This window comes from Equus caballus, chromosome 6 (genome assembly GCF_041296265.1).
Source record: "Equus caballus isolate H_3958 breed thoroughbred chromosome 6, TB-T2T, whole genome shotgun sequence".
NCBI lineage: Eukaryota > Metazoa > Chordata > Mammalia > Perissodactyla > Equidae > Equus > Equus caballus.
The window spans coordinates 79883947-80020496 of NC_091689.1; the positions used below are offsets into that span (position 1 = coordinate 79883947).

At 51.9% G+C, this 136550-nt stretch overlaps 8 protein-coding genes and 1 long non-coding RNA gene across 39 annotated transcripts in view; 2 read left to right on the plus strand and 7 right to left on the minus strand.

Annotated features, from left to right (window-relative positions):
- Positions 1-1233: 1233 nt before the first annotated feature.
- WNT1 (Wnt family member 1) lies at positions 1234-10177 on the plus strand. Of its 2 annotated transcripts, none has more exons than XM_070270221.1 (4): positions 1234-1532; positions 6904-7157; positions 7909-8174; positions 8694-10177. In XM_070270221.1, the coding sequence occupies exons 1-4, from the start codon at positions 1267-1269 to the stop codon at positions 9180-9182; spliced, it is 1275 nt and encodes a 424-aa protein (XP_070126322.1). In that variant the 5' UTR covers positions 1234-1266; the 3' UTR covers positions 9183-10177. The 2 variants fall into 2 exon arrangements, with proteins under 2 accessions (XP_070126322.1, XP_023497980.1); XM_023642212.2 differs by lacking the exon at positions 1234-1532 and adding an exon at positions 5824-6148.
- A 9228-nt stretch (positions 10178-19405) lies between these two features.
- On the minus strand, positions 19406-23612 carry DDN (dendrin). The gene is made up of 2 exons (XM_023643472.2): positions 23274-23612; positions 19406-22883 (listed from the first exon to the last, which is right to left on the minus strand). Exons 1-2 carry the CDS (start codon positions 23480-23482, stop codon positions 20975-20977), a joined length of 2118 nt encoding a protein of 705 aa, XP_023499240.1. The 5' UTR covers positions 23483-23612; the 3' UTR covers positions 19406-20974.
- A 3100-nt stretch (positions 23613-26712) lies between these two features.
- On the minus strand, positions 26713-38992 carry PRKAG1 (protein kinase AMP-activated non-catalytic subunit gamma 1). 3 transcript variants are annotated; one of them, XM_005611072.4, is made up of 13 exons: positions 38794-38992; positions 34917-34965; positions 33949-34086; positions 29771-29880; positions 29490-29571; positions 29332-29390; positions 29165-29210; positions 29010-29064; positions 28452-28578; positions 28181-28346; positions 27985-28022; positions 27570-27716; positions 26715-27430 (listed from the first exon to the last, which is right to left on the minus strand). In XM_005611072.4, exons 4-13 carry the CDS (start codon positions 29840-29842, stop codon positions 27326-27328), a joined length of 897 nt encoding a protein of 298 aa, XP_005611129.2. In that variant the 5' UTR covers positions 29843-29880; positions 33949-34086; positions 34917-34965; positions 38794-38992; the 3' UTR covers positions 26715-27325. The 3 variants fall into 3 exon arrangements, with proteins under 3 accessions (NP_001157455.2, XP_005611129.2, XP_070125155.1); NM_001163983.2 differs by lacking the exon at positions 33949-34086 and having other exon boundaries at positions 26713-27430; positions 38794-38818; XM_070269054.1 differs by lacking the exons at positions 29771-29880; positions 33949-34086 and having other exon boundaries at positions 38794-38911.
- A 52-nt stretch (positions 38993-39044) lies between these two features.
- KMT2D (lysine methyltransferase 2D) lies at positions 39045-77779 on the minus strand. Of its 16 annotated transcripts, none has more exons than XM_070270237.1 (57): positions 77642-77779; positions 73326-73411; positions 72940-73066; positions 72550-72773; positions 72323-72432; positions 71986-72148; positions 71501-71666; positions 71286-71400; positions 71014-71171; positions 70664-70809; positions 68933-70525; positions 67733-68838; positions 67169-67282; positions 66709-66819; positions 65979-66083; positions 65049-65230; positions 64451-64615; positions 64246-64355; positions 64103-64150; positions 63215-63436; positions 62866-62985; positions 62665-62778; positions 62319-62449; positions 62087-62234; positions 61821-61886; positions 61532-61642; positions 61156-61332; positions 61005-61089; positions 60523-60764; positions 60347-60420; positions 60087-60137; positions 58151-59962; positions 57863-58045; positions 57649-57785; positions 55527-57418; positions 54012-54135; positions 53802-53886; positions 53618-53696; positions 53287-53519; positions 51159-53186; positions 50334-50471; positions 50055-50195; positions 49764-49931; positions 49446-49605; positions 48707-48782; positions 48362-48537; positions 48132-48262; positions 47321-47453; positions 47115-47242; positions 45837-46977; positions 44828-44964; positions 44607-44737; positions 44063-44110; positions 42651-42936; positions 42335-42408; positions 42098-42206; positions 39045-41937 (listed from the first exon to the last, which is right to left on the minus strand). In XM_070270237.1, the coding sequence occupies exons 2-57, from the start codon at positions 73372-73374 to the stop codon at positions 41845-41847; spliced, it is 16176 nt and encodes a 5391-aa protein (XP_070126338.1). In that variant the 5' UTR covers positions 73375-73411; positions 77642-77779; the 3' UTR covers positions 39045-41844. The 16 variants fall into 16 exon arrangements, with proteins under 16 accessions (XP_070126338.1, XP_070126337.1, XP_070126324.1 ...); XM_070270236.1 differs by having other exon boundaries at positions 50661-53186; XM_070270223.1 differs by having other exon boundaries at positions 50334-53186; positions 67172-67282.
- A 4251-nt stretch (positions 77780-82030) lies between these two features.
- Positions 82031-85252, minus strand: RHEBL1 (RHEB like 1). Of its 2 annotated transcripts, none has more exons than XM_001504155.5 (8): positions 84951-85252; positions 84284-84355; positions 83868-83935; positions 83511-83593; positions 83366-83422; positions 83115-83162; positions 82694-82775; positions 82031-82535 (listed from the first exon to the last, which is right to left on the minus strand). In XM_001504155.5, exons 1-8 carry the CDS (start codon positions 85000-85002, stop codon positions 82446-82448), a joined length of 552 nt encoding a protein of 183 aa, XP_001504205.1. In that variant the 5' UTR covers positions 85003-85252; the 3' UTR covers positions 82031-82445. The 2 variants fall into 2 exon arrangements, with proteins under 2 accessions (XP_001504205.1, XP_014596300.2); XM_014740814.3 differs by lacking the exon at positions 84951-85252 and adding an exon at positions 84759-84913.
- An 8663-nt stretch (positions 85253-93915) lies between these two features.
- On the minus strand, positions 93916-102530 carry DHH (desert hedgehog signaling molecule). Its single transcript, XM_001915370.6, has 3 exons — positions 101927-102530; positions 98982-99243; positions 93916-98699 (listed from the first exon to the last, which is right to left on the minus strand). Exons 1-3 carry the CDS (start codon positions 102227-102229, stop codon positions 98074-98076), a joined length of 1191 nt encoding a protein of 396 aa, XP_001915405.3. The 5' UTR covers positions 102230-102530; the 3' UTR covers positions 93916-98073.
- A 1733-nt stretch (positions 102531-104263) lies between these two features.
- On the minus strand, positions 104264-115932 carry LMBR1L (limb development membrane protein 1 like). 8 transcript variants are annotated; one of them, XM_001504157.7, is made up of 17 exons: positions 115509-115932; positions 112834-112918; positions 111722-111755; positions 110537-110676; positions 110339-110442; positions 109521-109647; positions 108924-108992; positions 108722-108786; positions 108302-108374; positions 108127-108210; positions 107954-108030; positions 107313-107390; positions 107090-107163; positions 106767-106857; positions 106601-106667; positions 105057-105218; positions 104264-104856 (listed from the first exon to the last, which is right to left on the minus strand). In XM_001504157.7, exons 1-17 carry the CDS (start codon positions 115578-115580, stop codon positions 104789-104791), a joined length of 1470 nt encoding a protein of 489 aa, XP_001504207.1. In that variant the 5' UTR covers positions 115581-115932; the 3' UTR covers positions 104264-104788. The 8 variants fall into 8 exon arrangements, with proteins under 8 accessions (XP_001504207.1, XP_014596470.1, XP_070127420.1 ...); XM_014740984.3 differs by having other exon boundaries at positions 107954-108048; XM_070271319.1 differs by having other exon boundaries at positions 115277-115905.
- Positions 115933-128241: 12309 nt separating this feature from the next.
- Positions 128242-136550, minus strand: part of LOC100059091 (tubulin alpha-1B chain) — a 46551-nt gene continuing 38242 nt past the window's right edge. Inside the window, exons 1-4 of one of the 2 annotated variants that reach the window (XM_023643483.2) lie at positions 131637-131882; positions 130016-130238; positions 129726-129874; positions 128242-129409 (exon numbers count right to left, since the gene is read on the minus strand). In XM_023643483.2, the coding sequence (XP_023499251.1) occupies positions 128429-129409; positions 129726-129874; positions 130016-130238; positions 131637-131639 (1356 nt within the window). In that variant the 5' untranslated portion in view covers positions 131640-131882 and the 3' untranslated portion in view covers positions 128242-128428. Of the gene's footprint in view, positions 129410-129725; positions 129875-130015; positions 130239-131636; positions 131883-136550 lie in introns of those variants that run through there. The other variant, XM_070271321.1, reaches the window with a different exon arrangement.
- The window catches only part of LOC106783328 (uncharacterized), a 7260-nt gene continuing 2565 nt past the window's right edge, over positions 131856-136550 (plus strand). The window contains exons 1-2 of one of the 4 annotated variants that reach the window (XR_011440067.1): positions 131918-132140; positions 135196-135400. This is a non-coding gene — a long non-coding RNA (uncharacterized lncRNA). Of the gene's footprint in view, positions 132141-135195; positions 135401-136550 lie in introns of all 4 variants that reach the window. The other 3 variants (XR_011440065.1, XR_011440064.1, XR_011440066.1) reach the window with 3 other exon arrangements.

A 136550-nucleotide genomic window follows, 5' to 3' on the forward strand; every position in this document is an offset into this window, starting at 1 on the left:
GGGCAGAGTGGTCTGAGAGAGATCAGCAGCTTTCATCTGTTGGGCTATTCATTGAACACCTTTATGTGCCAGGCCTTGAGCTGGGAGGTGAAAATGCCATGGTTCCAGACACGGGACAGCTGTGACCACAGAGGGTTGCTTTTCTCTGCTTTCCCACCTCTGGGGGAGGGGGATGTGGAGGAGAAAGAACCCTAGAGCTGTTGCCCCTCTTTCTTGTTTCGGCGTCAAGAACCAAACCATGTGTGGCTTTTGAGGCCACCAGAATCTGCGAGCCCCATCTCAGTAGCTTTTGTCCTTACACCTGGGTTCAGTGATCTTTGCCAGTGTCCTTGTCCTTCTCCCTGCATGTCACCCTGGGACTCCACCCAGCTCCTTGGAGGAGGGGGATGAGGTTTCCTATGCCTTTCTTCTCCCATGGGCACCTCTTGGACGTTGTGTGTCTCCAGGTCCCCTAAGGTTTGGGATTATTTCTTCTGATTCTACCCTTGTCAGGCTGCAGCATAGTCAGGTGCCAAGGAAGGGCCAGGGTCAGAACTACTACCATAGATTCCAACTTCTTAGTGACTCCAGGGTTCCCCAAGCTGGCCTGTCCCAAATCCAAGAACCCATACTCTTGTTCCCTCTCCCTGCAGAAGCCCAGCTCTGAGACAGGCCACAGGCAGGCAGACTGGGTGGCCTGAGTTGGCCCCCAGTGCCCTCGGCCCGACCGGCTGGCCTGAGCACTGACCCGCAGGCGGCTGGAGGGTGGTGGGGCAGGCGGGGCCTGGAGAGGGCTGTGGGTACACACCCATTGCCTAATACCCCAAGCACGCGGCCAGCTCCATGGAAGGGGAGGGGCGGGAACCAGAGAGACCTTGACAAGGGTTGGGGCCATGACAGGAGGGGAAAGTGAGGGGCTGTCATTACCTCTGGGAGGGAGTCGGGGCAAGCTGGTCCCCCTTCCCCTGGATGAGATGAGTGGAGAGCTGTCTTCCCATCATGGGGATGGAGGGTGTAGTGAGAGCAATCTAGGAAGCACACTGGGGCCCTGGAGGGCGGGGGTCAAAGAAAAGACTGGGGCCCCTGGAGATTGGGGGATCGAGCAACTGAGGCGGTGGCTAAAGCTGAGTGCAGCTTCGGGAACCTCCTCCTCCTTCTCCACACCCCCCCCCCCCCCCCGCCCCGTGTTTGCCTTGGCCCGGGGTCCCGTGTGACTCATCTATTGCTGAGCCGCTGATAGGGGCGGCCAGGCCTGGGGAACCCAAATTATAGGCCCGGGAGGGATGGATGCGCCCGCGCGGTGGTGAGCTCAGCTGCACTGCCCACCCTCTGCCTCGCACGCCGTCTGCTGCAGCACTGTGGGCCACCACCCGGAGGCACCAAAGGGCCCATAGCCTGACTGCGCTGGACTCTCAGGAAACCCCCACATTCAGCAATTGGCCCCAACAAGCCTGTGGGATTACCCTAGACAGAACTTTGCCCCCTTCTCTACCGAAGGCTGATGCCTTGCCAGCCCAAGAAGGCAGTGCTACCTGCTGGTGCTTCAAAGGAAGGTAGGCTCCTCTGTCCACAAACTCTCAACCTTGGCCCCTGCTTCCTCCCCAGACCCCAATATCAAGGTAAAATCCCTTTCCCCTCCGACATCTCTCTCCCTTATTCCTATTCTAGGGGGGCGGTTTGCTACTGATTTTCTGCTTCAAGCCTTTAAAGTTATCCATGGTCAAAAGCGATATAGAGAAAAATAAAGCAGGGCAAAGGAGATAGGGTGGAATCCTATCTTATATAAGGGGAGGGAAAAGGAAGTGAGGGAACAAACCCATGGAGACATCTGAGGAAGGGCATTCCAGAAGACAGAAAAGCAGGTGCAAAGATCCTGAGACAGGAGCTTGCTTGATTAGCAAGAAGACCAGTGCGGCTGGAGGGAGGAACCCACAGGGGAGAGAGTGGTAGGCAATGAGTCAGAAGTCAAAGAAGGAGCAGGGTAGGATTATATAGAGCCTTGTAGGCCACGTAAAGATTTTGCCTTTTCCTTTGAGTGAGATGGGGAATCATTGGAAAATTTTGAGTGGAGAAGGAAATGACCTGACTTCTGTTTAGAAAGAATGGCTCTAGCTGCTGTGTGGAAAATAGACTATGGGGGGGGGGGCAGGTAAGGCTAGAAGCAGGGAGATCTGTCAGGAGGCAAAAATATAGATGTGATGATGGTGGCTCCAACCAGTGTCCTAGTGTAAGAATGGATCAGATTCTACATATATGTTGAAGAGAGGAAGACAGGACTTGTTGATTGATTTGATGTAGAGTATAAGAAACAGATGAGTCAAGCATGGGTCTAAGATTCTTTTCCTGAGCAATTGAAAGGATGGAGTTGCCACTTACTGAGACGGTAATGACTGAAGAAAGAGCGGGTTAGAGCAAGGGAAGGATCAGGAGTTCAGTCTTGGATATGTATATTCCAAGATACTTATTCAAGTGTTAGATGTGTAAGTCCACATTCCAGAGCCAGAGACAAAATTTGGGAGCCTGAGACTGGATAGTTCACCAAAGGAGTGAGTATAGACTGAGAAGAAGCTCCAGACTGAAGGGGGGTGCAGTCCAGTGTTTAGGAATTGGGTATACAAGGTGGAACCACATAAGGAGACTGAGAAGGCAAGCAGCCAGGAAGGCAGGAATAGTGTTTCAGAAAACCAACTGAGAAAGTATTTCAAGGAGAAAGTGTTCAACTGTGTCCGCTGTTCCTGAAAGGTTGATTAGATGAGACCTGAAATTTGACTATAGAGCAACACGGAGGTCGTGAGTGATTTTGATAAGGCGGTGTAGTGGGTTCAAAGGTGTGATCAGAGTGGAAAGAGAGAATAAAGAAAAGAAACTGGTGCTAGTGATTAAAGCAACCTTTTTGAGTTTTGCAGTAAAAGAGCAGAGAAATAGGGCAATCTTGAGTGGTAATGTGGAATCAAACGAAGATTTTGGGTTTTTTTGATGGGCGATATGACAGCATACTTATGTGCTGATGGGTATGATCCAGCAGAGAGGTAAATTGATGACGCAGAAAAGAAAGAGAGGACAATTGACACAGTGATAATTTGATCTAAATAGAAATTTGGGCCAGGTCATACATAGTGTGACCCAGACCTAGAGCCCTCTGGCTCTTCTCCACCACTCCTAGTGAGTGGAATGGTAGAACAAAGGATACTGGCTCCTTCTTTCCTCTCTTCCCACCTCTGCTTGTCACCACTGGCCATGGACAAGGTTTCCCTGTCTTCCAGTCCACCTCCTACCTCCACCAGGTTTTACCAATCCACCAGGCCAGGAGACTCGACCCAGGACCCAGTGGGGAGAAACTCCTAAGGGACAAAGGACAAGTTGCCCATAGTACACTACATCTTGACTTGAGCCATCTGTGCTGGGTGCCCTCTGCAGAGACTATTTGTTTTTGGACCCATGGAGGATGCTGGGCCAGTATACCTCATCCCTCAGGGTCAAATCCTTGGAGGGGCCAGGTACACTGCCCTGGGCAAAGGGTCTGGGAAGGACATTCCCCTCCAAAATAACCTCCATCAGGCTTCATTTGGCTTAATACGCATCTCATTTAAAATGCAAGTGCCCCAGAGGATTAATTAAAGTTAGACATTTACTCTTTAGAGTGATTTCCCTGCCTTGGAGGGAAGCCCTGGTCATTTCTGGGACTTGGAACTCTTTAGGATCAGGCCTGTACATTACTCAGTGAGAAGGCATCCTAAAGGTAGGGGAGATGAAAAAGAGAGGATCCAAAAGGGTGTCAGGAAGATCCTAAAGATCATTTTTATTTACCTGTCAGCTTTGAGAAGGGGCCCCAGTCTGATGTCGCTACACACTCACAAGCAGCTGGTCAGGTGGAAAGTGCATGGGCTTTGAATCAAAACAGTCTGGGTGGTTTTTGGGTTTTTTTTAAAGGTTTTAGTTTTCCTTTTTCTCCCAAAGCGCTCCCCCCCCCCACCCCGTACATAGTTGTGTATCTTTAGTTGTGGGTCCTTCCAGTTGTGGCACATGTGAGATGCCGCCTCAGCATGGCCTGATGAGTGGTGCCATGTCCATGCCCAGGATTCGAACCGGTGAAACCCTGGGCCACCGAAGCAGAGCATGCAAACTTACCCATTCGGCGTCGGAGCCGGCCCCAGAACAGTCTGCGTTTTAACCTGGCTCTACCATTTATTCACTTATGAGCTGTGTGGACCTTGGACAACCGCATCGTCTAATTTTTCCTCTGTAAAATGGGGAGGGAGGAAAGATGTAAAGGAGGAGATGCTCCGTCCTTAGACACGGGCCATCTGTGTGTGGTGGTGGGGCATGAGAGCCAGGCTGTCAGTGCCCCCTATGCCCCATCTGGGGAACAGCAGCCACTTCTTCAATAGGAGGCCAAGGTGGCCTTGAAGCTGAGTTAGTCTCTGGGAGGGAAGAGAAAAGTGTACAACAAAGGAGATAGTTGCAGGCACTCTGGGCATCCCAGCGTGTGGCAAGTGGAGAGAACCAGAGTTTGGAGGGAAGACAGAAACTTGGCAGAAAAATCCAAAAAGAAGCAGATACATGGAGGCACAAGTTCCCTGTTTTGGGTTCAGTTTAGCCAGCAGCCCTTCTCTTCCAAGCCCTCCTCCACCATACACACGCTTGACATCTACTCCACTGCCCTTCCTTTCTGAGCCTAGTCCTCAGAGACTCAGTCACTCCAGGCCTCATCCATCTTGATACCAACTTGGTTGCCATCTCAGCCCCCTCCCCCAGTGACATGCACAGGTTGACACATGCCACGGGGTGACACACCATAGGATGACATAAGGTACATCGGGTGAGACTGACACATACATGCATATTTAATCTCCCCACACACACACTCATCCACTCATCCACCCATCCACCCACCTCCACACACAATCCCAGACACTCTCTGTCAGTCAACCTTCTGGGTCTCTCCTGACAGTGGCTGCCACCTCCTTCCTGACACATAGGAGATGATGCTCTGCTCCAGGTGGTGGCTGTGACAAGATGACTCAGTGATCTCTTCTGACCTGAGCTAAATTCTAAGATTCTTTGGAAAGGTTCCTAACATCCCTACTCAAAACATGAAGTTTCTGCACACCAGTACATACACGAGTGTTACCCTCAGGACACACTCACGCACACTCTCACATGCACTACATTTGCACTGTCCCACTTACACACACACAGAGCCACTTGTGAGCTCCTTCTAGCCCACAGCAGGAAGAGCTGCTTCCTCAGGTTTCTCCCCCTGACTGGGCTGTGTTTGGTCAGCTCACCCCCAATCCACCCCCCGGATTTCTCTGACCACAGCCCCACCCCCACCTCCAGTCTTCCCCTTTTCTTTCCCTATTCAGCCGTCGGGAGTTCCTAAACGAGAAGGCGTCTCCCCGGAGTCGCCGCCTAGAACCACAGCTTTCCTTCCTCCACTCAGGATGAGTGAGAGAGGGGACGACGGTGGGGCCCGGGGTGACGTCGAGGGGACAGCCCCACGGCGAGCGACGAAGCAGTTGGGTTTCAGAGGACTCTCCCAGTAGCACATTGTTGCCGCGCCCCCTGGCGGACGCTGGTCCCCGTCGGGCTCCAGACGCGAAGAGGAGTGAGGCAGGCGCGCGTGGGAGGGCGTCCCAAGGGGAGGGGTCCGCGGCCAGTGCAGGCCCGGAGGCGGGAGCCACCGGGCAGGGGGCGGGGGTGAGCCCCGACGGCCAGCCCGTCAGCTCTCGGCTCAGACGGGCGGGAGCCACGGCCCCGCTCGCTGCCCATTGTCTGCGCCCCTGACCGGTGCGCCCTGGTGCCACAGTGTGGCCCGGCGGGGCAGCCTCCTATCGTCACTTCAGCCAGCGCCGCAACTATAAGAGGCGGTGCCGCCCGCCGTGGCTGCCTCAGCCCACCAGCTGGGACCGCGAGCCATGCTGCCCGCCGCCCGCCCCCAGGGCTGTTAGAGCCAGACTGCGAGCTCTCGCCACTGCCGCCACCGCCGCGTCGCGTCCCACCGTCGCGGGCAGCAGCCAAAGCCGCCCCAACTGCAGCACAGAGCGGGCAAGGCCGGGCAGGCCATGGGGCACTGGGCACTGCTGCCCGGCTGGGTTTCTGCTACGCTGTTGCTGGCGCTGGCCGCTCTGCCTGCAGCCCTGGCCGCCAACAGCAGTGGCCGATGGTGGTAAGTGAGCTAGTGTGGGGTCGCCACTTGTCTCGGGGCGCAAAGCCAGGGGCCAGCCCCATCCAGCTCCCACGCTCTGGGATGTGTCTACAGGCAGGCTCCCTCCAGCGCTCTGACTTTCCTCCTAGACACCGAGGGGCGCTCTGGAGCGCAGCTGCTCCAGAGAATCCAGCTCTGCTGAAGTGGGGTGAATGGTCCGGCTGAGCAGCCCAGGATACTCCAGGCAGGGAGCCCACTCCCATCTAGCACTGCCCTTCTTCCTTGAGCCCCAAACTCAGCCTCACGGTGGTAGCCACACCAAAGGTTTACCTGCCTGGGGAAGCGAAGGGCCGGGAATGCCCTCCGAAAGGAAGCAAGAAGAGGATGGGATTCCTAAGCATTTCATATCTTGGGTGGGCATGGACTGCAGGCTAGGATTTCTTCACCCAGGCTGCCTGGAAGCAGGCTCTGAGAGCCAAGGTGGACATCTAGTCTCCGGGTTCCCCATGCCTCCCATGTCCAGTCCCAGGACCCAGGGCCCCAAGCAGCCCTAGGACTCCTGGGCACACAAAAGTCTGGACACCCAGTCCTTTCAAATTACTAGTGAGCCCGGAAGCGCCGAGTCATTACCTTATTATTGATCTCCTGCCGCTCTCTCGCTCTCTCGCGGGGCAAATAGCCCCAGCCCCAGGAAAAGGACAGGGTGGGCACGACCTTTTTGGTTAGGGTGCAGGTCCCCTTCCTAGAGCCTGAGCTCCTATCATGCGTCTCTCCAGGGGCATCGTGAACGTAGCCTCTTCCACGAACCTGCTGACCGACTCCAAGAGTCTGCAACTGGTGCTCGAGCCCAGTCTGCAGCTGTTGAGCCGCAAACAGCGGCGGCTGATCCGCCAGAACCCGGGGATCCTGCACAGCGTGAGCGGGGGGCTGCAGAGCGCTGTCAGAGAGTGCAAGTGGCAATTCCGGAACCGCCGCTGGAACTGCCCCACGGCTTCGGGGCCCCACCTCTTCGGCAAGATCGTCAACCGAGGTGGGTACCCAGGAAGGCGACGCTTCCGGGACCAGGGAAACGCGGGGTCACTTCTAGGGCATGGACAGGCGAGTGCAGGGAAGATGTCCCGGGCGGGCGCCTGCAGGGTCACATATCAACCCACCAAGAGTTTCATGCCTAGCGTCAGCTCTCAGCCAAATTTGTTCTACCAAGCGCTTTGAAGCCGTGCACCTCGGGCAAGAAGCTTAACTTTTCTGAGCCACTGCCTCAGAGAAAGCGAGTTCTGAGTCGTGGACGCTCGCTGGCCACCGTTTTCCCCAGGCCCTCTCAAAGGTGCCTGAGAAGCCGCTGGCGTGTGTGTGTGTGTGTGTGTGTGTGTGTGTGTGTGTGTGTGTGTGGTGGTGGTGGCGGGGGTGTCTTGCCTCCAGCCCAGCAAGGCTTGCATCGCTGAGACGGGCCGAAAGTTTGAGCTGCGGAGAGGTGCCGGCGGTGCGGAGTTCTTATGCTCCCCTCTTTTCGGTTTTTCTCTCTGCAGCTGCCCCACGTCTACTGAGGACCCAAAATGCGCCCTGCGTCTCAGTAATGCATGATTACAAGCGTGGACGTGGTTCCGTGCCCACGCACGTGCTTTCTCTAGGAGATCAGCTTCCCACCACAGCCGGCTGCCTGGCTCTCAGAACTCTAAGGGTGGAGTCGGGGCGTGGGACTCAAGGGTCCCAAGCCCTCCACTGACTGTGCTGGGCGCACCCCGTGTGCCCCCTGGCTGATCCCCCGCTCTCTTCCCCCACAGGTTGTCGGGAAACAGCATTTATCTTCGCCATCACCTCGGCCGGGGTTACCCATTCGGTGGCGCGCTCCTGCTCGGAGGGCTCCATCGAGTCCTGCACGTGCGACTATCGGCGGCGCGGCCCCGGGGGCCCCGATTGGCACTGGGGGGGCTGCAGCGACAACATCGACTTCGGCCGCCTCTTCGGCCGGGAGTTTGTGGACTCCGGGGAGAAGGGGCGGGACCTGCGGTTCCTCATGAACCTTCACAACAACGAGGCGGGCCGCACGGTGAGCGGGCTTGAGGGACTCCGCACCCGAATTGGAGTGGCAGGGATCTCCGAGTCCCGGCGCAGGGGCTAACCTCGGCATTGGGAAGTAACGGTCCGTGATAAGGCCAGGGGTTAGGGTAAGGACCAGGAAAGCGCGTCCTGAGGGAGCGAGAGGCTTGGAAGGAAGCCAGAGAATGGAAGAGAGAGTAGACGGGGGCAAAGGGATGCCTGGGCTCAGGGAAGGTAGAACCGAACAGGTCAGAAGTCATGCGACCCGCAGAATGCATTGCCTACTGCCCCTCCACTGTACAGATTCAAAAAATAATGCTGAGAGCCCGAGACAGACTCTCTGGCGCGGAGCAGAGTTGGGCCGCCTGGTGTCCAAATCTCTGCGGGACATTTCGCGCCTCTTTCCCTGGGCTCGGCTACTCCTGGGCCTTTGCTGAGGTCCCAGCGGCGTCAGGGAGGGGGCAGCATCTGGGATGAGGGCTCTGACTCTGAAAGTGTCCTGGGATACCCTTTCTTCCCCTTCCGCTAGACCGTGTTCTCCGAGATGCGCCAGGAGTGCAAGTGCCACGGGATGTCCGGCTCGTGCACGGTGCGCACGTGCTGGATGCGGCTGCCCACGCTGCGCGCCGTGGGCGACGTGCTGCGCGACCGCTTCGACGGCGCCTCGCGTGTCCTTTACGGCAACCGTGGGAGCAACCGCGCCTCGCGGGCGGAACTGCTGCGCCTGGAGCCGGAAGACCCCGCGCACAAGCCGCCCTCCCCCCACGACCTCGTCTACTTCGAGAAGTCGCCCAACTTCTGCACATACAGCGGACGCCTGGGTACAGCGGGCACGGCGGGGCGTGCCTGCAACAGTTCGTCGCCCGCGCTGGACGGCTGCGAGCTGCTCTGCTGCGGCCGGGGCCACCGCACGCGCACACAGCGCGTCACCGAGCGCTGCAACTGCACCTTCCACTGGTGCTGCCACGTCAGCTGCCGCAACTGCACGCACACGCGGGTACTGCACGAGTGTCTGTGACGCGCAGCGCGGACTCGCTCCCAGGAGCATTCTTCTCAAGCCCACCTCCCAAGCGGATTCGTTGGCACCTAAGACCCCCATACGCACCCACCCAGTTCCTCCAGACACACTCCCCGCGATTCCTACGTAACCGATCATTTTTCCCACCTCCTCCTACCTGGGGACTCCTGAAACCACTTACCTGGGGCGGCAAGGATGTTCTTGCCATCCTCATGGACCTGCCCCGACCTACCTCCCTCCCTCTCCGCGGGAGACCCCATTGCACTGCCCCCTGCTTGGCCAGGAGGTGAGAGAAGGATTCGTCCCCTCCCCCATAGGGGTCAGCGCCTGACGGTGTTCCTCTGCCTCCTCCAGCACGCCAGCGACCTCCGTGCCTCTCTCCCTCCCCTTTATCCTCTGTTTTCTCCAGGTCCTCACATGCCCCTTCCCATTCTCCTGCCAAGGGTGCAGACCCTGAACACATACCTGGGCATCAGGACCTTTCTCCCCACCCCCACCCACATATCTGAAGCGGGAGGTTCCGGGGCGAAAGGGCAGCTGTGGTGATGTGGAAAATGAGGGGGAAATGAGGTTGGGGGACCCAGCAGAAATACCCCCATTCTCCCAGCCTCTGTCATGGAGCCATTGAACAGCTGTGAGTCTGCCTCCCTCGGCCTCCTCCTACCCCTTCCTGTCCTTCCTCCTCAGCAGTGTGTAAATAATTTGCACTGAAACGTGGATACAAAGCCACGGGTTTGGTTGTTGTAAATAAAACTATTTATTGTGCTGGGTTCCAGCCTGGTTTGCAGAGACCACTTCCACCCCAACCCAATCCCTCTCCATTCTTCTCTCCTTTTGACTCCTATCCTTTTCTGATCCCCTTCTCCCCAGTTTCTCAAAGATGCCTTTTGCCTACCGGAATCAGTATTTCCTTCCCCTGTGGCTATTAATGGCTCCTCGCCCCCACCAATGTAGTATCTTCCTCTGCAGAATAAAATCTCTATTTTTATCAATGACTTGGTGGCTTTTCCTTGAATCCAGAACACACCATTGCTTACCTCTCTTAAACAAATAGGGCATATTGTTGGGGAACTGGTTTCCTGGCCTTGCAAGAGGACCCTGAGATTCTGAACCTGAGATGACCCTAATGAAGCCACTGGGTATCCGGGTCTCCAGAAGAACCTGGTCAAGAGCCAAAAGACTCTGCAAGGTTCTTCTTCCTATTTGAACATCAGCTGGCTGTGTGATCTTGGGCAAGTACACAGCTGCCTCAGTTTCTTCCCTTGCTGAATGGGGATTAAACAAACTCTGAGCCCGCCTTTCCTATTGACAAGAGTTGTGAAGATAGCTACAGTTGAATGATAGCCGTGACTGTGTTCTCAAAAGAAACCAAAGGAGAAAGAGAAAGGCAGAAAGGGTGCTGCTGGTCCCAGCGTAGAGCTGTTGGTCCCCGAAGCGTATCCGCTCCCTCTGTGGTCAGGGCATTGGGCAGTGGGGAAAGCACTCCCTGCTGCCCAGACAAGGAAAAGCTTATTAGGACCCAAGTCATCCTGGACCTAGAAGCTCAGAGATGACGGTGGGGGAGAAGAAAGGAGCAGGAGGGCTACAATTCAAACACAGCCAGGCTTAAACCAGTGGAACCAAAAGGAAACCAAGTGCAGTCCATAACCAAAGCATTAAGCTAGCCATTCTCACAAAGAACCCAAGTGGGAATTCTGTTACTATCACCACTGATACGTCTGTGTGGGCATTCCCCAGAGCCTCAGGAGTACTCTTCCTACCCACAGCCCTAAACCTGTCTCTAACTCTAATCCTCTCCCCTCCCTGGGTCTAGATCTAACCTTAGCCTTAACCCGAACTTCAGACAAACACTAACCCCTTGCTAAGCTCTAATGCCTATCCCTAATCCTAACACTTCCCCCCAGGGGACACCTGAAGGACAGGGGGAGCTATGAAGCACCCCACCCCCCAAGGGCAACAACTGAATTTCCCCTCTCCCCAGGACTCTTTTGCTGTTGTGGCTGCCTCCCACATCTCCCTGGATGTGTGAACTCTGACCCCTGATGGCCTTTGGGATATGTGTGGGGGTAGGGGAGTGGAGCCAGGAGCTGCTCAACCCTGCAAGGATATCCCTTTCCCTTTCTCTCCATCTGCCAAGCTAGCTGCTCTGATGGGCAGCCGAGGGGAAGGAATAGAAACCTTATCGATCTGGGGTAGGAGGCACCTGACAGGCCTTGGGTTTCCAATAAAGAACCTCCTGCAGAGAATGCCCATCTATATCCAATCAACTATTAGATCCCCCAGCTCCCAAAGCAAGAAGTTAATGGGCTGCCAGAGGCAAGAGAGGGGACTTGGGCCCTTGCTGGACAATGCCCAGAGTTGGGGAGAAGCAGCAGAGTGGAGAGTCGAAGGCTTGACAGCTATCCCCAACCACTGTGACCTGTAAGTCCTAACTCCAAGAACTGGAATCTACATCTGCTTTCAAGCCTGGAAGCTGGGGCCTCTGGGCTGAGCTGACACATAGGAGCTGGAGGAAAAGCAAAGGAAAGCAAGGAATCCCATTCTGGCCCTAACTAGACACAAATCTCTTGCTTTCTCAGCCTCAGTTGCCTTGTCTGTTAGTCAGGGATGGCTGTAGGTACTTAATCTCCTTCAGGAAGGTAATGAGGTTCAGAGAAGATTATGTCCATGAAAGCTCAGGTCATTTGAACACTTGCTGACACCTCTTCTGTGCCAGGCATGTGTAAATGCTGGGGATACAGTGAAGTGCGAGCCATCCTGCCTGCGTGGAGGGGTTTACAATCTGGCCAGGGAATCACACACATCAATAGATATTGTCAGGATAATGGGGGGAGTGTAATGCACTTGGTGAAGTCTAACACCCTCTGCACATGCATGAGGTTTAAGGACAGACTCCCATCCCCAAGTCCTCCACATGGAGGCCTTTCGCTTCAAGGGGCTGAGCTTCAAAGCAGGGGTATGTACTAATAAAACAGAAAAAGCAAGCAGAAGTGCTGTAGGAACTGCAAAGCACTACATAGGAGCAAATTGTTTTCTTGTTGTGATTGTCCGTGCCATCTTCTCGCAGGCGAGGACAGATCGATCCTCGGGAGAAAAGCAGCTGTTCCTGGAGAGAGGCCTCACTGAGGTCTCAGGGCCCAGAGCAGGCCAGAGGGTCACCATAGGAGCATGCTATAGTGCTCTCAGGAACAGGCCTGATGCCCCAGCTCGGCTCTGTCCACCCAGGCTATTCTCCCATCCATCTTGGATCTTCAGGTGCCAGGTGCCACATACCCAGGGGGATCTGAGGCTGCCAGGGACCCCGGACACACGGTTGGCCTCAGAGAGTGAGGGAGGCACTAGTCCTGAAATATCCTGGGGGGAGCGGAAAAGCTGAGAGGACTGAGACGCAGACCTGCATAGTCCCCGGGGGGTCAGCAAGCTGGCACCACACACACGCTGCCACATGCACCCTGGAAAAACCCCGTCAGTGGGGCTGCAAATACCCCAGGGTCTAGCAACCGCCCCCCCCCCCCCCACCTCAGGCTGGCTCAGTCCTCCTCTCCAGCCCAGAGGGAGAAAAATAACAAAATGAGGAGAAAATAAGCTGTTTGGCTGTGGTGTGAGCAGGAATATCCATACAGAGCTGCCCACCACTCACCCTTACTCACTCTTTCCACACCCAGCCGGGGCGCCCAGCATGAGACAGACCACCCCCCTGCCCCCTCCCCCGTCTGGGCTAAAAGCAGACGCTGGTGAGCGAGCAGCAGGTTATAAATATGCCCAGGGAACTGCCGCCAACTCGCTCCCTTGTCATCCCCTGGGAGGGGATAGGGTGGGGTGGCTCCTGGGGAGGAGCCAGGGCTGCCCTGTTCCCTGGGGCCCAGGAGGAAGTGGGGCTTCCAAGAGGCTGCTGCATTTTTGGCCCTTTTCAAAGGGAAGGAACCACTGCTACTTCATTTTTCCTGGACACTTGCTCATCTGCTCAGAGGTGGGGTCCCCATCATTCCTGGGCCATGGCTGGGAGCTCAGAATGAAAGGGCCCAAGGCCACTCACTCTGTGTCATGGTGCAGTCCAGTCCCACTTCTCTTCCTCACCCCCATTTACTGTCAGCAAAACTGAAGTTCATTCATTTATTCATTCAACAGGCATTTACTGAGGCCCTGTGCATAAGCACACCTGCATATACCAGAGTAGGCACACGTATGTGCACATACACACGTGGTAGCCTCTACCCCCATGCATTCACACCTGCTCCAACCCCTGCTATGGATTTCTTGGCTTTAACCTGGCAGCCTAATCAGGAAGGGTAAAGCTTCAGGCTCCTGCTTCTGCCTCAGAATAGGTTGCAGGCGGGGGCTTGAGACCAGGGCCCCTAAACCTCCATGCTTCCACCACTTCCCTGATAAATGAGAAGGTCTTTCCTCTCCTCCTGGCCCAACCATCCTCCCAATGTAGGCGCCATGCAAGGAAGAAAGAGGCATTCTCTGGGATGCTAGGGTCACCTGCCCAGGCTGCCAGAGCCTCCTGCCTCCCAGCCACTTGCCAAGTAGGTGCCAAACTGTGTAAGAGGGGGCAGTACCACCCTGGGAAGTTTCCAGCTCTCCTCCCCCAGGGCTGAACCCCTCCCTTCTCTCTCTTCCCTATTAATCCTCGGAAGTGAAGGGGCCGTCCCTGGCGGCCCCTCAGCCCTATTGTGGCCCCTCGCCCTCCTCGGCTGGCGTCTAATTAACTCCTCCTGCCCCTGGTTTTGTGTGCCCCCCTTACCCCACCTTGTCGGCCCCGCCCCTCCGCTCGGCCCACTCCCCCCCACGGACATTCCAGCCCGGCCGGGCTGGTGTGCCAGGGCAACCAGGGCCGGACTGAGGCCTAATCCCCCCGCCGCCTGGCCCGGCTCGGGGAGCCCCACTCACCTCCCCGCTCTCTGGGGGCTGCCCGGCTCTGCTGTGGCGGAGACATACAATCGGGACAAAGGCGCAGCCCCCAGGGGGCTAACTCAGCCTTCACGCCCAGGTTGTGCGGCATTTGGGGAGTTTAATGAATTGTCCATCACGCCTTTCAGGGCCCGCCCGTCAGCCTGGATTAATCTTCGGAGCCCTGGTGGGGTAGGAGACACTAAGCCTGTATTTATTACTCTCCCATTGTCACTAATTGAGGTAATTATCTGTGACTCTGGCCTGGCCAACAATGCGGCATTCACTCCTGGGACCTCGATGGGCCTGGCTCCCACTCTCAGCACCAACCCTCCCTCCTCTCCTCTCCCAAACCCACCAGGGACTAAGTTGGGCCCTGGAGCATGTTGGGAACGTTGACAATGTCCCACAATGCTTCAACTCCCAACCAGTGTCTCCACAGCCACCACTATGGAGTTGCAGCTAGGAGAGGCCCGTTCCCCCCAAAAGCAGGTGAGAGAAGAAGGCAATCTATCGGGGGACAGTCTTGGCCAGCAGAGTCCTCAGGCCACAGAGGGGCATGTTTCTGAGATCTTTGGTTTTCTGGACTCCCCAACTCCTCATCTCTGGATTGGTGGTTCCAGGGTCTCACAGGGCCCTTCTATGGATCCACCCTCATGTCCCTGTTGCCTCCAGAGCTCCAGAGCATTGGGAGGCCCTAACCCCTACCAAGCGTACTCTGAGGAGTTCCCTAAAGCTACCAGGGCTGGCAGACTAGCTGTGGATCTGATGGGAGAGAGAATAGAAAAGGGCTCATCAGGGAGCTCAGGAGAAGGGCAAGGGGAGCCATCCCAGGAAGGAGCATCCAGGGATCACAGCATCCAGGGGTCAAACTAATGTGGCCATGCAGCAACCTTAGGGAGAAACTTGGATCTGGAGGGGCAAGCAGTGCCTAAGAGTAGATTTCACACAGAGATGACTTCCCAGGTCAAGGGGATTGGCTCTGAGGAATGTGTGTGCATGCGTGCATGCATGTGTGTGTGTGCGTAAAACAGAGAGAAATTTAGCAAAGGAAGATTTGGTCAGGACTAGACGGTGACCTCCTTAAGGGCCGGGACTGTGTCTTGGTCACTGTTGTTTTTCCAAAAGCCTAACATTGTACATGGCACATAGTAGGTATTGTCAAATGAATGGCTGGATAGATGAGGCCTGTACTTGCGTTGGGGTTGGGGGTCTATTGGCTCTTCTCTTCCATAGCTGCACTCAGGCTTTTAATTCTGTCTCAGGACTTCCTGGAAGGAAATCTAGACAGTCCCTGGATGGCTCTTGGATGGACACTTCACCAGCTGCAAACGTGAAGGACCTTGACAGAACTGAGAGCTACAGTTAGAACAGCGCCACCTTGTGGTGCCTCTGGGAAGCGCTCCTGGAAAGACCCCAGGAGGTCACACCAGGCAGCAGCCACCCCTCTTCCAATATATCTGATGCTGAATTGCTGTGCCAGTATTCCAGTGGCACAGTTTTATCATTTGGTCCTTCCTTCTGCCAGCACTTGTTGCTCCACTCCAAGCTTGCAGGGGATACAGAGCTAACTCAAAGTCACTACCCTTGATTAGCTCATGGTCCAGCAGCAGATTCCACAAGGTAACAGGATCAACAAAGGTCATAGACAAGCATCAGAGAAAACAACGCTGTAGGTGTTGAGGAGGCAATTGGGACATTTGCGGCCCAAAAACTCTCTGCCCCTTACCTCTCCCTAAATTCCTCTCACTAAAGCTCAAATGTTTTATCCTTGCTTCCCAGAGACACTTCATGGTTTGCCTCCTACGCATCATTCCAGGATCCCATCCCTCTGCACCTCTGATTCCCCAGTGCCTCTGTTCCTGGTGAAAGCTGGGTGCTTTCCCACCTCTCTACCTTTGCCCATACCCTGGAAAGCACCTCTTCCCCATCTCCCCCTGTTGAAACCCATCTCAAATGTCCCTGCCTGCATGAAGCTCTTCTAATTTACCTTGGAAAAGTGACCTTGCCTCCTGAAGCACCTTCTTGGCAGAGCTTTCACTAACAGCACATACTGGCTGTCCCATGCGTGGTTATCTGTGTATGTCACTCATCCTCCTACTAGGCTTCTAGCTTCCTGAGGACATGGGAACTGTGTTTTGTTCATCTTGGCATCCCTTGCAGCACTGAACTAGGCATATTGTATGCCATCATGAAGAGAATAGATGAATGGATGGATAAATAAATGGAAGAATGCATAGATGGATAAGTGGGCAGGTGGATAAATGAATGGGTGGGCTGTATAGATAAATAGATGCATGCATGGATGCATGGATGGATGAAGCAACTCTTCTCTAAAAGGATTCAGAAAAGGCTATGGGCCACCAGGGATTCAAAGGAGGGAGCCCATTCCATGCCAGGACATGCAGAAGTTGGGACAGTATCCAGGCTGAGCCTTCCTCCACTAATATATGCACCCTCAGTGACTTGTCTCCCAGAGGCCTGGGCATAACCTCACTCCCCAGAATTCACAGTCTGGGAGCTGCTCTTTCCTTCATGCTCCCCCAGACCCTCAGGAATGCCTTTATTAACATATATTATGTTGTACTGTCTGCACTGTAACAACTGTGGGTTTCCTTTTCTGCATCCCTTGCCCTATCCCACATACACCCTACATGCTGAACTCCCTGAAGACAGGAACCATGTCTGTGTCTCTTTTGTGTCCCTAGGACCTAGCATGCATGTTTAATGGGAGAGTGGACAAGTGAATAACTGAGCAAATGCTGACTCTTTTCCCCATAGGCGCACTTTGCACACTCCCTGTATACTCACGTTCAGCCATCTTTCCTGCTCCTCTCCTCCTCACGCACAGGCACACACTCCTGACCCTGAATCCCCTAAGTTCCCAGAGTCATGGCCTGGTTCTTTGTTTCTTTTACCCATTTGTGGCTGATCTAGGGAAGTCCCAGGGCTCTCCTGAGAGTCTGAAAGGGGAGGGGGCTCTTAGTTCCTCTAAAGCCATATTAACTGAGCCCCATTCGGGACAGAAAAGGGCTTCCCTGGGAAGAACCTGGCTGTTGGGAGGGTAGTAGGGTCCTGTGCTAACCTGAAGGCTGTTGCCCAACCTGACCACGCCCTCCTGTGTCTGCTGTCCCTTGTTCCTGACCTGCGAGGCTGTCCCAAGGTGGGGGGTGGTTGCGGCCTCCGCCTCGAGGTTGGCCAGCTGGCAGACACAGCCAGATTTAGAAGTCATTTTCGCAGCAGGGAGCCTCCAGCCTCCCACCCACAGGGCCCTGCAGGGCCAGTCAGAGATATGGCTCCCCAAGGGCTGGCCCCCAGACCTGCGCTTGCTGCTCCTCTTCTCTCTCTCCCTTTCTCCCCAGATCTTCAGCAGCTGGTGCTGACTCCACCCTTAGAGAAAGATGGAGGAAGTCCTGGGGAAGGAGGTGTGTCACATAGACACCCTAACCACTCAAGGGCTCCCAGTACACCACTCACCCATTCAAGGAGCTGTTTGTCTCCATCTCAGGGCTCCCCTCTCCCCTCGACTTGGCCTCTGCTGCCTGATCCTCCTCCTCCCCTACTTCTACTTCTCGCTTCCCCATCCTCCTGTTCCCTACACCCCCAACACGAATGAAATTGCTCTAGAGAGAAATAATAATCAGAACTTAATACTTTCTATATGCCAGGCGTTGTACTAAGTGCTTTACATAGTGAATAATTTAATCCTCCCAACAAGCCTATGAAGAAAGCACTATTAACAACCCCATTTTATAACTTAGGACACCAAGGCACGGAAAGGTTGAGTAACTTGCCCAAGGTCACACCGCTAGTATGAGGTAGAGGCAAGATTTAACCCAGGCTGCCAGGCTCCAGAGTCCACATTCTAAACACACTACCCTACTTCTCTGACAGTGGTAGCAGTGTGGGTGAGCTCTTAGAAACTGGCCTCCTGTGTGTTCAGCCTCAAAGAGGCTCAGGCAGCCTGACGGAATCCATCTCCACCAGGCCAGCCCCTCCTATCCCAGGCAGCTAACCTCTTCTACCAGCCCCAGAACCCTGGAGCTCCTGGACTGTAGGAAAATCCAGGCAGGTGCTCTCACGCTGCCCTGGCCTTCCTCAATCTTCCTCCAAGCCTGAAGTCCATCCTCGTCTCAAGCCCAGAGGCCCAAGGCACACACTCTTCAGCTGGCCCAGGCTCACCCTAACCTGGCCTGCCTTTATCTTCTACAACTCCTCTGAATGTACCCTCACCTCCAGTCAAACCGGACCATCTGGTAATTTACTAAACACAACCTTGTTTCACCACATCCATGCCTCTTTTTTTGCTGTTGCCTCTGCTTGGAACCCCTTTCCCCAAATTCTGTTTCAGATGCCCACCTCCTCCATGGAGCCTTTCCTGATCTCATGAAAACCATGCAATCTCCCCTGTTTGACTCTTTACGGTACTTACCACTCACTGCTCAATACTGTCATTATTTGATATATTTTCATCTTCACCCCATCGTCAGGCAGACCTATCTCATCTCTTTCCTGGAGCCCAGCCTGGTGCCTGGCTCCTCTCAGGTGCTGGGTAAAGGCTCCATAGTTAGAATGGGTAGTAGTTAGAATTCTAGGTGGAAAGGAGACAGACCTCAGGAAACTTTCATCTCTGCCCAAGGTGACCCCCACTTCCTTTACCTCCTCCAGCGGGAGCTAACTTGAAACCTGACAGTGTGGGCTCCAGGCAGATTCTGGGATGGACCTTCCTGGGTGACTCTGAGCCATGCTCTCTCCTCAAGTTCAGAAGCCCAGAGAGAACCACCCCTCTCCAGTGAACCAAGGCAGGCTGCCCGGCTTAGGGTCCAGTCCAGCGGCCTCCTCGGCCGCCCTGCCCCCTCCCTGTCCTGGCCAGTCTCTCCGGGTGCGGGTGGAGAGTGACGTCGAGATAATTGGAGACCAAAATCATAAGTGGTTTGAGAGCGGGGCTGGGGATCTGAACGCTGAGCCGGAGCCGGAGTTGGCGGGACTCGGTGGGGGTGGGGGCAGAGGCGGGGCCAAGGGCCGGGCCGGACTCCGCGACTGAGTCTGGGCGAAGCCCCCGCGCCCGCCGAGTCGGCGGCTAAATTTACCCAGGCTGACTCAGCCCTTGCCCGGAATGGGGGGTGGGGGAGTGCGCCGGGGCAGTGGGAAGAGCCAGCGGGGGTGGGGTGGGGGGCAAGGAAGGGAGAGTCCGGACTGGGGGAGACAGGGGTGGGCTGGGAGTTTCCATCAAAGGAAGGAGTCCCCCTCCACCGATCGGGAAGGAGCAGAAGACCCCTGGGGGAGGGACGCAGGAGGGAATGGGTTGGTGAAAGCAAAAGATGCCAAGGTTGGACAAAGGGAAGCTTAGATTTATTGAGCGCCTACTGTGTGCCGGGCACTGTGCAAGGCGCTTTACATACATTACCGCATTAAATCCTCACAACAACCCTGCGAGGTAGGTGTTTAGAAACCCCCATTTGACAGATGAGGAAACTGAGGCTCAGGGAGGTGAAGTGATTTGGCCAAGTTCACATGGCTAGTAAATAGGGACAGAGGAGGTGTCCAAGATTGGAGAGAAAAAAGACTTTAGAGTCTGGGTGCCAAGCTGGTCGGCGTGGATGAGTACAAAGAGGGGCTCGGCGCGCTCCGGAGGTCTAGAAGGCCACAGGCCTGCTCCCGACCTCGCACGGCTGGAGGCGGCAAGGCGGGGGACCGGCGCGCAGTAACTAGGGATCAATTGATTCACCAGCAGGGCCGGAGTGGAAGGAACTCGGGGACTAGCTCCAGGGGAAATCCGCGACCTGCGCGCGCCCCGTAGTGGCTGTAGCGAGTATCACACTCCACACCCGCAGGTTCTTGGGGACCAGCCTCCCTTTTCCTTCCCTGGCTGGTTTCTGGAAGAAGCAGAGATGCAAGAAATTCTCAGGGTTCTTTCAGATGGGTGATACCACCTGGATGGGAGATCGTGGTAACGATTCAGAGCATCGCTAAGGAACATTGAGGAGGAGAAAAAGGGGAAGGCCTAAAGACGTCCCAAGCTGATTCATTGGCTGCCTTCCCTCCCCAGCTCGGATCGCCACAGGCCAGGGACAGTGACAAGGCCACCATCCTGCCCTGCCTTGGGGAGCCCTCACCTAAACCTGAGAGACTGGGATAGGAGCCCTTGTCCACTTACTCGGCTCTTGTGCAACCCTGGACAGTCTGGAATTGAGAATGAGTGCAGGTGATAATGAAGCCACCAGGGACACTCAGACTCTGTTCACTTATTCCTAACTCTTTCTTGGCTTGTGGAAGGGAGGATGAGATCAAAGCCTCCAAAGTGGCAGGGATGGACCTTAGAACTCCCACACTTTACATCATAAGAGGCCTGGAGAGGGGAAGGGACTTGCCTAAGGTCACCCAGCAAATTAGCGTCAGAGTTGGGATTGGAACCCAAGACTTGTGACACCAAAGTCTTTCTGCTTTGCTGGTTGCTTCTGGACCCCTTCCTCTTCTGCCAAGGGCCTCTCGGCCACCTGGTCACCTCAGTCAGAAGCCTCTCCATCCCTTTCTCCCTCCTGCCCAGAGGCCCTGCCCTGAAGTTGCCCTCCTATGACTATACCACCCCTGCCCCCCTGCCTGATGCTGGCTAGGCCTCTCTGCTGAGCTGCACACCTCATACATCAGGTCCTGCTGAAGACCTTACTCTAGTGCCCTGAATGGAGCCCACATTAAAGTCTACTGCTCACCCTCACCTCTCCTGAAAAAAAAAAAATCATGAATCGGCATATGCTCCCTTTCCTTTCATTTGGGCGGCTTCTATTTCGAGCATGGGAACGGGTGTGGGTAAGGGGTACAAGGAAGTCTGTGAGGAAGAAAGGGGACCAGTGGCCCCGAAGATGGATGGGTTGGGGAAAACAAATACAAGAAAGAGCCTCTCACTGCCGCTCCCTATTTCCATGTGGGGTCCCCTTAGTGTCCCTCGCCCTGAAGAGGGCCTCCCTGGTTTGGCTGGTGACGTCTAGAAGCTCTCCCATACTGTCGCTCAGCTCTGTCTTGCCACCTTCCCGGGGCCGGGGCCGCTCATTCCGCCAGGGGGCGCCCGAGGCTTCTGTGTCGCTTCCATCAGAAGAACCGCTATGGACGCTGAGCTCCGCAGCTTCGTCCGAGTCCGAGTCCGGGGCGGTGTGGCGGCGGATGCGGGACACCGCTTCCCGCAGGGCCCCGGCGTAGGGCCCCGGGGTCCGCGCCCAGCCCCGGCCCGCGCGCCGCGGGACCACCGCCGCTTCCTCCGAGGCCTCGGCACTGCCCGCGCCTCCCGAAGCCGCTGGGCCTAAGGCTGAGTGCTCTGGGTTACCTGGCTGTGTGCGGGCGTCCTGCAGGTTTACCTCGCCCACCGGAAGCCCCAAGATGCGGGAGGCGCGCTCTTCCAATGAGGAGTCTGCGGGCTTCCCGCCCTCAGCTTCGAACTCGCGCCCCTCACCGGGCTGGTGTGAAAGGCGGCTGCTCGTTAGTAGCTTTTGGCAAGAGGAGGGAAAGAGCGCGGCCCCTTCGCCCTCCTCCTTTTTGGGCTTCGCTTGGCTGGGGGCATCCCCCATAACGCGCGGCACCCCTGAGGACAAAAGCTGCACATGCTGGGTACGAGGGGTCGGAACATACTGAGACCGTATCACCACGCAGGTGGCGTCAATGACAAAGACGCCTTCTCCAGGAGTAGGGCCGCGGGAACTGCGGGGCAGGGTGTGGGCGCGGCGGGTCGCCCGCCGACCCTCCAAGGTCTCGGGTCCTGCCCCTTCTCTATGACCCAGGGACTCTCTCCATCCCGTGCCTCCCGGAGCCCAGGGCCTGGGGAGGGTCTGGCTATGTCGGGGCAGCTGCTTTTTAAGGGAGGGAATCCAGCATTTGCGGAGCCAGCTGTGTTCTCTACCTTCTTTCCCTTCCCCGGAGCCGTTGAGATGGGCCCTGGACCTGGGAGCGGGACGCGGGGGGCTGGGAGTCGTAGTTGCAGACCCTGCAGGAGCTGTCTCCGTGCCTGGGCTCCCAGCAGCTTTGGCTTGGGGATGGCCGTCGCTACCACTGTTCAGGCCAGCAGCAGCCAGCCCCAGGCTTTTCTCCGCGGCCCCCTTGCCGGACTCCAGCTTTGGCCTGGCTGTTCTACAGCCTGGGGAGCCCCCCAAGAGACCCCGCCCCTGTCGGAGACCCCAAGCCCCAAGGACGTCCCGGTAGATCCGAGGATCCAGCTTCTTCTTTGTGCACCCTCCCTCTGTCCTGGCCGGAGTGGGAGCAGGGGCTGAAGAGGCCGGCGCCCGGGAGGGCTCAGGGCCTCGCTTAGCCCCCAAGGTCCTGTGGGGGCCTTCGTAAGAAGGTGGAGCCACATAGGGTGGCGGCCTGTCCCAGCGGCGTCGCGGGGCTGTCCCAGCAGCTCCTCTCAGCAGCAGGTGAGCCTCGTAGCTTGGTGGCCCTGGCCGCCGACCTCCCCAAGGCCTCGCCCACGCCGCCCCTGGGTCGCTCTGCAGCTGCGCGAATGGACGGGGCGGTCGCCCCACCAGCCCCAAGCGCTCGGGCCGTGAGGGAGCTGGGAGCCCTGCCAGCTGGGCCACCCGAGGGGCGTTCCGAGGCTCCAGGCGGGGCCGACCTGGGGGGCTCCTTCGGGCCCCACCAGCCTTGCGCCTTTTTCGCTCGGTCTCCTTGGCCTCCCGCTCCTGCGATGCTGCTTTCCTTTTCTCTTGTTCCCGGGCTCGAACCTCGGCCGGGGGCCCCGCCCGCCAGTTGGTCGCCTCCTGCAGCACCCTGGAGGCCCAGGGTCGGCGGGGCGGCGGCTCAGGGGATCCCGGGCGCGGCCCACACCTGGGACAATGAGCGGGAACCCAGGTGAGCAGTTTGTGGGGGAAGGGAGCCGAGGTACGGGGAGCTGGGAGCACTGGAGACCACTTGGGGCAGCCATGTGGAGGGGTGTGTGCACGTGTGCGTGTGATAGGGCTCAAGTCGAAGCGGGACTCCTCACCATCTCTCCATGCACACTTTAACAGAGTCTGCCCCATCTCACCTCCTGCCCTTTCTCACGCCCTCTCCTGTCCCCCCAAAACAACGTGGGATGAATCAGGCCCCAGACCTCGGGATTTGGGGGCAGGGAGCTGGGAAAGAGAAGGACCAGCAGTGCTGGCTGGTGCCTGCGGAGAGGTCTGGACCCCACTCCCGGCCCCACCACTCTCTTCCCCTCACCCCTCCTTCACTCACGTGCGGCTCTGGGGCCCGCGGGCCCAGTGGCTGGCGTGGAAGTCCATGAGCTGTCGAGGAGGGGCGAGGCGGCTATAATGACAGGAAATAGTCTTCACTTCGATCACCAGCAGCTTGGATTTCTGCACCCAGAGGCAGCTGCCAGACTCTTCATCCTGGAGCTCCCCGGGGCTGTCGGGCCCCTCGGAGAATAGCTGGCCATCCAGCATCCTGCCCCACCCCACCCCGGCCCCCCACCCTCCCACCCGCCCCGAGAGCCCCCTCCCAGCCCAGGGAGCCGGCGCCCACTGCAGAGCGGCGGGCCCAGCGACTGGGGACTATATATACCCGGGCACACGTGTGTGCCTGTCTGTGTGTGTGTGCGCGCGCGCGCATGTGACACGGCGCGGACGGCTCGGCGCTGCTACCTCCCCCATGTGCACGGCCGCCCCCTGGGGCCCGGGATTGGGCGCCCCTTCCCACTGCTCTTGTACCCCAAGCCTGATGGGACCTGCACGAGTGGGCAGGGGACTTCATATTCTTGCCAAGCTGACAGTGCCTCCGCCCCCGTCCTAATTTCTTCAACCTTCTTGCCGTTTTAACCCTTCACTCTCTTGCTTGTCAGGGTGCCTGACCACCAGGGCTCTGCCCCTGACTTCCCGGCCCGGACTTTAGTTTCCCCGACAGGGAGGTGATGAGAATGGAACTCAAGGTCTCTGCCTGCCACTCTCTGCTGGTTTCCAGGGGTTGGGGTGCAGGAGGGGCTGGCCCAGGCATGGGGGGCTATTTTTAGCAGCAGTGGGTTCGGGTGCAGAGAGGAGATGAGTAACCAGCTTCCATGCGTGGTGGGAGGAGGTGGTGGCTTTCACGCAGCTTTTGTGTGACTCTGGGAGAGAGCTGCCTCCCTCGACCTCAACAAGGGTGACCCTCACACCCTTAACTTCTTACCCTCTCAGTGTTGCAGCCCAGGGCTGCCAGTACAGCAGGGCACAGGATCCTGTCTTGGCCATGGGAGCTGCTCCACACTCGCATTCTAAGATGTTTGTCCTTGAGCACCCGTGGAGCACTCTCCCCGAAGCAGGCTCTTCCCCCCAGTCCAGAAGCCAGGATTTTGGGGTCATTTGTTTTGTGCCCACACAGCTCTGCTATGCACTTACACTCTTTCAGAGGGGATGGAGGAGGAATGGTGTGCTCCCTTGGTAAAACCAATCCCCTAGCAACTGAAATGATAAAAGTGGCCCCTAGTTCCCAGTGTAGAGCTGCCCATCACCACTATCACAATGCCTAGCTCACTCAGCCCCCACCTGAAGTGGTGTTCCAGATGCTCACCTTTTAGGCTCATTCTGTCCTGGGTGGGGGGTTGCTGCTTACATCCATATGATCCCTCCCCCTACGCCTATACCAGGTGTCCCCTGATTCACCATGGTAATGTTAGTGGCAGCACAGCCCACGCCAACCCTTCCATGCAGAGACTTAGCAACCATGCCTGGCAACCATGGCAGCAGCTCCAGTGGAGGGGAGGGGTGTGGGGAGGTGGGGGAAGGAGTGTGTATGGTGATGGTTTCTGAGGAAGAAGGGATAATCTGCCACTCCTGAGAGGAATAAATAAGATTAGAAGGCTATGAGGCTCCCAAATTTTGTCCCATGTCTTCTGCTCCATCCTCAGACTCTGAGACTGACTGGGTAGGTTTTAGGGGGAAATGAGAGAAGCAAGAGATCCTAATTTGTTTCTCACTAAAGTACATGCAGCCCTTTGGGTACAGACCTTTCCTTTTAAGGGGATGGGGCCAGGAGTGTTGTCGTGGGGAAGACTGACTTACTGAGAACCAGAACAACAAAACCCAGGCCTCCTGCTCCCTAACATAGGCCATCCTAAAGAACCCAAACATCCCCTATCCCATCTACTTGACCCCCCTTGAATCCATACACCTACCAGCTGCGCTGATGGCTCTCCGCTTGAAGGTGCTTCCATCCACCCAGGTCGCACTAGAGTCCTAGGGCTTTTTAAAGCCCTTGCCTCCTCCCTAGACAAACCCTCCTTCATGATGGAATGTGACATAAGGAGACATCTGTCCCTTCCACCACGCAGCCACCCACACACACATAAACATACCCTCATTCTAATAACTTGGAAGCCTCCCTCCCTCAAGTCTGGGAATGTGCTGTGAGAGCTGTGATGAGGTGACTGCATAAGCAGGGGCTTCTCCAAGGCCATGATGCAGCACTGAGAGCTGAGCTCTGATGAGTGCCTTGCTGCCTTTCCCTGTTCCATCAGAAAGCCTGGTTTGGAGGAACAAGTACAGTATAGCTGGGTTCATCAGAGTTCTTAGGTTAGCGCTGGGAGGGGCAAGGAGTTACTCTGAAAGTGCTTCAGGTCCTGGACAGGAAACGGTATCATACCTGCCAGGCGGTGGTGAGGCGGTGCCCAGAATTTGGCTCATACCAGTCAGTCTAGCAGTCCTTACGGTGTGTGCTGCCAACTACTGTTTTGGCCCACATGGTTTCAGCAAAGGGAAAGGGTGTGAGGGGGTGACCATGGTCCTGCTGCTCCCCCATGCCCCAGCTCATTCTCAGCTTGGAAGAAAGGCAAAAGATTTGTAGATTCAGAGACAGTGCCAGCTGAACAAACTCCAGAGTCCAACTTTTACTAAGAAAAGTTGGTGGTGGCAGATCTCTCTGCCTGAAGGAGACCCTCAGTCTGTCTAATTTCTGGAGACCTAACACTGTTCTTGGATTTTCCTTGGGTCCCAGCTATGGTCCAGGCAGAGGGGAAAGTGAGGTAATGAGGACTGCAGGGAATTGGGTGGGGAGAATGAGAAAGGTGGTTAAGTCTAGTGTACGGTAAAAAGATGAACTCTGGAACCAGACTGTTTGGGTTCAAATCCCGGCTCTATGTTTTTACTAGCCGTGTGGCCTTGGGCTAGTTACTTAGCCTCTCTATGCCTCAGGGGTTTTTTTCATAATTTTATTATTTTATTTCTTTTTTTTGAGGAAGATTAGCTCTGAGCTAACTGCTGCTGCCAATCCTCCTCTTTTTGCTGAGGAAGACTGGCCCTGAGCTAACATCCGTGCCCATCTTCCTCTACTTTATATGTGGGATGCACGCCACAGCATGGCTTGCCAAGCGGTGCCATGTCCGCACCCAGGATCCCAACCGGCGAACCCCAGGCCGTCAAAGTGGAACGTGCGAACTTAACTGCTGCACCACCGGGCCGGCGCCGCCTCAGTTTTTTTAAATCTGCAAAACTAGAATAGTATCTACTGTTGTTCTGAGGATTAACTGAATTAATATACGTAAAGCACTGAGAATGGTGCCTGGTACACAGTTTTATATATGTGTGTGTGTGCTATTATTATTAGTACTGTCATTATTAATGATGAGTTGAAAAAGCCATATGAACTAGGATGGTTGAAGCAATAGCATCTACCAACTATAAAAATCAAACACTGCAATACCACAAAGAGGTTCCTGTCATTTTAATTAGGTTTGCCATGAAAAGCAATAACCTCAGCTAACCACTCTGCCCTCCTCCTCTACCTAACCCCCTTCTCCCTTCATATGCATATAGCACAGGGACCCAAAGGCCCTCCTCCCCGCTCCCATTATGGGAAGAAATGTCACTAAATGGACTTGGCCCCTCATACAGCATGAAACAGGATGAATAAAAATATCTTTATGAAGAGTTCTGTTGTGCTATTATCTAGGGTGGAGTCAGGGGCAGAGATATGGCAAAGGCTGGGTGAGGTCTGGGGATCTCTTAGAGATCAGAATTTGCCTGAGGAGCACAGTGCCTATAGTTCACCCAGAAAGGGGGCTACGTCTAAGAGGACGGGGCTAGGATGGGCTAGGCTGAACGTTTTCCTCAAGTGTATGTGTGAGGATAAGGACAGCTAAAAATCCATTCTCCTTCCTCCCCTCACACCTTCCCCAGCTCCCAGGTAGAAGGGTAGGGGGCTCCGGAGCAGGGAACAGAGTCACAATTCTCTCAGTGTTTCATCTGTGGTTCCCAGAGCTTTGGGCAGGCAGTGAGTGGGGCACACCCCCCAGTGCTGCCTGAGCCCTTCCCCCAAGCTCAGAGCTTCTCTCCACCTGTGAGCACCAGGGCCTGCAGGATGTCAGACAGTGAGACAATTCCCTTGACCACATCATTCTCATCCACCACTACAAGTCGGTGAACCTGGCATGGAGCAACAAGGGAGAAAGCGATGTTTAGTGTCAGCCTCCGTTACGGGGAGCCCTTCAGTCCTACCCTCCTTGCCAAACCCCAGTCTCAAGGCTGCTCCCCTCAGCCCCTCTTGGATCAGTGGCCTCCCTACCTCTGCTTCCACCAGCCTGTTGATTATGGTCTCCAGAGTCTCATGCAGGTAGCACTTGAGGACACCCTCAAAGTAATGTGATCGATGTTGCAGAGCTTTGGTCACAGACACATCTAGGTTGTTGTAGGTCTTTTCTGCCGCCAGATTCTGGGGAGAGAGAGGAAGGTGCTTGCAGGGAAGCAAAGGAGCCAGTCCCCAAACTCTGAGCACACCCAACCTCACAAGTGGGATTTAGGGCAGATGTCAGCCATGCCCACAAGCCCCACCCAGCTCATTCAATTGCTTTTCAAATAGGATTTGAAAGCTTGGAAGCTTCTAAAACCCGTAGGTCCCAGAAGAGACTCTCTTCTTCTCCCTCTCCACATTCAATACCCCGCCCCTTTCCCTACCTCCCAGCCCCTCCACAATCACTCACGATAACATCAAACTTGGAGTAGATGTCCACCACACGCCCTAGGGGGACAGAGGCAGCTCAGCAAGGAGGATCTGGCATCCAAGGCTCCCTGTGCCCATAGAATCACCCTCCGGGCTGTGCTGAGAGGGCAGCGGATTTCCCCAGAGCCACCCTGGCTTCCCTGGAGTCTTCCCTCTCCTTCTGCCCAATCTCTCACCTTTTTCATCCACCACTGGCAGGGCCGAGACTCGATGCTGTACAAAGATGCCCAGAGCCACGTAGACGGGGGTGGTAGTGCGGACCATAGCAATGTTGGCATAGGTGCCAATCTGTAGCTCTTCCAGAGACTTGGACATGAACTCGGGCTTGGGGAATTCAGTGATCTGAGGAAGAACCATCAGCCTGAATTTCAAGGCCCTCTAAACCACCACTGGATATCCCTCCAACCCAGTATATAAGAAGTAAAAACTGGGCTGAGGAGCACTTACAAACAATTTGAGGAACTTGAGGATACGCTTGTGGGTGAGGATATACAAGGTGTTGCCTGATTCCGGGTCAATAACTGGCAGCCTGTGGATCTTGTTTCGAATTAATGAAGAGACAGCATCAAACAAGCTGTGGGAAGGTGGGGAATAATGATAAGTTCCGCAGTGCTGGGCCTGAGGGTGGTTAGATAGCTCCTTAGGGTATATTTACAAACAGGGAAAACTGGTGGTTGGGGGACGGGAGCAGTGTTCAGACCAGGCCTGAAGAGAGTGAGAGAGGAGTGAGTGAGTGAGTGAGTGAGAGGGAGAGAGGGAGAGAGGGAGAGAGGGAGGGAGGGGGAGAGAGAGAGAGAGAGAGAGAGAGAGAGAGAGAGAGAGGGAGGGAGGGAGGGAGGGAGGGAGAGAGAGAGAGAGAGAGGGAGAGAGAGAGTATGCGTTTGTTTGGGTTTGGGAGGAGTGTCTGTTCTCTCTTCTGCCCCTGGATCTCTGGGTGTCTAGGGTTTTAGCTATGCTGATGGCAAGGCTCTTCCCTTTCTGGACAAATGGGTAGCTGGAACTCACCTGGCATTAGGAGAAATGCAGACAAGTGGTTTAAAGGAGTCCTGTAGATACACCTCTGAAGGGAAAAGGGAGGTTCAAAATATCACCATGGAAAACCATTTCCCAGGAAACTCTCTATCCCTTTATCCTTTTACAACCCCCAATTCTCTACACACCTCTCCAAGTTTCTATCTTGTGTTCTTCCAGCTCATAGATCTGTACCTGGAAGCAGAAGCAAGAGAACTTGAGAGTTGATCTCCCTGCTTCATTAACCCCTTGTGGTTTGCTTGGAAGAAAGGAAATGAGAATGAGGGACTTGGAGCGTCAGGCTAAGGTTCCTTACCAAGGCTGACTTATAGTAGCGGTGCAAGATGTTGATGAAATCAGTGATGGTCAGCATACCTGGAGGCCAAGACAAGAGCCCTCAGCACTGCTTAAAAGCTTCTTTCCCTGCCCGGCACAGGATGCCAATAATACTGTGTTCTAGAAATTTTTGCTTACCCACAAAACTTTGCTTCTTACTGTCCCACAAAGGGGCAGCTCGTACACCATTAGTCACCAAAGCAAAGAAAGCTTTCTTCACCTGTAACCAAAAGAGTAATAATCACAAAGGGAAATTCACAGGGGGCAGGACTTTAAAAGAACAGGGGTTGGGTATGTTGGGGAAAACATGAGACTAACCCCATAGAAGGACAAGGATATTTACCCTTGGGATGATAGGATGAGAGGTATTGAACCAGAGGCTCCAAGGAAGGGGAAAGGGAAAAGAGGAGTTCACCCACCTGCAGGGAAGTATCAAATACAACCAATTTGGAGCTTGTGGGAATCAGGTCATAGCAGCGATGAGACTTCATGAAGGAAGTATACACGCTATTGTTGGATTCTGGGGTCTCTGCATAGGGTGTGATAGTTAGTAGCTTCCTTCCATCCAATAACTCACAATCAAAAGGAGCAGAAAATAAAACTGTACTGTAGCTGCTCAAATATTTAGAGCATGATTTTATTTTTTAATTTTTTTTGGTGAGGAAGATTCACCCTGAGCGAACATCTGTTGCCAATCTTCCTCTTTTTGCTTGAGGAAGACTGTCCCTGAGCTAACATCCATGCCAATCTTCCTCTATTTTGTAGGTCGGACACCGCCATAGCATGGCTTGATGAGCAGTGTGTAGGTCCATGCCCAGGATCCAAACCCACGAATCCCGGGCCGCCAAGGCAGAGCACACAAACTTAAATACTACGCCACCTGGCCAGCCCCAGAGCATGATTTTTTATAAGGCCCCCTATTCTATCTCTTTTGTTCCTATTGTTCCCACAAAACCTGGATAAACCCCTTAGAAACCATTTCATTCAACCCCCATCTCCAGGTAGGTTCACAGGTTCAGATCCCTGGTGCCAACCTAGCACCACTCGTCAAGCTACGCTGTGGCAGCATCCCACATAAAACAGAGGAAGATTGGCAACAGACGTTAGCTCAGGGTCAATCTTCCTTACCAGAAAAAAAAAAAAAAGACAGAGATGGCTGACTAAAACAGAAAGGCAGTCTTTCATTAATCTGTTCTAGTCTTAAAGTTTTTCTCTCATCTTTAACTGAAGTTTTCCCTTTCATATATTTAGCACATTTTCATTTGTTCTCTCTTCTCAATTAAAATGTAATTAAGCTCCTTAGAAGAATTTTAAGCAGCTTACTTGAATTTTAAGACCCACAGATGAGAAAGGCATGGTCCAAATTGGGCCATTTCACATCAACACTAAGTTGGAACCCAGTGCTCAATCATCCTGGCCCAAAACACCTGGAGCATCCTTCTTGGGATGACCCTGTGAATTAGAAATCATCCTACCGACTCCAGATAAATGGGAGACCCTGGCTGTGTTTACCTGTTCATTCCTCTGATTTTAATTGCTTGCAATCCCAAAATAATAGCCTGAATGTGCTACATACTATGGTATGTGTACTTAAAAATATTACATCATCTAATCCTTACAACAACTCTATAAGGCAAATATTGTCCTCATTTTTCAGTTGGAAAGCAGTGAAATAAATTGCTCAAGCTCAGGTCATTAGTAAGTGACAAGAAAGACTCAAACACAGATCTACCTGATTCCAAAGTTCATGCTCTTAAATCCTATGCCAGTTGTTTGTTTTTAATTTTTTACCAAAGGTACACAGTTTAAAGAGTCAAATAGTTCTAAAGATTTTAAGAAAACTGCAGTCCCTGGCACCCACCTCCCTATACTACCTCTCCCCAGAATCAGACTTCTTTTAGCTGATTATTTTGGTTATTTATTTTTTGTCTGTAAACAACATGCTTATATTGTTACTTTTTTTTTCACTTTTAGGAATTATCTATTATCATCCAAGGAAGATGAGAATTTTTAGTTCTCTTTCCTACCAGGACCCCATACTAACATGCACCTCCCATCCCCCCATTCTTCTCAAAATTAAACTGTAATGTTGGTTACATTAGTATTTAAATAATTTTGACTGAAGATTCATTAGAGCTAAACCAAATAATAAACTCTGATTTTTTTCTTTGTTTTCCTTGGAGTTAATAATTCTCTTGTCTTTTTGTTTGCTTAACTTTCTCTGTATGGTACTTATAACTGATTCAACCCTCAAACTCTTTACCAATTGTTAAAGTCTCCTTTCAAGAAGTTCAGAAGCATTAGATAGTCTATCAATTCAAACTACCCAAAGAAGTCTCTCCGGAGCCTTCTGACCTGCTCAAATCTGGGCTGGTTTGCCCGCTGTGCACTGCTGTCATCTTGAGATCTTCCTTCATCACCATCCAAGGGACCCCTTTCCCGTCTCTCCTGTATTGGCACTCCTGTATCCCGTATCTCATGTTTTCATCTTTTTTCACTACTCCCTTGTTTTGGTGGAGCACACCTTCCAGTAGCTTCCTGAGAAAGGGTGCATGGGATGTCAATTTTTAGAGACCTTGCAGCACGCAGATATCTTTATTTTGCCTTTATCTTTGATTTACAATTTGACAGGATATAGATTCTAGGTTGGAATTTCTTTTCCTGCAGAATATTGAAGGCATTGCTCCATTTCCTTCCAGCTTCTGGAGTTGTTGAGAGTCAGAGGCAATTCTGATTCTTTGTATGTGACTTGTTTTTTTCTCTCTGGAAACTCAGGATCTTCTCTTTGTTTCCAGTGTTCTGAAATCTGATGATTGTGCTTCAGGTGGGTCAATTTCATCCACTGTGCTGAATATTCAATGAGTCATTTCAATATGAAAACTAATGTCCTTCAGTTCCAGGAAATGTTCTTGAATTATTTCCTCGACTGTTTCCTTCCCTCTGTGTTGTCATTATTCTCTTTCTGTAATTCTTATTATTTACATATAGGATTTCATAGACTGACCCTTTAAGGTTTTTGTTTTTCTCTTGTTTTTTGGTGGGTTTTTGTTGTTGTTGTTGTGTTTAAAGATTTTATTTTTTCCTTTTTCTCCCCAAAATCCCCCAGTACACAGTTGTGTATTTTCAGTTGTGGGTCCTTCTCCTAGTTGTGGCATGTGGGACGCCACCTCGGCACGGCTTGATGAGCAGTGCCATGTCCGCACCCAGGATTCGAACTGGGAAAACCCTGGGCCCCAGAAGCAGTGCGCCAAACTTAACAACTCCACCATGGGGCCGGCCCCTGTTGTTGTTGTTTTAAAAATACTTTTTCTCTCCTATTTTCCACTTCTTTGATTTTTTTTTCACTTCCTTGATTTTTAATTCTATTTTCTGGGAGATTTCCTCAACTTGATTTTCCAAATCTCCTAATTGGTTTTAAAATTTTGCTATTATATTTTTAATTTCTAAGAGCTCCTTTTTGTTTTCTGAAAATTCCTTTTAAAAAAAAAATTGTATCCTGTACTTGTTCCATGGTAGAAATATGTCCTTTTATCTGAGTACATATTAATGTTAACTTCTGAAGTTTTCTTCTCTATACACTGACTTTTCCCCTCTGTTGGTTTTTCTCTGTTTGCTTCTTTTCATGTTGTGGGGGCAGTGTGGATCAGCTTTCTTCATGTTAGGGGGTAATCCTTGGTTTAAAGGAGCATTCAAACCATATTTTAAGAGTGGTGTCTTTAAAGCTGACTGGAAGCTCTAAGTGTGTAAATGAGCCTTGTTGACTGTGAGCCATTTAGATGGGGAGCACTCAATACGTATAGTTTTTGGGCTTTCCCCTCAAGAGGATTCTGGAGAGGATTTATTTTGTGCTTGGAGGGTGAAGTCTTTTCTGTCAGCCTTCTGGAAATTGAATGAGGAAAAGGACTGAGGTCTCCACATCCAGTATAGTTCACTCTTGCTCCTGTTTTTAGCCCAGTACCTCAGCCTTCAACTGGGCCTGAGCCCCTCTCCAGACCTCTAGGCTTTGACAAAGATGGGGGGGCATTGCCCAGCTGTACTCAGTGGGGTAGGGAGTCTTGGGATCTGAGAGCTTCTTAGGCCTTCAATGCTCCTTGGCTTTCCCTACTGCTAGTTTATAATTCAGTTTTCTCAGGTTGGCTAAGCCATTTACCACTCTTCTGTCTGCTTTCCAGCTTCCAAAATTTCATTGTTGTTGTCTCCTCTCTTGTTCTCCCTGTTCTGGTGGGTTTGTACCTTTTAAAACAAATTCTTTTATAGTGTTTTTAGTGGCTTTTTGTGAAGGAATGAAAGTAGATGCATGTATTTGATACACCATCTTTAATTGGAAGCCCACCATTGTTTTTCAAATTTGAAAACAGACTCCCAAGAGCGAGTCTTTTGACACCATGCTACATTTATAGTTAAATACTATCACTTTAGGCTACACCTACAAACATATTTGATTTGGCTTTCCAAGTATTTAAAAAATAATTTAAATTAGTTGCCAAATTTTAAAAACCTGGAGATTTACATAAAAATCCAAATTCTCAGTTTCTTTTCAAAATCAGATCCGACAAAACTAGGTCCTGAATTCTTCAATAGTAACAATTGACCAGACCTGGATAGTTGCTGCCTCTTTTTAGATGCGATGAGATCTACAGGTTGTCGCAGTCATACGCAGCCCACGTCACTGCTTAATCCACGTAGACAATTTGAATTTTTGACCCCTGCCTTGGTTGGCACTAAAGCAAATGTACTCAAAAACAATAAAATAAGCATTGTTATCACGTGGCAGTAGTCAATTAGGAAGTCATCCAGATAATTCAAAATATGACTATATTAACTTTTTTGGATACCAACAAAACGAAAACAGAACACTTAAAAATTCTTATGGAGAACTCATAGACCCTTAATAATATGTCCTAGGATCTCAGCTCATATTTCAATCCTCTGAGAAAGTGTGTACTCCTAATGCCATAAACATGTTCTAGGAAGACCTAGAAGTGTTCCTAGGCAAATCCTTTACCACAGATGCCTGTAAGTTCTGCTCCTGTCTAGATGGCCTAGGGTTGGGCCATTCCATTTTAACAAGGTATTTGGGAAGGTGCTGGAATTGCCTTCGCCTGTGCTCTGGATTTTGGACTTTAGTGCCTCTATTTCTAGATTAGTTCCAAGGGCTTTCAAGGCCTTTCTATAATTTCTTGTGTACGCTCAGCAGTTTTAGTGAACTCATTGGATGATAAAATCCTAGTGGCATTGTTTCTGGGGAACTCAGATAATACTAGAGACTTCTAGAACATGGTTAGCCAGTTGAGAGTTGCCTATGGAAGCTTTCCCTGGACCTCGAAAGCTTCTCTCAAGTGATTCAATAATTGAAGATATTAATTATGCTCATCACCCTATCAAAGATTTATTCCTAGGTGATCTTGCTACGTTATTGTTCCTGATTTGTGTGGTTTGGCATATTATCTGGCCCAGCTTTGAGTCTCCCAGGGGGACCCAAGGAGAGATTAAAAAACATTGCTGAAGACAAGTTAGGATTGCACTATTGCTTTCATACCAGTTTCCTTTTTTCAGTAAACTTACCTTGATGATGCTCATTTTCCAGAGCTGGGTGGCCATCTGAAGAAGTGGCCTGGAGAGACAAGAGAAACAAAGATTCAGCCTATCTTAGGTTCCATCCATGTGAGCCTAGCAACAAATGACTTCCTTGAAAGGACTGGAAGGCCTTTTAGAAATAAGATCTCATTTAATCTTCATAACAACACTGAAGTAAATACTATTATTAGCCTTACTTTCACAGATTAGGAAACTAGGTTCAAGAAATATTAAGCAACCTGCCCAAGGTCATATGTCTGGTAAGGGGTGAAATAGGGATTTGAACACAGATCTGTGTGGTTCCAAAGCTCATGTCTTTATATACTACACTGCCTAACGAAACATTAGGTCTTAGAAGCTGAGACTAGGAAATCTGAGTTTAGGGCTGGCCCCACAAGATTCTCACAGATCTACTTTATAAAAACATGGAAGCCAGACGGACACACTGCTTTCCTGCAAACACTCACCAAGCATAGTTGTAGGCAACAGAATCACTGACACAGCCCTTACCACCGAGAGAGGGCCACATCTGGGGAGGATCCCAGCAGCTGACTGTCAGAGAGAGTCAAAGCTTGAATGACTGAGGGCTGGATAAGGAGCACAAATGTTCTGAAACTGGGGACCTGGGTCCTCTCAGCACCCTTGTGAGTCAAAGGCTACTACAGCCCAGAGGGTGCTGGTTTTCCAAGTTTCCTTGCCTCGACAGTCTGAGATTAGAGAGTGCTTTGAATACAGAGAAAACTTCAGAACCATCTCTGTGCTCCCTCAAGTGGGAACATTTGGAAATTTCATTGTTATCTAGGAAGTCAGGAGGAATCGTGATAATTTTCATCCATTGGAATCAACAGTTTTGGCTCCATTTGCTCTGAGTAATATCCCCAAACTAACTTAAAATCATACTTCACCTCCAAAGCTGCTGTAGTAACGTGAAGTTAAAGGCCTTGGCTTGAATCTGGGAGGCTGGCTGGTAAACAGGGTCAAGTTGGCAGGATAGCCCTAAACTTCTCTCTCCTAGCAGGCCAGGATGGGGGCAGGGGGGAAGAGGGATAATCTCTGTCTCTTCTCTCTGGGCTGCATAAGACTATCAGCTTGGCCTGGCATTTTGGCAAGACTTTCGGAACAACAGCCTCATCACTTATAAGTGGGAGAGACGGCTGTTCAGCTATAAAGAAACACACATGGTATAACACAGTCTCACAAAGATCTATACAAAGACACGGCAACTGCTACTTCTGTAGAAATTATTGTACCCATCACATGATACTTACATACTACACTGTGCTACAGTTACTTTGTTCATTCTCTATCCAAACAGATTATACATTCCTGGAAGTCTGAAACTATTTTATATTTCTTTGTATCCTCCATACGCCTAGCATGTGGTTTTGCAAATAATTCTCAATTGTTTTATTTTTTAATTCTCAAATTGATAATGATAATAATGCACACTGATATGAACAGAGACCTAAGACTAAGTCACAAGGAGAGAAAAGAGATGTACAGCTGGATATAGATTCGGATACCTATGTAAGAGTCAGACACAACTGAATATGCCTTTATCTTTCTCTACAGAGGAGTGGGGTAATTATGTCCACTCCTCTCTACTTTTAGTAACATAGGGGACCTGAGAAAGTACCATTGTACTACCTAAGTACAAAATATTATTACAGAGACACAGGCTAGATCTGACACATAAACTCACAATTTCTTTCAATTTCCTGATTCACATTTCCAATTGTTTGCTAAACAAGCACAGATGTCACAGAGACTCCTCAAATGCTTCAATACAAAACACAACAGCATCTGTCCATCCAATCCTATTATTCTCACTGTGGGTCCCATCTTTGTTTTTTGCATTGCTGTCTTCCCAGGGGCCGAGAACTGCAGTCTTGAATCCTCCAAGAATGGACTATGCCAATGTGTCTGTTTAGAATTGCAGAGCAGGGCATGACCTAAACTTGTCCTTAACATCTACCAGCTAAGCTGGTGAGTTAGAAATGCCTCAAATCTGTCTCTCTCCCTTCCACGTTCACAGCTTTAACTCAGGCTTTTACCTCTCACTTCTGCAACATTCTCTAAACTGGTCTCCCCGCCCTAAATCTGTTTCCTCTTCCATTCATCTTTCATGCTGTCACCACCTTCTCTCGCCAAGCATCTCAGGTTTGGAAGAGACTGATCTCCAGCAACCAGGAACTCACTACTTTCTGAAGTAGCTCCATCCATTTACAGAAAGCTGTTAAGAACATTCCTAAAGCACACTCACTACCTTGCTCGTAAATTTTCCATGGGTCCCCTTATTACAAAACAAAGTTCTAACTTAGTGTGGTATGCAATACCTTCAACCCGACCTCAACCTACTTTTCCAGTCTTTTCTCCCACTATGACCAAAATCCAAAGCTCCAGCAACATCAAGCACTGGCTCACCCCCAATTAATCTCTACATACCCCAATATCTGTGCCCTTGCTCACACTGTTCTCTCAACCTGCAATGCCATCACCCAGGTTCACAGTAATTTCTCCCTCCCCCATGCTTCCACAGTCCTTTGTTTGCATCTTGATGATAACATTTACTACAGTCTACCTTAAAGAACAGCTGTCACTGGCTTGCGCTCACCCCCACACCAGTTAAGCTGAGTATTTTCAAAGCAGAGGTTTTCTTTTTTCTTCTTTTTAAAACAATTTCTTTCCCAAGAACCTAATTCAGTACATAAAGTATGAGGTCTAATTAGAAAATCTATATAAAAATGCTTTGTAAACCCTGATAGATTTATAAGTAAAAATTAATATATTATTTTGAATTTAAAGGAATCAGACCGCTTGTTCTTGCTCAAAATTCTCTTAATCTGTAAGAAGTGACTCCCTTGCCTGGGTGACCAATTGCAAATCACTTCACCACTTTGGTCTGTTTTCTTCTTTATATCCTGAGGGACAAGGCATCTCTGCAGGGAGGGAAAAGGTGCCGTAAAGGAATTACTCTGGGCATGTAACTGATCCAAGGAAAGGTGAACCTGTAGCCCTTATACAACTACAGTAACAGATGATAAAAATCAAGACAGGAAGAGTTACTCTGTCGGCAAAAGCGTACATGGTTAAAAACTCTTGGAGAGGGAAGTGAATGGGAAGAATTCCAGAATGCTAAGAAAAGGCTCCTGAGAGCAAGGTGGGTCCAAACACGTAGCAGGCAACTGGCAGCATCTCTAGGAGGATGACAGAAACCTGCCACAACCGGTCAATAATTGCTGGCCAAGAACGAGTTATGCCAACACGCCTGCTTAGAATCGCAGAGCAGTGCATGACCTAAACTTCTCCAGGGACACAGCGGCCTCTAAAATTGAAAGATTCCCTCCTTCAGGAAAACCTCAGTTTTCAGTCTTATTAAGGGTATGTGACCTCGCTGGACACCTCAATGCAGTATAAAAGTCTTTCAGATGTCCCTCCGGCCACAGATTGTAGGGATCACAATCAGACAACCGGGGAGCAGGCGCTACATGCAAGCGGGGCTCCCTCGGAAGCCCCCTGCCTCACCCAGGAAAGCTGGATCACAACCCTGCTCTCTCAGGCAAGCTCTGAAGGGCTTGAGGTGCTAAGAGGAAAGGCGGCCGGAGATGGCCAGGGTGTGCGCGGGTTTCGGAGGAGCTCGAAGTCACTGCCCGCTCGGGCTAAGAGTGCCGCGGACGGAAGGCAGGCGCGGGCGCGGCCCAGTCCTAGGAGATGCGCCCGGCGAAGGAGCGGAGGGGCAGGGTCACGGGATAGGACAGACACCCGGCTTCCCGTTTACTGGGTACCAGCGCCGGCCCCTGCCCAGGCTTCCCCGTCCCCTAACGGGGGTCTCGGGCTCCACAGCGCCCCCCGCCGCCCTCCTCACCGTCTCCATTGCGAGAAGCGCCGGCTGGGTTCGTGCCCTTTAGGAAGCTCGCCGGAGGGGCGGGGAGTGGGAGGTTCCACCCCACTTCCGGCACCGCGACGCCACTTCCGCTTACGTCAGAACAGACGCAAGCCAAGGGCGGCCGGCAGCTCACCCTTCCCGCGCGGCCTGACCTCGGTAACCGCCCTCCCCTGGGTCCTCTCGGACCCTCAAGGATCCCGCTGACGGCGAGGCTGACGGGACGGAGCCGCTTGTATTTAAAATGTTGTTTTTTTATTTGTCGTTTAAAAACAAACTTGGAAGAAGCAAAATCCAAAACTTGCCCTTTGCCTCTTGCAACATAAATTATGTACAGTTCAGAATGATCGCTGATACAAAACATGCCAAGGACAGGGGCGCTGGGGGAGGAGGGAGAGAGGGCGCTTTAAAAAAGGGAATCATTTCATCCGTTGTTACGAAGGACCAACCTTGCTGTACAGGATACACACAACACAAAATAAAGTCTTCACGGGATTCACACTTGTCAGCGATTTATTTTTTAAAAAGGGGGAGGGTCCTGGAGGTGAAGGGAGAAGACCGTAAAGGGGAAAAACTGAAAATTGAATATGTGCAAGTGTAAACCAACCCAAAATACAAACACGGGGGGAAGGGGAGAGGAGGGAATTCTGATGCAATTATACAGGCGGGGTACTTAAAAAAAACCAACAACCAAAATTCCAACCTGTAGCTTGGGTCTGAGTTAGTTTATATAAAAATTAAAAACTGTATAAGGTTTCTTCACTAAATTCTACAGGACTATCGGATACCTAGCATATGCTTACAAAGTCTGCCCCATCCCCTTTTCCCAATCCCAGGGCCCAAGCCCCAACCAGAGCCTGACTCACAGGAGCCAATCTCTCCCTCCCTGTAGCCTAGGCCTTTTGCTCTTGGAAAAGGAACATCCAATGGCTTTGGGGGCAGCAGCCCAGTCTCCCCACTGTCTGATTTAATTACAGTGGTTTCTGTGGGGGTGAGGGGATGTTATTCTCTTAAACATTTGCAGCTTGAAACAGTTGAGGAAGCAGCTTAAAAAAAAAAAAAAAAACTCCCTACCCCCATCAATCCGCAACCCCCCAAATTCAAAAACAAAACAAAACAAACCTAAAATCACAACAGCGACCGTGCTCCCCCTCCAGCAGGCCTGCCCATCCACTGCCACCAAGCCCATCCCTACACTCCAGACATTTGATTCTTGAAAATATTAATTACAAAATGCCCTTTGCCCACAGCCCCTAGGAGAGAACTGCATATAAGCTTCATCTTCATCCCCATGGCTCCCTACCAGAGAGGGGTCTGGGGCCTCACCCACCCCCTGACCTACCCCTACCCCCAGGAAGAGGTTCAACTGCAGCACAAGCTTGGGCAGAAAGGGGAAGGAAAGGGAGGCAGGGACCCCATCACCCTCTGGCTCCCCCTGGGGCCAGCTCACTTTTGTGCGTTATAACATAGTCCAACTATACAACAGGGGGTGGGACTCGCCCAGCCTCTATACCCCCACCTTACAGCAGTCACAGCCAGGGGGTGGGGAGGAGGGGGTGAGGAAAAGGGCGGTAGGTTGGGTAATGGAGGGGCCCCCCCACAAGGGGAGCTCCATGTGTCCGCCCCACACCCCCCTACCATTTATAAACTGGTTTTGTAAAAAGAAAATAGATATATTTATATAGAATATATAAAGCACAAAAATTAGTAGTTTTACATTTGCTCTCCCCGGGGGTGGGGGGAGAGGGGAGGGTTCTCACCTCCAGCCGGCTCCCCCATGCCCCACAAGACTATGTACAATCCCATGTATAAATAGATAAATACCCCCCACCCTCCCCGCGCTGACACTAAGCTCCCCCACCCCCACATCACCACCCCTTCCCACCAGACCAGCAGCAGTTTGGTGACTGAGGGAAAGTGGGAGCTCCGGGCCACACCCTGCCTCACTGGGTATGGGCATGCCACTCAGGGATAGCCCTCACCCTACCACCCACCCACCCCATCCAGGGGCTGGAGGGCAAATGGGCTCATGATGGGGTTGGGAAAACAGGAGGGAGATATCCTGGTCCTAGGTTTAGCACACCCCTCCTGCCCCCATGTCCAGATGGAGAAGGAAGTCCTAGAGCAACTAGGGGCCAGTCATCCCCAATCTTCATCATCATTAGCCTCAACCACCATCCCATGCCCATAATTAAAAACAAAGATGGATTTTTTGTTGTTGTTTTTTCTTCCTCCTCCTACCCCCCTTCCACCCACTCAGAAGAGGGCAGTGAGGTGGGGGAGAGGGTTGGGGCAGTAGGGGGCTTGGAGAGGGTCTCACATTTCAAAACAGCAAAAAATCCAACACTTAAATGAGGTAGGTGTGGGTGTGGGGTCTCCTTGCCCGGCTTGCCTGGCGTGCCCTCCTGGGCAGCTGGGCGCCTCTTTCCCGTTCATGTTGCATTTGTCAGAGTGGAAAACAAGGAAACACAACCCATAGAGAGACAGAAACACAGAGGAGAAGAGGGAGACAGAGACAGATTGAGAGGGAAAGGGATGGGGGTGAGGGTGGGGGCAGGACCCGGCAGGCAGGGCCAGGTGTGGGACCCGGCCTTTGGGATTGTCAAGCTTAGTCAAGTCTCTTTGCAGCCTTGAGTTGGGCCGGAGAGGTCGGTGGGAGCAGCAGGGCTGTGAGGCCCGGCCACACATCCTCCTCCCCCCTCCCTGCTGCCTCCCAGATGCTTCTGGGTAGTTCCCGGCCCATATCCCCCTCAAACCTGAGATGCCCAATGGCTGCTTCTGTCTGGCCCCTCCTGGAGCTGGGGGCAGAGATGCCAGCCTGGGGGCCGGTGGCGGGGAAGAGGGTTGTCCCTGGTGCCCAGGGTGGGCTTGGCCTAGGGCCCTCTGCCCCAGCCTCCTGCTCCAGGGGCTCCGGTCAGCCGGCAGCCCCAGCCCTGGGTCCTGGCTCTGGCTGCTACCTCTCTTCCCCCTCAACCCTTTCAGGGAAGAGATTGGGGGTGGGGGGACTCCCCTGCCTGGTAGCCACAAAGCTTCTTAGTTCATCCATTTCCGACAATTCCAGGCTCCACAGTGGCAGGGGATCTTGTGCTGATCGTCCTCAAAGTCAAACTGATAGTCATAGGTCAGCTGGAAAGAGAAGAGGGCAGAATCAATGCCAGCCCCTTGGAGGCAGTGGGGGAGGGCAGAGAAGATCTGATCTAAGGGCAGTGGCCTTGGAATTGGGCTCCTGAGGAATGGCAGAGAAGAGGGAGCTGCTTTGTCACTCACTCAGGATGCTTCCTCTCACCTCCTCTCCTTTGGGGATTCGCCGGCTAGAGATGATAATGATTTTATCCTCCTTGTCGAACGTCACAACTTCTGCCACACAGTTAGGGGCACAGGAATGGTTAATGTACCTAGGAAGCGGGACAGAGTCAGGGATGCCAGGCAACTGAGTTGGGATGATTCTGGTTCCTTGTTAGCCCACCCCCAGAATGCCACCCTCAGGAACCCCTAAATCCCTCCTTCTTCATTCTTCTCTCACCTGGCAGGGCCTCCGGTCAACGTAGCATCAATCACATGTTCATTGTTTATTCGGAACATGTAGATGCCTCGATTCTAGAAAGGCAGAGGTTGCAGAAGGAGGGGCAAGAATATCAGAAAACGGCAGCAGTGGTGGTGGTGGGATCAGGTGGTGGACTCAGGCAGTGGGCTTATCTTCATTTCTCATTCTTCCTTTTTCCCACCTCTCCTCTCCTCCTCCCACAGCTTTCCACCTGCTCCTCTGGCCTCAGTCCTGCCCCTTGTTCCTTGGCTAAGCATGGACCATGCACCATGATGGCCCCTCTGCCAGCCCATACCTGCTCCTCATAGATTTTCTCCCGCCGGTTGGCCACCTCGTTGCGAATGATGGTGCCAATGTACTCGATGACCATTGTGTGCTTTTCTAGGTCCTTGGCTGCATAAAGCCCCAGGCCCTGGATACGGGAGCGAGCCAGGTACACATTGTTCTTCCACTCAGTGCGCAGCCGCCGGTACTGAGATGACTTGGAGTGCACAAACTGCTTGCTGTACGGGGTGTTGGTCTCTCCTGTGAAGGTGCTCTGATATGCCTTGGACATGCTGGTGCTGTTCAGGGTGTGGGGCCTGGGAGGCGATACAGTCCATGACAAGAGAGTTCTCCCTTAGATCAAGCACACGCCACCCGCCTCCTCCCTGGGATTTGCAACACACCAGTTAGGGACGTGTGCTGCCTTAGGAATGGAGTGGAGGCATCTGGGCCTTGGCTTTGGTGAGGCAGCAACTAGCTACGGGGACCCTTCTGACACCCTGGGTGGCACAGAGAGCCCAGGATGGGGGGTGAGGGGTGGAGGGAGGGGGTGGCACCAATTCCCCTACACTGAGCCCACTCTCCCATCTCCCCACCTTCTACCACCCTTCTGCCAAACCATCCTCCAGGCCATGCTCCTCTGGGAGGTCTTCCCCAAGCAGTCCAGGCCTGGAATTTAAGCTCATGGTTTGCTCAAATGTCTGAGTCCTACCTCTTGCTCATACTGGAAGCCCTGAACCTGGGCTGGATCTGAATTAAAACTGGCTCTGAATTCAGCCAAAAGGTGGTATCTTTTCCTTTCTCCAGACTGTCCCCTTCTCTGATGTAACGTTGGGCTCCGTGCAGGTGGCTCAGTGCAGGGGAATGACTGCTGCCTGGCAGGAAGCCTTTCACCACCCTAGGGCACCAGCCAAGTTCTTGCCCATCCCAGAGCAGTGGTTTTCAAACATTTTTTATTCTTTTTTATTTAGCAGAAATCTTTTTTCTTCTTTAACAAAATGTTAGTGGAACTCCAATACATAAACTAGACGAAAATGGAACTTTTCTGGTTGAATCCAATTTGGGGAAGGTGGGGCCATACATGGGGAGGGCCAAGCTCTGCCCACGCAGTTTATGGGTTCCAGGGCTTTTGGAACACTCATAGTTTGAAAACCACTGTTGTAGAGCATCGAGGACTAGGGCTGACGAGGGTAGAGTCTGACATTCTACGACAGCCCAAGGAGCAACCGAAGGCCTTCAAGAAGGCCCTGCTACCGTGCATTCTGCCTCCCTCTACCCAGGGACCAAAATCAGGCTACCGTGATACACAGAAAGAACAGTGAACCACAAGTCAAGAGGTAAGGTTCTGGTCCCAGCTGTGTGACCTTTGTCTAGTCACTTAACCTTTCTGGGTCTCAGTTTTCTCAGCTGTAAAACGGGGGTCATACCACCTGCCCTACCTACCTCATAAGGTTGTTGTGAGGATCAAATGAGATAATGGATGTGAAAACGCTTTGAAAAAAAAAGTATAAAGTGCTATACAAATGTAAGGTTTTATTATTTTTCTATCATATTTCTAATTATTTATTTTTGATACCAACTCAGCCGGGGGAAGGGAAGGTGACCCTAGCACTCATGGGGTGTCTGAGGTTTGGGACAATCATAGGCCCTCTGAAAGCAAAACAGGAGAGGAAGGAGGTGACTGTGTCCCTTACACATCTCATAAAATTTCACTGCTGTCTACCCAGAACCTCCCCAGCAGCCATTTCTAAGGTGCCCAAGATAAGTCTGTCCTAGACCCCAGGTCACCCCAGGATAACTGAGCAGATTAGGGGAGGAGGAAAGGGAGACCCTAGTGATAATTGCGCACCCTCTAATCAGGAGGCTTACAGGGAACCCCCAGTCTCTTCAAGGGAACTGATCTGTAACCCCAAACCCTCATAATTGGCCAGAGAATCCCTACCAACACCCACACCCACACCCCTTGGCCCCAGCCCCACAAGCTCACCGTTTGTAGTGTGTGAGGATTTTAGGCTCTGATCGGGCACAACCAGTGGGGTTGATCATGAGTGGCAGCTCCATCAGGGGGTGGCGTCCATAGCGGAATAAATAGTTTTGACAGCTTTCCACTCCAGGCAGCTGTGGGACAGGTCGTGCTCATCTTAGCCTGAGCACTTCTGGGGCAGGACCCTTGTTCCCAGTGCCCCCCTGCCCCAGCCCCTTCCTTACTGATTCAGCTATGCGCAGCACGGCATGCACTGTCAGCCCAAAGAGCTCCTCGCCTTTCAGGTACTCGGGGAAGAGCCGCAGCATGTCGGCCTCTTTTCTCATGGCAGCCACAGGCTCAATGATGCGATTCCACACAGCTAAGCAAGGAAAGAGAGCAGCCCTCAGAGGGAACTTTTGCTCACTGATCTCAGTCCTAACCTCGACCCGGAGCTAGGCTGTTTTCTATAGCGTGCACATCTCCCTGTTGTGAGGGCGTGTGGTTCTTCAAGACCTTCTCTTGGCCTCCCAGTCTGTCTCCCTCAACAAGCCAGAAGGCTTCCCACCCTGGAGGGGCATCAGAGAGCCTTGGGACACAGAAACATGACCCCAGGGCCTAGAAGACCCAGCACAGGCCACGGGCCTCGCTGAGAGCCAGAACAACAGGCATGCTTTGGAGTTGGGAAGGTTGGATTCAGGTTCTAGTACTGGTCATGGGGACCATAAGCCAAATACTTAAATCTCTCTAAGACTCAGTTTCTTCACATACAAACCCAATATAATAGTACTTACCTCATCGGGTTGCATGAACAAAATGACCTCTATCAGTCACTTAGCTGTCTGTGGCACACAGTACACGCTCACTAAAAAGTAACTGCTCTTACTGTTATTTTTATCATTAACACTAAAACTAAGATCAAAAGAATTTTGTCCAGGGGAACGCAACCATAAGGAACTCGAGGTTAGGATCGGATTGGACGAGCCAGCCGACAGGGTCTCAGAACTGAGGCTAGGAAAGGGAGCTGGAACACGTGAAGTTAGACAAGCAGAATCTCTGCAATTACAAGAGAATGTAAGATGACTGAGAGAGGCTAAAACATGTTCTCTGGGCATCTTAAGAGACCTCTGCCTGCCTGCGGTTGGGGAAAGGTCACTCACAGGGACCCTGAAGATCTCTTCTTGACATCATAAATGTGATTCTGGGAGAAACTTGCCCAAATCCATATTATCATTTCAAGGGCCCAGTGCTCACCCTGGGGAGAGGCATCAGTGAAGACCAGGTCCTCCAGGCCCTGCTCGATGACTTTGATGACGAATTCTGGCCGCCCGTTGTTCTCGCCAATGGAGCAGCGGTAGCAGCAGCGGCGGTTGTTGGTGCGGAGACTCCAGTAGATGCGCGTAGCCTCGTAGCCCACGGGATAGAGGGCAGTGGCACTGTGGAAATCAGCCATCTGGTGGGGGAGCAGCTGTCCAATGGCATGGAACACAAGGCCTCCAACACGGAACATGTGTAGCCGCTCTCCCCGCTGGATGATGCTGGCGATTTGCTTCACCTCATCCCGCTCAATGTAGACCCGCCGGAAGACAGCAAAAGAGCTCAGCTCCTGCTCACAGGGCCCCTTGATCTTATGCATTGGACAGAGCATGGTCTTGTCCTTGAAGAACATGCACTTGGCGCGGATGGCGCAGGCAAAATGGTAGACGTTGGGACAACGCATGCGATTACAGCTGCTGGTGGCACCAGTGCGCTGGCACAGGGAGCACTTGGTTAGCAGTCCTCGGTGCAGAGCAACCTCCACATTCATCAGCGCCCCACCCTGCGTCTCATATACTTCCGTGGACCACAGGGCACAGTTGAGATGCACCCACAGGTCCAGGTCCAGGTTCAGCAGGCGGGCGGGCCCATCAGTGGCCCCATCACCCTCCTCATGACAGAAGCAGCAGCGCCGCATGTCTCGAGGCACCTTGTCGGGTCGCAGGGCTGTTCCAAGCTGTTCCATAAACTCCGCCACTTCCCGTTCATCCTCCTGCCGCCCACTGCCCTTCTGGATCGTCAGCAGCAGCCGCAGCCGCTTCCAACGCACCCCCTTCCACTTCTTGAGGCGAGGGGTCCGGGAATCTTCACCCTCTTCAGAGGGCCGGGCTCGGGGCTTGGGCCGGGCTGATTCAGGGGATGAAGCCAGTGGCAGAGGCGAGGGAACTGGTGGCTCAGCTGAGGGTTCAGCCGGAAGTTCAACTAGGGGTTCAGTAGCAGGGCTAGCAGGAGAGGGTGCCAAGGGGGATGGGGGTGGGGAGGGTTCTTCAGGAGGCGGGGCTGAGAGCTGTCGCACATCCAGATTGGAGACATTGTAGGTGTAGCTGTGTTGGGTAGGTGGCTCTGGGGCAGGGCTCTCCTACGGGAGGGCGTGCACCCTGTATGTTAGTGCCAGCTCCTTACTTAAGTAGCTCCCTCCCTCGTCGCACCCAGATTCCATTCTCTGCCTTCTTTGCCCTAGCCAGGTACCCATCCCTTTTCCTCCCCAAGACCCACCTGTTTCAGGAGGCTCAAGATGTCTAGCTGGCTCTTGAGGGTATAGCCAGGCAACACAGCATCAAATTGCTTCAGCCAATCAGGGCCAGCTTCTGGACTCTTGCCGCCCAGACCCTTGTCTTTCCCGCCTGCAGGAAGGAAGGGGTCAGGGCCTCCCACCAGAATCATTCCCTGTAGGTCCCAAGGAGTTTTCCTGCCACACTCACCAGGGCCCTCAGCTTCCCCCTTCTTAGGCTCAATGCCTGCCCTGGCTGGGCTCTCTGGGAGCAGCACCTCGTAGTTGTTGGGGATCTTCATGCTTAGCAGCTCTGCAACTGCCACCATCACACCATTCAGGTTCTGCCAGGGCAGGGAAGGGGATGGGAGAGCCGTGTTGGCAGAGTGTGCAGAGTAAGCACTACCACCAGCTTGGTGGGGACAAGGACACCCAGCACACACTCCCCAAGCAGCCGGTCAGTCCTGCCCCTGCGCCATCCAGCTCCTCTCACACACCTCCTTACAGTAGCCTTTCCCAAACTGCTGTGGGCATTAACAGGAGCTCCACCAAAAGGGACCTGTGTCAACTAAGTTTTGGAAATGATGCACACTATATCCACAACTTGGAGACTCATGATCCACATTAGCCAATTAAAGGAGCTGAGGAGTCTGGCAGTAAAGAAACCTGTTTTGTTGTTTTAATTGGGATTTCCAATTTTCTTTGACCACAAAACCCTGTTAACATTTTCAAAAGAACAGAGTGCCACCAATGTGACTGGAGACATGCTGTCTTGCTGCACTGGTCACATTACACACATTCTCCTTATTTGTTGACTTGTGTCTTGACCACTGGACTATGAGCTCCTTGAGGTCAGGGACCCCTCATGCTTCATTTACCCTAATCCCACAGTCTCACCCAGGCTTTCACACACAGTGGGTCCTTAGTACATAGTTTTGAATGATCGAATTTATCCAGACAAGCTCTAGGGACTGCCCTCTGATCAGTATCCCCTTGGCCTCCAAGTCACCCCCAGGACACACCTTGGCTGCAGCAGCAGAGACCGTCAGCATGACTGACACCTCGCTTCCTTTGCCCTTTTCCCAAGTTGTGGCAGGCAGCTTCCCAGGGGCCTCCAGGTCCAGGGACCCATAAGGTTTGGTATCTGGGAAGACTGAATGAGAAAGAGGGACCTGTGTAAGCTCCAACTGCCTCTCTCCCCCAGCCTGAGACAACCCAGCCTGGCCTGGCCCATGCCCAGAGCAGCCTTTACCTGGGATGCTGGCCCGAGGAATGATGGGGATGACAGGGGAGAGAGCCCGGTCGTCCTGCTCCCACCGGCCTGAGCCCAGCTGAGGGAAACGAGGAGCCTCCTCCCCTAGGATGCTCTCAGGAGATGAAGCCGGCACAATGCTGTCAGGAGAATCACTGTCCTCATCACTCTCCATCCTGTAACCCAAAAGTAGATATTTGTTGTTACAGCCCTGCAGACGCCTCCTCCCAAATATAGAGACTAGATGTCCTATCCTTACTTGAAATCTGCTATTGGCCAAAGGAAAAATGAGGCAACCTGCCCCCCACTCCCATTCCTTATCTCCATTTCCGGCCCCACTCCCACCTGACATCCTCAGTCTGATTGTGAGGGGGTGTAGGCAAGGCGGCCAGCAGGTCTAGACTCTTCACCTCTGAAGCATCTGAGGGGTAGATAAGGAGAAGAAAAGTCAGGCTGAGGTTCACCGGAGCTGATGGTGCTTTCTCCTCTATATTCCAGGCCTGACTAGTACAAGCTCTAGCTTAGTTATTGTGACCACTGTCTACCCATCCACCCATTTACCAGTCTGGGTTAGACAAGCTGCATCTATTGAGCCTTTCTTATGTGCCAGGCCCTGGGATCTAGGTTCACTCTTTGTTTATAATCTTTTAACAACTCCATGAGACCAGTATTATAATACCCATTTTACAGTGAGGAAATTGAGGCTCACACAAGTCAATCAAGTTACTTAGCTGCAGTAACACAACTAAACGAATGCAGGAGTCAGGATCCAAATCCAGATCTGACTGTGGTTCCATACCCACTAAAGCTAGGCTGTTCCTTACAAATGAAAGCTCCATTAACCCTCTCCCTGCCATCCCCCTCCTGTCGCCTTTTCTCTAGACTCCAGAAGCCCATCCTTGCCTCCAGCAAAGGAGTCCTGAAGAGGACCTTCCTATCTCATACCCTCCCTTCCTGTTGTGTATGCACACAGAGTAATATGCAACCCACTCACAGCTTAAACTGTGTGTCAAGGCACACTAACTGGCTTGGACCCTAGCCACCAAGTCCTGCTAGGGGAGAAGCCCCTCTGCCCCTGACTTACCCCTCAGTGTGCCTTCAGTGTCCCGGGCAGAGGCAGCATCCTTGGGGTGCTCCCCCAGCTCTTCAGATGCAGTGACACCATTTACCATCTTCTGCTGCACCGATGGGGGTGGGGTGGGGGGCAGCGACGAGGGTGGTGTCGGCGGGTTACTCAGGTTATTCTGGGGGTGGGGTGGGGTGTTGTGCGCAAGATGGCATAGGGAGACTGACATAATCTCCTGGCCCCACACTACATCAGCAATTTCCTCAAGTCTTCCACTCCCACCTCCACCTCCCCAAGAATCTCATCATCCCCGAAAGGTATCACCATTTTTCTGACCTTGGTAAGCAGCTGGGAATAATAGTCAGGGCCAGTGGGCAGCGCCCCACTTCCAAAGGCCCCCCTCAGCTGGCACTGCCCATTGATCGGGCAGCCACTGCCAAAAGGAGCAAAGAGGCTGAAATTGGCGGTGATGGTAGGCTCTGTTAGGGGCAGCAGGGACAGCTCCTAGGAGGGGCAAGATGACAAGGTTGGAAACCTGCAGCACGTACATCTCCACCACTGCACAGCTGGGGGCCAGGGTGCCCCCTATCCTGGGACGGGACCCGGGGACTGGCTCCTGGGGGTCACCTGTTTCAGCTGTTTCAGCAAGGCCTCGCTGGCCCTGACCCCGTCCTCCTTCCGCAGCTTCTTTCGGGAGCTCACCAACCTGTCGCTTGCCTTCTGTACCCGCTTGGGCTTCGGTGTCAAAGGCTTCCTGGCTGCTGTATCCTAAGCCAGATAAACCCACAGTGAAGGCTGCTGTCCTCCTTGGAGCCCTCACCTCTTGTTTGACCCAGATCTGCTCACTCTGCCCCCAGGCTCCAGGCCTCCTCACTCTGACCTCTCCACTCTAGCTAGAGTACTCACCTCCTTGTTGCTGGTAGTACCCTGTAGTTTCTGCTCCAGCCCAGCCAGCTTGCTGTCAATGTGCCCGTTGATCTCAGCTCGCAGCCCCTCAGGCCCCTGCCCAGTGCTGAGTTGCACATTCTTTGCCCGTAGAAGCTTCTGCAAGAGCAGATGCCCAGCCTCTGAGCGGGGGCCTGCCAGCAGGAGGTGGTTGCTGGTACCTGGTGCCCCTATTGGCTCCCCATTGGCCTCCCTCTTCACTGCCTGCGTTCCCAAGGCGCATGGCTCTTCCCGAGGTTCCTGCTTGATGCTGAGATGGGGTGGTTCGGGTGCCACCTGCCCATTCACCTGCTCCAGATGGCCAGGTACCAGGCTGCTCTGCTCTGGCTTGTGGGCTTCTGCAAGGTTGTCTGGGGGGTCCCAAGGTCCTACCCCCTTGCCGAAGAAGGCATCCGCAAGCTGGGCAGAAGCAGGTGAGACCTTCCCAGGAGGCAGTTCCAAGGGTGGCCCCTGGGGTTTTGGGGTCCCTGGCTGGATGGGGGTGAGCTGGGCTTCAGAGGGGAGCTGGGAGCTGGGAGAAGGTAATTGTGAGGAAGGTCTCTTTGGCTCTTGGGGGCTGGATGGTGTAGGTGTGGGATGGACAGGGCCAAGGACTGGTCCTGTGGATAAGGCTCCTTGTGGGGTGGGGAGCCGAGGTGCGCCCTGAGGTCGAAGCCCTGCTCCTAGCTCCTGGAGGGGGCCTGTCTGGGATCCAGGGAAGCCCCCAAGGTGGGGCTGGCGGCCTAGGAGGCCCTGAAGGGGAGAGGGCTGGGTCCCAGGGTCCTGGTAGGGTGGGGTCTGGCGTACTGCCTGACTCTGTTGCAGCTGCCGCTGCATGAGCAGTGCCTGTAGCTGCTGCTGCTGCTGAGGACTCAGGTGCCGCAGCTGTGGGTTTTTGGCGAGGACTCCTTGGAGCTGTGCTCGAAGCTGACCCACTGTAGGCATGAGTCCAGTCCCAGGCAGGCCCTGCCCAGACTGCGGGGCAGATCCTGGTTTGGCAGGCTGTGACCCTGCATTATTTTGCACGGGCCGCTCTAATCCAAGGGGCTGTTGAGAGCCCGGAAGGTTCTGGGTCATGGGCCCAGGCTGCTCCCCTAAAGAAACAGAGGATTGGGCCAGCAGGTGGGGCAGAGGTGAGGCCTCAGAAGATGATCCGCTGGTTGGCTGCCCATGGCTTCCTGCACCTGCTGTGTGGAGCAAGTTAACTTGCTGCTGCTGTTGTCCTGGGAGCCTCAGAGGTGGCTGCAGCTGCACAGAGTTGGGCTGAGGCTGGGCCTGGGGTTGGACAAGCAGGAGTGGCGCGTCCCCAGAGAGTGAGGGCTTTACCTCCCCTGGTTCAGTGGCCACGGACTCAGGAACAGTCGCTACTGCTAACGGCCCTCCCTGATGTGTGGAGGGCCCCTCAGTGGCCTCTGGAGGAAGAGCTGTCTCTACAATGCTTTGTTCCTTGCCCGTGAGAAGGAGGGTTGGGCCCAGGGCTCCGGGGCTAGAAAAGTGTTGCAGAGGCTTGGCTGGCATGCCAGGACCAAGCGTCACCTGCTGCTGCTGCTGCTGCTGTTGCTGCTGCTGCTGCTGCGGAGAAAGTAAAGTTCGGCTCTGGTTCAAGAGGCCCATCTGCTGCTGCTGCTGCTGTTGAAACTGCTGCTGCTGCTGCTGCTGCTGCTGCTGCTGCTGTTGCTGCTGTTGAAACTGCTGCTGCTGCTGCTGCTGCTGCTGTAGCTGCTGTTGTTGTAGTTGTTGCTGTTGCTGTTGAAGTTGCTGCTGCTGCTGCTGCTGCTGCTGCTGCTGCTGCTGTTGTAGCTGTTGCTGCTGCTGCTGTAGCTGTTGCTGCTGCTGCTGTAGCTGCTGTTGCTGAAGCTGTTGTTGCTGTAAGGAGCCCATGGGCTGAGCGCTCAGTTTGGGCTGCCCACTGTGTGGCATGAGACCCTGCTGAAGATGGGAAAGCCCTGCCACAGATCCCTGCTGTTGGTGCTGTTGCTGCTGCTGCTGGGCTGTGACCAGCCGGTGTCCTGTAAGGCCCTGACCCTGCTGTGCCAGCTGGGGGGAACTCAGCACCCGAGACTGGTTCAGAAGCACCTGTCTGTGCGGGCCCTGGGGACCCAAAACTCCAGGGTGGTGCTGCTGTTGCTGCTGCTGTTGCTGCTGCTGCAACACTGCCACCTGGGCAGGGCCCAGCATGCCCTGGGGCCCCTGGGGTGGTTGGGGGGACAGCTGCTGGACCAAGAGGCCCTGATGGCTGCTGGGAGGCAGAAGCCCCTGGGGCTTGGGGCCCAGAGCTGGGTTTGCTTGTACCCCTGGGCCCTGCTGCTGTTGCTGCTGGATTGCCACTTGTCCTAGGAGGTGCTGCTGCTGCTGCTGCTGCTGCTGCTGCTGCTGTTGCAGTTTCTGGGCCAATTGCATGCGTTGCTGCTGTAGCTGCAGCTGTCTTTCCTGTAAAAGCCTTGAATCAGGTCCTAGGCCTCGAAGAGCAAGGTTGCCAGGGAAAAAGCCCCCTGAGGGGCCAGCCAGGGCCCCAGCCCCACCAGAATGTTGCTGTTGTTGCTGTTGAGCCAGGGTCGTGTTGAGGAAGGGGCCACCAGGCTGTCCAGGTAGTGCCATGCCCCCAGGGGGCAGGCGAAGACCTCCAGCTTGCCCACCAGGTGGCCCCTGGGGTGGCTGCAGCCCATGGCCAGGGAGCAGCTGACCAGGGAGCTTTGTGAGTAGCCGGGGACTCTGGGAAGGGCTAAGGGCCAGCACGGCTGAGTGTTGCTGCTGCTGTTGTTGCTGCTGCTGCTGCTGCTGCTTATTCCGGTATTCTGCCATGAGATTAGTGTGCTCCTTCTGCTGCTTCCGGACCTAAGAGGGGAGGGTTGGGAAGGTTAGCCTGGAGCCTGCCCACCCATGCCATCCCTCTTCCCAGGCTCCTGTTTGCTGGGCTGAAGTGTGCTTTCCCCACCTGATCCAGCTGCTTCTGGATCTTGCTCTGCTGCTCCGTAACCAGCTTAAGCTTCTCAGCATCTGCCTCTGGGAACTCACGGCCTGCCTTTTTGGCAGTACGCTGCTTGGCACACAGAGCCTTCCGCGACTTGCGGTGCACACCAATCTGCTCCTCTAGCACCTTCAGCTGCATCTGTAAGAGCTGTTGGGTATGGAACAGCCACTCCTCATACTGCCGCTGGTCAGCCTCATCTGGGAAAGGAAGCGAGATGTCAGGACCTGTGAAATGGTGATCCCAATCCCTCTTCCTCCACACGCCCTAAGCCACTTCCTTGCATACTCCTCCTCACCCCTATACTCACTGATCACTCCCTGGGCAAAAGTGGGTGGATTGGGACGAGGCTGGGAGGGGTCACCGGCACTCCGCTCCTGTGATGAGAGAGACTGCTAGAAGGTCACTGTTCTATACCAGGCCCTACAAAGGGTGGCCTGATGGCATAGGACACAAGTTCCTACTTCCACCTGACCAATTACCTGGCCACTCCCAGCTGCCACGTGGTTCTGCAGATCACTGCCGGGCCCCCCTGAGAGCCTCTGGGCTAGCAGGGACACTTGCTGCCTGGAGGCCACCAAAGGAAACAGGATGTGTTGGTGATGGGGAAAGATGAAAGGCAAAGGGGCAGGACATGTAGGGAGAAGGAATGAGAAAGGAAAGGGCCATCCTGCTCACCCCACAAGTCTTACCTATTCATACCAGGTGCCACTCCAATGCTTCCCTGAGCCATCACCTTCTTGATGCCTTTCAAAGCCACCATCTTGGCCTTTGCAATGGGATCAATGATATCTTCTGCAGCAAACTTGTCCAGGTCTGGAGAGGGAAGAGCCAACTGAGCTGGGCATTTGGGTCAATGCTTCATTCCATGCCTGCCTTTCCTTCCAACAATTTGACCTCCACACCAAGTCAAGCAGAACATGGCACGACATGGTAGAAAGACCACTAGACTAGGAACCAGGTAGTCTGGGTGGCTCAGCTGTTACTCACAGGACACATGGACCTGTTTTTACTCGCACATTGCTAGGAAAAGGTCCTCAGTAAAGATTTGTTGAGCTAATGTGTCAATGTCATTTTACCTCTCTGAGCCTCAGTTTACTCCTCTATTTGATGGAGATCATTATCCCTACTTTGCCTACCTCCTGGAGCTATTCAGAGGAGCAAATGTGACAAGAATATGAGGACACTTTATAACCTAGAAAGCGTTCTTCAAAAGTAGTGTTCTTAGGGCAACTGATACAGGCCAAGAACCCAAGACATGGGCAATGTGCCAAAGCCCTAGATGCCAGAGCTGTTTTGGGCATAACATACATCACATACAGCCCACTCTCCTGCCTGTCCAGGATCCTGGGTAGAACAGAAGAAATAAGCAACCACCAAAAACTTAAATCTTCCTAAAATCCTGTACATCGTATATTTCTCCAACTGCTCAGAAAACTTAACTGACTCCTCATTTTTAAAAGACTAAGTAAACTCCCTCTCCTGGTATTTTGAGGCAGTAAAACTGTTAACAGGATTAGAAGGCCAGGGTTCAAACTCTAGCTCTGTTAGTTATGGGATCTTGAGAAAGCTGCGTAACCTCCATGCCTCAGTTTCCTTTTCTATAATCAGAGATAATAATTAGTACCCATTTAATGTGTTTCTTGTGATTAAATTAGACAAGGAATGTAAAGCGCTCAGCACACCGCTTGGCAAAGAGCACTCAATAAATGCTATTATAATTTGAGGTTTTCCTCAGTCTGGACCCCCTTCTTACCTCTCCACAATTTTGGTAGTGCCCACTCACTTCCCTCCACACACAGCCTAACCACTTCACTCATTGTCTCCAAATATAACCCCCAGCTTTCCTGCCACTACAGTCTCACTCAAGTCTTTTCACCTACCTGATTGCTTTTTCTTGCACCACTTCCCTCCAAGTCCTAAACTTCTGGTCTTACCACAGCTACAAAGCTTTTGCTAATCAGGCTTCATGCATTCATTCCATTCACTCATTCAAACATCTGAATGACTGCTATATGCCAGGCACTGTTTCTCCCTTCTTAATAGCTATAATGCTCTGCCTGTACCACTAGTATGGTATTTAGGCAAAGCTCTTTGTGTCCCACGTCCCTTAACTAGGGATTATCTTAGGTCTGTAGCTTCAGTGCCCATGTGGTTAACAGTGATCACCCCTGCATAACTAAGCCAGTGCCCCTTGCTGAGGTTACCTGTATCCGGAAAAAAGCTGTTAGCCAGCTGCTGTTGCATTGCCAGCTGCTGGGGTTTCATGCACATGGAAGGTGGCATGGTACTCATGGGCTTCTGTGTCAGCACTGGCTGTGGGCTCTGCTGGGGCACCAAGCCTGCCTGTCCCCCATGCTGCCCACTTAGCATATGCCCTTGGTTGGACACCATGGTCATGGATGGGGCCAGGCGCTGCTGGAGTGCATGAGCTGGTGGCTGGGTAGGCATCAGCGGTTGGGCCAAGCCCGGCTGTCGGGAACCTCCAAGTCCCAGGGCAAGCTGCTGTTGGGGTGCAGCCAAACTAGGAGAAGAGCCCTCGTGTGGCAAAGACATGGCCTGGGTAGGGCCTGGTGTGGCCAGTAGGGAATGCTGCTGCTGCTGCTGCTGCTGCTGCTGCTGCTGCTGCTGGGCAGGCTGCAGCTGTGCTGAAAGCTGCTGCTTCTTCTGCAGCTCCTTCTTCTCATGCTCCAACAGGTCCTCGATAAGCAGGGGTAACTCACTAGCTACAAGTGAGCTCTCCATCTTGTCCAGCTCATCCCCAGATGCTGCATGTCCACCAGGCAAGGTCAGGGTCCCACTCTCTAGCTCAAACTTTTCCAGCAAGGAGGACCCTCCTGGGCCACTTAGTGGGCTGGGGGTCAACAGGTGAGATGGTGGTCCTCCTGTGGCGCCAAAGGGGCCTTTCTCAGTTGTGTGCCCACTGCTAGAAAAGGGTCCTGTGCCCATTCGGGTGTCCCGGCTGCCCATCACACTTTGTCCTGGCTTCAGCCCCAGGCCTAAGGAAGGGGTGGCAGGCGCTGGCTCTACTTTGGGGGTGGTAATGGTGAACTGGCATGGGGAAGGGTGGCGCCCACCCTCCTCCACCTTGGGCTTCACCTCAGGGAGCACGGATGCCAGACGGGTCTCAGAGGCATCAGCAGCCGGAGGAGGGCGCTCCTCTGGGCCCAAGGGTCCTGGCTCCACCCCCCGCAGCAGGGCCTCCCGCTCAGCCTTTTCATTGGCTGACTCCACCAGCCTCAAGTGCTCATTGAAAATATCTTTCTTGTCCCCAGTGTCCAACTCAGGATCAGTATAGGCCAGTAGGTCAAACTCATCCCCATTCAGCAAGTCATCCAGGTGGGGGTCGTTGGTCTCCAGGTTTTCCAGGGTGCCCAGCTCATCATCTCCCTTGGCCACATCCACACCCAGGCCCAAGTGAGCAAGCTCCTCGTCATCCTCTAGGGCCTTGTGGGCATCAAAGTCATCATCCAGCTCAGGATCCTCACAGGATAACTTCCCAGCTTCCAGGGCCAAAGGAGGGGGGCGGCCAAGCTCAGAGCTCGAGGGGGGCCGGCTGACCAGCTCCAAGCCAGGGGGCAGGGTGGGAACCTTGGTGTGGGGTGTTGGATGGAGGCTGTTGTTCAGTTCAGGGGCCGGCGGGGCTGAGGGTTTCTGTGGCGGAAGGCCTGATACTGCTAGGCCTCGAAGTCCTTCAGGAGGCAGTCGGTGGGAGTCCTCATTTACAGGGTAAAAACGGGGTCTCTGAGGGGGGCCCTGACCAGGAAACGGAGCGCCCCCAGGCCCTAGTCCTTTCTGTACATTGTGCCGCAACTCAATGAACTGGGCAGGACCAGCTGGACCAGGCAGTGGCTCACCAGGGCCAGGCAGGCGGGTGGGAATTCCCGCCAAGGGGGAACCTAGGGCTTGGCGGCCAAGTTCAGGCCCAGGAGCTGATGGAAAGCGAGCAGACATGGCTAGTCGCATGGAGGTTGCTGCCGTTGCCTGTTGCTGTTGCTGCTGCTGCTGCCACAGTTGTTGCTGCTGCTGCTGCTGTAAGGGCAGGGACCCAGGATAGGGTGCTCGCTGATAGAAAGCTTGGGAGCCTCCCACCAGTTGCCTGAAAGAATAGGCAGTAGTCAGTAAGATGAAATCAAGATGAAGAAGAGCTAGAACATGGTCTTAGGGCATTGGGGAAGGATGCAGTTAATGTGCTGAGGGGAAGGAATGGAGAAGAAAAGTAAGTGATACTGGAGAAGAATTAGAGAGATGGAAAAATCAGAGGCAGTACACAACGGTAGTAAAATCTGTTCCCTTGGTTTACCCCCAGGGAACGCCCTGGAGCCTCACCGGCTGTTCACATCCATAGAAGAAGGGGTGGCTGGTGGAGGTGGCCGGGACAGTCGGTCATCACTGGGGAAAGCCCCTGGCCCCAAGATGGGGCCACCCAGCTTGCCTGGGGGCAGCCCCACAAGGCTGTTCTTGTCCTATGAGAGATACGGTTAGATGAAGGTGGGGCCAGCTTCAGTGTCCTGGACCCACCACCTCTTGCCACTCTTCCTACCTGGGTCCCAGTGAAGGGGGTCTGGCCTCGACTCAGCTGCTCAAAGGCAGGACTGCTAGGTTCAGCACCCCAGCTACCCGGAGTCCCCACTGCTCCTGCAGCTGCTGCAGCTGTTTCCTTCTCCTGCCGCAGAGTGTTGCGCTGTATCTGCTGCCGAATCAGTAGCTCCCGTAGTCGCTGGCGCTGTGCAGAGAAGAGAGAAGCTGAGTAAGTCCATTCTACTCCAATCCTAGGACTGGCATAGGGACAGAGGAGATGTGGGGGCTCAGCTACAGGATGTCAACCCACCTGCCGCTGCTTCTCCAGCTCTGTCTGGCTGAGGCTGGACATGCCTGGGTCCTGGGTACCTGGAAGCTCTGGTGCCGCCAAAGAGCTGCCCATTCCAGCCCCTGGGTCTTCTCGCTTATCGACTGGAGAGGTGATGCCTGCCCGCTGTGAGGCTCCATGGGACAGGTAGGGGAGGGATCCATCGGGTGCAGATGGTGGCAGGACTGATGGTGGGCGTAGCGGGGACAGCCCATAGCCCTCTCCTGTGGACCCAGTGCTGGGTCCCAGGGGGCTGCCCGATGGGTGGAAGTTCCCTGTGGCTACTGTGAAGTTTGTGCTTTGAGGCTTGCCCAAGGTAGGGCCGGGCCCAAAATGGCTGTTGATCCCATGGGGTGGAGGGAGGCCAGGCTGAGGGACAGGGGGCTTTAAGGAAGGTTCTCCTACTGCCTGAGGGAAAGTAAAACGCATGGACGAGGGGGTGCCCACAAATGCACCTGTCCCAGGGGACCGGGCAAAATTGGGGGGCTGCCCACCTGGAACCTTGGCATGGAGCTCACCTGCTGGCCCTGAGGGCAGGGCTGCTGGGAAGCCCCCAGCCCCCAGCGGGGTGTGGGCTAGAGGCCCAGCCTTGAAGGCAACTTCAGGGGGCTGGGGTCGGGGTGGTTTATGCAATGGGGCAAATGGGTCACGGGACTGAGGGCGTGATGGGGGGCGAGAATAAGGGTCAGGGGACTGGAAGCGTGGGGTAACGGGGGATGGGCAGAAAGCCTCAGCAGAGAGAGGACGGGGTGTCAATGGGGACTGGGAGCTGGACTGGGACTGGGGACTGGCAGGCACTCGGGAGAAAGGGTCAGAGGGCAGTGAGCGAGGGGGCAGGGCACAGCAGCTCTCAGGGGGTGGGGGTTGGGGCCGAGGGGTCAATGGGGGCTGAGCATAAGGGTCAGGGTAGGGGCCAGGGCGAAAGATGTCTGAATGGCTGGGGGGAGAAGGGGCCAAAGCCTGGGCAGGGGCTGGCTCCTGGGGCCTTAAGCCCAAGCCCGGGCTCTGAGGCTCTACCTGAGATGCCCGAGGGGTCAGGGGGGCTTTGAAGACATCAGGTGCCTTTAACTCCAGGCCACCTAGGTGGGGGCCTGAGGAGGGTGAGTCTACAAAGCCCAGGTTTGGGGGCCCATAGCTAGGAGAGGATGCCCCAAGTTCTTCCTTCTTCACCTCTAGAGCCTTCCGAGTTTCCCCAAAAGGCGGGGGTGACAGTAGGGGCTCGGAAGCCTTGCCTCCCCCTACCCCTGGGCTCTCAGGCACAGCTAGGTTGTCCAGTGAGGGGCAGCGGGGTTTGAGGAAGGGATCAGGTGTGGAGGGCTGGTGTCGGGGGGTGCCAGGTGGGGTAGTGTGGAATTCCCCTGGCTGGCCAGTCCCAGGACGAGATGAAGCGCCCAGCGTTGAGGGCTGTGCAGGGGCCCCGGTCGGACTAGGATAGGGAGGATAGGTGGGTGGTGCCGTGGGGAAGCGGGGATCCAGAGCGTAGGTGGGGGCCAGTCCAAAGGGGTCCTGCGAAGGCACTTGGGCGGGCACCTGGGGTGGGAGCTTGAGGAAGAGCTCACCAGGCGAGTCGGGGCCGGGCACCGTGCCCGCCGGCGGCTTCAGGAACCCGTCCGCAGAGGTAGACAAGCCGGCGGGGGTTGTGGGGCTGCCAATGAAAATGGTGGGGGCGGCAGCAGGGGGTGGGCTGCCCAGGGCCCCTGGCTGGGGAGGAATGCGGAGATGCAGGGCCGGTCGGTCAGTCTTGCGGGCCATGTCGCCCACCTTGGTCTGCTTGTTGATCTGACTCTCAGCCTGCTACAAGGGGAGACCAGGCACAGAGCAGTCAGGCTGCTGTGAACAGGCCTTCTTCCATCCCCTCACCCTCAAAGGGGGCCTACTACAGGACTTGGATGGTGTGGCCTGGCCCAGCCCCACTCACCTTCTGCACCTTGTTGATGCGGTGAGCCGCTCGGTTATCTTTGGCCTTTTGCTGAGGGATACAGGACACAGCCTTAGGCCCAGGGCTTAGGCTCAGGCCCAGCTCCCCAGCCCTCATCATGTTGCTCACACTCCCTACCCAGAAGCTGATCCCTTCTGGCCCAGTTGCTTTGGGAGTGGGGAATGGAAAGAACTGAGGTGAATTTCCCAAAGACACCCCCCTCTCTCTGTTCCCACGCTGACCCAAGCTCTCTGTCTCACCAGGTAGGGGGCTTTGTCAGCAGCTGGAACTTTTCTCCAGAGCTTCATGATTTGTTTGCAACGGCTAGACCAGTCTGGAGGGCAGAGGGATTGCATTAAAGGAGACCTGGCACATAACCCCTGCACCCATGGGCCATGTTACCAGGGTGTGTCCCTTGCCCTTGTCCCTCAAGTACCTGGGTAATCTTGCTTGAGATTGGGAAAGTTCATATTGGCATAGAGCACAGGTGAGATGGTGGAGAGCTGGCCCAACTCCTCGTCCTTCTCCCAGCGCTGAAGGCTCCGCTGGTTATAGGAGAGCCCGTCGCCCTCACCCTCCGTGGTAGGGGTGGTAGGGGTGGAGGGCGTGGTGCCCCCTGAGCCTGTCCAGGGGCTGTCTGGCTCACCGGGTTCTGGGCTAAAGAAGCCCCCGCGCTCCCTGGGGCGCAGGGGCAGAGAGTCACAGGGGGCAGGGATGCCAATCCTCACCCCAGACAAAACTGCCAAGAACCCCTAGGCCACTGCCCTGCCCCAACAGATAAGGGCCACTAACGAAGGAGCAGAGGGAAGTGTTGCTACAGCAGCACCCAGGAGTCCAAGGTTCCCTCCCTCAGTATGGCCCCAGGTGGAGGGAAGGAACAACAGGGACTGCCCACAGAGATTAAGCATCGATACCAACCTAGAATCCAGGAATGGGGACTGGCAGAGGCCCGGGTAGGAGTCCATTGGGCTGCTGGAGGGGAGATTGCCCAAAGAGAGTCCACCTACAAGAAACACAGGATCAGAGAAAGGGAGCAAGTGGCCCATCTTGGGGGCAAGCTCAGCCATACCTGTCCACACAGTCTTCGAACCACTCTCAGCCAAATCACCTTGAAGAAAGGGCCTCTGCAACGGTGTACGGCTGCCATCTAGGCCAGGGGTTCCACAGCCCAGATGTTGCTCTCGTTCGGAACCCAGAACATCCTTGAAGAGCTGTTGCACATCCTTGGATTCCATCTTGGGCAGTTCTGTGGGGGAGTGACAAAGGATGCTGCTCAGGAAGACCAGAGTTCAGGGGACATCACAGATCTATAAATGGTCATAGTCAGGGAAGGTGCCCAGGACACCCCACCAAAGAAGCCATACAGATGAAAGTCCCACAGGTAGGACCTTCTCCTTCTCCCACAGAGGACCCTTACACACAACGAGTGCGGGTCACAGCCTCACCTTCTGTGGGAATCCTGTCTAAGTCAGAGCTAAGCATCCCTTCACCTGGGGTGCCTGGCTTCTCGGGGTCACTAGGCACTGGGGATGCCTTTACGCCCCCATCCTCAGGTCCTGCAATTACCAGGAGAAAGCCATCAGCCAAGGCCAGTATGGAGGCACAACACCGGCCACCCTGAGCCACAGAAGGCATGGAACAGTTTCCAGCCTCCAATCCTGATGGTGCTCAGAAGCAGAACAGGTTGACAGACACAAAAGCACGATAGGACACAGTCTTCTCAGCAGCCCTCACCTGGTGTGTCAGGCTTGCCCTCGGGGCCACGAGATTCTTCATCTGCAACATCTGGACCATCATCTCCTACAAGGAATAGTCCCCACACCAATCAGAGATGCCCTATACTTGATGCCCAGAATGGGTCCCCAGCTCCACAGGCCAGGGCCCTTGGCCCACCCCCAACTCCTGGAGACCAGCCCATTCCACACCAAATTCCCTTGCCAGCTCCTAAGCACAGAAGGAAGCTGGATCCCCTCAGACCACCTCACCCTCACACCACTGACCTTTCTGTGAAGTGGGGAGCTCCTTCTTATCTGAGCCTCCATCCCCCTTGGCTTTTGGGGTTCCTAGTGCAAAGCTTGGCCGGCCCACCCCAACTGCAAAAAGGGCCTTCCGGCTCAGGTCCAGCAGCTCCTTCCCAAAGAAGGCTTCCTATGGAAGAAGTCAGGGAGATATAGGCTTCTGCATGCCCTGCAGGGCAGACACCACCCTCACACCTCTGAGACTCAGACCCACCTGCAGGTAAGCAGGGAACATGTCCTCCAGTTTGCTCTTCTTGCGCCCTCGCCGCTGCTGCTTCTTCTTCTCGTCCCCATCAGCTAAGCTCTGGTCCACGGAGCCCTCTGCAGGCAGGTCGGCAGGCATCACTGAGGACAGAATGGCAGGTGTCAGCCTCTCTGGGGACAATGGGCATGCTGCTCCCAACTCAGCCTGGGGACACCTTCTGCCTATTCTCTCCCCCAACACCAGTTGGGCCCACGACCCTCTTGGCCCTTTGAGTGAGCCTCCCCCACGCCTCGTTGGCAGTGCTCCATAGGTCCTGTGATCCCCACCTTCTCCCAGGCCCCACTGGAGCCCTCACCCGTCTCACCCTCGTCGGGCTGCCCATCCCCACTCAACACCTCCGCCTGTGCAGCAGGCCCCTTTTTCACACGTGTGTGGGATTTCCGTTGTCGCACCATGAAACCACCGATGCCTACGAGGAGGCAGAGCTGAGGCTGAGAAGCCGCTAGGGAATGGTGAGCTGCCCCTTACCTCCCACCTCCCCATCCCAGGGCCTCACCAGGCCGATAGGGTTTGCGTTTGCGTTTTTTGCTTTCTTCAGTCTCCTCTTTGCCAGGCTCCCCATCAGGGCTGATGGGGCCCTCCAGTTTAATTTCACATTCCATGTGTTCTACAGCACCTGTGTATGGCAACAGAGGAGATGGAGGGAAATCAGAAGCATGGACCCTTTTAACCTTGTCATCCTGCCCCCAAGAACAGAGAGTTAAATGCCTTGCCACAGAGCCATTTGGACAAGACCAACAGTGGCTTAAGGGAGACTGGGAGTGGCAATGACGCCCCCACCCAACAACCAACTCTTACAGGTGGCTCCCACTACTTTGGCACTCCCTGAGATTCCCTAGCCTGACCTTCACCCTTGAGCAGCTCATCAGTGTCCAGGTCCCCATCCTTCTTGTCATCAGGGCCAAGGGCATCTGAGGGCTCGGAACCCTCTAACCCTGCCTCGCCTGGGAGGCCAAGCCGTCCTCGCCGCTGGCGCCGCTTGTGCAGGGGTGACATGGTCAGGTTACGCAGCACGGCCATGCCAGTTTCTGTCAGCCACACACCCTCGAAGCGAAAGTACTGGGGCTCTGCACAAAGGGGATGAGCATGTGACCCCTGGATGGAGGCCCCAGGGAAGCCCGAACTCCAAGTTTCGGCCTAGGTCCCTAGCTGGGACAAAAGCAGTGAGAGAGAGAGAGGCCAAAGTCCAGACCGGCGTCTGAAGGCCGGAGAGGACAGGCTAACCATGGGCGCTAGCTGAGGCCCAAGTTCTCTATCAGTGACCCAGGGGGTTTCTGCTACTGCAGAAGCCTAACTCTGCTCACGATTAACCCTAGGTTCACCAAATATATTCTCTAGCTGTCTGTGGCTAGGAGGGCCCCTACTTGCTGGATGCCAGCACACACTGCCCAAGATGCCAGAAACAGTGCCCTCATCATGATGGAGGAGGAGATGGCCCCAGCCCCCTTCTCTGAGGAGAAAGAGCTGTGTTCTAGGCTCTCTGGAGATGAGATTCTGGCAGTACAAAGGCCACGTTGCCTGATGGAAGGAACTCAGCCTGGGAAACTGGAGGCCTTGGTTCCAGTCATAACTTCACCACCAACCTACCGGGTGATCTTGGGCAGGCCACTCAACCACCCTGGGGGTTAGTTTCCTCCTCTGAAAATAAGGAGATGAAGATGGGAGGCTGGAGCCAGACTAGATGGTGTCTAAGGTCCCCTCTGGCCTTGGCATTCAGAATTGCTGTGACTCACCTGGCTCTTTCACCTTCATAGGCACCAACTCTGGAGGTGCAACAGGCGCTGAGAAGAGAAAGACAAACCAAGGCAGCTTGAGGCCCTGTCCCAAAGCAAGGCACCCTGACTCCTCCTCCCGCTCTGTAGCATCTGGTACTCACCAGCGGGCTTGACCACATACGGCTGGCAGGAGACACAGTCAAAGCCCTCATCAGCCGCCTGCTCCACATCATCCTCTGTGAAAAGGCTCTCGCAGCCAGCATGCATCCACCTGGGAGAAGGAAGACAGGAGGAGATAAACCCAGACCATGCAAGGTTAAGAACAGGGAAGAGGGGGCCTATATAAGGAGAAAGGGGCATCCTCACCGTTCACAGTGGCGGCACTGGATTAGCAGGTCCTCCTCCACGTATGGGGCATGACAGATAGGGCAGGTCACCAGGCTGGCACAGGGCCCGCAATGTGTATAACTATTCTGCCATTCACAGTGGAAGCCAGGGGAGGCGGCCCCACATTGCATACAAGACACACACCTGGTGGGGGCAGAAAGACAGACCCTCAGCACCTAACCTACCCGAGGCACCCAGAGGTGCCCTCATTGAGAACCAAGCAACTAGCCTGGCCTTCTAAACCCAGCCTCTGTTAGGTATTCAACATCACATCCACTCTAGCATCTCAGGCCCAGGCCCCTCAGAAGATCCTGGGTCTCCTTTTTTTTGGAGGAAGATTAGCCCTGAGCTAACATCTGCCGTCAAACCTCCTCTTTTTGCTGAGGAAGACTGGGCCTGAGCTAACATCCATGCCCATCTTCCTCTACTTTACATGTGGGATACCTGCCATAGCATGGCTTGACAAGCAGTGCATAGGTCCACGCCCGGGATTCGAACCAGCAAACCCCGGGCCGCTCAAGCGGAAAATGCAAACTTAACCGCTGCACCATTGGGCTGGCCCCCTGGGTTTCCTTACCACTTGCACTTCCAGCCGCCCTTGGGCACGGTGAGCAGTGGGGGGTCCAGGCAGTACGTGTGGTAGCTAATGTCACAGTCATCACAGAGCAGCAGGCGTGAGGGGTCTGAGGCCTGGCCACACACCTCACACACGATGCACTCCACACAACGCCAGCCCTTTAGCAGCATCACCTTGGTGATCTGGTGCAGAAGATGGCAATTCCTCAGGGTGTGAGGCAGAGGGGAGGGTAGACCCCTTGGGGAGGGTGGGACTTAGATGGGTGGGGCTGGAGAACTCCAGTGCACAGGCCAGACCTCCATTTGACCACAGGGAGGCTATGCAGAGCACCTTCACCCCAAAAATGGTGGCTCTAAACTTAGGCTCCCAGAGATCTCTGCTGATTAGAGAACAGCCTCACCCGGCCACTGCCTCATTATGATCTTTCACTAGCCAAGTCCCCAAAAAGATTGTGCAGAGAATTAGGCTGTTAATTCCCCCAATTTTTCCTGAACATTTAGAACCTGTTACTGCTGCAAGTTAAAGAATGTTGTCAGTGGACAAGTTCTAAATTGCATTAATGAAAACCCCAAAATGACTGATGACGCTTGGATCAAAAACACTGCTTCCTCTTTGCAGATATCCGCTGGGATTTTGATTTTACATTTTATCGCCAGACCATATCATGTTTTCCACCAGTAAAGTTTTCACAGTTTATACAATAGATTCAATTATACCAGTAAATCATAGTCTACCACAAAGAAACTTACAAAGACCACCACCACAATTTCCAAAGTACTCTTCTTCAAGTTGAGTTTGATAACCACTGGTGATTGATGAATGACTTCTATGGCCAATGGCCACTTTAAGAAGTGTGGCCAGGACAGGGGCCTAGGATAAGAAGTAACCGACCCCATTCCCCAGCCCAGGCCTCCTGGGTCCTGAACTCACCTTGCTGTTGACACAGTAAGGATGATAGCACTGAGAGCACTGGGAACAGGCAAGGAGGTGGCCCTCTGCCCCCCGGCCAAAGCTGCCACATACCACACACATGTCCTGGGGAAACACACAGGAACCCAAATGTCCAACCTGGTCTCCTCATCCTACTCAGTCCCGGCAACTGACTACCCCATTAATCTTAGAGGGAGTCAGGGAACCAAAAGCCCTTCCACAGCATCAGGACAATGTAAGCCATCACGGGACTCTGTTCCTTCCTAGCATGCCTTGCTCGTCTGATCAGGTAATCTGAATTGATATAGCCTGACATGGGTAAAGCTAAGGAGTAGGGGAAGGAAGATGAGTAAAGACGGGTCAGGCTGAAAAAGTAACACATGTGACAGAATTCTATCAGCTTTGAGATTATTCAGGTGAGAACATACGTAAGTTTCCTAGACTATAAGCTTCAACATGGTGGAGACCATTTCTGCCTTTTCCACTGTGATACCTCTTGCTCCTACCTCAGTGGCAAGCTCAGAGGAGACAGTCAAGAGAAGTTTAATAGATGGACAAATAAATGAACAACGAGATTCCCATTCACCATCTATTTTCTCATTAGCTGAGTACCCCCAGAAGCAGGTCCTTGGTTTTCCCCATTTACCCTCCCACCAAAACACACACACCCAATGTTCTGTCTGCCAGGTCTCACTGCTGAAGATGGGACTACATCGCTCAAGTGTGGTACCTGCATTAGGACAAACTTGTCTGTGTTGGAGAAGAGAACCACAGTATTTTGCATGGTGTCGTCATCATCGTCTTCTTCCTCCTTGCTGGGAGAGCTATCGATATCAGCAACCTTATAGGCAGAGAGTTGTGGAAAGTGAGGCAGCTAAATCTGCCCCCACTAAGCCATTTTCCTCTTTAGTGTTGGGGGAAGGAGGCACAAACCCCTGGCTAAGATGAAGGCCAGGAGCCAGGACTAAGAAGCAGAAGCACACCCCAGCTCCCAAACTGGGCCTCAGCCCAACAGCAGAGATTTCAGAGAAGCCTGGGGGCCAAGTGGACAGAAGGAGCAGACACAGCTGGACAGGCCCCAGGCTAGCAGGCAAGTAAGTGAGCGTGCAGGGGACTGGCAGGATTTAAAGGGTGTTTAATCCAGAAGGGGCCAGTTGAAGCAGTTTGGGGGATGGGAGGCCTCTCCTTACTACCAGAGTCTCAACAGAAGAAGTAGTTGATTTTAGCCGGGCCCGTCCTCTCCCACGTCCTCCATGGGCTCCTCCACGTGGCCGGCGTCTTCCCGGGAAACTACTGCTGCGACCCTGAGTGAGGGAAGGGGACGATTATGGGAGCAGGTCAAGTGCTAGTGTGTTGGGTCCACAGGCTTGGAGGGAAGAGAGGAGACGAATGGACAGAGCACGCAGGAGTCCCAGTCAGGACAAGGGAAAGCCAAGCTCTTAGACAGCAGCACAACGGTAGCTCTGGCCCAAACCATTCCCCCTCTCCCAAGAAGAATGGCTAATGTGGTGCAATGAGAAAAATACTGGCTTGAGAGAGATCTGAGTTTCTAGTCCCAGTTCTATTACTGAGTAACCATGAACCTAGGCAAGTCACCTCCCCCTCTATATATCGGTATTCTCCTTAATAAAACAAGACGATGGACTCAGAGTCTAAGATTCAGTAAGCCAAGTGGGAAGGTATCAGTGACACCGGACTATACCTCTGACAGTGACAGGACGTTGATCACATCCAGTGGCTGGATAGCCCCTCACCTGTTTGATGCGGGAACGAGCTGGGGAGCTGCGCCGCCTCCCCTTGTCCCCCTCAGCTTTGCCTCCACCGATAGCTGTCCCAGCATCACACAAGAGCGAGTCATCAGTCTCCGGCAGCGAGTCGGTACAGAGCCGAAGGGAGCCCTCATCTCGGGCTGGACTGACATCTGTAGATACCCCCAGCTCCATGGACAAGGAGCCACCCCCCTCGGGGTCAGGAGAGCCCAGCAGGGGCTCTGAGCCAGGAAAACTGGCACTGGCATCACCCTGGCTCAGATTGGAGATCTCATTAACGATGTCGGATTTGATGAGAGTGGGTGGGGTAGGGGCCACTGGTGCACGTGGCTCCTCTTGCTCTTCACAGGGTGAGCCCTGCCCTGCCTGCTTGCATTCTGGGCCGTAGACCTCCATAGGAGTCACAGGGGCCAGCTCCTCGGGGTCCAGGAGCACAGGGGAACCCTTAAGTTCACTAGCCAAACTGCCAGGGGTCTGCCCAGCCTCTGGCTGTGAACCAGGAGTGTCAGTCCCATCCAGAGGGGCTATGTCTTCCCCCAGGCCAGAAAAGTCATCCAGAGCTGGGGCAGGGCTGGGTGCAGGGCAGGAAAGGTTCCCCATGGGGGAGGAGAGAGGACTAGTAGGGCTGGGCTCTAAGGCTGGGCACTCAGGTTCTGGGACTTTCTCAGTCTCCATCTCGTGTGGCTCAGCCTCCTCTGAGACCTCTACTGCCTTCTCCATGGGACTCAATGGGGAAGGAAGGGACAGTGGCAGAGCAGGAGAACACTGGGAAGGCAGGGAGTTTTGGGGAGGCAGGGAATCCTGGAGGAGTGGAGAACACTGAGGGGGAAGGGGCTCCATCAGGACGGGAGAGGCCAGTCCCATTGGGGAGCCTGGAGATGGGGGAAGGATCATAGGGGGTACAGGCTCAGGGTCAGTGCAGTTAGCTTCTGGTGGAGGGCTGATGGGTGTCTCTAGGATGGGAGCAGCCAATGGCGACTCAGGGTCACTGTCCCCTTTGGCACCAAAGGGGTACTCTAACTCCCCCAAAGGAGACAGGGCTGGCGGGGCCACAGCTGTGATAATAGGTGAGAGCGGAGGAGGAAGAGGATCTGGAGGGAAACAGAAAAAGGGAGGCTCTTAGATTAGATGTGCCATAAAGAGTTAAGACTGTCCCAGAGTAAAGGGGTACCAACATCCCCTTACCTGGTGGCATCAGCTGAGGTGACAAGGATGGCTCCCCAGATGGGGACAACGGCAGCTCCTCAGGCAGAGGGGACAGAGGTGGTTCCCCAGGCTCAGACAGGGCCGGCTCTCCAAGCAAGGGGGACAAGGGTGGCTCCCCAGGTGGGAGGAACAAGGGCAATTCCTCAGGTGCAGGGCATAGGCCTGGCTGCTCAGGGTGCTCTTCAGGTCGAGGGGACAGGCACGGTTCCTCAGGCTGGGGGGACAGGTGTGTTTCCTCAGGCCGGGGGGACAGACGCAGCTCCTCAGGATGGGGGGACAGATGGAGCTCCTCAGGATGGGGGGACAGACGCAGCTCCTCAGGATGGGGGGACAGATGGAGCTCCTCAGGCCGAGGTGACAGGGGTGGCTCCTCAGGCTGCGGGGACGGATGCAGCTCCTCACGCTGGGGGGACAGGGGTGGTTCCTCAGGTTGGGGGGACAGATGCAGCTCCTCAGGCTGAGGGGACAGATGCGGCTCCTCAGGTGCAGGGGACAGGCACGGCTCCTCAGGCCGGGGGGAGAGACGTGGCTCCTCAGGCCGGGGAGACAGACATGGCTCCTCAGGCCGAGGGGACAGACGTGGCTCCTCAGGCCGAGGGGTCAGACATGGCCCCTCAGATGCAGGGGACAGATGTCGCCCCTCAGACCCAGGAGACAGGCGCAGCTCCTCGGGTCGGGGGCAGAGTTGAGGTTCCTCAGACAGTGGTGACAGGGGTGACTCCTCCAGCGGCAGGGACATGAGCAAGTCCTCAGGTGGCGGGGAAGCAGGTGAGTCTTCAGGAGGCGGAGACGTGGGTGAGTCTTCAGGTGGTGGGGATAGGCGTGAAGCCTCAGGTGGAGGGGACGTGGGAGACTCTTCAGGTGGTGGGGACAGGGGAGATTCCTCAGGCGGTGGGGAGAGGCGTGACAACTCAGGCAAGGGCAACAGGCGAGATACCTCAGGCGGGGGGGACATAGGTGAGTCTTCGGGCGGTGGGGACATGGGTGAGTCCTCAGGTGGTGGGGACAAGCGCGATGCCTCAGGTGGTGGGGAGAGGGGAGACTCCTCTGGTGGAGGGGACAGGGGTGATTCTTCAAATGGTGGGAAGAGACGAGATGCTTCAGGTGGTGGAGACATGGGTGACTCTTCAGGCGGAGGGGACATAGGCGATTCCTCAGGTGGTGGAGACAAGCGAGATGCTTCAGGTGGAGGGGAAGTGGGCAATTCCTCAGGAGGCGGGGACAGGGGAGACTCTTCAAGTGGTGGGGACAGGGGTGATGTTTCAGGCGGTGGGGACAGGGGTGTCTCAAGTGGGGGAGAAGGGGGTGACTCCTGTGGTGGAGAGAAGGGTGACTCCTCCAGTGGAGAAAAAGGTGACGACTCAGGTGGGGGAGACAGAGGAGACTCCTCAGGTGGCGGAGAGAGGGGTGATTCCTCAGGTGGTGGGGACAGACGCGATGCCTCAGGCGGCGGGGATGTGGGTGATTCCTCAGGTGGTGGGGACAGGGGCGACTCCTCAGGTGGAGGCAGCAGTGGCATCTCCTCATTTAGGGGGGCCTCCAACTGGGGCTCAAGTTGGGCCCCTGCTCTCCCTGCAGACAGAGAACACTATGCTCCTACCTAGCTCAGCTCTGCTCCACAGAAAATACAGGGAGTGGGGCAAAGCAGAAACCATCCCTTGCCACCGAATAGAAGGGGATTACTTCCAGTGACCCTCAAACCCTACTCACCTAGTGGTTTGGCTTCACATTGCAGGGGCCCCGGTTCCTTGGGTTGCATAGAGGTCACGTGCCCACCCTTTGGCTGCCCGTGGCATGCAACGTACAGAGCATCGGGCTCATCAGTGGGGGTATCGCCAGGCTCTGGGGGTAAGAATCTGCAGAGGGTACAGGGGAGCAGGCACTGTGGCTCTCATCAGCTATCAACTCCCAGAGAACACACCAGGGCAAGGCATGAATGCTTTGGACTGTACTGCCCCCTTTAGGGCTCTCCTCTCAGAGTCAACTTGCTTTAACATGGCCCCTGCCAATCTCAGTATTCCCATCCCCCACCCCAATCTCTTCCAGTCCACACCACTTACCTGCTACAGACAGGAGGATGCTGCTCAGCAACAGAACTGATAGGCTGTCCTCCCTGGGCTTTGTGACAGCGATGACAGAGTGAGTAGTTCTCAAACCACTCAGAGTTGGGATTCAGCTCTGCTGAGCTTGCCCCACAGGCCCGGCATACACGGCATGCCTAGAGGGAAGGAGCACGCAAAAACAGGCATTGGTCAGACAGCCGAATGAAGGAGAGCACAGGACTCATCACAACAGAGAAACTCGGGATGTTGTAGGAGGCGGGGACACTCACCTTACACTTCCAAGAGTGAGCAGGCAGTTCCTCCATAGGTGGTTTTAGGCAAAAGGTATGGTATCCTTTGTCACAAGTCTCACAGACCAGCATCTTAGAGTCATTCCCAGGTTTCCTGCAGGAGCACAGGGCACATAACAGGGTCCTCCCTGCCCTCATTTTCAACCCTAACCTGTGCTTCGCCTAAGGCTGCCCTCCTGCCCTCTCATTCTTACCTGCAGGCTTGGCACACTTTGCATTCAGGGCACTGCCAGCCAGCACGCTTGCGGGCAGTCAGAGCAGTGTCCAGGCAGGCCCCATGATAGTGATGCCCACAGCTGGTACAGAAGAACAGGTCACACAATTCCCCGGGCCCCTCACATACTGCACAACGAGCCTCCTCTGCAGTGGGAAGGGACAGAGAACAGAGGTCAGCTATGGATTCTTTGCAGGACTCAGCACAGTGCTGTCTGCCTAAAAGGCATTCTATGGACACAGAATGAATAAATAACAAATTGTTACTAAGTGTCTGCCTAATATATGCCAGGCACTGTTCTAGGCACTGCAGACACCACTGTAAACTCACAAACTTCACACCGCTTTAGTGGGGCAGACTGACAGTCTAAGATTATATACCGCGATGAGTGCTCTGCAGAGCACAAAATCCCCAAGCACACTTGGCCCCTCATTTGCCCTATGTCCAAAGAGCAGGACTTCTCACCCAGATGTGCGGCCCCCTCACTGTGCTCCGGGCATAGCAGCTGCAGTGTTTTCATGGATAAGAAGGAACCGCTGGCAGTCGCACAGGGGAAGTGGTAAAGCCGTGGACATCCGGGCGAGCGGCAAGGGATGGAGGCACCGAGCCTGGTGCAGTGGGAGCAGCGCTGCCAAGGTGGAGACAAGGCCTCAGTGCCAGCCAGCTCTCTCCAAAGCAATAGGGCAGGCCCCTAGCTCTGCCCTAGTACACCCACTGCCCTTCTAATTCTACCTTGACTCTCAGAGGCCCACCAGTCCTACCCACCCTGCCTCTGCCTAGGCAATCCCGTCCCCAGCCCCACCTGTGAGATCCCTGAGAAGATGGCCTTGTCCACACCACATAATTCTGGGCCCTCCTGCCCCCATACGCCTGCCGACCATGCAGCACACCAATGGTGAGCCCAGCAGGACCCTTTATAGGTGAAAGAGGTAAACAGAAATGATACAGTTAACAAAAAAGGTGATCAGGACAGCCCAGCCCCTACCCTCTTTCCTGCCCAAGTCAGTTACCCTACTTCCCTTCACTCACCTCCAGGTTCTCCTAGGTGGGCAGGTGTCAGACCCTCAGGGAAACCAATCTGTGATAGGTCCTCACTGGGCAGCGCTGCCTCACTGGGCCCTGGGTTCCCCCCAGGGGACACCACTGGACACCGGGGCCAGTCAAATGGCAACTCAAAGCGCCGTAGCTCCCGTTGCCCGTGTAGACTGGGCTCCCCGCAGTTACAGAGAGCACAGCGCCGCGGCGGACCCCCACTGTGGACACACAGGCATCAGCACCACGCCGGGCCCCTGCCCACAGGCACCCCAATAACCCCATGATTTGGCACACCTATGCTTCCCAAGCACTCATTTTCCTAAATCTTCTTCTTTGAAAGCTTCAGACTCTCAAATCAAATCCTCATTTCCCCAAACTAGTTACCTGCAGTCCTGGAGAGGCTCCTGAACCCTGGGACCCCCAGAACTGGGCACTGAGACCTCCCCCACATGTGGGTTGGGAAGGTCTGGCTCAGTGGCGCCTGATTCCTCGGAGGCTGCAGGTCCATCAGCTGAATGAGCAGACAGAAAAGCACATATCAGCCATCATCCTCTATTTAATACTAGTCCACTCATCAGACCCATGAGATTATCCAAAACCCTTGGTGGATCACAGTGATGGCATTTCTACTTTTGTCCCAAAGAACAAAGTGCCTCAATTACCTGTCTGTTAGATAGATTTATCTACTGTCCTTGTGCTAGGACCAGAAATCTAAGGTTGCCTGGGAAGGGCGGAAAGCTGCCAGTAAACCCAGAATTTGCCCTACTCACCTGCCGATTCTGAATCTTTATCCTCACCAGGCGGCTTCTGGCTGTCCATCCCTCTCTCCGACTGGGCAGGGCCCTCTCGGGGAGACCTTTCAGAGTCAAAAGAGATATCTATATGTCTAGAAAGACCCACTAAGCACTTTTCCAGAATCCTAGAAGCAAGGCAGCTAATGGTATCTAAACTATAAAGAATTCAAAGGAAAGCCATACCTACAAACTCTTGTAATAATGACAAGGAAAGTCTTTCTCCCTAACCCTTTTCCCACTCCTACTTCCTCCCCAGATAAACACATACCCTCTTCTCCCACTCTAGATTCTCAGTGGATCCACTCCCCCCCTTTCCCACTTCCCACCTCCTGCCTAAGACTTCCCAGGGCAATAGCATCCAACTAGAAGCACATCCAATCTACATCTAGTACCACCCTTTGCCTCATGTCTGAGTTCTTGGCTTCTGCTGGGCACTATCCCCTGGCCTTTTTCCTTAGGTCTCAAGTCACCATCCTAGAGGTCTGTCAGTGCCAACCCAGGGGTAGTCATAACCCCTCTGAGTCCAGCCAAAATCCCTCTCCCAGAGACAGGGTCTGGGATCTTGCAGGATGTAGAATATGTCACTGGAACTAAAGCCCAGCTATGGATGGATCTCCCCGACCTCCACTGGTTTCAACCAGGACAGCCCAATCAGAACAGAAGAAACTCCCCAATTTCTACCCATTCCCCATCCAAGTCCAGCTCAGCCCACCCCCTGGCCCCTGGTGTGGCTGAGCTCAGGATCTCACCCAGCCTGAAGGCCTCAGGTCGTTGCCCTTAGCAACGCCAACTGCCCTTCCTCCTCCAGTGTCCCTAGTAGTTAACAGAAGTGGGCCTTAAGAGTTACTGAGCATGTGTAGCCAGGCCTGAGGCTAGGCATGCTGGGAGTTGTAGTCTCAGGAAGCACACTGCCACTTGGAGGAGTTCTAAACGGGGCAGGACACAGCAGAGCAGAGTAGCTTCCTTCCTCTTCCGTCAAGCAGGGTTTCCACACACTATGGGGGTGGGGGTAACGGTCCCCTCTTCTAAGATACTCCTGCCTATACCAGATCCAAATGAAACACACTAAAGTTATACCTAAGAGGATTGAGACCTACACCTTCGGGCATACTTTCCTAAACCTCAGAGGGAACTAGTAAGCATAGTACAAAAAAGAGAGAAGTAAAGAATAAGAAGAATTACAGAGGTGAGGAAGAAGAAAGGGATCCCACAGAAGAAGGGAGAAGGGGATAGGTGCCAGTAGCTCTTAGTGGAAAGGGTAGAGGCTTAAGCAGAGAAAGCAAGTACAGTGTTCCTAGAGAAGGCAGGGGGAACCCCTAAAACAGAACTCTAAATAAAAGTTAGAGAAATTTATTTCTCAGCTTTTCCACTCCTCTTGTTTATCAGAGGGACCACACCAACCTTAGTAAAGACAAGCCCCTCTTCCCAAACCAAATACTCCTCCAGTCAGCCACTTGGAGTTGAGTGACTGGGGCAGATGAGACAGGGGGAACCCTCAAAAGTGCCCAGGGTCAGTAAATCAATTACCTAAGAACCACAATATCAGTCTTCTTTCCCTGAGCTCACATTCCATTTCCAGAGACTGGCAATGTGCCTCCCGTGACATGTCACAGGAAAGGAAATTTTATTTTACTTTCTTCCCCCTCATACTATCAGAATCTACTAGATTGGGAAAGTGAAGTATCATGTGATACCTGTTACCTCCATTCCTGGATCATCTCTTTCCCAAACCTACCACACAACCACACCTGAAAGGAAACCATGGTGGTCATCTGGCTGTCCCACAGAAAAGGGGCTCTGGAACTTAAAGGGGCCCTCAGAAGCCACCTATGGGAAGTAGGGGTTGGTCAGGGCACCAGCCAGGCCCTTCTTCCTACTCAGTCATTCAAGGCCTGACCACACCTTGAAGGCTTCAAAGTTGCCTAAATGTGTGCATCTTACTGTACCTTACCCCTACATGCCCCTAAAGATCCTCCACCGGCTCTGTTCTGAAAGCTGAGGCTAAAGGAGTCACAAAGAGCAAGAAATAAAAAGCAACAGTGATAATACAGTGGGTGGAGGAGGCCTGCCTCACACAAGGCCAGAGGGACAAATTCCTCTGCCCTCCCCCGAGCGCAGCCCTCTCAAGCTGGTAATGCTGGCACTGCTTGGGGAGATATAGACACCACCTTCACCCAGCCCTGGGAGATAGAGTACCAACATCCTCCAAAGCCAGAGCCTCATTCATGGAGCCATGGAAGATGAGAGATCAAGAAACAAAGAGTAAAGTGTCTTCCAAACTGTACCAAAAAGAATTTAGGGGACCCTCCAAGAAGCCTAAGCCCCATTTCCCTACCCCTGCAGTCTAGCACCTGTGCCCCTTGCTGAATCCCAGTTGTCAGGCCCCTGAACAGAGCTAAATAAATGAAGACCACAGGCTCCCCTGTCCCATCACTCACAGCCAAAACACACACACAGATAAACCAAGGGTTTTTTCCCTGGATCTGAACTGAGCTAATGCCTGGCCAGGCTTCCACTAGGAACTACAGATCCCAGAGAAGTACAGATCTAGGGAGTAAAACTGTGCTGGCTCCCCTTAGTCCTAGGCCTAAGAGGCCCAAAACAGCAGGAAGGCAGGGATTCATCTCAATCCACTCTCCTCCCTGCCTCCATCCCAGACCAAGAGCTTTAACTCCATTTAAAGGGGTAATGGAGGCTTGGAGAGGTGAAAGGCTGAAGCAGGCCCTTGAGTGAACAGCTCTTCTGTAGAATTTAGGACTTCCTGGTTCCCAGTCTAAGAATCAAACCACACCTCTCCCCACCCCCATTTTGGGTTGGCCCTCCAGGAAGAATCCAAATGACAACACTGGCCCTGTAGACCCTCCAGACTGTCCCTGGGTCATCCTGGGGTCAGCCAGAGCTAACTAGGAGAGATTCCTTCTAAGGAAGTTCTTTAGGGACAGACAACAGGAGGGGCCCTCCATAGGAGGCAAGGGCAGAGAGCATGGGTGACAGCTAGCCTCACTCTACCACCCCTGTGCCACTTCTCACCTCGGGTTACCACCCAGAAATCTTTCAAGGCAAGAATCCCTATTTTCTCCTTTCCAAGACCAGGTTCAAAGAGATCTAGCCTATGTAGAGAGGCTAGACTCAGGGAGCAAAACACACCAGCCAAATCCCTGCTGGGCAGCATGACAGCTGTGAGAGGGGCTGTCCCAGCCGAGGGCCCAGAGGCATGAGGCTCAGGCTGCACCCCTCGAGCACTCACATACACATCCCTTCTCCCCAACACCTCTGCCAGGGCTGGAAACCCTGCTTCCGTAGAAACAGCTCTTATCATGTCATTTCTGTTCCAAAGAGGTGCAGGCCACCCTTTTCTGCAGGTTTGGGACAGGATCAGATGGCTGGTTAAAATTCCCTGATCAAAAAGGGCAGGAGAGGTCTGGGAGGGGCTGCAGGATTGGCCAGGGACTTATGGGCAAGCAGCTCTCCACACCAGGCCCAGAGAAAGCAGGAGACAAAAGCCATTTTTTTGCAGCCCACATTCGCAGGGAGCAAATCTCAACGGCCTCCTCTATAATCCCCCTAGAGATTATGTCCATCCCGAGAGGAGAGGCGGCAAAGCAGGCTAAGACAGCACTAGGCCTCGCTGGGGTCACTTTGCCAGGCAGGGGTAGTTTAAAGTTGAACAGCAAGGCCAGAGCTGCCCCCAGCCCCGCCTCCTTCTTGCCCCAGCCACCTCCTTCATCATACTAGTCTGTTTCCACACACTCTCCTCTTTGCACAGTGAAATAAGGCCTGGCGAAGGATCTAGGGCTCCCTGAGTCTCCCAAGGACCGCTCTGGGTGTCCGGACAGGCAAAAACAACCTTAAAGTCCAACCTGGCAGTAAGTCTGACCTGGCAGTGGCACCCTAACCCCCCTCCCAAGTTGCTCTGTTCTCAAGGCCCACAAGGAACCCTGAGGGAGAAGCAACCGATTGGGATTGGTGCTGGCATCAGGGCCTGGGTCCTAGTTTAGTAGAGCTCCCCCCCAACACAAAAATAAACAGGCAGAGAGGCAATCTGGCCAGGTTCCCAAACTCCCGTGGTTCCATGAACCCCTAGTCTTTAAAGAGGCACACCCCAAGACACCAGGCCTCACTTCTGCCCTGGCGACTGGCTCAGGCTGCCTTGACAGACCCTGCCAAAGGAACCCTCCTCAGCTCTGGCACCCCTTTCTCCAACCTAAAGGCCAGCTCCGGCCAAGATAGTCCATCTGGCTATGCCCCCAGTCCAACCCTTTCTGGGCCCTGGCCGGGCGGACTTCACTCACCTCTTCACAGGGCGATCCAGAAATCCTCATCCGAGAACATGGCCAGAGCCCGGGCCGCTCCCCGACCTCCAACCGCCAGAGCGATCACAGCCGCCCCCCGCACGGGGGGGCTTACGGGGGCCAAGAACGGTAAATCCAGGTCGGAGAGGCCACCCTCCCTCCCCAAAAAAAGCAAGAAGCCGAAGAGGGGTTCTCTGCCTCGAGTTCCAGCAGTTTAGGTTTCCATGGACAGCCCCAGGGCGGCGAATCCCGAGCGGACACAAAGAGAGCACCGGTGGCTTTGATCTTGGGCGAGCAGGCTCCGCATCCGCGTAGCCGGGCGGCCTCTCAGTCCTAGGGCAGGGCCAGCGCCCCGGCCGCCCGCGCTGGGCTCGGGCGGAACGTCGAGGCTCTCCAGATGGAACGTCGAGGCGCCTCCCCAGCAGCCCGGAAGGAATGCCGCGCCGCCCTGCGCCGGGCCCGGATGGAACGTGAGACCCTCGCAGGAGCGCCGAGCCCCTCTCCCCGCCCGGGCCGGCGCCCCGGGGCCGCGCGAGCTACGGCGACGCGGAGCCGGCGGGGCCGCGGGGCTGAACCTGACACACACCCAGCGCCGGGCTCCTCGACCCCGAGCGCTCGCCCTCGGCGGCTTCGAGCCCCCCACCTTCTGCTCCCCCCCGGGGAAGGGAGGAGGGTAGGTGGGCGAGGAAGAGGAAGGGGCGGGCGGTGCGAGTCCTCTGCCCGCTCCCCTCCGGCCGCTCCAGGCCCTGCGCTCGCCTCCCTTCCCCTCTGGCCTCGGGAGCTGCCCCGCCCCCGGCCTGGCCGGCTCTGATCGGCGGCACCCCCTCGACCCCCGACTGGCTGTGATCGCGGGGGGCCTAGAGGTGCATGGCTCAACCCCGGCTCCCGGCGCCGGGGGGTCAGGAAACTGAGCGGAAAGTGGGGAACGAGGCAGCCATTTGCAACCGGAGAGGAAAGTAGTGCAGCGCGGCGCCGCTCCGCCTCCCCCCCTCCGCCTCCTGTTCGGCCGGTAGGGTGGTTCCTGCGAAGGGGCTATTTCCTGGCCCGAGATCTCGGCAGCGGTCGTGAAGATTCAGGAAGCCTCCGGCGCGAGATCCTGGGGGGGCCTTTTGCCTGGGGAACCCCACTCGAGAAGGGGAGAAAGGAGAAGACGCGGCCCTATTTTGTGTTGGAGCGGAGCGGCGGAGGGAGACGGCCCTCTCGGAGGAAAGGCTGTGACTCTGCAGTTCTACGCACACGCTGCGGGATCCCTCCGCCGGGGATTAACCCTGACTGCGCCGGGCCGGCCACCGTGCAGACACGTGGGAATGAAGCCCCCTTCCTCTTTGCCCCGACCCTGCAACTGCCTTCTTGACCGCCCGGCTTGTGAAACTAGGACTTCGGCCACTTTCTAATTCTGTTCCCTGGGAGTTATCGGCCCCTGAAACTCCAGCTGCCCCCTTGCCTTGGCTAGGGGCAGTCTTTCCCGGGAGGGGGATGGAAGAAGAGCCAGGAGATTGGCCGCTGCTCTGCATCCTGGGAACTGGAGTCCGCAAATGGAGAAAGTGAGGCACGGCGCCTGGCGCTGCAAAGGGTGGGTTCTCGCCACGTTCGGGGGCCCAAAGGAAAGCGGGACGAGCCCCTGGTCGTTCCTTCTGGTTCTCAAACCCCAAAGAAGACTGTCAGTGCCCCCACAATCACCACACACACCTTCCCCAACATAACATTAAATGTAGAGTTTGCCTCCCTAACCCCAGTCTTTTTCTCCGGATCTTCAGGGCCTGTGTCCCTTTTTAGTAAACAGAGGGGATGTACTGCTACCTGGTCGGAATACTGTTACCCTAGACAAGATCCCAAAACACTGCTTGCAGACACCCCCCCACCCCCGTCAAGTCTGGATGAGAAGGGATTGGAATGTCTTTTCTGCATTAGCTGTACCCAGGGATGGACAGGAGGAGACAAATTAACCATGTGCTAGATACTTTATATATTCTTAGTTATTCCTCGCCCTGAGTGTGAATTACATGGAATTATGTCTGTGTTACAGATGACGAGATTGAGGCTAAAATAGGTAAACTTGCCCAAGAAACCACATGTGGTGAGAACTTGAGCTATGATTCAAACCAATGGCCATGTTTTTCCTAGGATTTAAGGAAGATGTGGAGAAAGGCAGGCAAGATCAGGCGTAGGGCTGGTTTTGTGGGAAAAGGTTTACAGTGCTGTTCAATGGAACTTTCTGCAGTGATGGAAATGCACTATATCCACGCTATGTAATATAACTTAGCCACATGCAGCTATTGAGCACTTTGAAAAGTAGATGGTGCAACTGAGGAACTTTTTATTTAATTTTAATACTCAAACTTAAATAGCCGCATGTGACTTGTGGCTTCCATGTTGGACAGTGCAGGAGACCTAAATCCCTACTGGCCAGGGTCGTAGGAGGGATCGGGACTAGGTGTGCTCTGTGCTGGCCACACGACATCATGTACCCTGCACTGACCATTCAGGTCTATTTCAGCAAAGAAGTCCAGCAGTGACCCCACACCTGTCCTAGCTATAGTGACATGAGTAAACCAAGAGACAGAAGTTGGAAAATGGAAGGACCCCCTGCTGTCTATATGCAGAGGCAGGGAGGCAGACCCTCACTAGAATGACCTCCAATAACATGATAGCCACCATTTCTTAAGGGTTTATTATGTATGAGGAACTCTGCGGAGCATGTCATATATCACCTCAATTTAATTTTCACCTCAACCATATGAAGTTTTAACTATACTTCAAAGCGAGAAACTGAGGCACAGAGAAGTTAAGTGATTGCCCAAGGCCACACAGCTAAGTGGAAGAGTTAACTATTCCAACCCAGCCATTAACCACTATTCTCTACTGCTATCAGGCCTTGAGATTGCTTGATATACTTCTAGAAAACCTGAGACATTTGTGAGTCTATCCCAGACCTCACAGAAATGGCAGCAGTAGGGTAGTTACCTGTAATGAGCATTCCAGGTCAGATGTGCAAAAGGACCTAATTTTAACATAAGGAGAGAAAGTAGTGACAACCATCAAGAGACTCCTAAGCCACTAAGATTGCTCTTGGAGTATGCTCCTTCCAGTAGCTCTTATTTCTTTTTAGATTCTGGATCAGAGATGCAAAATCAGGTGGCAGGACTTTTGAAAACTAGCCTGACAAACCGTCATCCTCAATTGTAAGCCTAACTAGCCTAGAGTCAGGCATTAACAAGGTCATAGCTAAAAATCACACCAAATTTTGTCCCATCCTCCCCAACTAAGTGCATTGACAGGGTACCTCAGGTTCCCCCAGTTGGCAGAAGTCTGTGCCCTCCCTGTGAAGGATATCATTCATGTAACCCTTTTAAGTCCTTGGGGGAGGTATTAGCTCAGTTTGCCCCTAGGGCTGTGGAGGCAGCAGGAAAAGTAGGGGCAGATAGAACCAAACCTTCCTAGCTGAAATATCCATCCTCCCACTGAGGTGGTGGGTCAATAAGAAAGGGCAGAGGCAATAGCCTTTGACACTTAAAAAGAGTAGCATGAGGGGCTGGCCCCATGGCCGAGTGGTTAAGTTCGCGCACTCTGCTGCAGGCGGCCCAGTGTTTTGTTGGTTCGAATCCTGGGCACGAACATGGCACTGCTCATCAGACCACGCTGAGGCAGCGTCCCACATGCCACAACTAGAAGGACCCACAACAAAGAATATACAACTAGGTACCAGGGGGCTTTGGGGAGAAAAAGGAAAAAAATAAAATCTTTAAAAAAAAAAAAAAAAAAAAGAGTAGCATGACTCCAAAGGTGTGAAAGATATGAAAAAGTGACCAAAGGCATAAAAAGAGCAAAGAACATCCATTTTCATGAAAGACACTAGGGACCTGAGGGGGTGGGGGGATTGATACACACCAGGAGCATTATTTCTCACTCTACTCAACTCTCTTAGAAAGCCAAAATCTTCACAACACTTTAGTCCTTGCCTCTACCTTCCTTCCCAATTCGTACATCATTAGGAATGAGGGCTCCCCCTGCCTCCTCCCCAAATCCTACCCTCTCTCTGAGTTCCAGCGAATGCCAAGGCCCCAGGAGGGAAGCTAGGTCAGCATGTGGCAGCTGGCCACTAGAGGGTGGTGTTTCTGTAGTTAAGGGGATCTGGAGAGCCTATAAACCTGGATGGGAGTGGCAGCCAACTGGTACTTGAATAGGGAGAACCCAGTGGAAAAGAAAGGTGGGAAAGACAAGTAGTAAGTCTCAGGGTAATGGTCCTGAATGGGTGGGGAGTAAGGAAGAAGAACGAAGTAGGAACAAAGAATTAGCTCTGATTCTCCACCAAAGACCATAGTCATCACTCCTTGGAAAAGGAGATATTGGCCCTGAGCTCTCCCCAGATACACAGAAGTCAAGGACAAAAAGATTTCTCAGTTTATTTGCATATATACATGGTCACCCCAGGGAGCCAGCTCCACTTCAGGAGTCCCCAGCAACCTTCACCCAGTCAATACCCAAAACCAACATAGGAGACTGGGTCCCAAATAAGCAATTCCCAGGACTCATATCCCAACTCTGCAAGTTATAACAACTCATTTAGCAAAAACAGAGGACTAGAGGCCAGTGCCCATGAGACATCCTTGCCCCTTTGTAAACATTGACAACCAGGCCACTGGAGCCTGGGGAAAGTGTGCAAATATGAGGGTACCACACTGTGTGCCCAGAGGGCCAGGGACACAGCTGGCCACCATACCAGTGAAGTTCTGAGGGCCTGCCCCCACTGGAGCCTGGCAAGTGCCAGGGGCAGAATCAAGGCAGCTACCCCACGCCCGAGGGTTCACATGAGCTGGCAGCGACGCTCTTGCCCGTAGGAATTCTCCACCCGGGCAATCTCCTGGATGACTTTGGTGAATATGCCTTGAGTCAGCTGCAAGGGATAGGGATTCAGGGCAAAAAGTTAGTTCACTGCCAATACCACCCAGCTCTGAGGCAAATACCCAACTCCCTCACCATCCCCACCACTAAGCAGTGCCATAAGAAAAACACTGCTACCCCCACCACCTTCCTAATCTTCAGGCCCAGCACCTGATTCTCTCGGGCAGATGACTCCATAAATGTCGCACCCCAGGACTCTGCCAGTTTCTTCCCTTCATCTGCCTGGACCTCCCTAGAAGCAAATTTGGGATGTGAAGATGGAGGATAGCAATGTCTCCATGATCTCTGTAAAATCTTTATAGGATCTAGACTTCCTGTGACCCATCTCACTTCCAAGGTTTGGGAGGAGGGGTGGGGGAGGAGAAAATATAGGAAAACAAAGGAGCCTAGGACTGAGGCTTAAAATATGAAATTATAACTTTTGCAATAGAAAGGTTATATTGTCTTAACCTTCATGGTAGAAAGAGAAGCAATGAACTTGTTCAAATCAGTGGCAGGGCCAGGACTAGAGCCTGACTGATTCCTAGTCTGGCTCACTTTCCTTCACCTTGAGCTGCAGAGATTTCCATACCTGTATGGAGAGAGATCTGCCTTGTTCCCCACTAGCACCACTGGCAGCCTGTGAGGAAACAGCAGTTACTACACAATCCTCTCCCATTTCCCATGGACCCCAACCTCCTTCACATCAGGGCTGGAAAACTCCCCATCAGACTAGACAGGATCTATGTCTCGGCCTCCTCTCTAACTTGGACTCATACTCCCCTCTGCCCTCTCCCATCCCCTCATGTCCACACTATGTCTCTATCCCCTAGGGCCACTTACCGGGTTTTCCCATGGCCTTCATGTAGCTTTTGGTACAGACTCTCAATGACTTGGAAGCTTTAAATAGAAGAAATAGAGCTATAACCTTATTCTGGAACAGCCCTCAGATCCTCCCAAGTCCCCACTCACAACCTTGGTCACTTACCTGTGCAAAGAAGTGACAGAATACACAAGCACATAACCATGGACCCCAATGATGAATGAATAGGGCAGAATGCTGTACTCATCCTGACAAGAAATAGAAACATCGGTACCAAGATCCACAACACTCAGATGGCAAAGGGTGGTGGGCTGCATCCTGGGGACCCTCCCTGGGGGCACTGCCTACTCCAGTCACTTCTATTCAACAAGTATTTATAGGGTAGCTCCAATGAGCTGCACACTACTAGCTGCTAAAATGCTTTTCTTTTAATACTACTTTATAGATAAGCCACAGAGGCTACCAGACTTCATCTCCCAGAACTGAACTGCCAAATTTAGATACCCTACCCCAAACTAGTACCTGCCCTGCTGTGTCCACCAGGTGTAGGTGAAACTCATCTTTGCCAAGAGTCACTATCTTGCTGTAGGCTGAAAAGAAAAGAAAACTTGACTGTGAGGTGCCTTGTAGGGCTAGCAATGTATGCCCCATACTTTCTTAACCCTGGGGGTGACAGAGATGGACCAGGTCCAGGCAGCTCTCCAGGAAACTGGAGAGACAATGTTAGGGTTCTGATTGTGTACATCTACACCATCCTGGACTCAGTATCTTGCAAGGTCCACACTCTACCTCCACTCATTGAACAGGATTGCTAGAGAAGACATTAGACTTAATGTCTAATTAAATCAGCTCCTTGGCACCAGGAAAATCCCAAATTATGGAGTTGGTCGGGCACCCAAACCCTCCCTGTCCCACCCCTAGGGGAGAATTCTACTCACTATTCTCCACCGTAGGATCATAGCCTTCCAGGAACTCGCCCTCCACAAACTGATGTGCCAAAGATGTCTTCCCTGTGGGAAGCAGTGGTAGTTGTATCCAAATCAACCATCCGTATTCACATCCTCTGTCCTTTCGGGCTGTGGCCCAGGACTAAAGCGGACCCCAAATTAGCACCCTAGTCTGTGAGTGCCCCATGCAATGCTTTCCCTTAGCCTCCCTCACCCTCTTTTCCCGCTGGGTCTGTGCACCTTGGCCACCGGATGCATTCAGCAGCGCCGCAGGAAGACTTTCCCGCCGCCTTTCCCTATCCTACCCCTGGAAGATCCGGACTTATCTAGGATCAAGTCGGCCCCGCACCGGGACACCCACACAGACCGCGCCCCCGTCATCAAATCCTGACCCCACCCCCACCCCCCAGAGTAACGCTGGGGACCACTCTGATGTTCCTGCAGCCAAACCCACATTAACCCTTACATGCTCCGGCTTCCTGCAGCTCTCCACACACTACCACCACCCCAGCCTTTCCTCCTCCATCCTTCATCCGCGCTCTACACCCCCGTTCTAACGATGCCTCCATTCCTCCCTGGGTCGCATTCCCGCGGGAGTGCGCCTCCTCTGGCCACAAAGCAGCGGTGCGTCTGTGCTCTCCCCGAGGCGGAGACTCACCTACAGAGCGGTATCCGAGGATGACCACCTTCCTGTAACGAACTAGCGGCATGGCAGGAGCCGGCCCCGAGGGGCTTGCAAAACTGCGGGCTGAGAGAACCCTAAGAAGAGGAGGTCAGAGTGTAGGCAGGCGCGCAAACCGGCACAGAAAAGTCTCTCACCCCTAAGCTGCCAGGGGCAAGCCAGAGGGAAACCAAAACAAGCGCCGCGCCCGGAGCTGGCCACGTGATCATAACACAGCAAGACTAACGCGAGGGAGCCGGCCGCCGGGGGAACTACAGTGCCGCGCCGCTCCGGGCTCCGCCCTCCAGGCCGCTCGCCATTGGTCAATTAGAAAGGATAAGGGCGGGGCTGCCAGCAGGAGGGAAGGGTGGGCCTCACGTGGAGCGGGAGAACCAGCAGTTGCGCATGCGTAGACTAGAGCCGGTTCATTCATAAAGAAACAGAAAGGAACCCGGGTCCTAGAGGTGCTGGCGTATTTGCAATCTAGCAGAAGTGGCTGCGAAGAGTCTGGACGGAAAATACTGGTTCTGGCTGGGCTGGAATTTCTGACTCTAGGCCTCCGTTTTGCAACGTCTCTGGGGTCCTTGGATGGGGGGGGTGGGGGAAAGGCCAAAGTTCCAATATATTCCCTGTGCATGCCCCAGCCTTCAGCCTCAGATCTTTTATTGTCAGATTTTCAGTCTTCCAGAATCCAACTTCGGAACTGCAATTCTTCTTCTTGGGAAAATTGTTAGAATTTGGGGCCAGATCGTCTGAGGTTTCATTGTCATCATCATCATAATCAACGCATTCGTTTATTCAAGAAATATTTATTAAGCATACACTACATATTGCAGGCGTTGCTCTAGCTTTGGGGATAGAACGATGAATGGGACAGACAAGGTCTCTGCACTCAAGAAACTTAAAACTTAGTGGGAAGAGACAAACATATAAACAAGGAAATACGAGATAATATTAAATGCTATAAAAGACTGTGTGATAAGAAATAGCGATTTTAGGGGCTGGCCCTGTGGCCGAGTGGTTAAGTTCACGCGCTCTGCTGCAAGTGGCCCAGTGTTTCGTTGGTTCGAATCCTGGGCGTGGACATGGCACTGCTCATCAGACCACGCTGAGGCAGCGTCCCACATGCCACAACTAGAAGGACCCACAACAAAGAATATACAACTATGTACTGGGGGGCTTTGGGGAGAAAATGGGAAAAAATAAAATCTTTAAAAAAGAAAGAAAGAACGATTTTAGATTAGTGATACTTTCTGTCAAAGGAAGCCCCATTTAAACTAAGGTCTGAATGACAATAAGGAGCCAGCTAGCAGAAGATTCCGTTAGTGCTATGGTGCTAAGATGGAAATAAATTTTGTTAAATTCCAGAAGAGAGAGAGAAAGAAGAAAAGTCCAGTTAGCCTAAAATAGATGAAGTCTGAGAAGACGGCAGGGGCCAGGCCATGTAAAGGAGTTTGGGCTAATTCTAAGTACCAAGAAAGCTGTTAGCAATGTTTAAGTTGGGGCATAATATGATCTGAACTATGTTTCCAACAGATCTCCCTGGCTGTGGAGAATGGATTGTGGTTGAGGGGACAGGAGCAAGACGGAAAGCGGGGAGATCAGCTGGAAGACTGTTACTTGTAGTCCAAGTGAGAGGTGAGGATGGCTTGACTAGAGCAGTAGAGATGAATGAAGTAGAGAATTCAGGATATGTTTTGTTTTTTTTTTTCCCTTTTTCTCCCAAAGCCCCCCGGTACATAGTTGTGTATTTTTTAGTTGTGGGTCCTTCTAGTTGTGGCATGTGTGATGCCACCTCAGCATGGCTTGTTGAGTGGTGCCATGTCTGCGCCCAGGATTTGAACTGGCGAAACCCTGGGCCACCGAAGCAGAGTGCACAAACTTAACCACTCGGCCACAGGGCTGGCCCCCCTGGATATGTTTTGAGGCTGAGGTCAAGCTGACTTGCTGAAGGACTAGGTGTAGGAAGTGAGGGAGGGGAAAAGAGGAAAGAAAACGCCTAGATTTATAGAGTTCTACTTTGTGACAGATGCACATCACTGTTATCTCGTCTAAAATTCACACCAGCTCTAAGGTTGATAATTGGTATTGCTCATTCATTTGTCAACAAATATTTTTCAAACAACCATCATGTCCCAGGCACCCTTCTAGGTGCTGGGAACAGAGCAGCAAGCAACATAGAGAAGGTCTTTGCCCAGAAGGAGCAAATATTCTTTTGAGAGAAGACCAACAATCTACAGGTAAATAATAAATAAGTTACAATAAAAAAGTAATAACTGCAATGGAGGGGAAAAAAGCACAAGATCTTAATGGGCTAGCATGTAACTTGGAGTGTGGTACTACTCTTTTTTTATATGATATCTTAGAAAACCTGAGGAGGTGACATTTGTGCCTGAGCCTTGAATGATGGGTAGCTCTCATCGTCCTTGTCTTACAGATATGGAAACAGACTTAGTCATACAGGTAGCGCACGGAAGTTGCACTGAAGGATAGAACAAAGAACTTGATTCAATTAAATTCAATCAAAATTTATTCATCTTCTACTATGTGCTAGGCACTCTTTCTATGTGTTGCACACTAGGGATATAAAGATAAATAAGAGATGCCTCGGGCATTGTTTAGTGAGCCAATCTATAAGACCTGTGCATCTCAGGACCAAGATATTTGTTTATTAAATATCCATCACCTTGGGGCTGGCCCCATGGCCGAGTGGTTAAGTTCGTGCGCTCCACTGCAGGCGGCCCAGTGTTTCGTTGGTTCGAATCCTGGGCGCAGACATGGCACTGCTCATCAGACCACGCTGAGGCAGCGTCCCACATGCCACAACTAGAAGGACCCACAACGAAGAATATACAACGCTGTACCGGGGGGCTTTGGGGAGAAAAAGGGAAAAAAATTTTAAAAAATCTAAAAAAAAAAAAAAAAAAAATCCATCACCTTAAAAAGTAATGGATAGGGGCCGGCCCTGTGGCATAGTGGCTAAGTTCAGTGCACTCCTCTTCAGCAGCCCGGGTTTGCCGTTTTGGATGCTGGACAAGGACCTATACCACTTATCAGCCATATCTAGGTGGCGACCCACATACAAAATAGAGGAAGACTGGCACAAACGTTAGCTCAGGGCTAATCTTCCTCAAGCAAAAAAAGAGGAAGATTGGCAATGAATGTTAGCTCAGGGCTAATCTTCCTCACCACCACCACCAAAAACAAAAGATAATAAGAGATGCCTTTTAGGCTGTTTGTCTTTCCAGATTAACTCTCCACTTTTTTCCGCTTAGATTTGTGTCCAGGAGGCAGACCTTGCCCTCTGGATCCCAGTGGGGTTCAGCCAAAGGGAAGCATTCACAGAAGACCAGATGGAGGGAGGAGCATGCCTGTGTCCCCACTGAAGGTCACCACACCTCTCAAGGCATTCCTTCCCATACACACTGCTCTCTTGTCCTGTTTTCAGTAGTTCTCTCTCCTCACCCTTCAGGCCCATGGTGGTAACATCCCCTCTGATACTTACCTTGGGGTACTGCTCTACCCCTTGTGGTTTCCCTATACCCTGCCCACACCTTCATAAATAGTCTCTTTAGTAAATTACCCTCAGATTATCTTGTTTTCTATCAGGAAGATAGCAAAAGGGCTAAGACAAAAGGCTTTCTCAGGGCCAGGCCTGGTGACCTGGTGGTTAAGTTCAGCATACTCTGCTTCAGTTGCCTAAGTTCACTTCCCATGTGTGGACCTACACTGCTCTGTTAATGGCCATACTGTGCTGGTGGCCCACATACTAAAAAATAGAGGAAGATTGGCAGGGATGTTAGCTCAGGGTGAATCTTCCTCAGCAAAAAAAAAGGCTTTCTCCTCTTGCAGTTTCTTTCTTTTTATACAGGAAGAGACCTCACAGCATATTTTCACCTATATCTCCTTGAGCAAGACTGTATCACATGGCCATCTCTAGCTGCAAGGGAGCCTAGATATTAGCATTTTCTTTTCTACATTCTATAGTAAAGGAAGGCAAAAGAGAAGATGGGTGGTTAAGTTCCTGCACTCCTCTTTGGCCCAAGGTTTGTGGGTTCAGATCCCAGGCACAGACCTACATATTGCTCATCCAGCCATGCTCTGGTGGTGTCCCACATACAAAATAGAGAAAGATTGGCAACAGATGTTTGCTCAGGGCCAATCTTCCTCACCAAAAACAAAAAGAAGAAGAAGAAGAATTAGAAGAATTTGACCTTTATTCAGCACCCCAGAGTTCTCAAAATATACCACTAGTAATATGTAAGATGATTTAGCTAATACACAAACTTAAAAAAAGTTTTTGTTATGTAATCTTTAATGGGTGGTAGGAAAAGCAATAGCCAAAATGCCAAAACTATGACTTCACAAATATTCTTGCTTAGAAGAGGCTAAAGTTGGTACTCAGAAAAGCCAGTAGAATTAGAGAAAAATGTTGAAAAATTATATGGGTGGAAAGGGACTAGAGACCTAGTCACGAAAACAGTACAAAGTTTGGGATGCACTGTAATAAGCTGTTTCCTCGGTGGGGGTATTGAGAGGAAGGTAGTACCCTGAGGAGAGCCATGCTTTGTAAGGATCACACTGGGGGCCCCATGGCAGATGGTGTATCGGGAGAGGTTGGGGCTGGAAGCAGGAAGCCCTATTAGGAAGCCAGTACCCAGGAGAGTAGTGACAGAGAGGGTGGTGAGGACTCATACACAGGGCACTACAGATACAGGTGATGACCTGGTTAAAGGGGATGGAGTAAAGGAAGATGGCAATTCCATTTATCCAATTAGAGGACATGAGAAGAACAGGAAATTTTTTTTTAAAGATTTTATTTTTTTCCTTTTTCTCCCCAAAGCCCCCAGTACATAGTTGTATATTCTTTGTTGTGGGTCCTTCTAGTTGTGGCATGTGGGATACTGCCTCAGCATGGCTTGATGAGCAGTGCCATGTCCACGCCCAGGATTCGAATGGGCAAAACCCTGGGCTGTTGAAGTGGAGCACGTAAACTTAACTACCTGGCCACCGGGCAGGCCCCCTACACCTACTCTTGACTTCTGCTAGCTTGGAGTGTGATAAGCACCAACCCATTTCAGGAAAATGGGAAGTACTTAGCTCTTCTCAGGGGACCTTGCTCAATCGAGGGACCACAACCAGCAACTTACAAAATAATTGAATCATAACCTGTTAGAGCTGGAGGACCCTGATGATCATCTGGTAGAGCTGTTGCCAAACTCGAGCATACAGCAGAGTCACCTGGAGGGTCTGTTAATGCAAAGATTGATGGGCCCTACACCGCAGTTTTTGATTGAATAGGTCTGGGTAGGACCCAAGAATGCATTCTGAAGAAGTTTCCAGGAGATACTGAGGTTGCAGGTCTGGGGAACCACTTTGAGAACTACTGACGTAGCACAATTTTTCCCTACCACAGGCTGGGAAATTGCAGCCCAGAGAAGTGAAGTGCATCACAGCAGCAAAACACAGTGAAAAGAACATGGACTTTGCAGTCAACCAGACCTGGTTTCAAATCCTTGCTTATATACTGTGTGATCTCAGGCACGTTGCTTAACCACTCTGAGCCTCAGAATAACAAGGTCATGGATGTTTGTCATTCTTTCTGGCTGCCTGCAGAAAGATCGAGTTCAGGTTAGACAGCGGCAGTGGTTCAGCACTGGCTTCCAGCAGCCAATGTCGAAGCATCGGTCTGCAAATTGCAGTGTCTAGTGTTTAGTGGCAGTTGCCACAGTGCCCCCACTGGCTCAGTTCTGTGATTTGAGGCGTTGTTTCTGGCTGCATAGCCTCGGAACCCAGGTCCCCAGCTCTCCTGGTAAGCTGCTTAAATCCTTCTGGAATCAAATACTCATTTTTGCACAAGTGTTGTGAGAAGTAAATGAGATAATGTATATGATATCCTTATCACTCTATTAAAAAAGAGTTGGTACTCATTAAATTGAAGCCATCATAATAATTATTAGTTTGAAGGTGAATTCACAAGTTTGGCCAGAGAGGTTATGCCCAGAGGAAGGCAAATGGTCTGGCCCCCTCCATGGATACTGAGAAAGATGATCCTAAGAGGAGCACACAGTCTAGCCGACTTGGGAACTGGACTTGCTCAGGACACGTCGAAATGCTCATGTGCTAGGGAAGCCTCACAATAATTCATGAGAGCCTGATCTGGGTCCCACATGCCAATGTATCCCATTGCTTTCCCTTTCCAGCACCAAGGATGCCTGCATCCTCTACCTAGGGTACTCACTTGCCTTGTATTGAGGTACCAGATTGTTGCCTGATGAGCAGAAAATTAGTATAAAAGGAGAGGACTATCTCTGTGGGGTATTTCAGCCAGATCAAACAGAGGTCTGAAGAACCATCCCTGCCCCACCCGTGACCATATTTGGCATATCCCTTCCAAAGACCATTCTGGGCACACAGTAACAATTCTGATTGACCAAGTTGCCCGTTTGCTACCTTCCTTTTGGATTAATGATTGATACTGGCTGATCAACTACTCTTTCTCTTTCATTTTAGATATGTCAATATCGGTAGATAAAGTTGAGAGAATTCTTTTTCTCCTCTACTTGCTCTTCACTCCTTCCTTCCTCCAATCAACCACCAAGTCCTATCAATCCCACAAATATAAATATTTCCTGAAACTGTCCTTTCTTCCAGTCTCCTTTGCCACCTCTTTATCTCAGCCAACATCATCTCTCATCTGCACTCTGCATTGTCCTTTTTGCTTGCTCTTCTCCCTGGACCTGCTAATTCCCTTCCAATCCATTCTCCACTCAGCAACTAGAGTGATCTTTTTAAAACCCAAATTTGATCAGGCCACTCCTCCAAGCTGAAAGCTAATTAAATTAATTTAATCTATTAAAATCACTACTTGTTCCTCTAGAAAAATGTCAGAAATCCTTAGCCTAGTACAATGCCTATTTGCACTTGCAGGGGCTTAATAAATATTTGTTGGAGGGAGTCAAGTCTCTGGTCCCTGGGAGGAACTGCCTTGACCCTTTGTGTGTTAATTTGCCTTGTTTAAATCTCAGAGCACCTCCTTATTTCCATGCTCTTGGTACCAGTTCATTGTAGCCTCTGGCATCTCTTACAAAGTGATTTCCTCAAGGTCACACAGCTGGTGCATAAGCACCAAATAGAATATACAGCCCTATTGTTCTGAACTGTAGAACCCCAGTTAAGTGGGAAGCAATCACATTTTAAAAGTGACAACCACTAGTAGGATGCTTGATCCTCCTGCAACACTCCCACCAAGTTTCCAGGCCTTGGTATGGAGTCTCTCAAAGATAAAGGAAATCCGCCTCCTCTCCCGACCAAAGAAGCCCTTTCACGTTTGCACAATTCTAACAATTATTGAAAATCAGACATTTCAAAAAATAATCCATCCTAGTCAGTTTATCAAAGGATAGAGAGAATGAGGGAAAGGAGGCTGTGTGTGAGAGAGACCCACACCCTCCTTCCTGTGGTTATCCTAAGGTGCTCTGGGTCAGCTGCCTCGGAGAGGGAAGAAGGTGGGTGACTTTGCCTCCAGCTTTGTTCAGGGGGCGATTCACGAAATCTAGTCTCAAACATTCTACGAGATACTGTAGACTAGCCAGGGACTAGAACAAGGAAGGGATGTGTGTGGAGGAAACGGGATTAATCCCAGCTCAAATGTTGGGTGGAGTCCCAGCTGCTGCAGCTGCTGAGGGCTTAACCAGCTGTTCCCTGGGCAGCTGCAATGTTCAGCCCAGACCTGGCTCTCAGGGTGGCAGCTCTGCTTCAGCTTAGGGCCATCAGCTCCAAGCTAAGCCAACGCTCTGCTGAAAGACTCTCTGGAAAGCAAAAGAAAATAGCCAAAAAAAAAAAAACAGTCTCCAGTTCCAAGGACTTCTGTTTGGACACCATGTGGTTTGAAATCAGACAACTGTGTTCTTAGGTTGCGTGGTCCCAAGGAGAGAAGTTGAGAGATGGTTTGGGTTTAAGTTTCAGAAAGAAGCAGAGCCAGGGCTGGAGGTGCCATCTCCAATTCTGTTCCTGTCCTGCCCTGTACGGCTCCAATTTCCCTACACTGCTCCCCCACCCTCTGCTCCCATAAAAAGCTCTATGTGGGGCTGGGGACATTTCCTCCTTGTGATCAGGATCAGAACTGTGCTCAGATGAGGACCAACCTTCTTAGGGATAAAGGTGACCCGGGAAGACCATCCAATTGCCAACTTCCTTTTTAAAATGCATGTTTGATTTTTTTCCCCTCGCCTGCTTCAAATCCTACAATTGTTTTTCATCTTTAGGAGAAAATCGAAAATCCTTAAAGTGACTCACATCTCCCTCTCACTGTACTGAACTTGTCCATGATCCTCTGATTCATCTTACTCTTGCTTCCCAACTCCAGGCCTTTGCACATGCTATTCCCTCTGCTTGAACCACTCTTACTCATCTTTCAGGTCTCAGCTTAAATGTCACATCTCATCTCTTTCACCACACTCTACAACCTTCTGTTTATGTCTGTCTTTCCAGATGAACTGTAAGAGCCATGCCTGACTTCATTGTCCTATCCCCATGGCACAGGACAATATTTAGCACATAGTAGGCACTCAGTAACACCTCACGGGAAGCATTCATTTGTATACATCAACCAAGTCACATCTGGAGACAGTAACAGGGGAGGAGGGTTTGAATGTGCTAATTGACCATAAAATCCTCCACAGGGAACTACCCTGACCAGTCGTAGCCTCCTTCGCATAGACACCTGCCTCAGTCTCATAACCAGAGAAGAAAATTTCCTCTGATATAGCAGAGACCACAAGAGCACAGTCAGGGAGAAACAGGTCAAGGCTCTAGGTCAGAAATCCTCATATTTCAGGCAGAGTTGGTTATTTTCACTAAGTGAAGACCCCATCTTAGCACTGGCCTCTTCTTAATTTAAACATTTCTGGAAGCTTGTCTTAGTCTGCTATGGCTGCCAGAACAAAGTACCAGAGACTGGTTTAGACATCAAACATTTATTTTCTCACAGTTTTGGAGACCAGAAAAGTCCAAGATGGAGGTTCCAGCCGATTTGGTTTGCGGTGAGAGCTCTCTTCCCAGCCTGCAGACGGCTGCCTTCTCACCATGTCTTTGCGTGGCCTTTCCTTGGTGCATGTGAAGAGAGAGAAAGCAAGCTCTCTGGGTTCTCTTCTTATAAGGACACTAATCCTATCAGATCAGGGCCCTACTCTTATGGCCTCACTGGACCTTAATTACTTTCTTAGAGGCCCTATCTCTAAATACAGCCGCATAAGCATTAAAGCTTCAACGTATGAATTTTGGACAGACACATACATTCAGTCCATAATGAAGCTCAATTTCCCCTCTCCCCTAATCCAAAAACAGCTGAGTCTTACGCTGTGTTGGTATACCAGCCTGCTGTGGATTCCTGCCAGAAATCTGCACCAATATATATAGTTCCTTAACTGGGGGCTAGGTAACTTTAGTTAGGGAAGCCAGCCATCTGGGCAGGAGGAAGAAGAGCTAACGAAAATGAGAGAGAAATAACTGTCAGAAAGCTAGGACTTATTCGTGACTCAATGAAGGGAACAGGGAAGAATCAAAAACACATAGGATGTGGCCCCATCCATCAAGGCAGTCTTACTTCTTGTTATTTCTGCTCCAGTTCCACCACTTACTGGCTGTAGTAACTTGGGCAAGTGACTTAAACCTCTCTTTGCCTCAGTTTCCTCATCTGTAATACAATCTCATAGGGTTATTGTGAGGATTAAATGAGAATGCATGTAAAGTGCTAGAATAGAGCCTGGCAGGTAGTGTGTTCTCAGGAAACATTAGCTACGTATAGTTGCACTTCCCAATCTCCCACTCTAACCAGCCTGCACATCCCAGATTCCAAGTCCTTGCTGGTGTTGTTACTTCTGCCTGCATGCCCTTTCTGGTCTCCTCCACCTACACATGCTTCAACATCCCATTCAGGCCCTACTTTCTCCACAAGGCCTTCTTTGTACTAATATGACATTTTTTGCCCATAAAATTCATCTTGATTAAGTAACAATGTTGCTTTGGTAGTTAACATTCTTATACCTTTATGTTTATTCCTCGCGGGAAGAAACTGTTTCTTTATCTTTTGTGTGTTTTTCAGTGTCCTATGCAGTGCTACACTGTAGATTTCAGTAAATCCTGCTTAAAGAAAGGAGCCAGGGGAGGTCTGGATTCTAGCCATAAAAAGGTCACCTGAGCCTTGAAGCAGTGATTCTCAACTCTGGTTTCCCAGTATGCAGAGTGGTCTTGCCGGGATTATCACAAAATGCTTTGAAAATTCTCAAAACAAGATTACTCTCATACTTTAGTTCTAAAACAAAACCAAGTCTGTCACACAGCACCTTCTAAAGACAGCAGTGTTACTGAATCAAACGATTATAGGGGGGACAAAATCACCCAAAAGTTTAGGAACCATTGATAGTGCTTCTAGTGGAGTGATGAGGAGAGAAACAGACAGACAGTAGAAAGCAGGAAAGGCAGTGAGAAATGGGCGCAGAGCATAGATGGCATTTACAGAGTGCCTCTTCCACACTGGGGACATACACTGATCTTGTCAAGAATCCTGTCGGGGAGGTATCATTATCTCCGGGTCTGCCTGACTGCCAAGCCATGCACTTTCCCTAACCCCCACTGCCTATTTTGTTGATGTGAAGAGGTGCTGCAATTAGAGATGTTGTACGGCCAAGTGAATATGCCCTCCTGGCCAGCTTCATGGAGATGCTGCTCTTTGCTGCTTGAAGGCAGGTGATAGATTTTTTTAGGGAACTGGGAGGGCCTCAAAGAGACAAGGATAATGAGAGATGGAAGTGAGGGGTGAAAGGTGAGTCTCAGGCCTGGGAAGTAGTCTATAGGATGTAGTTTAAGGGAAAACAATTAGTTCTCCTTGTCCCCAAATATCTTCCTGCCTAACTTATTAAGGTGCTAGGAATCAGCACCTTATGGTTTTGTGGTCTAAGGCCTTATTTTTAGCAGGGCTTTAAGACATATGCATTACCTGGGAAGGGGAGTAAAAAAAAAAAAAAAATGGAGTCCATCAACATAGGAAGACTAATTAGTTTATCAGATTAGTTATCACCTGGAATGACATGACAGGAGGGCATCAGGATATGATAAAGAGAGACAAAGGCAGGTTTAAAAAGAAAGTAGAAAAGGTCCACAGGTTGGACTGTGTTTCTGAGAGTGGGGAAAGGGGAAGGTAGGTACAGGAAGGTAGCAACAGGCACCAGGTGAGGACTGAGGGAAATGATGGGTGGAAGGACACTAAAGGTAAACTTAGCCCGCTTCCAAATGTTGCCTTTATCAAGCACTACCTGGAATCCTAAGTATGCTTTCACCTCCAGACACTGAACTCAAGGGTTACAAGGGTGAGGGAGATGAGGGGGCAACTTGAATTCATGAGGAAGTCGGGACTGTGACAGGCTATATGCCTCCAGCTTCTAGGAGCCACAGGAATGCAAAAGTGGGTGGTTTGCAAGAGCTTTCCCAATGAGAGGCAGGTGGCTCCTTGCCAGCCCTGGACACCTGTGGCTCAGCCCTGGTAGTTTAACAAGCCCCACCCACCATCTCTCCACTCCTAGGAGAAGGCTCCTTTGCTCCAGTCCACCCATCATCCATTTAGTATATATAGTTCTCTTTCCTTTGGTTTGGAAGGGAACTGATCCTGAAGGCCACCAGAGGGCAGTGCACAGCAGAGACCCTGCACTGGGAGAGCACAGCGGCTACAGGGAAGGGCAGGTACCACCAACCCCCACCACCCCCCAGGCCCTAGACACTCCCCTTCCAGTGCAGCCCAACTTCCCCAGAGCTTCCATTCCTAATTGAGGGGTGCCTGCCTGCCTGGATTCCAGGTGTCTGCTGCGTTGGAACCCAAAGCTTCCAAAAACACTCAGTCCAGGGAAGCAGGACCAGGGATAGTGGGAGAGGGGAGAAGGGGAGGCAGAGTAAGCCAGTAGAAACAACAACCAGGACTGGTGACCAGGAAGGGGCTCTGGTTTTACTTCCTACATGCCCTTGTTTGGAGAGCCTATTTTCCCCCAATATAACAGGGCTGAAGCCAGTCTCTGTGAGCAACCCTTCAGGAGGGATAGGTTCCAGCCCTCTGTCCGGGTTCTTTCTCTTGACCAAGAGTGTGTGGGGACTATCAGTTATGAATTAGCTAGAGATTCCCACTGGTCATCAGTGAGTCCAGTGACATCCCAGAAAAAAACATCGGCCCCATCCAGACCCTGACACAAGGGTAGGATGTGGGCTAGGTTGATTCATGACCTTGAGAAAGGGCTCAGGACTGCAGGCTAATGGTCAGGGGGTCAGAATTCTTTGCATTCAGTACCCACAATGGCCTGAGTCCCTGCTGGAGTCGCTATGAACATAGAAAGGACCCACAAGGGCCCTCTCCCTTGTTCGACAACCCTGGACCCTCCAACAGTCGTATGCAACCGTGGGGACAGAATGCTGGTCCTCTCTGGGTGGGAGAAGGGACTAGGAGCCCAGAAAAGGGCACGACTGACTCTTCTGGTCTCTGTTGCTGATTGATTGGGATGCCCCCTCAGTGGGGAGGAAGAAGAGCAGGAACACCTGCTGGGGAAGAAGGGAGGAGTCGGAAGTAAGGGATTGACACCAGGTTGGTCCCCTTCCTCCCCACTTCCAGAGGTGAATCACCCTCTAAATAGAGATATTTTCCAATAAGCTCCTGGAAGCCTTCCCTTTATTAGCCCCCCTGTGGGAATGTCGGACGTCACATTGGCTGGCTGTGTCAGACAGTGTTAACTCCAAGCCCTAGCCCCTCATCTTGCCAGGCTGGGCAAGCAGATCATTATATTACAATTTATAAATAGAAAATAAAATAAAATAATCAGGTGGGGCTGAGGCACCGGGGCAGAAGAGGCGAAACAGTCCCCGTCAAGGAGTAACCACCATCTCCTCCACCTACCTAAGACCCGGTATCATCTCTTTACAGTTGGAGGTTACCCCTAAACCAGGCAGTCCCGTATCGCCTCCATTTTTCTCCCCATTCTTCCCTCCCTCCCAATCAGCATCGGTTGCTGCCCACATCCCCAGATCTCAGCCCGCACGCCCCTTTTCGGGGGGCGCCTCGAGGTTTCTATGCCTGGAGTGCTCAGCCCAGCAACTCCTCCGCCAAGCGATAGAGGAACCGAGAGTACCAATGCATGCCAGTCGGCTGGACGGCCCCGCCGGGAAGCAGCGCCCCCAGCGCGTGCAGCAGGCGCAAAGGAGCAAACGCGCGGTGTGCCCACTGATGACTCTCCAGAACCGCGTAGCAAGAGGCCAGGACGTCGTTGACCAGCAGCGTCCCGTGCGCTGTGAGCGGCGCGAACACCCCCACGGCTTCCTCCCGCGCCACGCGAGCCACACGCGCCGGCCGAAGGGCGTCCCCGCCGGGCGCCAGCACTGAGTCCCCCGCGCGCAGCCGGCGCGCGAACACCGGTGCAAAATCGCCTGGCGCCGGCGCCGGCCCGCGAGCGGCGAACACCAGGTGCCAGGGCGTGAGCAACAGCTTGCGCGGGGGCCGCTCGGTCTCCACAGCCACGAAAGAGGCCCGGCGCTGCAAGTCCCGGTCCAGAAAGAGCAGCACCGGCGTGGGCACCACCCGGCCCGTCGCGTCTGCCGCCAGCACCCAGTCCCCGCGATGCAGTTCCCTCAGCCCCTTCCGCTCGCCGCTCCGCAGGCGCACTGTGGCATTTCCCGGAAAGCAGCCGCCTGCCCTGACCGCCAGTGAGTTATCTGCAGGGAACAAGCACAGAGAGGATTGCATGAAGACCAGCGGTTCCAGAATGTTGGTACAGATTCTCAAAGATGTGGGTCAAGCCCAGCGCAGACCTCACCAGTCCGGGGACAACATGCAATGACCCGCGGATCTGGCCCCGACCTGGGCAGGAATGGAAGGGTGGATTCCAACACTAACGCCCACTTGGTCTCCCCTAGAGTCGCAACAGGGCAGTGCAGCCTCAGTTTCCCAGAGAGAGCCCCCTTTGGGCGGACCTCACCACCCACCCCCTACTGTACCGGCTTTGACCGACACGTGGACGTGGTTGCGGGACTCGTAGTAGACCCAGTCGAAACCGGCTTCCACTGCCAGGCGCGCCAGCAACCCATACTTATTGCGGTCGCGGTCGGACGTGGTGATGTCCAAGGCACGGCCTTCGTAGTGGAGTGAGTCCTGAGCATGGTGGCCGTCCTCATCCCAGCCTTCGGTCACCCGCAGGCGCACTCCGGGCCACATGTTCATCACGGCAATGGCTAGCGCGTTCACCCGCTCCTTACAACGCTGGTGGGGAATAATGGAGTAGGTCTCCTCACTACAGCCACCACCACCGTGGGGGCAAAAGGGACCTGGACGGGAAGGGTCAATTCCTCTGTTTTCCCCGCCCCACTCCACTCCCTCCCAGCTTTTGAGTGTCCTGGAGAAGTGAGAATCTGAATAGGTGTCGCCGCCAATGTGCGCTCCCTTTCCAGAGCATCGTTGGAAAACTGTGGGGTCACCTCTGAGATTGAGAGGGGACGCCTATATCTAGCTCTTTCCCCACTTTTAATGCCCGCCCCTCACCCCTATTCTTTCTGGGACCTCAGCTTAAACTGGGAGAGGGCGGGTGGAAGCTTGGTCAGGGAGGGGTTGAGCAGCCTGGCTCCCGGAGAGGAGCCCCTGTTTGAGCCTGGCCCCCGCCCCAAACCCCGGCTGCCTCCCTCCGCCTGATTCATCTTTTGTTTCGTTGCCTTCCCTGGCACCGGGCATCGCTTCCTTCCTTCCTTCCTCCTCCTCCTTTTGGCCCCTCGCATTAACCCCTTCGTGGAGCGAGTGCCCCCCACAGAGGTGCCCAAGCGGAGCCGTGAGGGATCAAGGCTGCTGGAAAAGGGTTGGGGTGGCGGGGGCTGCGGGAAGTACAATGGCCATTCTCCGGGATGACTTAACCGAGCGAGAATCCCGGGCCGAGGCCGGGGACGCGCCGGGAGAAGCGGACTCAGCAGCTCCATCCACAAAGGCGCTTTTCAGCCGCCCCGGCGCAGAAAGAGGAAAGGGCAGAAAGCCGCGCCCCCAATCCCTGCTCCGGCCTGCCGGGTCCCCTCCCCCAGCGCGGCCAGCTTTCCCAGATCCTGCTAAGGTTCTGCCACCCCTGAGAGCCCCCATCTCTCCCTCTCTCTTCCAGATGCGGTCCAGAAAGGCGTGGGAGAAGCACCTGAGAATAACGGGAGCTGCCTTTGCGCGGATCTGGGGGGCCCCCTGCAGGGTGGGAGTGGAGAGGAGGAAAAGCAGCAGCGGCTGGAAGCCTGCACCCGGGGGAGTGAGACCAAGGTTATCTCGGCCGCTCCAGTCTGGGAGCCGGAGACCTTGGCGCGCACCATAGCATGGACATGGCGGGAGGAGGAGCAGAGTGGGCAACTTCCTTTTCTTCTCCCCGCTCTGACCTCTCACCTCGGACTTGGTTTTCTCCTAACTGCCAGAGAGACACTTTCCCCCTAACCTTCTTCCTGAGTCTTCTACACCTCCGCAGGGTTGGGGGGGGGGGGGGGCGGGGGGGACAGGAAAAGTGGTAACTCCTTCCAACTTTTTGTCGTTTTGTCCCCTAAGGAGGCCCTGAGGCCTTGACCTGCGGGGGCAGCAGCCCAGTGCAGAGCCAAGTCAATGGAGGCCTTTTGCAGCCAGGGTGTGGGAGATAAGCAGGCCGAGGGGGTTCCCAGGCCTGTCAGAACCCTTCCTGGGCCTGTCCCTTGTTTTGCCCTCTTTGCTGCAGGTGGCAGCCAGAGGGAAGGGCCACCATATTCCATGACCCAGGAGGGAAGGAGTATCCCCAATCTCTGGGCAGGAGGAAGGCTTCAGGGCGGGAGCAAGAAGGAATTCTTTCTCCCCTGGACAGGTTTTCCTAACAAAATAACCTGGAAAACTATGGCAATTAATCAGAGGAAATCCGTACCCCTCCCTCTCCCCCCACCTCCCCACTCCATACACAATTAGGTGGTGTAATGGAAAGTGTATAAGACTTAGAATCAGGAGTCCTGAATTCTAGTCCCAACTATGCCACTAATTAGTTTTAAGAATTTGATTAAATCACTTTTCCTCCTGGGACCAGCTCTCAATGTAAAATGGGGGATGAGGGAGGTGGAGGAGGATGGAAGAATGTGACTTTCAAGTTTCTTTCCAGTTCTGACATTTGAGATCACTGGCCAGAGGTGGTCCTTCTCTCCCAAGTCATTGCTCACTTCATCCTAGGTTGGTTAGGTTCTAGTCTGCAGCAGATGCTCAATGCATGGTAGTTGAATTCATTTTAATTCTTTAATTCCAAGGAAAGCCCCTGAGCTAAGCTGAGCTTGAGGGATGCAGGAGCCCTTTGATTCTCAGGTGGGCCCATCTAGTTTTCTCACTGAAAACTGCTCTTCACCCCAAGACAATCGTTTAGATTCTAGAAAAGCCTTGCCCTGGTTCTAGGATGCCTCTCCCATGCCAAAGACAATTCCTGCTCAGCTCCTCCTCAGGTAGATGGCCTGGTGACCTGACCCTTGGCCACCCCTTTGCCAGCCCCCTTCTGTCTCTTTGGCCCACAGAGCTTTTCCACAATCGGGTCAGGAGACAGGCTAAGGGTAGAGCTTTCTGTCTGCTGCCTAGCTAGCTCCTGGCCCCCAGCTCACCCCAGCCCTTCCTGCCTGGCTTGGTAGCTGACCCCCGGTCCACGCCTCAGCCATTTCCCGTCTCGCCTGCCGCCATCCTCCTTTCCCCGCCCTCACTGTCTCTCCCAGCTTCACTCTCACTAGTCCCTCCTCCCCCTCGCCATCCCAGCCTCTCCTCGTTGGGATCCCTCCTGATCACTCAGTTCAGTCAGCAGGGTTTTTTTCTGTTGGGGGAAGGTCTTTCGGACTGAGGTCTCAATAGATGAAGCCCAGCTCACCCTCCCGGGCTGCTATAGGAGAGCAGAGGAGTTGACAGTGCCCTGGCGCAGGTGAGGAGAGGCCCTCCTTACCTCGGTCATCAGGCGGTCTGCTCCACTGTTCTCCTCATCCTTGAAGATGATGTCGGGGTTGTAGTTGGGCACCAGGTCCCGGAAGCGCTCGGAGCCCCTTGCCACCCTCCCTTCGGCTGGCCCACTGGCGCCCAGGGTCCGCTCAGGCACGCTGGGGACAAATTGCTTGTAGAGCAGCGGCACCAGCTGCTTGCGCACGTAGCGGCGCCGGCCAACCGGCCCCCGGCCCGGACCGCAGCTCTGGGCCGGCAGCGCCAGAAGTGCCAAGCAGCACAGGGGCACCAGACTGGCTGGCAGCGCCATGGATGCAGCAGACTCGGGCCAAAAGGGAACGTTCTTGTCCTCACCAGTTCGCCCGTCAGTTGGGCATTTCCCCAGGCACCAGAGAGCGCAGCAGGCAGAGCTGCCCCCAGAGTGCCCTAGAGCGCTTGTGGCTCTGCGCACCTGGCTGCCGCCAGCTCTGCCTACATGCCCCCGGGGGGTCTGGAACCTGCTAGTGACGGGCCATCATAGCAGGGAAGGGGGGTCGTGGGTGAGTGCCAGCCCAGCTTGGCTCTGCTGCCTGGCTCCAGCGCTGCCAGAACGCCCAGGCTCCGCCTTAAGTGGCCCCTGGCCCCGCCCCCCGCCCTTCTCCCAGGACCGTCCCGCCCCCTCCCACCAGGGCGGGGGCTCCAGTCCGTTACTGCTGGTCCATTTCGTGACTGAAGCAATTAACTGTCCCATCCTGGAAAACAGGCAGGGACCTGCCTAGGAAATTCTAGTAGCGTTACAGTCGTTGGCTGCCTGGATAAAGCATCCTTCCATCTCCAAGCCTAAGCCTGGCACCAAACCATCCTCCTCTGATACTTGAATTGGATCTTTGCTCTCCCAAAGCCTACCCTGGCAGGCCATGTGCTCTGCTATCATCCAGGAGGTATGGGTTCTAGCTTCTGTCCAAGGCCAGCCAAGCCCTTTGGGCATATAACCAACCAGAACCTCCCTTTCTCTGTGGTCCTCCCCAAACCTCCCCTACTTCCACCTTTCCTCACCAGCAGTAACCAGGACTGGAAGGGGTGGGCACCAGAGGACCATTTTCCCTGGTAGCTTTGCAGCCTTCTGCTGGGAGCTTCCTCAGAATCAGGAACAGAGCTCCATAGTTATAGTCTAGTTGAAGACTTCAAACTTTTGTCTCCTCTCTTGTCCTGGCCAAACCCCAACAGCTGCTTCTTTTCAAACGAATAACTTGTCAATTGGAAGCTGGTGGAGGGCAATGGGTACTTACATTTGTAGTCTCTAACAGGCTAATAACTGCTTCTGTTGACCTTCCATCTAGGCATCTCTCTAGCCTTCTTCCTCTCTGGACCCCCTGGGGCTCTGCCTCTGGCCACTCAGGTCTCATCTCAGAGGCTTTGAGCCTGCAACACTTCACCCACCAATCTACTATCATTTAGAAATCACTTTTTCTCAGAAGCCTTCCCTGATGTCCTGACAACTGCCCATCTCTGTGTTTCCTTGAGAACCAGTAATTAACTGCCATCCATTGTGGTACAATATTAGAATTATCTGCAACCTTTACTAGACAAAACAATTCTTAAGCACAAACTTGTTTATCACGTAGCCCTATAGCTAACTAAGCGCCTGGCCTATAGTAGAGTGCTCAGCAAGTACTGGTGGCATCTACACTTTTTTTGTATTCTATACTCACCCCTCACTCAGCTCTATGGCTAGCACTCACAGCAACTTTGTGCACATTAGAAAAAAGCACCCCTTCCACAAAAGACACCCGACTGCCATTTGCCAGAAAATAGTCATAGTAACTACATATACAGTGACTATGAGGTGAATGGTGCCCCTGAAGTTGTGCAACATACGACCTGCATGACCCTGAGCAGAAACTTTGCCCCTGCCCCCAACATAGCAGCGAGGCGCACATAGCATTCGGGGCACCGAGAGCTGGAAAGATGGAGTTAGGTTCTTCTCTGAGCTGGGGATCAAAAAACCTTGTCAGGCCGCCACTTCTTTTACTCTACATCCAAGAGTCAAGTGAGGGAGGTGTATGTGTATAGGGAGAGGTTATCCCATTCCTACACCCATGCCCACCTGCCCCCAAGAACTAAGGCACAGAACAAGGCCATGGGCACAAGGAAGAGTCAGGGGACCAACCAGCTTTACACAAGGCTAAGGGAGGAGGAGCTTCCCACTGCCTAATCGTGTGGCCTAACACCAGACCCAAGTCCCCAAAGGCCAGTAAGAATGTAGATGGAGGGCAGGCAAAGGATGGTGTGCAGGACCCGTTTCTCTCAGTTGGTAGACTTAGGACTGCAGGGAGCAAGGCTGTTCAAACAGACACAAAGACTCTTTAAAAAACCAAAGCAAACCCTGGATCAACTTTATTGCTGATAGTTGTGGCCTCTTCCTCCCTATGCCCTCATCTCTCTGGTAGTCCAAAACCCCTCTAGGACAGCACAGTGCTTAGGTTCTGATGGGCCAGAGGCAAGGGAGACAATCCACCTCCCAAGTCCACCCCGGCCCAGTCCCTCCCCTGTCCCCACCCCACCCTATTGCACATCAAATCATGTAAACATGGCTACGGGCATGGCCCGAAACAGCAGTGAGGCAGAGTGATGTGTAAACACGTTTGGGACCAGGAGCCAGACCCAGCCACGCAGCCCCACCCCACACTGGGGCCCATGGTTAAATCTGGAAAAGCGGCGGGGGGGCCTGGTCCCAAACTCTGGCTCAGATTATGCGACAGTGCAGACGGCTCAGCTCCCCTCTGCCACCCACCCTCTCAGATTCCAGGTCCTGAGGTCCACCCACCCCTCCAGGCCTGGGCAGCAGATGGCAGTGTCCAGTTTTCTCCCTCCCACACCCAGCTGGAGGTCACTGGTGCTGGGTCTTCCTAGATGCCCGGGGGAAACCGGAGACAGGCAATGGCAGTCTGTCCAGCCCTGGAGAAGAGTAGGGGGCAGTCAAAAGTGAGGCATAGGTCCAGTCTTCAGGGATAAGACAACCAAGCCATAGACAGGGTGGATGAGGTACATCACAAACAAAGCAGAGAACATGCCCTCTCCCCTGCCGGGATGACCACTGTTCCAGAGGGCTCCACCTCACAACCACCCCACCAGCCTGTGCCCCCACCCCCTCTCACCAAAGGCCCGGATCAGTTCTGCCCGCACAGCTGCGGTGAAGGTCTTCACCAGACATAGAGTGGTGAGGCCCGCGAAGGCTGCATTGTAGAGGAACACGATGTAGAAATTGCCCAGCCAGTTGAAGCGTCCAAAGTCACCCAGCAGGTCAAAGCGAGTGAGCCCTGAAATACAAAGGCCAGGATGGGAGGTGGGCTCCCCAGCCCCTCCCTGACCCACAGCCCAGCTTTCTGCTGCCTCCTGGTGGCTACATCTCAACACTGCAACTGATCAGTTGGCCTCTCCTATGCGTTAATTATTCCTACCTCCCAAGCTCTGTCTCAGGGGCAGTTCAGTCCTGTTGAAGAAAAGCATCAGCAGCTAGGCTTCCTTCAATTTCCCTTCCAGAGTTTGGCATCTTCTCCTCCAATGTGGCCTTTGCTCAGGCTGCAGGTGCCCCGAGGAGCTCCCTGAACCTGCTACTTGTTCCTGGATCAGGAACCTGCAAGCTGTTCATCAAGCGTTTTTTTAGTAGACAGGGCAGTGTGGAGGCTAAGAGCTCGGACTCTGAGCTGCTTTGGTTCCAAACTCCACCCCTCACTAACTGTGTGATCTGGGGCAAATTCCTTCAACACCTGTGCCTCAGTTTCCTCAACTATAAAGTAAAGAAAATAATGGGACTGTGAGAATTAAATAAGACAATACACATAAAGCACTATAAGTGCCAGGCACCATTCTAACGCTCAGTGAGCCCTTAATATTATCACCATAAATCAAAAATCTCGGGCCACCCCCCACTTTAAAACAAAATACTCCTACTTGCATTCAATCTAAACAAACTAACTGATGGGCCCACAAGTCTAAATCTTCCTACTAAATCTCCATGGCATAAATACAGATGGTATAGCGGAGAGAGCATGAACTTAAGAACCAAATAGAACTGATGTAAATACTAAATCATTTATAATATATGGATGATGATGTGGGGGTGGCAGGTACCTATGCCACTCCCATACTACCTTCGGGTGAACTAGATACACTTTCGAACATTTTTACCAGGTAATTCTAGATTATAGCTCTAAAAATGGGAGAAGCCCTGAGCATATTATTTGACACCCCAGTGTGTGGGGAAAGCAATGGACTAGGGTTCAGGAGACAAGGGTTCCAGCCTGACTTGGCCTTGCCCCAAACTAGCTGTATAATTCTGGGTAAATCAATTGGCTTTTCTGTTTTTTATCTTTAAAATGAGAATGTTTATTAAATGATCCACCCCAGAAGAAGATTTGGGGAAAAGTGGTGCTTCTCCACCAAAAAATGGACGTAAATGGGGGAGGGTGTGGGAGGAAGCAAATGGGAAAGGTATGAGCTTTGAAGCAACACTACTCTACTACTCTGAAGCTCAGCATAGGCAGTTTACAGAGCCTCAGTTTCTCCTTCTGTATAATGGGGATAATACCTCCTCATAGGTTTGTTGTTTGAATTAGAGAGAGCATATATATAAAGTACCTGCTTAGCACCAGTAGGTACTCAAAAAAAGCCAATTCCCTTACCTCCTTTTGCTACTTACCTAGAGTTCGAGAGAAGACAGGAAGTGCTGAGCTCAGGACCAGGAGGCAGACACAGTTCCCAATTATCTGGGTGGGAGTAAGGAAAGGGGAGGTGAGGGCAGGAGCTCCAGCACCTAGTACCCATGCATGTTCCCAGGGGGGCTTCCTCTACCCTCGCCCAGCTACCTGTGTCATGGCTGTGTCGTGCCATCTGGGCCACAGGCCCCGGAAGAGTGGAGAGCTGTAGAATCCCACAACCGATGAGACCATCAGGTAACTGCCACTGGGTTAGGGAAGAACTGGCCAGCTCCCAAGGATTAATGCCTCATCTCAAAGGGAACAGACCTCTCCCCCAGCCCTCCTTTCAAATCAAGTCTTTTCCTGCTTTCTGAACCCCAGGTTGGTGAAGACTTGCCCCCTTCCCCATCACCCTCACTGTAGCTCTGCCCAGAGTCCCAGAGGAGACAGATTCAGCAAACAGAGGCAATGATGGATTTCCAGAAGGATACAAGATGAGTACAACCTGAATGACAGCACCAAAGGAGCCAAGCTTGGAGAAGGAGACCTGGCCCAGAGAGGTACCCTGAGAGATGGAGTGGTGTCACTGTGGAGTACTTCCAACCATCAGTACCACCCAGCACTCAACCTTCCCTCTGGCTTCAGCTTCTGCCCCCTCATCCCAGCCTTTCCTAGGCCCTCCCCAAAACACATGGTGGGATGCCAACCCAATACCTGCATGCCCCGGGGCATGGCAGCCTCATCAATGAGCAGCTCCAGGATGTGGATGGCCACAATGAGTACAGACAGGCCCTGTGTAAGGCAAGGTCACAAACTCCCATCCCTGCCCCAGCCCACAGCAGTATCCTGAGTTGAAAAGTAAGAGCAGACACCCTGGTCCAACATTTTCAGTTTCCAATTAGCTGTGTGGGATGTCCTCAAGGCTGTTGCTAGCAAGAGAACACCTTTGAGGGCATTATAAGATGTAACTTCCCAAGTGGAAGGACTGCAAAAAGGCTGAACAGAAAAATGTGCCTCTTCCTCCAGACTAATAAGATTTATTCCCAAGTCCAGGATGTGGCAAGTGGGGGGATGGACTGGATTTCAATCCTTATTTTCATCCCAGAGCAAACTTGCATAACTACTCAGTGGCCCTGTGTGGGCTTGGGCAAACTCCTTAACTTCTCTGTTTCTTCATCCACAAAATGGGAATTGATGTGCTCAGCACAAGGCAGGACACAAAGTAGGCACTCAGTGAGAGGTAACTATTATTATTGATGACAACCAGGTCCCTGCATCTCCTCCCTTTTCCCTGAGAAAGCCTAAAGTATTCAAGGGCCTACTGCTCCCCAACCCACCAAGGCTGGAATACCTACCGTCAGTACCAGCAAGAACAGCATGGCCAGGGGGTAGCCCAGGTTCCGCTGCCAGGCGGAAGCCTTCCGCCGCTTCTCTGTGCAGGGATGGGAAGCTGTCAGCAAGGGCCTGGAATGAGGGGCTACTTCCCTTGGGGAAGCCCAGGTATCCCGATCACTACCATCCCACATACCGAGCAGGACCCTCTGTGTCTGCAGAGCCAGGACCTGTCTGTGAACCAGCTCCATGTCCAAAGGCAGCCAGCAGGAGGTGGGATCTGAGGGCAGAGAGGATGGTGCTGCCCCCAAGTCCTGCAGCCCCGGCCCAAGCCACGCCCACCATCCCTGCTGGGAAGGACCACAACTCACTGCAAATCCTGCGGGTCAAGGCTGCCTCCTCAAAGGCTGAGCAGTACAGCTGCTCCTCCAGGTCTTCCAGCAGCTGAGGGTAGGGGAGAAGGAGGGACCAACTGACAGAGGCTCCCGGATTCCAAGGGCCCCAGGAGAACCCTGCTCATCCCAGGGCTCCAGAGTCCCATTCCTTCCCCTAACCCTCATTCACCACCCTGTGGCCAACAACTTCATCCAGTCCCTCCCAACTGCCTTGTGTTCTGCTTTGCATGTCTGGTGACCAGCTCCAGATGATAGGGGTGAAGGATACAGGAGCCAACAAAAGCTGTGGCCCTCTGCAAGGTGTGCAATACACAACCATGGGATTGCTTCATTGTATGGCTCCAGCTTTGCAGGAAGCTTGCCCTGCAGGATCAAAGGGCAAGGAGCAGTACATACCCGGGGCTTGACCAGCAGCTTCCCAGTGACCGAGAACATGCGGGCGAGACCTAGTGGAGTACAAACTGTGGGGACAGGAGCCAGTCACCTGCCAGACCCTTCTCTCCACCACTTCCCCTACCCACTCCTCTATTCCCTCTCCTTCCACCCTGGTCACTCTGGCCCAAGGACCTTATCCATCCCCTCAGACCCGAACACTCACCCAGGAGCAGCAGGACTCCGAGGAAGGAGATGCAGGAGTAGAGGTAGGGGAGGTAGTACTCCCAGAAGTCTAAGGGTAAAAAAAGATGTACGTCAGCTCGTCTCCCTCTTCCTGCTTACGGAGGGCTCACAGGCCTCAGAGACTAGGGAAGGACACTACACTGAAGCCTACAGGGGTTAGGCAAATAATGCAAATGAGGAAAGCTCAACTGCCTCAGCAGAAGATGGAGTGGCAGGGACTACAGAAAACTGGAGATCCTAAGCCCTACTGAAAAGGCACAGCCGCTACTTGGCCTCAGTCACCAGGGACTAGTGTGGCTGGATCCTCAAACTTGTCAAGCAAATATGGATATTAACCTCTCAACTTTAACATGTCAACAACTGACTCATATACATATATTTTAATCAATGCATGGGCCCCACGGAACACTTCTCCAGGTTGGATTTGCCCTGAAGTCCATCAGTTTGAAACTTCAGTCTAAGGGAGAGGGTCCCAACCTTCTCCACCTTAGAGGGATACTGTTGTTCCAGGCAGCGGGACATTAGCCAACTGAAGAGCCACTCAGCTGGAGGGTGGGGAGGAAGCTGGCCCTCTCACCATAGAGTGACTCCCTGCTGGCCTTGTTGTTGTCCACAATGGCTGATGCCACCCACACTATGCCCAGCACCAGCAGAGTGAGAAGCATCAACATTACCACCGTCTCGTAGACTCGGCCCAGGACACCCTACAGGAGGAGGCAAGAGGTGGAGGGGGGAGGGGTCAGCACCAGGGCAACATGGGGAAGGAAGGAGACATCAGAGATGGCAGCCTGGCTGGGGGAACTAAAGAGCTTTGGATTCAGGAGACAGGGGAGGGCATTTCCCTCTTATTCTAAGTCACTCTGTCCTCCTACCCTACAATCTGGGGCCATTCCCTATACTGGATATTCTTCATTTGCAACTCCCTCCCCAGATTCAGTCCCCACCCTGCTCTGGGAGGTTGACCCCCGAGGTCTGCATCACATAAGCTCTTTGCTTTCTGGCTTCCTGTTCAGCTTGCCCAATGGGAAGGACCAGCAGGAGAGTGGAAGGTAGGAAGAGAGAGAGGTCAGGGTATTTTTTCTGTGTGTCCTCCCACCTTTGGCACCTTGGTTTCGGCAGTGGCTGCAACACTAAGACAACAGCTCCTCTGCTTGGTGGCTGCACCTCCCCAGTTTCAACTATCAGTGGGTTCCAGAAATGATTTCTTCCCTTCACTCCCATGGGCTTAGATGTGGTAATGACTTCTTGCTGTTGCTAGCACCTCAAACTCCTTGTTGGTCCCCTTAATTCTGACTATACCTCTGCAAATAGTCTGTTCATTAAAATCTCTTCAGGTGAAGCATTTGAGTAGAAATCTGGTTCCCGCCTGGATCAATTGACACATCCCCCACTCACCTTTCTGGAGCCAGCAAAGCCTTCAGACTCAGTGAAGAAGTATGCAAAGGGCATGAGAAAGATGAGGGACAAGTTAGAAAAGAGAAAAACGAGGTTCCAGAGGCCTAGAGCAAAAAAGAAAAAGCAGAGGTGGTCAGTAAGGGGACTGACCTACCTGCTCCCTATCCCCACCCCAAGCTGCAACCAGGAGCCACGCACCATGGATGAGGGAGCCGTTGAGCCACTGGATGTAGTAGTTTCGAGGCAGAGAGAGCAGCACCTCATTGCTGATGATGGAGAAGGGCAGGAGCAGGACAGCACCCAGGGCAACCGCCAGGGTAAAGGTGCACAGTTCGAGCCTGGGCAGAGGAGGCGACAGTGCCCTTGCTTAGGTCAGACACTCATTACTCTATGCCCAAGAAGCCCCATTCGTCCCTATAGGCACCTGTGGCTTCTCCTGGAACCAGCTGTAGCAGTGACAGATCCAGGGAAAGAGCTGTCCAGTTGGGGCTTTACTCACTGCCCCACCCCCTGCCCTAGCCCTTACCTCCAGGGAAGCCTGGGCACATGGGATGGGCACACCTCAGGCATTCACAGGAACCTGGTCACCTGCCATGTCATTTGCCCAGACTGTCCCCAGGAATGTGATCTTCCTGCACATGCCTGTAGGGTGTGCCGGGCATGAAGCCAAGCTATGGGGCCTGGCTTCTCTTCTCTGCTCAGGGATGTGGATTTCTGAGCCTGCCTTCTTCAGCCCAGATAAGAACAGGGTCACCCCATGTGGCTATGCCCTGCATGAAGGCACTACGACAAAGTGGGGAAAAGGAGCAGAAATCCAGCTTCATAGCCAAGGCCTGTGTCCTGGGCTGCAACAGCTGACAAGAGGGGACATTTTGATCTAGGTGGTCCATCAAGGGGGAAGGGTTGCCTTCTTCTAATCTGTTGACCCAGAAAGGTCATCTCTATGTTTTTCTCTATACGTGCTAGTGAATAATAGCAGCCTGGAGTAAGGGTCATCCTGTCAGAATCAAGCATGCCTCACCCTTGGGGGTTCCACCTTCCCCATCCCCTGCTCTGTTTCCATCTGTCTGCATCCCGCCCCACTCCCTCCCCAATAGCCACTGGGAAGTGAAGCCAAGCTGGAGCCATTTCCGGTGACTCAGGCCCCAGCCAACAGGACTGTGAGGCTCCCAGAAGCTCCTGGCCTAACCAGGGAGACAGGAACAGCAGCTTCTCCAAACGTCCCCAGGGTGAGGTAAAGCCGGAAGAAGCCAGAAATCAGGTGGGAGCAGAAACTCTCTCTTCACTGTGTGAAAACCCCACTCTCCCTTCAGTTCCATGGGCCTCACTAGATCCCAGCTTCTAAAGGCTACTGGTACCAGCTGCTCAGGCAGTGACACTTACACAATCTTGTTGACTGTGGCATCTTCATCATCCACTACAAGAGAAAGAGGCATGGGGAAGAGGCAGGACATCAGCGGGCAGCTCTGGGAGCCATCTGTGTTGCAGTGTGCCCTCCTAACCCCCTTCCTGCCCCCTGAAAGAAGAGCCTGGCCACAGAGGCAGAGCTGGAAAGGAGGCTCTCGGAGAGCTCACACGATGAACCCCACAACCTGTTCTCTGGCCAATGTGGCAGCTTAAAAGTCAGTGGTCCCAGGTGGGAAGAGTATAAGCCAGAAATTCCCCACTTCCCTCCCTCCCCATGATCTCTCCCATTACAGCTTCCTCTTTATAAGCTGAAATTACAAGAAACAACTGGTCTGTGAGGTTGGTTACATCAGTGGCTAGGTGTAGTGAAGGGAAATGAGGGTTGGGGGAGAGAGAGAAAATCCCCAGGGGACTCACAATGAGGATTCTTGGGTGGGGGCTTATGAAACCATCTGGAGGGGAAGAAAGGCTAGAGCCAGGACAAGATGATCTGTACAGGCTGGGGCCAGGAACTGGGGCAAGTGTGTCCACCCCCTGCCCCCTTCCCCCCAACCACACAATGCCTACAGGAAGGAAAGCTCCAGTCTGAGCACACTAGGCCCTCTATAAAGAGAAAGGCCACTAGCACCAGGCCCTAGGGCCCAGTGGTCAGGGAGGTCACTGGTCCTGGGTGTGTAGCAGTAGGAGAGGAGATGGCAGAGCTTGTGCCTGTGATAATATGCACCCTGCAGTTGCGTACTTTAGGTTCACAGAGGGTTTTCACATTAACCATCTCCTTCGGTCCACACAGTGATAATGGACTGAGCAGAGATTATTAGGCCCATTTGTAGAGGATGAAACTGAGGGTCAGAAAAGTTACATGACTTGCCCAGAGGCTTTATTAGTTCCATTTATTAGATACTTCCTTCTAGACTTTCCACTAGACCACCTTGTCCCTGCCTCTGCAGGTTGGGAGGAAGAGGCAAAGTCTCCAGAACAGCCACCTCTCCTTTCCCAGAAGGCACCACAGGCCCATTCTCCTGAGGCTGGCCCCATGGCAACGGGAACGCTGGCAAAGGGAAGGCAGGAGGGAGGCAAGGCACAGGTACCTGTGGTGAACTCAGTGGGCTTCTTGAAGCGGGTCAGGGCGATGTGGCAGAGGATGTAGAGTGTCGCAAACAGAAGTGTTGAGATCTGTGGCAGAGTGTGAGCTGGGATGAGAAGCTCTAATCCCCAGCACATTCCATAGCCCCGGTGGCCTCTAATTCCACGGGGTCGCTTCCCCAGAACAAGGCTCCACACTTCCAGGGGTTCCATCTTTCTCCCTAGTACCTCCTTCTGGTCAGGGCCTCAGGGGCCTCTAAGAAGCACCAGACAGGGGCTGTCCTGTGCACCTGAGGAAACAGCACCCTGTCCAAACCTATGGGGTTTTTCCTGGGAGAAAATGGCTTCAGTCAAACCCTGGGTAGTAAATGGTCAGAGAAAACTCCTAGAGACACACACACACCTGAAATGGGCCACGGAACCAGAGGGAATTCACTCTTGGCACATTGTTGGAAAGGAAGACAGATTTGAGGGGAAGAAGAGGATGTCTGCATGGTCCTGGCACTCCACTCCCCCTCCCTCCACTCCCCGGCCCCCAATGCCACCTTGCCTCAAGCTCCGGGAGAGAATCAGCAGGAATCACATTTCTATGCCAAGTCAGAACTTCTAGCCTGTCTTTATTCAGGGACCCTGAAAGATCAGGTCCACTCTGGGCCAAATCAGAGCCTCATTTAATCCTCTGCCCCTAAGAGTAAGCCTTAGTTGGGGCCCAATAGCTACAAATTTCTAGAGCCAGCATCGGCCCCTTTAAAAGCTGTCAATCCCTGGTCCCTACCTCAAGTGACTTCCAATTCCAGGGTCAGGCCTCTCAGGGCCTGTCCGGTGCCCTTGAGTGATTGGACCTCTAGTCCACAGTTACAGCGGGACTTGGCCAGGTTCCTCTGTACATGCATTCATCCCTACCTACCCCAAGTAAGCTACTATTGCCTAGGGGAGGAGCCACCAGTCAGCTAGGCTCCACAATCAGGGCCAGAGAGTCCTGAGAAGAGATGTTATTGCGTTTGAAGTAGGCCAAGAAGGCAGGATCAGTCTCATGGGCCCTCCAGTCTCCAAGAGGAGCCGACCACACAGGGAATCTGCACACAGCTATCTATACACGGAAGGAAGAAGTTATAGATACCCCAGAAAGCAATGGGTCCAGGACAAAGTCGTAGCTTTTGACATTAGGGAAGCAGAGTAGAATGAGCTACTGAGATTGTAACTGCAGGATTTTCACAGCCTAGTGCTCTGCCCTGGGTTTGCGTAATAGTCAGGAAAGCAGGAGGGCTCAAAAGGTCAGGCTGGAGTTCCACGCAGTTCCAGCAGAGGCTAAGTGATTCTCTAGAGCAGGGGATGGGAGCCAGGTGGGGGAGGCACCAGAAGTCTTCAGGCTGCCCTTGGCCAGCACTGATGTCCTCAGCTAACGGGACTAAAGGATGGGGGAGACATCCAGGAGGCGGCTTCTCTGTCCAAGGTCTCATCCCTCCCTCTTCTCTAGGAATGTGGGCCTCGGGCCCTACACTGTCTCAAGGCATGGGCATGCCGCCACCATATGCCCAACCCCACCACATGGGATTATCCACTAAGGAACACACAAGGCAGGCGTCCTGAGAGCAGATCTGGAGTTCTACACATGGACTGCTATGCTCCCTCTTTTCAGTCCTCACAGATGAGGGCAGACCTAGTTATGTCACGTTCACTTTACTCCTCCTCCAGTCTGAGGCTGCCCAGGGCTGACTAGAGCCTGAGAAAAATGGATGACCCCATCAGTGGGTCCCCCTTCATTAATACTTCTATTTTTCCAAATCTTTCTCTTTTCCTTTCCATTTAGTATTTGCAGGTTAGGGTTACCCTGGGGAGCTCGGGGGGAGGAGACAGAGGAGAAAGATGAGAGTTGAGAGTTCAAAGCAGGCTTGAGGAAGATGTGACTCCCTAGGCTCCACCGGGTGTCCCCGGCCCAGGAGTGAGGAATCCATTGCTGTGTGGCAGGTTCAGTGTTGCTCTAGGGGCAGTGAGGGAGTCAGGAAGGCAGCCAGGTGCCCTCTGGAGCACGGGGGGAACAGCTCACTGAGGAAATCCCTGAATGGCTGGGAAGCTAGGAACCTCAGTTTCTAACAAACACCAATGGGAGAGGGAAGTGGGAGGGGGAAAGGGGAGTAGAAGGGGAAACCTTAGTTCTGCATCCTTACACAGTAGAATCCACCCCAGCAAGAGTCCTTTCTTCCAAAGTGGAAGACCCACCAAAGTTCCCCGTTATCTCCCCTTCATCAAGCATCAGTTGGGCTTGCGGGGTAAATGCGAATAAGCCCCCCACCAATCAAACCCAGCCCTCTGGGGCTATCCGACTAAGATCGGCAGGCTCATCAGACTCTCAGACACAGGAGGACTCACGCCCAGAACACCGGCGGGGTGGGGGACCGGGGGGAGGGCGGGGGGAGGGGCGTGTGGAGGGGAGGAACGGAAACCGACCGGCTTTGTTTATCGCGCAGCTACCCAGCTGATCCGGTCTAGGGGTTCGCCCGCTGGGGCACCGGTCCTTCTGTCGGGCCGGGCCCCCTCTTCGCTCGCCCCTGGTCCGAGCAGAGTCTGACGGCGCTCTGAGCCCAGGCGGTCGCACTCCGACCCGAACTTCTCCCTCTCTCGCGACGCCGGGGCTTCTCCCCCACAGGTCCTACCCTTCCTGCCCAGGTCCCGCACTCACAATGCACTCGCGGACCCTCTCGTGGAACAGCTGCTCACGCACGGATAGCACTTCGTAGTCAGCTGCTTCCATACTCTGCTCAGCATGACTGAGGCGGGGGTGTCTCCGGGCCCGGGGAGGACGAGCGGGGAAGAAGCCGCCGCCGCCAAGCACCCGGACCCGGCCAAGGAGCCTCTCCTCGCCGCCTGCGACGGAAACTCGGGGTAATATGGGGCTCAGATTCAGTCGTCGGACGCTCCGCCCTTAAAGGGGCAGGCACCAGCGCGCCTTGTTTTAAAGGACCCAGCCCCCCCCCACCCCCCCTCTGCTCCCGCCCCTTTAAGGTCGGGCCTCAGTCCTGTTTCAATCCAAACACCCCCCGCCAGGCTCGCAGCGAGGAAGCGCGGGCCCTGGGTCTATCTTGCCAGAGACCGAGTGACGACACAAGGGATGGGCGGGTTCCTTCCAGAGAGCTGGACTCATTGGCTCCTAGAGAGCTGCCGCTCATCGCTAGAAGAGCGCTGATAGGCTCGCCTTGTGGAAGGAGGCGGGATCTTTGGGGCCTACCGGTGCTCTTTCTAAAACTAAGCAACTGTCTCCCTCACCTCCAGCAGTAGAGGAGCGACGACTCGTGCGTTTTAGTAGCGACCAAGATTTTAGTTTGACGGTGGTTAAATTAGCCACTTGGACTAGGGCAGGCAGGGAGGATGCGAGAGCACCATGGGGGTTCTGAACGGTACCGCTGCCCAGTAACCCCAGGCCCGAAGCAGCATTTTCTGAAAGTGTTTTATGTATGGGTTAAAATTAAAGAACCAGGGAAGTGGGAATGTGTGCCTTTAGCTTTAACTCATATATGCTGGGTTCACGGTAGGGGAACCAATATCAGGGCTGATATTAAGTAAGACCTGGTAACAAGCTGACCACCTACTATTTGCCACTCACTTTATAGACTTTATCTCATTTTAACATCGCAATAACCCTTCAGGGAAGGTGTTCTGATTAGCCTTTTAGAGATTAGAAAATGGTGAGAAGTTGTCACATGCCCAAGGTCACACAATTAAGGGAAGCAAGTTACCTTCCTGTGACCTTGGTATGTATATGTACTGTTTGGGGAGCCCCACTTTAGTGAAGCTGAATCCTTCCTTTAAATTGGAGGGACCAGTACAGAGAAACTCAAAAGAAGGGCTGAGTTTTGCAAAGCCCCACTGAAGAATAAGAGCCCAATTCTAAAGGCCTCAACTGGGCCAGCCCAGTGGCCAAGTGGTTAAGTGCCTGCGCTCCCCTTTGGCAGCCCAGTGTTTCGCTGGTTCGGATCCTGGTGCGGACATGGCACTGCTCATCAAGCCATGCTGAGGTGGCATCCCACATGCCACAACTACAAGGACCCACGACTAGAAAAAAAAGGCATACATATATATATATATATATATATATATACACATCTATGTACCAGGGGGCTTTGGGGAGAAAAGGGAAAAGTAAAATTTAAAATGAAGAAAGGCCTAAACTACATCCAGTTACTATCTGAGCAAGAATCACAGGCCAGAATTAAACAACTGAATTCTGTACCCTTACAACTTCTTGGGGCAAGTTATTTTAACTCTTTTCTGTTTCCCCAGCAATTTGCAGTAGAACCTTAGGAAATAAAAACATATACTTGTATTTATACATTATGTATATGTATATATGTATATATACATATATACACCTGTCTTTGGTGATAGCAACATATAATGAGAGAACCTGAAGAGCTGATTTCTCACTTAGCAACCAGGCGTGGAGTGAACAGACCTCTAATGGGGAGAGTATGTAGAGACAGTTACAAAGAAGAGAAGATAGCTGGCTGGGTCTTTGGCTCTGCTGCAAGGAAGGGAAAGAGAGCGCAGGGAAGTGGCTTGGGCCTATCGAGTGTGTTTGAGGAATTAACATGAATGGATCAAGGCCCTGCCCTGGAGGAGCTTACAGCTTGTCAGGGAGAAGTGACCCTGGTGCTTAACTCTTCTTCTCCGATCTTTGTTTCAAACCTATGTGCTTTAATGATCTTATTAAAACACAAATTGGATCTTGTGCCTGCTCAGAACCCCTCAAAAGCAATCCATTTGCACTTAAAAATTCACTTGCCATAGGGGCCGGCCCCATGCCGAGTGGTTAAGTTCACACACTCTGCTTCGGCAGCCCAGGGTTTTGCTGGTTCAGATCCTGGGCACGGACATGGCACTGCTCATCAGGCTGTACTGAGGCGGCGTCCCACATGCCATAACTAGAAGGACCCACAACTAAAAATATACAACTATGTACCAGGGGGCTTTGGGGAGAAAAAGGAAAAATAAAATCTTTAAAAAAAAAAATTCACCTGCCTTGAAGTAAGACTACAAGGTCTTCAGAGGTTGTAAAATGGTGGCCTTTGGGCTGCATTAGACATTCTGTGTTTTGTTTGGCTCTCAGTGTTTTTATCAAATTTCAACAAACTTTTAAAAATCAGGAGATGACAGCTTAAAAATTCGATTTCTGTCTCTTAAATAGAAGATCTGGCAGAGCTGGGCCACAAGGACCTATGGCTCTGTAGATGGGGCAGGATGTGCTCAGGCTTCCACAGATCCTATCACTCTGGTAAGCACGCACACCTCTCCAGTTTTTCCATTTGTGTTGTCAGCCCGGCTGTGCATGTGAGTTTGCGACCTGTGAGCTGGCACTTCTCTAGCGCTTCAACTTGGCACCATCCTCACCCTGGCATTTGCTCAGTTCCTGGTGAACCCTGCTAAGCTCTTTCCTTCGTCAGGACTCTGCACTTGCTGTTTCTTCGGCCTGGAAGAGCTCTCTCCTTCCCCTCCTTCTTCCCAATTCACTTTTGGTTAGCTTCAGTTTCCTTCGACTTCAAGCTTAAATGCTACCTGCTCAGAGGAGTCTTCCCTCACTACCTTATCTAAAGCAGCCTATTTTTGTCATATTATTTATTACAAGTTGCCATGATTTAATTTGCTTGCATTTGATTGTTTGTCTCCCCCATATAGGCTATTGAAGGGAAAGAACTGTGCTTGTCTTGAACACGCTTATTTCCCTAGGCCTTAGCCTGGTGCATGTAGACACTCAAATATTTGCAAATGTAGTGAGAAAAGATGGCAGGCATTGCTAATAATCAGAAGAGCTGGGTTCTGGTTCTAGTGCTATCATCCTGGGCTATATTGATCTCATTTGCAAAACTAGAAGACCCTTCAAATTGCCTCCAAATCTATGAATCTAACGTTCACAGTCCTTTGCAGTTTACAAAGTGCTATGAGATCACCCGAGTCACGGACTATTACATCTGACTCTTACAACAATTTGTTTACATAGATTCTGCTTAGAGACTTACCATCATCCAAAATGTACCAATCTATACAACTGAAGTGAACTTTAAAAGGCGAAATGTCAATAAACAATTGAACTTAGGACTGTATAGGGTAAGACAAGGTCAACCTCAGAACAGAATGAATCTAGACAAATTCCTAGAGAAAGTAGTTATGAGCCCAGCAACAGTCTGATTTATTTGCTCACAAGTCTTTGGGCCCTTGTTTACAAGTAAGCTGGAAGCACAATAACTTTCTTCCCAGTGCCTGTGTTTAGAATTGGTGAAAGCTGCTCTGTTTACTGAATCACCACTCAGGACGCTATACAAAAAGACACTCCACAACCTCTTTTTAAACTTACCAAATCTCCCTTTGTCCAAATCCTATCTACTTCTAAGGCGGAATTCAAATAATGTCTTTTCTTCCATCCTTTCCTGAACAGATTTCCACCTCCTCTAAATTCTTGAAGTAACATCCAGCTGTATATTCAGTGGGCAATGAACAATTAGGCATATGCGTGCTGTCTCATGACATTCATTATCTTGAGCTGTTATTTAAATCTTTTGTACTGTTTAACTTTACCTCCACTTATGGCTTTTCTCCTTTCCCCTCCTCTTCAAGGGTTAGAAATCTGTATTTGGCTTCTAATTCACCCTTTTCTTTTCAGCCTCAATACTTAACCCCAGGGCAGTTCTCACGCTAAACACTCAAACAATAGTTATGGATTTGATCTGCCCTGGAGATTAGGTCTTGGGAGGGAAGGGGCCACTTTGATTGTGGGGAGTGAATTTCAATGTCTTCAAGCAGCACAGAGAAGGGAACTAATCCAGACTGAGCCTCTACTAAGTGCTAAATATTAACAGAAACATTGCAGAGATTAGTTTATTCAGTGTCACAAAGGCCCTACAAAGTAGACTTTATTTTTTTGGAGAGAAGGAATCATTTCAAAGGGATTAAATAACTTGTACAAGAGCCTACAAAAGTAAGTGGCGGATCTGGGATTTGAACTTAGCCTGCCTGACTCTAAAGCTTCTCTTTTCCCCCAATATTCTGCCATTGTCTCTTAGTGGATATATCTTGCCACTTCTGTATTTCTCTCATTGCTATGCTGTTTAGATATTCAGTGTAATAGAGAGGTAAAATTTTTTTAAAAAAAGATTTAATTTTTCTCCTTTTTTCTCCCCAAAGCCCCCTGGTACACAGTTGTATATTCTTAGTTGTGGGTCCTTCTAGTTGTGGCAAGTGGGATGCCACCTCAGCGTGGCTTGATGAGCAGTGCCATGTCCGCACCCAGGATTCGAACCCATGAAACCCTGGGCCGCCTGCAGCGGAGCGCGCAAAATTAACCACTCGGCCACGGGGCCAGCCCCAAGAGGTAAAACTTGGTCTTCAATATGCTTAAGAGCTCTGTTATCCTCTATCTGTATCTAACGGGCTCACTGGAGCTGGCCCGGTGGCACAGCAGTTAAGTGCCCACGTTCTGCTTCGGTGGCCCGGGGTCCGCTGGTTCGGATCCTGGGTGCGGACATGGCAACCCTTGGCAAGCCATGCTGTGGTAGGTGTCCCACATATAAAGCAGAGGAAGATGGGCACGGATGTTAGCTCAGGGCCAGTCTTCCTCACCAAAAAGAGGAGGATTGCCAGCAGATGTTAGCTCAGGGCTAATCTTCCTCAAAATAAGTAAATAAATAAAAGGTTCACGGTCTGCTCCTTTCTATGGGGCCACCTTTGAACTTCCAAATGAGGAAGACTTATTGCTGAGGAGCCCCTTGAGGAGACAGAAGACCAGGGGCACTCACTCCCAGTGGTGACTTGGGCGGAAGAGGGGCGGAGAGGGGGATGAAGAAAAGCTGCCCTTTTCTTTAAACAAAGATTTCACAAACTTTCCATTCAGATTATGGGTTATTTTTATTTTCTCTTTGCTTACCTACATGTCCTAATTTTCCCACAGAAAACATAAGTACAGAAAAACTTCTGCTTTGGGGCTGGCCGGGTGGCGCAGCGGCTAAGTTTGCATGTTCTGCTTCTCGGCGGCCCTGGTTTCACCGGTTCGAATCCTGGGTGCAGGCATGGCACCACTTGGCACACCATGCTGTGGTAGGCATCCTACATATAAAGTAGAGGAAGATGGGCACAGATGTTAGCTCAGGGCCAGGCTTCCTCAGCAAAAAAGAGGAGGACTAGCAGTAGTTAGCTCAGGGCTAATATTCCTCAAAAAAAAAAAAAAAAGAAAGAAAGAAAGAAAAATTTCTGCTCAGAGTAGTTTTGTTCCCAAGAGTTCCTGGGTCTTCAGGAAGAACTCATCCAGCTCTGAGGTGAAAATACTACAGGCTGTGCTATGGACTGAATTTTTGTGTCCCCCCAAAATTCATATTTTAAAACCCTAAGCCCCAATGCGATGGTGTTAGGAGGTGGGGACTTTGGGAGGTAATTAGGTTTAGATGAGGTCACAAGGTACAGCCCGAATGATGGGATTAATGACCTTAGAAGAAGAGGAAGAGACTAGCACTTTCTTTTTCTCTGCCTTGTAAAGAGGCAGCAAGAAAGTGGCTGGCTATCTGTAAGCCAGGAAGATGGTTCTCACTAGACACTGAATCTGCTGGCACCTGGATCCTGGATTTCCCAGTCTCTAGAACTGTGAGAAATAAATATTTGTTCAAGCCATCTAGTCTATGCTATTTTGTTATAGCAGCCTGAACTAGGACAGGCTGTAAACCTTTTTCTCTTTCTCTGATGGAAATTGGACCAATTCCTAGAAACAGACCAGCAACTTTGGAATTGCCCTCTTGTCTAGGGTACCAGGGAAGTCAGAAAATCAGAAGTTCCTTTTAAGCAAGTCCTCCTTGGGTCTGAGGACTTTTTGTTGTTGTTGTTGTTGGCAGGGATCGGGAAAGGGTTTATTTTTTTTCCTTTCTCTCTTTTTTTTTGAGGAATATTAGCCCTGAGCTATCATCTGCCGGCAATCTTCCTCTTTTTGGTGAGGAAGACTGGCCCTGGGCTAACATCCGTGCCCATCTTCCTCTACTTTATATATGGGATGCCTACAACAGTATGGCTTGCCAACCTCTGCACCCAGGATCCGAACTGGAGAACCCTGAGCTGCCAAAGCGGAACATGTGAACTTAACTGCTGCGCCACCGGGCCGGCCCCAACGTGCTTTGGGAGATTCTTTTCCTTTGTCTCTACCTATCTCTGACCTCTCCAAAAATGTTTGAGAGAATAGTTGTAATGAAAGATTGGCTTGAGACAGCAGGAAAATTTGTGAAATCCCAGACTCTGAGAATGGAGAGGGATCTTAGAAGTCTTCAGTTCTACCTGTTTGCCCTTCACAACATGAATGGCACAGTTGTCCATTGTTGGTCCTAGCTAGTTATTAGAAAGCGAACTGCAATGTTCTTCTGCATTCTTTGTTGTGCCCTCTGGGGTTTTGAGGAATGAGTCTGCTGCCATTTCTGGACAGGAGATCTTCACTGGGTTTCTCTTTTCTAAACTAAACATCCTCAGTCTGAGTTGCTCTACCCAGAAACCCTTACCACTCCACTCACCCCTTGGAGGAAACTCTCTTGTCTGTCTATACCTTTCTGGAAGTGCCCAGAACTGAATAACAGTTTTCATAGTAGGGTGACCAGTGAGGAGGATGGTAGGAAAACTCACGTGCCTAGCTTTGCACACTGTTGAATAGGACTGTCTAAGGTGACATTAGTCAGTTCTGGCAGCTGGGTCACACCTTGGCTCATGGCACACATTCATTTGGTCAATGTGAGCCAGCAGGATTTCTTGCATGCTAGTATTGTGAGACACTATAACTGGGCCAGAGAGAGGCTGAGAGGTCTTATTTATGAATAATCTTTAGAACAGAGCAGCAATTTTCCCTTCTACCTCCATTTGATGTCACTGTCCACACTGCAGTGTCTTCCTGAGGCATCTTAGATCTTTGGGCCTGGGAAAAGGGCAAGGTAGTGGAGGGCCAGTCATCTCTAGCTTTCAGAGTTTAAAGTTGGAATCTCTGCTCTTGCCTAAAATTAATTATTAAAATATTTATTGAATGTCGGTTATGCACTGAGTACCAAGCCGGGTACTGAGGATACAATGGAAAGTACAATAGACATGGAGCTTATAAAATCTTGTGAGTGAAAATATAGTATTAATTAAATAATCACATAAATAAATATATAATTCTAAAATATGATAAATGCTTTGAGAGAAAAGGAGAAGGTTCTATGAAAATATATAATGGGGAATCTGACTTAGTCTGACCTAATCTTTAAGTCCTTGAAGAGGTGACACTTGGTTTCCATCATTGAAGGAAGAGTATGAGTTAACTGGGCAGTGGAGGGTCGGGGAGGCAGTTATGGTTGGAAAAGATATCATAGGCAGACGGAAGAGTATTTGAAGGCCCCAGCAGGAATGAGATGATGAGCTTGATTCCGTCACGCTTGGCAGAGTAACATACAGCAGGCTATCAGTTGGGAGATGCGTTGGTCAGTTGAGGGATGGGTGGAGTAGGGCATTTATTTTGGTTTATGGACCAGATGGCAGAGAGGAAGAAGCTAGCCCTCCCAACACAGTGATATCAGTATCTGCATGATGATGTCCACATCATCAGGTTGTTGACTTTGCATTGAATTTAGATTGATCTGGCAACATGCTCCTCCCTTACTACATGTTGACCCCAAGTTTTTTTACTCATCCTATCCTGGGAAACACCCTAGGGGTAGGAGCTGAGGTCAAGAGCTCCTTGGGTGTGGGCTTTCCTGTGGCTGCCTGATTCACAATGTCCTAGCATGAGTCCCAGCTGCCTCCAGGAATGGACAGAACAAAAAGTGACAAGCATGTGAATGCCAGGGATGCCAGGTGAGTCACTTCCTATTGTACATCTTTTAGGTTCAGTTCCAAGGTGACAGTGAGGGCAGAGTTCACAAATCTGAGCTCAGCTCTTCCGGGCAGAGAACTCCTTGTCAGTGGTGCCATCTGCAGGGCATTAAGGAATTTGCCAGGAATTTGATGGGATTGGGAGGGGGAAATGGCATCTCTCTCCTCCCTAGTTCAAGCCTCTTAATCTGAACATGTCCCTAAATCACAGCCCTGGTCCTCCATAGGGATGAAAGACCCCTATTCTCTCTGATCTTGTGGCAGGCAATATTTAAGACACCTGGTCCTACAAGGCAGGAGACAGGACTGTGGTTATCACTTTCCTTCTTCCCTGCCAATTAAATCTGTCTTCTGTAAAAACAATGCGCTGGGCTCCTCCCATATTAAGCTCACCTCAAGGAGGTTAAGAATGCTGTGGTTGTGAAGGCATTTTCACATTCTGGTGTTAAAAAAACAAGAGTAGGTGGGTGTAAATTGAAGGTGTTGACTACTTAAGGTTAATTATCATTGGTATCATTATCATCATCCTCACCATCTCTAAGTAAGTCCCCCTTGGACTCTTACTTATTTCTATTTTTTTCCTGAATAAATGGCTTGTTCTTCCTTGGCAGTGGCTCTGGAGTGCTGCTGAGCAGAGCTGTTAAATCCTGGGGTGCCCTGCCCCTCATCTTCCAAGCTTGGACACACATGTCTAAGCTTACAAGTCCTCCAAGACGTGATTGCCCTATTTGCCACCCCCTCTGAGAAAAGCAGGATGGAAATCTGTAGTGCAAAAGGGAAAATAGGCCCAGAAGCTTAAGAGAGCCTTACTATTGACAGAACAAGAGGTCAAACATCTCTCTGTTTCCTAGGCCTCTCCACCATGAGACTCAACTTCTTGGGAGGTATTTAAAGAGACCTGGGCTCAGAAAGAGGGTGAATACATTTTACAGAACTCTAGGGTTTAATGTTTATGTTGAATAGAATGATAAAGAATCTGGCCTAAGAGGTAAATAAATAATCATTATTTATTTTTGCTTCCCTTGGAGCATTCCATGGGCCATAAACATTACCAGGCTCTGTGCTTGCTGCTGGGGCACAGATATAGATAATAAGACCCCAGTGACCCCCTAAAGGAATGCTTGATGGCATTTCTTGGCTGCCTCAGCATTTCATTATACCCATCCTCCTTCCCATGTCCCACACTTGGTATCTCATGTCACCAAAGGCTTTGACTACTAGTAACTACTAGTTGTCATCTTGACATATAAGATGATTGGGAATAGAGGAGACAGGAAATATTGAATTTGATCAACAAGTTGGGTCAATAACCAAGTAATTAGGGTTTAAAGGGGATTGGATAGTTCAGGAAGAATATAGATAGGAGGTGTCTGTTCTAAAGGATAGCTTAAAAGGCAAACAAAAATTCTGAAATTCAAGTTTAAACTTTAGAAAATGGAAAACCTCTTCTCTCTAAACTACGTTTCCTCTCTCTTTAAAAATGAAATATTTCAAGCATACAGAAAAAAAAGGGTAATATAATTAGTATTGTTCTATTTGATAGAAACGTTAAACCTTTAGGGTTTTGTACATAACTTCCATTGATTTTCACCTCCTGTCATTGTATATTTTCCTCCCACATTGACTAGGACTGACATGTAACAAATAGGATACTGTAGGAATGACAGAGTGTGACTTTTGAGGTTAGGTCATAAGACAGTTCAGGTTCCTACTTGCCCTGTCTTGGATCACTCACTGTGGGGGAAGCCTGCCCCCATGTCACAAGGACACTCAAGCAGCCCTATGGAGAGGTCCATGTGGTGAAGAACTAAGGCCACCTGCCAACAACCAACACTAACTTGCTAAGCATGTGTGTGAACCACCTTGGAGGTGAATCCCCTAGCCCCCATCAAGCATTCGGATAACTGCAGCTTCAGTCAACGTCTTGACTGTAACCTTATGAGAAACTCCAGGACAGAACCATCCAGATAAACTGCTCCTGAATTCCTGACCCTCAGAAACTGCATGAGGTAAGACAGTTGGTCCTCCATATCTGCAGGTTCTGTATCCTTGGATTCAACCAACCATGGGTGGAAAGGTGTACAATGGTTGCATTGGTACTGAACATATACAGACTTTTTTCCTTGTCATTATTCCCTAACCAATATGGTATAACAATTATTTACATAGCATTTACATTGTACTAGGTATTATAAGTAATCTAAGAGATGATATAAAGTACACAGGAGGATGTGTGTAGGTTACATGCAAATACTATGCCATTTTATATAAGAGACTTGAGCATCTGCATATTTTGGTATCTGCCAAGGGTCCTAGAACCAATCCCTTGCAGATAGCAAGGGACAACTGTACACATATATTGCTTGCTTTAAGCCACAAAGTTTTGGGGCAATTTGTTATGCAGCAATAGGTAACTTAATAAAATTGCAAACACCTATGTACCTACGACCCAAGCTTAACATCTTGGCTTGTTTACTAGAGGTCTTTTCTTTTCTTTGTTTGTGAGGAAGATTGTCACTGAGCTAACATCTGTGTCAATCTTCCTCTATTTTATGTGGGATGCTGCCACAGCGTGGCTTGAGGAGTGTTGCTAGGTCTGCGCCTGGGATCCAAACCTGTGAATCCCAGGCCATCGAAGTGGAGCACACAAACTTAACCACTAGGCCATGGGACTGGCCCCACAGATCTTGTATTTTCTTAAAAATGCAGGGGCTGGCCCCATGGCCTAGTGGTTAAGTTTAGCACATTCTTCTTTGGCAGCCCAGGTTTGTGGGTTCGGATCCTGGGCGTGGACCTACACCACTGTCAGCCACCCTGTGGCTATGACCCACATGTAAAGTAGAGGAAGATTGGCACAGATGTTAGCTCAGGGCTAATCTTCCTCAGCAACAAAGACCCAAACAACGCCCTCCCCCCACCAAAGCCAAACCCAAATAAAACATCAGCTACAGTTGAAACCCTGGCTTCTTCTCTATCCTATCCTCTCGCTGCCTTGTTTCTCAGAACTCTGTACAAAGCACCATGGCACAGTCTATACTGAACATGTCCTTCCCTGACTCTAGGCCACCTGGGACAGCTTCCTGAAAAGCAAGCTCTCCCTGCACTGCTTTGCTGCTGCTTCCCAGGCTCTTGTTTTGCAGAAAAGAACAGAGGGACATTTTAAGTCTTCAGATCTCTCAAGACGGTCTTCCTCTGTGAGTTCAGCACTAATTCAAAACCTTCTATCCCCATTTGGTCACTAATTCAGTTTCAGGTTTCCCCTCAGGACTTTAAAGCCCTGATATCTGCCTCCCCCAGGATCTGTGGTGGCTACATTTGCATTGCTGTGCTGGGCCTGCAATGCCACCCAACAGCTTTCTCCCTGAATTATCTATACCAAGTCAGATTGTTTCTTTCAGGAGCTGAAAACAACTATTTTGTAAGTTTACAGGCTTTATGGGCTAGGAAAAAAACTGGGAAAATGTTGGTATTCTCTACTCTTAAACCAAGAAGACAGCAACACCTTCAGCAGACCATAATAGTCCCTACGCTTTCTGAATCTGAAATGCACATTTTCTCCTAGGTTTAATCCTCTTATTTGTATCCTGTTTGCCTATCTTTATAGTCCTTTAGATGTGGTCAAACTATACACGTGAAAGAATGTAAACTATGCCAAGTGCTAAATTGTAAATTCATCCTTTTACAAATGTTGCCACTTCATGCCCCTGTAAAGCAGTGCTCTTCTACAAATGCACGTGGCTTATTCTTCCTATTTGGTTTTCTCCTATAGCAGGATTTTTGTTGATCACCAGGAATTCTGATCCTGCTTTTCCTCCTCCCATTATAGGGTTGGAAACACAACTTTTACCTCATCATGCTCAAATTTTTTTTTTGAGGAAGATTAGCCCAGAGCTAACTGCTGCCAATCCTTCTCTTTTTGGTGAGGAAGACTGGCCCTGAGCTAACATCCGTGCCTATCTTCCTCTACTTTATATGTGGGACGCCTAACACAGCATAGCATGCCAAGTGGTGCCATGTCCGCACCTGGGATCCAAACTGGTGAACCCTGGGCCACCGAAGCAGAACGTGCACACTTAACTGCTGCGCCACTGGGCCAGCCCCTCAAATATTCCTTTAATAAACCAGCTGTTTGTTCAAGAGTCACTTTGAGATTTTTCTTGTTACGTTGGTAAGTTGGCAGCACCTTTTAAATAGCAGTCACATTATTTGCAGGATATTCCAAATTTCTTACTTATACTTAACTCATTAATAATTGCCCAGTAATCTCAAGAGCTAGATTAGCTCTGGGTCAGCAGAATGACTTTTTGGCACATCATTTTTCCAAGCCCTGTATGACCTGGATTCTAACACTGGTTGAGGTGATATTAACAGTGTCCAAATCCAGTGTGTGCTTTTCCAGACCAGTGTGTTCCCTTTGCCCATAGAGGTAGCTAGACAGGAACTGCCATTCTTGTTATCACCCGCCACCCTGTTACAGACTCTATCCTCCAGGTATAAAGAGTATTAGTATATCCTGCATTGGAGAAATCAATTTACAAAAAGCACAGAAGTCAAACTTTCTTTCTTAAAGCCTTTACTTTAAGACATAATGGAAAAATCTTACAGGGACACATTTAAAAGCAGAACATGATCACAGTTAAAAGAAAGCGAAGACAATCTAAACAGAAAGCTCTAACGCCTGTCAGCTAATGTTTAAGCTGAAATTCTGCGTATGACATGCTGAAGGGCTGAAAGGAATGGTAATTAGTATTCCTCTCCTTCTTCCTCACCCTCTCCTTCAACAGAATCCACACCGACCTCCTCATAATCCTTCTCAAGGGCAGCCATGTCCTCACGGGCCTCAGAAAACTCTCCCTCCTCCATGCCCTCACCCACGTACCAGTGTACAAAGGCACGCTTGGCATACATCAGGTCAAACTTGTGGTCCAGGCGAGCCCAGGCCTCAGCAATGGCTGTGGTATTGCTCAGCATGCACACAGCTCGCTGTACTTTGGCCAGGTCTCCACCAGGGACCACAGTGGGAGGCTGGTAATTAATGCCAACTTTGAAGCCAGTGGGGCACCAATCCACAAACTGGATGCTGCGCTTGGTCTTGATGGTGGCAATGGCAGCATTGACATCTTTGGGAACCACGTCACCACGGTACAACAGGCAACAAGCCATGTATTTACCATGGCGAGGGTCACATTTCACCATCTGGTTGGCTGGCTCAAAGCAAGCATTGGTGATCTCTGCTACGGAAAGCTGCTCATGGTAGGCTTTCTCAGCAGAGATGACAGGGGCATATGTGGCCAGAGGGAAGTGGATGCGGGGATAGGGCACCAGGTTGGTCTGGAATTCTGTCAGGTCAACATTGAGGGCTCCATCAAATCTGAGGGAAGCAGTGATGGAGGACACAATCTGGCTAATAAGGCGGTTAAGGTTAGTGTAGGTTGGGCGCTCAATATCGAGGTTTCTACGACAGATGTCATAGATGGCCTCATTGTCTACCATGAAGGCACAATCAGAGTGCTCCAGGGTGGTGTGGGTGGTGAGGATGGAGTTGTAGGGCTCAACTACAGCTGTGGAAACCTGGGGGGCTGGGTAAATGGAGAACTCCAGCTTGGACTTCTTGCCATAATCGACAGAGAGACGTTCCATCAGCAGGGAGGTGAACCCAGAACCAGTTCCTCCCCCAAAGCTGTGGAAAACCAGGAAGCCCTGAAGACCTGTGCACTGGTCGGCCTGTCAGAAAAGAGGAAAGAGAGAACAAGTTATTGCTTTTTGTATACAATCATAGTAAATATATTTTCACTTTTCATACAATTCCAAGGATAGGATCTTATTTTGACAAGAAACACTTTTCTTAATTAAAAATAACTTCATTAATATTTATAAAGTGACACCAAATAGTTCACGTTTTAAATGAACTTTTTTAAAAACTATAAAGGAATAATTCATTTCACTCATTATTACATTTCAGTTCTGTTTGGAAAAAAGAGGCTATTTCAGATGTCTTCCTTAGGTTCATTATTTACTTAATTCTTGAGAATAAACATACCAGTTTGCGAATTCGGTCCAAGACGAGGTCGATGATCTCCTTGCCAATGGTGTAGTGCCCACGGGCATAGTTATTGGCAGCATCTTCCTTGCCTGTGATGAGCTGCTCAGGGTGGAAGAGCTGGCGGTAGGTGCCAGTGCGAACTTCATCTGGAAGAGCAAGACAAAGCAGCCACCCATCACTAACCACCTGCACAAGCCTGCCCAACCCCAGGGCATCAAGGGAGCCCCAGAGCAGACCTCCTGTCCCAGACCCCTGGGATCTCACTCGGGTTAGTGTGGTCAACTCACCAATGACCGTGGGTTCCAGGTCTACAAACACTGCCCTGGGCACGTGCTTGCCAGCGCCGGTCTCACTGAAGAAGGTGTTGAAGGAGTCATCTCCTCCCCCAATGGTCTTGTCACTTGGCATCTGGCCATCGGGCTGGATGCCGTGTTCCAGGCAGTAGAGCTCCCAGCAGGCATTGCCGATCTGGACACCAGCCTGCCCAACGTGGATGGAGATGCACTCACGCTGTGGAAAAGGAGATTAAAAAGATTAACCTACTCCAGTAGAGACTGTGAAGCAGAACAACATACTTAGAGAATCTTAATCTTACATATTTCCTCTTTTGAAACGAATTAAAATTTAATAGTCTTTTCCCAGGGGAGAACCACTACCTTTTCGATCTACATTACTTCTAACGAATTTCTTTTCCACCTCTAAATTGGGAAGGTCTCTTTCTAGACCAAGAGAGCTTAGTCACGGCTTCCCCCCTTGGAAGACCAAGATAGGGTGGAAGCCATCCAGTGCTCAGGCCCCAGAATCCCATTTTAGGCTAGGTGGCAAGATTTCCGGGCAGCTACCAGCACAGGAAGCACGTGTCCAGAGCAGAGCAGAGGAAATATCTAGCCTCAGGGACGAGGGGCGGGGCGCTGCGGCACTGGATGAATGAGCAATTCAGGGGCACGCGCCCGGGCCCCCTTCCCAGGCCGGCGGGGCCGCGCAGCTGCAAAGGCGCACAACGGCCACGTCTGCAGAGGCACTGCCATGATCTACCATCCTCCACTCCCCGCAGGCGTTGGGCTGAGCCCAGCACCTCCACATCTGTCAAGGCGCAGCAGGGGATTATCAGCGGCCCAGATCTGGACCAAGATCCGATTTCCATTCCCTGGAAATCCCTCACCGCCACCACCTGCTCCCACACGCATTCCTAACGCAACAGAGAGGCCAAGGAAGGAGGGACAGATGGTCTCTACACGCTTTGGGGAGCTAATTGTTCTTATACACTGGCGCAGTGCAGCACACTGACAAGGAGCCCTTCCCCACATTCATCTTTTGCTTTCATTTAAAAAAAAAAAGAAAACAGAGGGCAACAGGAGCCACGCCCTCCAGCCATAGCGCCGCAGCTCCCCAGCGCGCACGCGCAGACTGCAGTGGCGGTCTCCCGCCGCTCTCTGGCGGGAAGGTAACGGTCGCGCCTGCGCCTTTGTGCCCTGTCCCTTCCCGCCTCCGCTTGTCTAGTTGAGGAGGAAGTGAGGGCGGGGAGAGCCCGCGCGCGCCCGCCAAAGGCGGGGGAAGGGAAGGGGGATGGGAATGCGCGGGAAAAGACTGTAGGGTCTCAGGGGGCCGCGCCCAGGAGATGAGGGCTAAATGAGCGTTCTAACCACGGCGGAGAGGAGCCGGCGTCTAGCCATCCCTTCCCGGAGTCCGAGAAGAAAACGCGGTGGCCGCCCTCCTTCCGGGCCCCAGCCGTTCTCCACGAACGGGGGTCTCTCTCCTCCCGCCCTCGCCTCTCGCCTCGCCTCCTGCCCTCGGAGGGCCAGCGCTGGTCCCGGCCCTCTCGAGCTAGAGGCCCTCCGCGACCCCCCGCCCCCGCTCGCTCGTCTCCGTCTCTCCCAGGAAGGGCGGCGCCGCGCACGGCCCACTCACCATGGTGGCTACGGGTTAGCAGGCGCAGACGACAGGAGTAGACACCGGGTCCCGGTTACCGTCCCCGACAAGCTAAGAGTCGAGGTAAGTAACGCACTGAGGCTGGGGCGGCGCCGGAGCCACTTAAGTAGTCGTCCGGGGAGGGGCGGGCGGGCCCAGGCGGCGCCGCGGCCGCGGGCCCCTCCCCCGGCTCTGGGCGCCCACTCGGCGCCGGGCTCGGCAGCCGCAGAGGCGGGCTCTCCGCCCGGGGCCCCCTCCCCGCGCCTGCGGGCCGCGAGCCCGGGTGCTGCAGTCTGCGGCGCATGGCGGCTGGGGCCTGGGCGGGGGGCGGGCGCAGGTCCGGAAACAGACCAGCAGGGGAATGGGAAAGGCGGCCTGCCTTTATCTGGACCAGCCTTGAGACGTAAGAAATGCATACAGTTTTAAAGATGAAGCGCCATGAAATGCAGAAACTTCTGGTCTGGATAGCTCAGCTGATTATTTTCATGTTGCCACAATTTGTCAGTGAGTTGTGCCTTTTTGTTTTCTCAGTTCCTTTAAAGGCAGTGCGTTCCTGTACTTACCTGACAATGTGGAGGAAGTGAGGTTCAGAAAACAGAATAGTTTTATTTGGTTTACTGTAATGACTTTAAAGGTAGCAAACGTTGGCAGGCAATAATATTTCGATGAAAGAGTAGGACCTAAGCACTGAAATCGAAGCTTTTGTTAAAAGGGCAGAGTATTTCTAGAAAGCATAGTTTGGCCTTTCTTTTTAAAATCCAGTCTGACAATCTCTGCCTTTTAATTGGGGTGATCAGGCCATTTACATTTAATGTGATTAATGATATGGTTTTGACCCTACTATCTTGCTATTGTTTTCTGTTGTTTATTCCCCCCCCCCCCCCCCCCCGCAGGCTTCACCTCGGTTCCCCTCCCTGCATTGCGGTGTAAAACCTCTTCAGACAGAATGCTAGCGTAATCATAGGGCTCACCTCATTTGTTTCCTTTCTCTCAGGGATCAATGTCCTGTACTGCTTGACGCACAATGTATAAAACTGTTGTTCCTAGACAAATACCCTATGATTCCACTTATTTGAAGTACTTAGAGTAGTCAAAATCATAGAGACAGAAAGTAAAATGGTGGTTACGAGGAAATGGGGGAGGGCAGAATGGGAAGTTACTATTTAATAGGTACAGAGTTTCAGTTTTACAGGATGAAAAGAGTTATGGAGATGGATGGTGGTGATGGTTGCACAACATTATGAATGCATTTAATACCACCGAACTGTACACTTAAAAATGGCTAAGATGCTAAATTTTATGTTAGATGTATTTTTATCATATAAAAGAAAATGGAAAGAAAGCAAAAGGGCAGAGTAGGCCTCATTTTTAGATCTAAACCACAAACTTTGTGGACCAGCTCTAGAGGCTTTTAAAAGGGGAGATTTAAAGATCCATTTCAAATTTGGTAGCTGAATTGAAGAAGAGATGACAGAAACTTGGGTAGGGAGGAAATTGTTTGACACTGAAAGATATTAGGAAGTAGGGGTTCTTTGTGTAATTCAGAATTTTGTAAAATTCTTTATTTAATAACAACTGCTTTCTGTTATGTCATGATAGATCAGTGACTTACAGCTTAGTGCTAGGAGGCCCAGATTATAGTGAATAGACTCTTTTTTTTTTTTCTTTTCAAGAGAATCTATTCCAAGACCATGAACTACATTGCTGACCCTTAGGAATGCATAAGGTGGTTAGTTAGGGTTAAAGTGTGGCTTTAAAATGGTCCTAGCAGAAACCTATCACTGTTGTTACACTATTCAAAATATCCTCCCAGTGATAATGTATCCGTAACAAAAAAGATAAACATAAGACAGTAAAAATTCATCATTCATATTCAGTTATTACCTTATTCAGATTTGGTAAAGCCTTCACCCTTGATGTCAGACAAATAACAAATTTAGACTGTTAATATGTATGTGTAGTTTGTTAATATGTATGTGTAGTCTTCACTCATATGAACCTAGAATGCAAACAAGGAGGTTCTCATTTATTTATAAAATACATATTTTTTCTAGTCCTATTAAAAGGTTTTCGACTCAGAAACCAAATTTGCACACATTTCCCAAACTGGGTTATAGGAGACAGGAATATATTTGAATATTGTCTCACTTATTCTTAAAAGGAGATGGAAAATAATTAGCTTGCCTTGACTGGAAGGCTGAATGTTAGGGAGCCACCCAACTGAACTCCATTTTGCTGTGTGCTCTGGATGAAAGCCATTTGAAAGCAAGCAGGCACCTCCCTCCTCCTAGCTCTCTGCAGAACCATAGAGCTTTCACTGCAGAGATTTGCTCCTGTGGGTCTATATACCTCCCTAGATACCTTCCTAAAACCATTAGCTTTGCTAGCCTTGCTATCTGTGAATTCCCCTGCTGTGAATGAGGAAGTACTTGAGGGGTTTTTTTTTTAGATCCCTGATGATACCTTAGGATTCAGAGAGTAATATAGCCAAAAGAGACCTTTAAATATAATCTTATCTGATTTCTTTATGTCAGGAAAATATTGAATAATGCTAGATTAATTTATTTTGCTACCTCCTTAGTACCTAAGAGGAAAGGCTTACTTTTTTCTTTTTTACCCATGCTAAACTTACACGGGTGGATTTGTTTACATCATATATGGATGTATACACTTTGTGTACATTTAACAACTAAATAGTAGTTATCTATTGCTGGAATATAAACATAGTGTTATCCACTGTCTTAACATTTTAACTGATTATTTAGGTCTTTCTTTTGTTGGATTGTTTCAAGGCCTGTAACTATTTGCTTTGAGTCTTTGATGTCGTGGAAAACCCTGTGTTGCTATTCTAGCCACTCCCATCTTTGCTTCTTAACATCATGGCAATTTGCTACTGTTCTAAGCAGTCGGTAGCATTTTTGATAGTTCTGTATTGTGGTCTAGACACAAAAGTTCACAAAATCTTTTGTTCATTTAACCAGCTCAACAAGGAAAGATAAAAGTAACAAATAGCAACAATTTACCGAGCATCAACTATTTTCAAACATTTGGCCTTTTATTCTTTTTTTTTTTTTAAAGATTTAATTTTCCTTTTTCTCCCCAAAGCACCCTGGTACATAGTTGTATATTTTTTAGTTGTGGGTCCTTCCACTTGTGGCATGTGGGACACCGCCTCAGCGTGGCCTGACAAGCAGTGCCATGTCCACGCCCAGGATCAGAACTGGCGAAACCCTGGGCTTCCAAAGCGAAGCGCTCGAACTTAAGCACTCGGCCACAGGGCTGGCCCCTGGCCTTTTATTCTTATTTATTACAGTGGTATAAATTTATATTTGTCATTTTGTATGCTATTTTTCCACAGATAGATGGTATAGGGGAAAGAAAATGGGCTTTGATTTCAGATCCTACTAGATTCAATTCTCATTTTGTCAGTTAATAGTGGTATGACTTTAGAACCTTAATTATCTTTATCTAGCTTCATTTATGAATGGGAATCAATATTAGCTTGGAATCATCTTTTTCTCATACTGCCACATTCAATCCCATTTGTAAACTCTATCAGCTTTATCTTCAAAATATGCCCTTCACTGGCCTTAGTAGAGAATCTGAAAAATGATCATATTTAAAGTAGAGAAAAGGAGCCTGTAAAAGGAGTCTGAGAAGGATTGATCAGAGAAGGAGAACTGAGAGTCTCACATTCCAAGGAAAGAGAGTTTCAAGAAGGAGAAGTGCTACAATGTCAGATGCTGCAGAGAGGCTAAGTAGAGGTAAGACTAGAAAGTGTCCATTCTACATAGATAACAATATGGCTTCTAATTTTATTTGTTTATTGGACAAATATTTATTGAGAGCCTACCATGGCAGGTACTCTTTTTAAGTGTTGATTAGATATAACAATGAGCAGAATATGTCCTTGCTCTCCTGGAGTTTGTGTTCTAGTGAAGGAAAAAGAAGATGAACATGAAGCAAAGAGATATGAAATATAATGCCAGGTACTAATAAGTACTATGAGGAAAAATAAAGTCTGGAAAAGAGATTAAAGTTACAGAGGGATGCTATTTTAGATAGATTGATCTGAGAAGGCCTCTCTGAGGAAGTAGTTATTTTATTTATTTATTTATTTATTTTCTTCTTCTTCTTCTCCCCAAAGCCCCTTAGTACATAGTTGTATAATCTAGTTGTAGGTACTTCTGGTTGTGCTATGTGGGATGCCATCTCAGCATGGCTTGATGAGTGGTGCCATGTCTGCGCCTGGGATCCGAACTGGCAAAACCCTGGGCAGCCGAAGTGGAACACGTGAACTTAACCACTGGGCCACAGGGCCGGCCCCAGGAGGTAGTTATTTGAACAACGATGTGAATGAAGTGTTAGAGTGGGCAGTTCAAGCAGAGGGAACATCAAGTTCTGCAAAAGCTCTGAGGTTGAGGGTGTATGTCTTTTTAAAGCAATATCAGTAAGGTTGGTGAGACCGGAGGAGAGGAAGTGAGGGGGAGAGTGTTATGAAATGAGATCAGAGAAGTAGCCAGTGTCTAAATCATGAAAGGGTCTTTCTTGTTAGCCATAGAAAGACTGTGTTTTATTCTAAAAATCATGGGAAGCCATTACATAGTTTTGAGCAAAGATGTGACATTCTCTTTTAGATTTTAAAAGGATTGTTCTGGCTGCTGTGGGAATAAACCACAGGAGATTAAGAATGGGATAAGGAATATGAGTTGAAAGATAATTGCAGTAATGCAGATAAGAGGTGATAGTTACTTGGACCAGGGTGGACCAGTAGTGGAGGTGGTAAAAAAGTGGTGGGTTTCTGGATATATTTTGAAGGTAGCATTGGATGTAGGATGAGAAAGAAAGAGAGGAGTCAATCATGACCCCAAGGTTTTTGGGCTGAGCAACACTGGGGGACACTGAAGGAGGAAC

Excerpts from the sequence above, each read along its gene's own strand:
- KMT2D (XM_070270222.1), bottom strand. The coding sequence starts at position 73,374 with ATGGACAGCCAGAAGCCGCCTGGTGAGGATAAAGATTCAGAATCGGCA. Across the intron at positions 61,090-61,155 it reads TTCGAAGACTGTGTGGACAG|GTGGACTCTCTTTGGGCAAT; the intron begins GTATGGCTGAGC and ends TGTTTCTTGTAG. Across the intron at positions 42,937-44,062 it reads CCTCACAACAACCTTATGAG|GCCCCACACCCTGAACAGCA; the intron begins GTAGGTAGGGCA and ends ATCGCCTCCCAG.
- WNT1 (XM_070270221.1), top strand. The coding sequence starts at position 1,267 with ATGCGCCCGCGCGGTGGTGAGCTCAGCTGCACTGCCCACCCTCTGCCT. Across the intron at positions 7,158-7,908 it reads CGGCAAGATCGTCAACCGAG|GTTGTCGGGAAACAGCATTT; the intron begins GTGGGTACCCAG and ends CTTCCCCCACAG. Across the intron at positions 8,175-8,693 it reads ACAACGAGGCGGGCCGCACG|ACCGTGTTCTCCGAGATGCG; the intron begins GTGAGCGGGCTT and ends CCCTTCCGCTAG.
- RHEBL1 (XM_014740814.3), bottom strand. The coding sequence starts at position 84,861 with ATGGAGGCATCGTTAGAACGGGGGTGTAGAGCGCGGATGAAGGATGGA. Across the intron at positions 83,936-84,283 it reads TGATCCTACGGTGGAGAATA|CCTACAGCAAGATAGTGACT; the intron begins GTGAGTAGAATT and ends TTTTCTTTTCAG. Across the intron at positions 83,423-83,510 it reads TCTGTCACTTCTTTGCACAG|CTTCCAAGTCATTGAGAGTC; the intron begins GTAAGTGACCAA and ends TTCTATTTAAAG.
- DHH (XM_001915370.6), bottom strand. The coding sequence starts at position 102,229 with ATGGCGCTGCCAGCCAGTCTGGTGCCCCTGTGCTGCTTGGCACTTCTG. Across the intron at positions 99,244-101,926 it reads CAGACCGCCTGATGACCGAG|CGTTGTAAGGAGCGGGTGAA; the intron begins GTAAGGAGGGCC and ends ATTCCCCACCAG. Across the intron at positions 98,700-98,981 it reads CCACGTGTCGGTCAAAGCCG|ATAACTCACTGGCGGTCAGG; the intron begins GTACAGTAGGGG and ends TGTTCCCTGCAG.
- LMBR1L (XM_023643480.2), bottom strand. The coding sequence starts at position 113,041 with ATGGAACCCCTGGAAGTGTGGAGCCTTGTTCTGGGGAAGCGACCCCGT. Across the intron at positions 108,787-108,923 it reads CGGAGTCCTGCTGCTCCTGG|TTTGTACTCCACTAGGTCTC; the intron begins GTGAGTGTTCGG and ends CTGTCCCCACAG. Across the intron at positions 104,857-105,056 it reads AGAACTGATCCGGGCCTTTG|GGCTGGACAGACTGCCATTG; the intron begins GTGAGAGGGGGT and ends ACTCTTCTCCAG.
- PRKAG1 (NM_001163983.2), bottom strand. Across the intron at positions 29,065-29,164 it reads CAAGATAGAAACTTGGAGAG|AGGTGTATCTACAGGACTCC; the intron begins GTGTGTAGAGAA and ends TTTTCCCTTCAG. Across the intron at positions 28,579-29,009 it reads TGCATTTCTCCTAATGCCAG|CTTGTTTGATGCTGTCTCTT; the intron begins GTGAGTTCCAGC and ends ACCTTCCCACAG.
- DDN (XM_023643472.2), bottom strand. The coding sequence starts at position 23,482 with ATGCTGGATGGCCAGCTATTCTCCGAGGGGCCCGACAGCCCCGGGGAG. Across the intron at positions 22,884-23,273 it reads CGCGGGCCCCAGAGCCGCAC|GTGTGGGCCGCGCCCGGGAT; the intron begins GTGAGTGAAGGA and ends TCATTGTCCCAG.